Genomic DNA, 134,917 nt, shown 5'->3' on the forward strand with positions numbered 1-134,917 from the left:
AAGACTGCAAGGCAGTGCTGAGACTTATGAAGGAGAGAGGGATGAAATCGAGAGGAAAACATTTACACCGCACTGTATCTCTAAGGAAGTTTGGGAAGGATGAAAGCGCCTGATATATTTGACTTGCCACCAATGAGCCAGTTAGTCTCCTCAAGGAATGATGCCATATCAGGGGCTCAGCATCAGTCTCTTCACTGTAGTTCTCAGTATATAAGACTTGCACTTCTTTTATTCCTAATGAACTTGTGTCCCTTGGGCCCTCCCATGGAACATTATTCTCTGGTTGTCTCCTGGTCTTATATAACACATTTATTCTATTCTCTATCCTATTTCTCTCTTCCTTTCTCACTTTAAGGGCAATTCAGGCACTTCTACTTCCCTGGGTGTTGGTCATAGTTATTCCCAGGCTTTTAAGAGCAAACACAGCAGTGTGCTTCCTACATCCCATAAGGTCCTTGCTAGAGTGTTAAATCTCATGTCCTGACAGGTTTCCTCCAAGTCAGTGAACTCTTGCTTATCTAGGCATATATTCTAGTCCCCTTGATTAAATACCCCAAATCTAATACCAGGGATGTTTTCCTGAATCTTCCCAGTAAGCTAGCTAGTTCTTGTAATTCTTTTGGCATAAGTTAATTTGCAGTCCCTGCAGTTGGAGCTCTAGGAGGCACATTTTCATGATTGCCACACATTCTCTGATTACTGCTCAGCAAGATATTGGAGAGGAATCCATGCGGATTTCTAAGTTCCTTCTCTACATAGTTTTTCCTTCTCTAGTATTCTGCCTTACCAACTCTAGCCATCTTGACCTCCCTAAGCTTATATCCCCACCTCATAAACTCACCAAATGTGCCAGTCTCTTGCTGAATCACCACCTCCCTGTTCAGTGATCCAGAAATTGTAGAAAGCCTGTGTGATCACAGTGATTGTTTCAATAATTTTTCTTCTCTCAGAGATCACAGTCCTGGGCTGCCTGTTGCCCAGGGTCCAAGACAGTTGTTTCATGTTTTCTTCTATTATCTTAGAAATTGACAGCAATAAAGCAAAATCTTTGACTTGTCAGAGATGAATACAAATTGCTACTATCACTATTTCTCTGATAGCGCTAACTGTAAGGAAAGCTGGGAAAACTAGTTTTTATTTCTGGCATTCATGTGCTCAAACTGAAACCTGAGAAAAACTTCAACTAAACGTTCCTAAAAGCACATGGAACTGTGAGTGTTCTGAAATTTTAAGGAAGAACTGCAACATGACATCACTAACTACTATCCCAAAACTTCTTCTGACAAGCGTGGTCTGTGACATCCATGTCTCAGTTTCTTACTGATCAGTTTTGACATCATCTATTGATTCTTCAGCAAGTCTCCAAACTACCAAGGTCATTTTGAATTTAAATGATTTGTTCCATACATATCAAGGTACATAATTATATGAAGGTACTGGGGGTAGGGTGTTAAAGTACAAAGATACAAATTAAGAGGTAACTAACATTATAAAGCAGGATGTGAAACATAAATTTGTTTATATATGGTATAAGCAATAAAAATGGAAGTCTATTCTTCAAGGTGATAAATGTATCAGGGTGCTTCCTATCACTGGAATGGTATCCTGTGTTCCTTCTTCCAAATGAAGGGAGAGGAGTGCCACACAGCAGCAACCTGCTGAGCTACCAGTTGTAAACCCTTCCACTTATATCAACTCCACTAGGCCAAAGGACTAGAACCAGGATTCCTAATCATCACATGAGTATCTACTCAATAGACTTCAAAACCTGACCTGGTTGATTGCCAATTCAGCTGCCACTGCCTCTGCCTTTCCCACTTCTCGGTGACTTTTGGTGACCACAGAACCAAGTAATGGCAACCCTATCCACAGAGGCATATATGCCAAGAAGGCAATAAAGTCCTCTCCCTTGTATAGGTGCCTTCCAAGGCCATGAGAACAGCCCTAACAATTTCATAATCGCAAATTTGTATTGTCTTTTTTCCCCAGCTGCTGCTGCTGCTGTTAGGTCGCTTCAGTCGTGTCTGACTCTGTGCGACCCCATAGACGGCAGCCCACCAGGCTCCCCCCTCCCTGGGATTCTCCAGGCAAGAACACAGGAGTGGGTTGCCATTTCCTTCTCCAATGCATGAAAGTGAAAAGTGAAAGTGAAGTCGCTCAGTTGTGTCCAACCCTTTGCAGCCCCATGGACTGCAGCCTACCAGGCTCCTCTGCCAATGGGATTTTTCAGGCAAGAAAACGAGTGGGGTGCCATTGCCTTCTCCGTTTTTTTTCCCCCTCAGAGGGGCCTTCAAATCTAAAAGCTTCAGGCTTCATAAAACCTTCATCTTCTTATATTACCACGTAACTCATCTACTCAGCACCCTACAACAGCCACATTTGTAACATCAACTTACCTACCCCCATAATGCACAAAGACTCTGAGAAAATCCAATGTAGGCTCAAAGGAGAAATACTAGAAACTGCAGGTCTTGACTTGGTTTTCCCAGGACAGAACAGAACTACAATACCCCAGGTGGCTCAGTGGTAAAGAATCTGCCAATGCAGATTCCTGGGTCAGGAAGATCCCCTGAAGAAGGAAATAACAACTCATTCCAGTATTCTTGCCTGGGAAATCCCATGGACAGAGGAGCCTGGCAGGCTACAGTCCATGGGGTTGCAAAGAGTTGGACAGGACTGAGCGACTTCACTTTCACTTTTCACACTTTTACACATTAAAAGCAGGGATGTATTTGTCATCCATGCCGATTTCATATCTAAACAAATGGAGACCAAGGTACAGATCCCCTCATAAATCTCACAGGTGGTACACAATAAGAGTAAGGGGTACTTACAGACCAATTTATTATCAAAGTAAATGAAGTCAGGATAAACTTGGACAACTTGGTCAAAAGAACTATGATTAAAGACCACCATTCTCGGAAACTCCCTGGCAGTCCAGTGCTTAGGACTTGGTGCTTTCGCTGCTATGTGTCTGTGCTCAGTCACTAAGTTGTATCTGACTCTGTGACCCCACTGACTGTAGCCTGCCTGGGTTCAATCCCTGGTTGGGGAACTGAGATCCAGCAAACTGAGAGTACAGTCAACAAGCAAAACTGTAATTCTGCATCTTTGAAGAAGACAACTAAATTTCATCAGTACAGTATAAACTCAATATGCCCTGTGTGTATTAAACCTTATCTTAGTAAGTCCTCACAATATCTCTATGAGAGAAGCTTTTCTTGTCTCCATTTTCCAACTGAGGAAAACTGAGGCAACAAAATACCACACCCATACTCTGCAGTAAAGAAGTGTGTAAAAGTCCTGATTCTATTTTGGGCAATCAGATGATAACCTGGACTCTATTATACTATATGGTTCTTACTAAAAACTGAAAATTCATTCAACAAATGTGTTTTTAAATGTTTAATTGGAGGGTAATTGCTTTACAGTGTCGTGTTGGTTTCTGCTGTATCACAATGTGAATCAGCTACAACTATACACATATCCCCTCTCCTGAGCCTCCCTCCCACCTGCCACCTCTCCCGTCTCCCGATCTCACCCCTCTAGGTCATCACAGAGCACCAGCTTGAGCTTCCTGTGTCACACAGCCACTTCCTGCCAGCTATCTGTTTTACACATGGGAATGTATGTGTTTCAGTGCCACTCTCTCAGCTCTTCCCACCCTCTCCGTCCCCGGCTATGCCCACCATTCCATTCTCCACGTCTGCGCCTCTGTTCTGGCCCTGCAAATAGGTTTACTAGTACTATTTTCCTAGATTTCACATATATGCATTAATATACACTCTGTTTTTCTCTTTCTGACTTACTTCACTTTATATAGGCTCAAGGTTCATCCACCTCACTACAACTGACTAAAAATTCCTTTCTTTTTATGGCTGAGTGATAGTCCATTTTTAGATGCACCACAACTTCTTTATCCACTCCTCTGTCGATGGACATCTAGGTTGCTTTCATATCCTGGCTATCATAAATATTGTTGCAGTGAACACTGGGGTATATGTGTTTTTTGAATTATGGCTTTCTCAGGTATATGCCAAATAATGAGCTTTCTGGGTCATATGGTAGTTTTATTCCTAGTTTTCTGAATAATCTCCATACTGTTCTCCACAGTGACTGTATCAGTTTACATTCCTAGCAGCAGTGCAGGAGGATTCCCTTTTCTCCACATCCTCTCCAGCATTTATGTTTGTAGGTTTTCTGATAATGGCCATTCTGACCACGGTGAGGTGATAACTCATTGTAGTTTCAATTTGATTATTTTTCTAACAATGAGCGATGTTGGGCATCTTTTCATGTGTTTTTTGGCCATTTGTATTTCTTCTTTGGAGAAATCTCTGTTTAGGTCTTCTGTCCATTTTTTGATTGGGTTGTTTTTCTGATATTGAGGTGCATGAGCAGATTGTATATTTTGGAGATTAATCTTTTCAACAAATATTTTTAAAAAGAGAAAAGCCCCAGGAGTTCATAGATATAGTTTCAATAAATATTCTGATACCACTAGATATTGTTTGAAGGGCAGGAATTAAAGGAACCCATTTTCCAAATTCAAATCTATTGAACAACAAATCAAGGGAGACTGCCGGTGGCAGAATTTTTTTAAGGTTGATGCTGGGAAAGATTGAGGGCAGGAGGAGAAGGGAGACAGAGGATGAGATGGCTGGATGGCATCACCAACTCAATGGACATGAGTTTGAGCAAGCTCCAGGAGATGGTGAAGGACAGGGAAGCCTGGTGTGCTGCAGTCCATCGGGTTGAAAAGAGTCGGGTACGACTTAGTGACTGAACAACAACAAAAGTTTTTCAAGAGGCATCAGATGCTTTAAACAGTTTAGTAATACTGATAAATGTAATATTAGTAACTACAAAGAAATTACTCAGAGACATCCGAGAGAAGCTGCCTGAAATGTATATAAATAATCAGGCTTGATCTGAAAAGTCTTAAGACTTTGGAGTCATTCATCTGAGGAAACTCAAATCCTAGCATGCATTGTTTCCTGCATTTCTCATCCTAGGGAGCAAAAACCACTGATTTAAGGGCAAAAACCACTGCCTCATTAGGACCCCATCTTCATACACTAGGTTCAGTCCAACATGGAGCTGAATGACTTGTCCTGTTAGACCAGGGTAGACAAGAGCTCCTGGTCCTGAAAATGACGGCTATTGAGCTCCCTCTGGAGGCGGTTAGGACTAACTGACTTGAAAGAGAACTTTGGAATCCTCTTTATGCTTTGGCAAGCCAGGCACAGAGACTACATAATAGCCATTGGATGCCTGTAGTCTCTATTCTGCTATCCATTTAATAAAACACCAGTGGTAAAGAGCAAGAATCTTAACCCAAAGTTAGCCTGAAAATCAATCTGAGGGACTTCCCTGGTGGGTGGGAATCCAGCCTCCAATGCAGGGGACACAGGTTTGACCCCTGGTTGAGGAACTAAGGTCCCATATGCCGTAGGGCAACTAAACCTGCATGCCACAACTAGAGAGCCGTGGGCCTCAAGGAAGAGTTAATACAGCCAAATAAAGAAAAAAGTACTTAAAGATAAAAGAAAGTAAATCTGAAGCACATTTTGTTTTACTTATCCCTCTACGTTATACATTTTGTTTATACTTTCAATACCATCCAATTAAGCAAATAAATCACTTTGCTTGTTCTAAGCCAAGAGTTCCTTGAGAGACCTGCATACACTGAGACAGTACTCACACAATTTCTCACTCTGTGGCAAGCACTAAGTATATTAATTTAGGTCTCCTGATACATAGTTATTAAAGAAACAGAAATGTGGTCACTTTCGGTGGAAAATCTAAAATTCTGACCCATATACTGTAACTCATACGCGTAATTCTGACCCATATATTGTAGAGCATTATTTCTTTTTACCCTTTCATTTGTCTTATCTGAATTTCCTTGTCTCTTTCTAAATTTCGAGAAAAAATTTTTCTCACTTATCTGAGATTCCTCTGGATTCCATTCCTAAAAAGCATCCTCCAAGTTTTATCTCTAAAAGTACCTAAGTTTCAATTCCTCCATTAAAATGCCAACAAGCTGTAAGCTTACCTCATTTCCTTCACCTTTAACCTCCATGCCGAATGACTGCTACTCATTCAGCTACTTGACAATGAATATTAACATGATATAGACAGCGCATTCTACCACATCAATAAAATTATCTCATAGTTTATTCTTTGTTTTTTTCAAGTGATTCCTATGCAGGTGTTTAATAAATTCATTAATTCACAAGAAAACGTTATTGAGTGTCAATATATGCTAGGCACTATTCTATGCTGGGGAATATAGCAACAAACAAAACACTAATTTTCCTGTTCTCATGCAGTTCATCATTTATTGGAGGGAGATCATTAAAAAAAAAGCTTGTCAGATAGGGAATGATATATGAAGAAGTCAAGCAGGAAACAGGAATGAGAATGGGGAAAGTTGTCATCTTAAGCAACCTGATAGAGAAAGCTTCATATATGAGTAAAAGTAAGGAGGTTGTTCTGAACAACAGGAAGGAGTTAAAGGAGGGACTCCTGCAGTTACCTGAGGAAAGATATTTCTCATCAGAGGAAACAGCAAGAACAAAGGTTCTGAGGCAGGAACAGCAAGGAAGCCAGTGGGCCTGGAACAGAATAAGTAATAGAAGAGGAATAGCATCATAGAGAAAGTAGAGGCAGGCTGTGTAGGGTCCTGGAGGCGGTTGTAATGTCTGCAGCTTTTACTCTGAGTTGATAGGAAACTGAAGGTGGAACAGTGTTAAAGCGGGAAGATCAGGTACCAGAAGACCACTACAAAATCCAGGCAAGAAATGTTGTAAGTAACAGTAGAGGGAAGAAAGCAGTCACTTCTTAGAAATACTTTATAGGTAGAGCTGAAAGCATAAGTTAGAGATATAGAGATGAAGAGAGAAGTCAGGGATTACTGCAAGATTTTCCTCTTGAGTAACCGGAAGAAACAGAGTTGCCCTTAACCAGAATGAAGAAACATGGAGCAGGTAAGAGGAACACGAGAGTGGGGAAGAGATCAGGACCTGAATTTGGGACATAAGATATCTATTATATGCTTTGAATGGACAGTTGGAAACTTGGGTCTGCAGTTAAGAAGTCCAGTCCAGTCTAGAGAGAGAAAACTAAGAGTCATCAATATATAAGTGATGTTTAAGGCCATACACCAAGATAAGCTCACCTAGGGAGTGTAGAGAGAAAAAGAGATCTAAGAACAGAGACCGAATGCTTGTTGATTACTTGAACTACATAACTATTATATCCCTCGCTTTCCCTTTGCTTACAGGACTCATTAGGTTATTACTTAAGAGAAACTAATGAGATTAAAATAAGTTCATAGTGATTATCTATTGTCCAACTCCTTGGGCAGAGTTGATGAGAGAGATGCAGGCGTGGAATAGAAATAAATTAAACACAGAAATCAGTACTGTATCTTCTCTGAGCTCCATCTAATGTCGTCATGTTCTAGCCGCCATGGGACATTTTCAGTTTTGATGGAAGCAACCCATTATTTCAACCAATTGCTTTGTAACAAATATTTACAAGTTAGATTCATACATGGAAAATGAAAATAGGCCAGAAATACAACTCAAACACACTTGTCTGACTAACATCTTTTGACAAAGTATTATCAACCAATAGACTATCCATCCTATCTAACTATGTCCACTGCTGAAGTTCCATTGGCAAACCTCATACTTCAAACTTTCATATTATTGGCAAAGAATTCACAGAATAAATGAGTTACAATAACTGAATAAGAACAACAAAAAGAACGGGCAAGCCATTACAAATTCCTATCCACATATCCACATCCTTAGGGATAGTCTTAAACTAAAAGAGCACACAATCAATCAGGGATATTTTATATAAGACAGAGCTAGAAATTTTGGTAATGACTCTAAAGGTTATTCCTTATTCACAACTTTGACTAGATCTTCACTTTCAGAATTCTTTAAACTTCTACTTCCAGGCATCATTGACTAATAGGTATTGGCATTACCTTAAACAATGATAAAACTGGAAAAAGTAAATAAAACAACTGTTTTCACACAATGGACAGCAGAATAAGGTCAATTTCACCAGAAATATATTAGCCCTAAATATACATGCATCTGTGAAAGTGCTACACTCAATATGCCAGCAAATTTGGAAAACTCAGCAGTGGCCACAGGACTGGAAAAGGTCAGTTTTCATTCCAATCCCAAAGAAAGGCAATGCCAAAGAATGCTCAAACTACTGCACAATTGCACTCATCTCACACACTAGTAAAGTAATGCTCAAAATTCTCCAAGCCAGGCTTCAGCAATACGTGAACTGTGAACTTCCTGATGTTCAAGCTGGTTTTAGAAAAGGCAGAGGAACCAGAGATCAAATTGCCAACATTTGCTGGATCATGGAAAAAGCAAGAGAGTTCCAGAAAAACATCTATTTCTGCTTTATTGACTATGCCAAAGCCTTTGACTGTGTGGATCACAATAAACTGTGGAAAATTCTGAGAGAGATGGGAATACCAGACCACCTGACCTGCCTCTTGAGAAATCGGTATGCAGGCCAGGAAGCAATAGTTAGAACTGGACATGGAAGAACAGACTGGTTCCAAAGAGGAAAAGGAGTACGTCAAGGCTGTATATTGTCACCCTGCTTATTTAACTTACATGCAGAGTACATCATGAGAAACACTGGGCTGGAAGAAGCACGGGTTGGAATCAAGATTGCCGGGAGAAATATCAATAACCTCAGATATGCAGATGACACCACCCTTATGGCAGAAAGTGAAGAGGAACTAAAAAGCCTCTTGATGAAAGTGAAAGAGGAGAGTGAAAAAGTTGGCTTAAAGCTCAACATTCAGAAAACGAAGCTCATGGCATCCGGTCCCATCACTTCATGGGAAACAGATGGAGAAACAGTGGAAACAGTGTCAGACTTTTTTTTTTTTTGGTTCCAAAATCACTGCAGATGGTGATTGCAGCCATGAAATTAAAAGACGCTTACTCCTTGGAAGAAAAGTTATGACCAACCTAGAGAGCATATTCAAAAGCAGAGACATTACTTAGCCGACTAAGGTCCGTCTAGTCAAGGCTATGGTTTCTCCAGTAGTCATGTATGGATGTGAGAGTTGGACTGTGAAGAAGGCTGAGCGCCGAAGAATTGATGCTTTTGAACTGTGGTGTTGGAGAAGACTCTTGAGAGTCCCTTGGACTGCAAGGAGATCCAACCAGTCCATTCTGAAGGAGATCAACCCTGGGATTTCTTTGAAAGGAATGATGCTAAAGCTGAAACTCCAGTACTTTGGCCACCTCATGCGAAGAGTTGACTCATTGGAAAAGACTCTGATGCTGGGAGGGATTGGGGGCAGGAGGAGAAGGGGACGACCGAGGATGAGATGGCTGGATGGCATCACTGACTCGATGGACATGAGTCTGAGTGAACTCCGGGAGTTGGTGATGGACAGGGAGGCCTGGCGTGCTGTGATTCATGGGGTCGCAAGGAGTCGGACACGACTGAGCGACTGAACTGAACCGAACTGAGTAACAAAGCTTAACATGCAGAAACCAACTACTACTAGAGCTGAAAGGAGAAACAAACAAATCCATCATTACAGCCGAAGATTTTAATAATCCTCCCTCAGCAATTAATAAACTAGCAGACTGAAGATTAGTAAAGATATAAGACCTAACTACCTCATTAGCATGAACTCAGGTATGGGTGAGAGGGGTTTATTATGAATTACAAAAGACACTCCTCTCACTCCTCAGCCAGGAAATTATAAATGTTTTGGGAGCTCTGTGTCAGGAAAAGGCGACAAAGACCTAAAATTTGTATTTGTTACTATATCACAATATCACAAAGAGCAAATTAAGCCCAAAAGAAGAGCATAAATCAGTAAAATAAGAAACAAACAATAGAAATAAAACCAAAAGTTGGTTCTTCAAAAAAAAAATTAGGAAAGTTGATAAACCTCTAGGTAGACTTACTAAAAAAAATCCCCCACGAATTACCAATACAAGAAATGATAAGCGGGACATCACTTCTTAAGCGATAACAAGGGAAAATGGTAAGCAATGTTATGCCAATAAGAATCAACAACTTTGGTGGAATAGATAAATTCCTTAAAAGAGGCAAATTACCAAAACTGACACAGGAGAAATAGCAAATCTAGATAGCTCCATATGTATTAAATAAATTTGAGGAAATTGAATTTGCATGTTAAAATCTTTCCACAAAGGAAACTTTAGGTCTTGCTGGCCTCACTGGTGATTTCTAACAAGTGTTTAAGGAGAAAGTAAAATTAATCTTGCACAAATTCTTGCAGGAAAGAAGAGGGAAAACTTTCCAACTCATTTATGAAGCACTGTAATACTGATATCAAAGGCAGGCAAAGATAACACAAGAGAAAGGAATGGACTAAAATCCCTCATTAATGTAGATGCCGTATCTTAATAAAATATTAACAAATCAAATTCGATGCAATACATAAAAAGGATCAAGTGGATTTTAACCCTAAGAATGTGGGTTGATTTAGCATTAAAACATTAATTAATATAATTCATACTAACAGAAATAAAGAGGAAAAATCATAAATCATCTCAGAAGATACAAGAAAAGTATTTAACAAAATTTAATAGCTGCTCATGGTAAGGACACTCAACAAACAGTAATAGAAGGAAACTTCTTCAATCTAATAAAAGTTATCTACATAAAACCTACAATTAACATCAAACTTAATGGAAAAAGGTTGAGTGTTTTCTCTCTGGTATAGGAAAAAGGCAAGAATGTCCACTCTCACCACCTCTGTGCAGCACCGTCACACATCCTAGAAACACTGGAAAGGAAGAAGTAAAAGTATCTTTATCTACAGATGTTGTAATTGCTTATATAGGAAATCCTAAGGAATAGACCAAAAAAAAAAAAAAAAAAGGAGGAAGGAAAGAAGTAAACCTACTAGAATAAGTTGAATTTAATTTAACAAGGTCTCAAAACACAAGATCAATATAGAAAGACAAATTGTACCTCTGTAACTACTAGTAACAACCAACTAAAAGATATTTTTAAAAATACCATTTATAATTGCATCAAAACCCAAAACACACTGGAGTAAATTTAATGAATGATGTATAAGACTACTACAAAATACTACAGAAAAAATTTAAATATCTAACTAAATGTAGCGCTTATATCACGTTTGTGCATTGCAAGATTCAGTGTTTCTAAAATATCTATTCTCCTCAAATTGATGTATAGACTTTAACACAATCCCAGTCAAAATCCCAGCAGGCATTTTTGTAGGAACTGAAGAATAAAAAAGACAATCCTTTAAGGATCAAACATCTACTTCTGCTTCATTGACTATGCTAAAGCCTTTGTTTAGATCACGACAAATTATGGGTAATTCCTAAAAAAGATGAAAGTACCAGACCACCTTACCTGTCTCCTGAGAAACCTGTATATGGGACAAGAAGCAATAGTCAGAACTAGACATGGAACACCTGGCTGGTTCAAAATTGGGAAAGGAGTACGACAAGGCTGTATATTGTCACCCTGCTTATTTAACATATATGCAGAGTACATCATGTGAAACGCTGGGTTGGATGAATCACAAACTGGAGTCAGGATTGCCAGGAGAAATATCAACAACCTCAGACATGAAAATGATACCACTCTTAATGGCAGAAACTAAAGAGCCTCTTGATGAAGGTGAAAGAGGAGAGTGAAAAATCTGGCTTGAAATTCAACATTCAAAAAACTAAGATCATGGTATCTGGTCCCACTTCATGGCAGATAGATGGGGGAAAATGGAAGCAGTGACAGATTTTATTTTGGATTGGAAGATTTTATTTGTTTGGATTTTGGACTGGACTCCAAAATCACTGTGGATGGTGACTGCAGCCATGGAATTAAAAGATGCTTTCTCCTTGGAAGAAAACCTATGACAAACCTAGACAGTGAATTAAAAAACAGAGACATCACTTTGCCAACAAAAGTCTGTATAGTCAAAGCTATGGTTTCTTCAGTAGTCATGCACGGATGTTAAAGTTGGACCATAAAGAAGGTTGAGTGCCAAAGAATTGATGCTTTTGAATTGTGGTGCTGGAGAAGACTCTTGAAAGAACTCTGGACTGCAAAGAGATCAAACCAGTTAATTGTAATGGAATCAACCCTAAATATTCACTGGAAGGTCTGTTGCTGAAGCTGAAGTTCCAGCATTTGGCACTTAATGCACAGAGCCAGCTCATTGGAAAAGACCCTGATGCTGGGAAAGACTGAAGGCAAAAGAAGAAAGGGGCAGCAGAGGATGGGACAATGACTCAATGGACATGAATCTGAGCAAACTCCAGGAGACAGAAATGCAAAAAGGCAAAACGGTTGTCAAGAAGGCCTTACAAATAGCTGTGAAAAGAAGAGAAGCAAAAGGCAAAGGAGAAAAGGAAAGATATACTCATTTGAATGCAGAGTTCCAAAGAATAGCAAGGAAAGATAAGAAAGCCTTCTTCAGTGATCAATGCAAAGAAATAAAGGAAAACAATAGAATGGGAAAGACTAGAGAGCTCTTCAAGAAAATCAGAGATTCCAAGGGAACATTTCATGCAAAGATGGGCTCGATAAAGGACAGAAATGGTATGGACCTAACAGAAGCAGAAGATATTAAGAAGAGGTGGCAAGAATACACAGAAGAACTATACAAAAAAAGATCTTCATGGCCCAGATTACCACGATGGTGTGATCACTCATCTAGAGCCAGACATCCTGGAATGCGAAGTCAAGTCCTGGGTGTTCATTGGAAGGACTGATGCTGAAGCTGAAACTCCAACACTTTGGCCACCTGATGCAAAGAACTGACTCATTGGAAAAGACCCTGATGCTGGGAAAGATTGAAGGTGGGAGGAGAAAGGGACGACAGAGGATGAAATGGTTGATGGCATTACTGACTCAATGGACATAAGTTTGAGTAAACTCTGGGAGTTGGTGATGGACCGGGAGGCCTGACATGCTGTAGTCCAAGGGGTCACAAAGAGTAGGACACAACTGAGCGACTGAAATGAACTGAACTGAACTGGGATCTAGTTCCCCAACCAGGGATCAAACCTGGGCCCCCTGAATTGGGAGCATGGAGTCTTAGCCACTGGACCACCAGAGAACTCACTGCAAATTTTAATCAACCTTTTAATAAGTTGAAAAGAGATCACAACATCATAATAAAGAAATTATGTTTTCCTTTGTTGTTCAAGTCTATTTGGTAAATACAAAATCAGGCAGAGTCTTGGTAAAATACCAAACTATCTCATTTTGTTTTTTGAATAATATGACAACCAAGAATTTTGGTAGTGTTTCTCTTCTGGGTCATACATAAATAGAAAAAGTTTGTATTACATAAAAGGCACTATCAGATTGAACTAGGAAACTGAAAGAGTGCTGGCAGTTGTTTAAAGGAATTTTAAAAATTAACATTTAATACGATATAATTTTGATACTTTGTAAGTATTATAAATGCTTTTATAGCTAATTAACAGAACATATTTTTAATCATGTAATGGACTACTTTTTAAAAAAATGTCAGACATTTCATTAAGAACTCACTTCAGGAAGCTAGAGCATTCTAGAAAAAAACTGACACTTAGATTATATGACTAGCAGAGGGCAGAGATCAGTAGAAATACAGTATGGGTCATATGACAGGATGTATTACCTACTCAGTAATGATGGCAAGTAAAAAAGCACATAGAGAGGAGATGACTTTATAATTCCAAATCATAACATCACATCAACAGAATTTTTAGAAGAAAGAAGAAAACTATGAATGGTTTGCTAACAAAACAAAGTTGGATGATGCTACTATGGACTAACTACTGTCGTAACAGCTCATGTTACGTTTCTGTTGTATATAAAATTAAAAGGGAAGACTTGCCAATTTGTATTTTTTAAGATTTAAAAGAGAAGACACTACCAGGAAAAAAGTCTGTTCCTCTTCAAATTCTTCCCCTTACAATGGCCATCTCCATCCTAAAATCAGAAACCAAGCCAGTAAGAACCAGGGATAAGAATATAAATACATGTTGCCAAAACTTTGACCGTATAAATGTTAAATTATACATAACAATATATTCTATATAAACTACTAAATGATAAACATGCTGGTCAAGCCAAAAGATTTCCTTCAAGACTCGGCTCAATTTCCATCGTTTTAAACATGTTTCATGATATGTTCAATTAAATACTGCTCCAGAATGTCCAATGTAAAACCAAACCCATGTTTCATGTTATCTAGTGTACTTGCTTGCTCAGAGATGTCTGGTTCTCCCAGACATTGGAATCTCATTTTACACATTTAGAAATCTTTCTATCTATAAAGTTCTGAACCAAAGCTAAGAATGACCAGTAATCAAACATGACTGAGATAACAGGTCATCAAATACAATTATATGGCCAAACATAAGCTGTAGTTTTATTAGGATGTACCAGTCAGGCCATTTTTATAAAGTAATGTTCAAATTAAGAAAACATGAAACATTTATAGATTAATAAATTTAAAAACAAAGTTAGGTTGAGTTTACACATAACTACACAGGATTTACGATCTATCTGTAGAATTCTCTAGTCAACATTTTTGTGTATGTAATATTAATAAAAAGGATTTTTTTTAACCATACAGTGTGATTCTGGGGTTCCCTGAATTTTCAGCTGCTGCATTTTCTACTCTACATCTGGCAGGTTCTTCTTCCTTTCAGTTTGTGCATTTCCTGTATTCTAAAAAGTAAATAGAAACAGGACCTTAGTTGAGGAAATGGTGAGTCTTTGGCTAAGGAAATACAGCCACAGATAAGTACTTGGCTTTGAACCTGGGAGCTATTTTATAAGGCCCAGGGAGACTATTTAGCAAAGGGTCCTTATTACCATCCTAAGACAGAACTGAAGGGGGCTCTTCTGCGGACTCTTCTTTCCTGCCTGAATCACTCAGCAGTAATGGGAATTTCTCTCTAGGTCATAGCATCTATTGAATACATGTCTATACTGTTAACTGGGAAGTGCCTGGATATGATTTAGTAAGTCAGAAACAAATCTGTGGATAGAACAAATAAGCTGCCATTCCCTGTCTTAAGTTTTTAAAAACATATCATCTTCTCTCATGCTCTAAATTAACAACCTATCAACTTGAAATTTAGGACATTTTCTTAATTCTGAGATTAATTTATTAAAAGCATTTGAATCAGCCTCATAGGTAATTTCGGAGAAGGCAATGGCAACCCACTCCAGTACTCTTGCCTGGAAAATCCCATGGAAGGAGGAGCCTGGTAGGCTGCAGTCCATGGGGTCGCTAAGAGTCAGACACGACTGAGCGACTTCACTTTCACTTTTCACTTTCTTGCATTGGAGAAAGAAATGGCAACCCACTCCTGTGTTCTTGCCTGGAGAATCCCGGGGATGGGGGAGCCTGGTGGGCTGCCGTCTCTGGGGTCGCACAGAGTAGGGCACGACTGAAGCGACTCAGCAGCAGCAGCATATGTAATTTCTGTCACTTGTCAGAACTGCATTTGAATGATTAGTGTTGGGTTGGGTTTTTCCTTACCATCTTGTGGAAACTGTCTAAACAAACTTTTTGGCCAATCTGATACATATCAACTATTATTATCATTGATGACTTCTGGATATTTCTAATAACTACAACTGTTTCACTGTTACTCTTTAAAAGATCGTCTTTTCAGGAGTTCTACATTATATGCACAAAAAGGGATTTTCCCTTCCTATTATGTATTTTTAAAATGTCAGAACTGTCTTAAGAGTTCCTTTCTTCCTGGATTAAAATGTAATTTTAGTTCTGAGGGCTTTCACAGTACAGTAGGACAAACACATGCAGCACATTACTAGTCTGCCCAAACTCAAAACCCTTAACTCATCCAATTATTCCAAAAATGTGCAAATGGTGTGCTGTTCAACACACTGTGATATGAGTAAGTCACCCAGGTTTAAAAGTTTGAAGTCACCTTATTCTTTTTTATAACAAACTAAAAGATGACTGTTAATGCCTTTCTTGTTCTATCTAGAAAATATTTCTTCTCTGCGAAACTGATTGTGGAGTTGTCAACAAGTTCAAGGCCAGGAATAAGGCATAAATGTCACTGTGAAAGTATATCTAACAGTGTCTGATAATTCTTACCTGAATGTCTTACATAGTTTTAGATGATGGTTTCTATTTTTATAAGTTCCTCAAATTTCCTTAATAAGTATGTGCTAATTTTATCACAGATAAAAATGCAGTCAATTTTATTTAGAAAATAAGAAACCGAGATAACAAAGTTGATGACCTCACAGGTGTACAGGATAGAAGGCTGTTAATATAATTTAATTCAGTGGACTCTCAGCACAATCCCTTTCCCTTAAAAGAATACCTTTAAAGAGTATTAATTTATAATAGATACTGATGGCTTCAAGATCCCCAAATAAAATTCAAGATTATCTGATACTTAGCTCAGAGCATATCTTTATGAAAATAGGACAGTAGTTAGAGAGCAGAGATGGGGGAATAAATTGGAGGGAAAAAAAGGAAGAAAAAGGCTAAAGACAAAATACATATGTTCTTGTGGCCAGGATAATCCTATGTTTATACCACTATTCCTTTCCTCTGGCATGGTTTACCTACCACCAAGTAGTATACATAACACACATACTATTTTCTCTGGGTAGCATATATTCAGTTACTCAACATTCAAATGAGGGTTCAAATTTACTACCCTCAAAAATAAAACATTTTTTAAAACCTTTATAATTGATTATTCTAGGAAAATATAGTTCTGTTTCTAGAGGTCAAAGATTACAGAATTTTGAAATTTTATCTAACTTTCCAACAGTAATAACAAATTATATACTAAGTCAAATGTTCTAAACATCATTACTTAGCAAAAGCTATCAATAAAAAGTTTTACCTCTTGTTTTTCTTGATATTGATCTGCATTAAGTAAAGTTGGTATTTTAGATGAATCTGTTCTCTTTGATTCCCTCTTCAACACTTTAATCTGTTTCACTTTTGCAAAAATATATACGAGAACTTGTTACTCTTACCTTGAAATTTTACTTTCCTTTTCAAGAGTTTCAAATGGAAATTCTGATATCCACTAAAGTCAGTTTCTCAGTTTATTATAAAGGAACTAAACAAATCATGAGCTGTAATGGTATAAAATATCAGTCATAAATGATTTGTTATATAATTTTACAAATAGTCTACCAGTCTGTCCTCTAAATAAAGAAGACATTTACTTTTAAAATTCTGAGTATTACTGTTATGTGGATCAGATAATTCCTCTTGAGCTATGCAAGTACTATTTTCTTGCTATTATATTATCTTTTCACAAGGTGTCACTGTTCTTCAAAGAAATGACTGCAAAAAAAATGAGCTTCATTTTATGAGCTCAATACATGTTATAAAATCTTACTTGACTAACTCCTTGAATGCCTGAAGCACACATACATCATTCCTGCTATTATATGGACAAGTTATCCCAGAAAAACAGAGGAAACTGCAATTGCCCTAGGTCATAAACCAAAAACGTCTCCCTCAAATACTATTCTCACATTTCAACAAAATTGAGCTAATAAAATTTTTACTTTAAAAATTTTTCTTAACCCTTCTTTAAAATTATCTCCTTTAAGTATTACCCTTTATTTGACTATGGAAAAAAAATTTTTTTCATCAGCTGAAAATATTTTGCCTAGCAATATACTCCATTCTGGGGCTTCCTAAGTGGCGCTAGTGGTGAAGAACCTGTCTGCCAGTGCAGGAGATGTAAGAGATGTGGGTTCGATCCCTGGATCAGGAAGATCCCCTGGAGAAGGGCATGGAAACTCACTCCAGTATTCTTGCCTGGAGAAGCCCATGGAGCCTGGAGGGCTACAGTCCATAGCTTCACACGGAGTCAGACACGACTGAAGGGACTGAGCATGCACGCACATACACACACATACTTCTTTCTACCTAAGTCATATTATAAATGTAAGTCATATTACCAGAAAAGGTTTTTTAAAATATTCTATCTGGAGATTTGTAAAACTGCAATAAACGTTTACCTTCCATTCCTTTCATCTCCTTTGATTGTATTATGAAAGGCAATTCTGGGAAATGGAATTCTTTCCTGTCAGATCTGGAAAAATTCAGCTTCCTTTTGTTTCCATTTGCCATTTGGTCAGTTTGGCTGGTTCGCTCATTAAACACACACTTCTCCATTTGGCTCTAAAAAAAAAAAAAAAAACAAATAAACAAGAGTTAATTTGAAAAAAGGTGTGTAACTACTTGCTGGATGAGGAGCCAACAAATTTCAGCCTTTTGGATGGTGTAAGATAGGCATAAAAATTAGTCTTTGCAAGGTTATTTTAATAATTAAGAAGTAGAAGAGAGGGCTTTCCCTGGTGGCTCAGTGGTAAAGAATCCACCTGCCAATGCAGAAGACAAGGGTCCAATCCCTGGTCCAGGAGAGTCCTCCGTGCCACGGAGCAGCCAAGCTGGTGCGCCACAGCTACTGAGTCTGTGTCTGGAGCCCAAGAGCCGTAACTACTGAGCCCACATGCTCTAGAGCCCATGCTCCACAACAAGAGAAGCCACTGCCGTGAGAGGCCCGAGCACTACAACTAGACAGTGGGCCCTGCTCGCTGCACACGGAGAAAAATCTGTGCAACAAGAAGTCCGAGCACGGCCAAAGATAAAATAAATCATTTTTTCCAAAAAGACGTAGAAGAGCATATCATCAAACATATAAACGGATCAAACTCCAATAAAAATTTCATAAATTTTTTTAGCTTATTCAACGTTCTGAGGATAGTCTTGATCATGGGAACCACAGTCTCAACTTTTAATTTTTTATCCTATTCATTGCACTCTGATTTTGAACAAACTGCTCTGGTTCATTTTATTAATAACTTATTTTTCAATTTACAAAATGATGTGCTCTGGACACTGGGAAAAGCCAAAGGAAAAAATTACTTGTGAACTCAGCATTCTGGAAAAACTTTTGTGCTACCTGTTTTTGCTTATTTTATAACAAACGATAGAAACTTTCTTAGGTTAATGTAATGTAATGTCATGTAATGCTCAGTATCCCATTATGTGGATATATTCTAACATATTTAACCAGTCACTTGTTCTTGGATGGATGTGCTGTTTTCAATGTCTTATTATTATAAATAACATTGTTTCAATTATAAAGTAAACTATTTTCCTATGTGAAAAATGGGAAAATGAATGACACCAATTTTGTTTTCTTGGGAAAAGTAAGATGTATTTATTTGGCAATTGCTCTTACTCTATAAAGTAAGATATTAAAATCATTTTTTGAAGTGAAAAACCAAAAAGTCTTGTGATTTTTAAAGGAAAATCTTACCTTTTTTCCCCCAAGTCACTCATTGAATACACAAATCAAGTTATAAGAAATTAACTAAAACTGTGAAAACATTAAGGAAATGATGACCTATTTTCACTCCAGGGTAAAAGGGAAAAATAAAAGCACATTAAATAAAATGTTAGAGCCCTAAAGACAAAGAAAAGGACACAGGGCGAGAGGATAATGTTGAAAGAGGATGTAATTTAATGATGAGGTTCTTGCCTTACTTGAGTGGAACCTGTATCCTCATGCCTGTTAGATATAACTTGTCCAATAGATTGTGAAGACGTACGTCTCTTTTTGGCTCTTTCAGTTAACCTATTATTTAAAAACAAATGAGAAGTTATTAGAACTCCTCAGAAATTCTTCTGTTTTAGCTTCAATAATGATAAGTTATACCATGGTAGTCTACTGTTTGAACATGTGCCAAAATGCAATTGTTAGTCCATAAGTACCAACAGCTCTAAGAGGAAAAAACAGCAGAGAACAACTCACTCATGGCTAACATCAGTGGTGACACCATGCTGTGGATGGGGTTACTCCAGCTGGCCCGCTTGGTTCTCTCTATCTCTTCTGAACCTGGACCTCTTAACTACTGGGTTCATGAATTTCTGAGCTTTTGACCAAGGCTAGTTTATAATTATGGTTATTACAACCATGGTTTGGGAGTTACCTCAAGAACGACTGGCACTTGCTGTCTGTAGTCTGTTATATAGACATGTCCACTTGCCACCTCTGCAGACCGCTAAGCTTCACAACTTACAGCCCAAACCAGCCTGCTAGGATTGAACTAGTCTTCTAGGATGCTGAACTGAGCCTCCTACTCCATCTAGAGCCATGCTGCTGCTGCTAAGTCGCTTCAGTTGTGTCCGACTCTGTGCGACCCCATAGACGGCAGTCCACCAGGCTCCCCCGCCCTTGGGATTCTCCAGGCAAGAACACAGGAGTGGGTTGCCATTTCCTTCTCCAATGCATGAAAGTGAAAAGTGAAAGTGAAGTCAGTCAGATCTAGAGCCATAGCAGTTCCCTAAATTTAGAACTGGCCCTGATGCCTTGCTAGACAGACTCTTGCCGTCCATTCGTCACACTGCCCTTGATTAATTAGGTTCATGGTACCAGTGTCTCAAATCTGTATTAGTAGTTGAATCTAAAATTGATCCAGTATGTTGTTTTTCTCCCAAAATATTTAACCTTGAAAAGCTATCTGACTACATAAGATTATTTTCAACTATCTTTTTTCCATTTAGATAATTTGCTACGATAGGAAAATAAAGCTTACTTTGCTATATAAAGGCACATCAATACCAAAAGTGAGGTCACATTACATTTTTCTCTTCAAATGGGAAGTAATTTTTCTGAGGGCCTTTTTTTCAAAATGAGGTTTTTGCAAACTGCATTAGTGCAAAACCACACACCTAGAGCATAGCCAAGAAAAGTTAATTTCTTCTATAGCATTCATAAGAAGAATTTAGTAATGGCCCATTATATGATTATAATTTCAAAACACCTTCCAATTCAGTTTATATACAGACATTACAAACTTGCTTCTTTGAAATACCATTATATAAAAACATTATAAAACTTAGGTCCATTTCCTTCTGTTTATTTTCTGTTAAAACTCACCTTGAATTGGAGTGGGAGAGATTTGAATTGGGATTTGAAGCCATCAAGTTACTGCTAGTTAGATTGATGGGTGGCATTACCGTACTACCCCCAGCACATGGATCATCTTTCATGCCTATAGCGTTAGTGCTGGGATTGACAGGGTTTGGTGGCTCACTGATTACAGGTTTTGTATCTTGAGACATAGTATGAGCAGTTTCAGCTGCAACCTGTTGACAATGTCCACCTTCACACACTATCTTTTTTGGTTCTAAGATATCTCCTTTTCCTCCTTTAACTTTAGTAACTCTGACTTTGATCTCCTTGGGCTTTTTCTCTTTTTCCAATTCCTAGAATAGATACATCCAAAATCTGAGTCAGTTATTTTTATCACGAGAGTACTAACTATAATACAGTTATACTAGCTAAAAATAAGACCAGTTTTTACCTTTCCCCAAACTGAAATACTTTGCAGTGTATTGGTATAAATTGTTTTTCTTTCTTCTTTCATAAATTCATTTTCTTTAGAATTCTCTTTTGGTTTTATGAATGAATTGACCTTTGCTTCTTGTAGCAATTTAGCTTTCAGTTCTGGTATGAATCTGATAAAACAAGCAATATCAAATAATTTTATGTAGATACTGTTTAATCTTTAAAAGACCTTTTAATCAATTAATTTACATCTGAGCTACAGCATAAATAAGTTATCAGTAATGTATGCCAAGAGATGGCACAATATTTATCTAATACAAGTTGTTTCTTGGTAAAGATACATCTTTCAACAGTTTCTCCATGGTAATTTACTATTAATAAAACTTTCACAAGATAGACATATGAATTAGTTTTCTTTTGTGATGTAAAGCTTACTTAATAAAAGCACTGCTTTCAATTCTGATAAATGTACTATTCTCTTCAAAGAAGACTCAGGCCACTTTGTCCCTTTTAAGTCCTGTTCTTTTAATAGGACTTAAAAGATGAACTAGTTTCTAAAATCTTACTCTAGAGAAATATTTTTGAATTAGAATACATCAATACTGAAGCGAGATTGTTTTGGCTTTAGGTTGGCTTAAAATATATTTATTTATTTATTTATTTTTGGCTGTACTGGGTCTTCATTGCTGCACATTGCTTCTCTAGTTGCCCTTCTAGTAGAGAGGGGTTACTCTCTAGTTGTGGAGTATGGAATTCTCTCATTGTAGCTGCTTCTCTTGTTGCAGAGCATGGCCTCTTGGGCACACAGGCTTCAGCTGTTGTGGCATGGAACATGGGCTCAGCTGCCCTGCGGCATGTGGAATCTTCCTGGACCAGGGGTCAGACCCACGTCCCCTGCACTGGCAGGCAGATTCTTAACCACTGGACCACTATGGAAGTCTGAGCTTGGCTTTTTATAAAAGTTTTTTATTTTTAAATAGAAAGTCCAATTTGTATGGCTCAAAACTCAAAAACTTTATACTGAAAAGTCTCCTTTCCACCCTTTTCCCCAAGCTACACAGTTTCCTTTCTTGAAGCAGCTGCTGCTATCAGTTTGAGACTGAATAAGTTCTACCATGAATGAAATCTTCCCTAGAATTATAGTAAAAGGGTAAGTGTGAGATGAAGGAAAAAAAAAAAAGTGTGATTAGTTTGGCTGAATAAGAAAATGGCACATTTCTGTTAAAATTTCCTTGCCTTGCCTTGTGGAACTCAAGAACTTTCACCCTGTGATAGTAAAATCCTAATAGTTAAATACCCAAGAGAAATCAAATGAGTCTATATAGAATTGACAGGAAGCAACTCTTTTATTCAATAACTGATACTTCTCATCAATGGTACTTTTAATATATCTTCTCATTTTCTGTTTTAGAATAAAATTCTTGAAATGCTTCAGGTTCTACTTACTTGCAACAGTTCCCTTTTCTTTGACTTTTTCTACTTCAGTCTATTTTCGAAGGAGGTCCTGGACTTTCCTATGCCTGATCTTAACTCCAACACATTTCAAATTAATATTTATGTTTCTGCCTCATACTCCAAGGCAAACAATAATTTTGCAATTAATAAACTTTTCCTGTTTCTTTCAAAGCCCAAATAGAAAATGGTGTTTTTTTTTTTTAAAGAAGCATGGCTGATTTATGAATCCACATTGTTAACATATATTTTAGATACAATGTGGGACAGAGAAAGGCTTTAAGAGCCATGGTCCCTGTCTTCAGGGAACTTCCAGTTTGGTGGGGAGAATAAAACAACAGGAACTGCAACAGATAATAAGTAAAGCAGAGAAAAAAATCATCTGGGAAATGAATGCTAATTATAATATATAGGTCAGAGATGCTGTCAAGAGGAAAAACTGGACTATTCTGAGTCAGGGGTCTAAGTGGAAACAAGGCTAAAAAATATTGATGGTTTATTTAATGTTATCTCTGCACTATAGTTGGAGAAGGCAATGGCACCCCACTCCAGTACTCTTGCCTGGAAAATCCCACGGACAGAGGAGCCTGGTGGGTTGCAGTCCATAGGGTCACTAAGAGTCGGACACGACTGAGCGACTTTGCTTTCACTTTTCACTTTCATGCATTGGAGAAGGAAATGGCAACCTACTCCAGTGTCCTTGCCTGGAGAATCCCAGGGACGGGGGAGCCTGGTGGGAGGCCGTCTATGGGGTTGCACAGAGTCAGACACGACTGAAGCAACTTAGCAGCAGCAGCTGCCCTATAGTAAGAATTGACAAATGCATGTGAAGAGCTTAGCTCACTGTCTAGGACATAGTAACTGTGTAATAAATGTTAACTGCACTATTTTTCTTAGCAGTTTTCACCATGACAGCTGCAAGTCTACCATATATCTAGTCAATACAAAAACTCAGTAAGTTTTTGATAAACTGAATTCTTTTGTGTAACATTAACCTATGTAGCAATTTTCATGCTAGTAAAACTTCCTAATACAAAACACGAAGAAGTCCCCACTCACTCAAAATGCTTACTTTTCAATAAATCCATCTCTAGTAAAATACTCATGATGCAAAAGATTGGTAGATGACATCCTCTCAGCAGGATCAATTTGTAAGCAAGCCTAGAAAATGAAAAAAGATTCCATGTTAAACAAATTCCTAACATGTCTCCTTAAGGTAAATGTTAAATTTCACAAATGCAGGTATAATTAATTACCCAGAGCTAAAAGAGTTCTTGAAAAGATAGAATTAGACCTCAGAACTTTTTGACAGTGAGTTCTGACCACTTGTTTCCGTAAGAAATTTGTACTTGTAAAGCAACACTACAGGTTAAATGTCCTATTTCTAGCCAAAACAGAAGTCAGTCTATTTCTGCTGGAATTAGTAGGAATTATTTAGCTCATTTTGGTCCTCTTATTCAGCCCTGTAAGGAAGAAAGTTCATGACTTATCACTTCCATTTTATAGAGCTAGAAGCATGTTTAGTAATTTGCCAAACTAGAATTTTAACTCATATTGTCTGATTCCTAGTTCAATGCTTTTCATATGGCATAAAACAATTTCACAAGTATCCAAGCCCCCAAATCCTTCAATAACCCATTATCAGAACAGCTATTTTCTGCTTCCCTTCACTTGGGATTACTTCAACTGAGAACCAAAAAACCCCCTACAAAACAAAGAGACAGTGAAGTAAGAGTATCAGAAAATAAGTTGTATATAATGACTCTACATATAATTAATCATAATTAGAATACATTAATCCAAATATTAAAGACATAATTTGAATAAAAGCCATTTGCCTGATAATTTTCATTCTTCCTCCAAAAGAAGGCAAAACATACTAATAATAGGTAACTTTTATTTATGCTTATTATGTGTTTGTCATATAACACTCTATCTAGTCTTTTCCTATTGCCTGATCCCAACAACAACCCTACAAGATGGGTACTACTACTATCCTCATTGTACAGATGAGGAGACTAAGGCCCAAAGAGGACAAGTAATTGGTCTAAGATCTCATAAATGGAAACAATAGTTAAAATCCAGAATGTACAAAGTAATTGCATATAACATTACACTTCTGTTTATTTCACAAAGTCTAGTTTAAACTGATTCACAAAGTTATAGAGATTTGCTATACAAGAATTTGCTTATAGTTAACAATATCACACTGTCCATTTTAAAATTTGGTTAAGAGGATAGATTTTATGTTATGTGGTTCTATTTTTTTTACCACAATTTTTAAAAATTGACTCATAAAGTCTATTTTCGTCTTTATGATGTGAGAATAGTCATATCCTTAAGACTGAAACTAGCTAAAAGCATGTACTTATTTTAGAACATTAATAGTTACCCATCGATAAAACTTAGGAAGAAAAAAGCTAAAAGGTCACAGCCAATTGGAAGCAGATAAATATTCCTTCTGTAAACAGTATAATTTACAGAATTTAAACATTTGCCCTGGTTTGGAAAATGTAAAATATGACACTTTGAGAAACAGACTGGCTGTTGTCCCTCCTAAAATAAAAACGCACACCTACACGAAGACTTAGAAGTGAATGTCAACAGCAATTTTACTTGTAGTAGCCAAAAAGAGGAAAAAACCCAAAACAGGGAAACAGATTTTTTTTAAAGTGTGATATGTTCATACATGGAATATTACTCAGCAATAAAAAGGAATAAACTACTGATACACACAAAAACATGAACTGAATCTCTAGGCTATACGCTGAGTTAAAAAAGACTGACATGAAAGAATATATACACTGTTTGATTCCATTTACAGACTATTCTAGAAAATATAAACTATAGTGGAAAATAAATCAGTGGTTGTTTAGGGACAGGAATGAAGGGAAAGTTGGATGACAAAAGGATGCAAGGACATTTTGGGAAGTGATGGAAATTTTAGGTATGTTGATTGTAGTGGTGGTTTTACAGGTATGTATACATTTACCAAAACTCATCAAATTGTACATCTGAAATCATGTAGTTTACTGTATAGAAATTATACCATTATAATATTGTTTAAAATTTTTAAATCTAGGGAAAAAAATACATGCTCTACACCAGGTATTAAGATGTATTTTAGGAAATTCTTTGGCGGTCCAGTGGTTAGGACTCAGCGCTTTCACTGCCAGGGCCCAGGTTCAATCACTGGTTGCGGAACTAAGATCCCACAAGCTGCATGGTGTGACCAAAAAAAAAAAAATGTATTTGAAAGTTATAATAATCAAAATTGTACTTGTAATAGAATAAGGAGAGAAATCATTGAAATACAAATATACCTCAGCATGTATAAGCAATCTGTCTATGATAAATGTGGCATTCCAAATCACTGGATTATTCAAGTTGAAAAAAGTATTTAGAATATATAAAACAGGACACTAATATGATTATTTGGCAAGTCAATGTAAAAGTATACTTTAAATCACAAATAGTTTAAGGATTCTTAAAATAAGAACTACAAATGACCAATTAATGTCAGTAACATGTCCAATTTCCCTGTAATGAAGGAAGTGCAATTTTAAAAAATATACTGTATCTCTAGTTAATTAAGTTGCAAATATTTTTAATATTACAATATTCAATGTTAGATTGAGAATAGAGATTTATACCCAATGCTACTTGAGTATAAATCTATGAAATCTTTCTGGAGGAAAAAATAGCAAGATATACCAAAAGTCCTAACAAGTATAAACCCTTTGGTCTACCAGTCACACTTCTAAGAATTTATCCCAAGCAAATAATACCACAAGCTCATACAGATATATAAAAGATGTTTACTATAGCATCTTTCCCAATAAGGAAAAAACTTGAAACCTAGTGTCCAAAATTTCAAGATAAACTAGAGTATAGTCACACAATGAAACACTATGCAAGCACTAAAATTATGACACAGCTCCATATTTACTGACATGGCAGTGTGCTTAAACTATAATGCTGCTGCTGCTGCTAAGTTGCTTCAGTCATGTCCGACTCTGTGCGACCCCATAGACTATAATGCTAAGTGAAAATAAACAGGTTACATAGCAGTGTGTAAAGTAAGACAGGGCTTCCCAGGTGGCTCAGTGGCAAAGAAACCGCCTGCCAATGCAGCAGATGTGGGTTCCATCCCTGAGTGGGGAAGATCCCCTCAAGAAGGAAATGGCAATGCATATCTGTATTCTTGCCTGGGAAATCCCATGGACAGAGGAGCCTGGAAGGCTATAGTCCATGGGGTCACAAAAGAGTCAAACAGGACTTAGTGACTAAACAACAATAAAGTATGACACCTTTTAAAAAGCATAAACTGTTACGCATGTATTTGGTTGGGAAAATTATATAAACCAAAACATCAACAGTAATTTTTCCTGGATTGCGGGGGTTGGGAAAATGTTAACTTCTCTATCAAGTATTCTATTTTTTTATGATCATTATGTATTCTTTGTAAAATCAAAACTATGACATGAAAAAAAAGAAATTAAAGTGGAAAATGTAGCAAAAAACTGATCCTTTAATAAACTCTAGTTCTTTACAGTTACCAAAGAAATAACTTTCTTCCTTTGATAAGTCTTTAGGTGTTACATGTCATGTTTAGTTTTATCTAAAAGACAGCAACAACAGTTAACATTAACAACATTTGTTGACAGCTTATTCTAGGCTTTGTGCTAAGAACATTTCTACCATTAGCTCATTTTATCCTCCAGCTCCAGAAAATAAATATTGTTAATGTTGTTTTACAACTCAGTAAACTGAGGCATGGAGATTGACTTGCTCAAGTTTATGGAGCTAATTAGTAACAGAGCTGGGTTTTAAAGAAAGTTCATGTGAATTCAGAGCCCTCTCTCATAAACACCATGCTATATTTGCTTTGAAATTAGATTACCACTTTTTTTAAGGGCTATACATTAGAAGTAAGACAAGTTAATTGACCCTGGGAAAGAAAATTGGCTGGGAAGAGAAAATAAACAGAAGCAAGTAGCTCTCTCACTTCTTGAATTCTATTCTAAGTATGCTAGTATATTTATTATGCAGTTCAAAATAAAATTTAAATTTTAAACTAATTTAAAAGTGCTATATAATGTTTTTGTTTTCTCCAAATCAACCTGAATTTTGGCACTGGTATATCCTCAAACTACATTACAACTATAGCTGCCAATGCCTCGACATACCTTAGAATATCACTGTACAAGGAAGAAATCTCTTGGGTAGCTGCTGGGAAGACTGGCTGTTAAAAGGTGTTGATCAACATGGTAAGTCCTTAACATTTTCCAGTTTATCCTTAAAATTTTCCAGTTTATCAATAAAATTGGAATTAACAAGAAAGAATAGACTGGATTATCCCAGGGGCCTTTAAATTCTAACAGTCTGTGACTTTTAACGTCTCTGAACTAAAGACATAAACACAGAAGAATATAATAACTTTGAACAGTTAATATTACTCCAGGAATCCTTTTGGAATTTCATTAAAGTCATATCTTAAAACTGTATTATAATTTATGCAAATTTCCAATAAATAAGTCCTTAATCTCTTAACATACATGAACTATGTCAGCCAGCAATCCATTTAGCTTTGGGTATTTTTTTCTTGCACTTTTGGGATGTTGAACTTGAGGAAGGACCACCCCAGCAAAAATGGGACTCTTAGAAAAGATATTCTGCAAGTGAGGTGTCAAATTGCCTGAAAAGAGAAAAAAATACATACATAAGAAAACAGGGATATTATTCTACAACCAAAATAATCAAATTGTTATGTTGTCTGCATCAAATTACTGAAAGAAAGAATAACAATTAAGTTCTCTCAATTTTTAAAAATTGAACAAGAAACTATCTTCTGAATATAGCATAAGGAACTATCTTCTGAATACAGCATAAAAAAGTAAGTTCCCCAGTAATCTGTTGATAGCACATAGGCAGTAGAGAATAAAAAACCACAGGTGCATTTTCTTTTTTCAAAATACAAGACATGATATATAATGCTATTAGAAAAGGCACATTCAAACTTTTATGTATTTCCATAAGGGTATCAAAATGGTTTATCTAGCAAGTGGTGATTGGCAAAGTCTTATTCAAAACAGCTAAAATACTAAAATTATATAGAAATAGAAATATTGTAAAGAAAAAACAAGGCTATCGATTAGTAGCAGAATGTAGAGAACTATGAATAGGAGCAGAAAGAGCTAAGTTCTACCACTAGTTTTGCTCTTAACTAGTTCTGTGACCTTGGGCAAATCTTCCCTTTCTATATCTTCGTTTTCTCATTTGTAAAATGACAAAACTGATCCCAACATCTCTAGAGTTCTCTCACCATTAATCTCATAACCAGAATTTTAAATATGACAGAAAAAAGTATGATGCTTTAAGGGTCTGAACTGTATCTTTAACCAATATTTATCCAGATTCACAGTTTTTAGAGTTGTTCAAAGTACCTTCCTCATGATCCTGTAATTATATGTTTATGTATAGCTTTCTCATCACAAAATAGGTTGCTCAAGCTCCTCAATCAAAAATATATCTTTGAAACCCCATGAGCAACACTAACCATGAAAATGTTTGGGTAGTCAAAGCAGATCATCAAATAATTCAGCTATCATCAAACATATTTTTGAATATTTAGCTATCTGCTTATCTACTGTGGTTAATAAAAGTTTTCTTAGTAAACAACTGGTTTTCTATTTCCAAGCACTTTAAAAGAGCACCAAAATCAATTCTATTATTTAAAAGTCCTCTTTGAAAGAGGCAAATATTTGTAGAAGCCAAAATTTTATAAAAACTTTCAGACAAACTGAAGTAGGTTCCTATTTTACTATTTTTCTTAGTATCAACCATCAACATGGTACAGCTATTTGCATCCAGGACAGGGAGGCCTGGCGTGCTGCGATTCATGGGGTCGCAAAGAGTCAGACATAACTGAGCAACTGAATTGAACTGAACTGAAAAAAATATATTATTTTCAAAAACAGAATTTTTCTACCTTTTTTTTATTAGCCCAAAGCATCCATCTACTTCCATCTATCAAAACAATATGCTTCTTTATTCTTATAAAGATAGACTAAATTTGAAAATCAAGCAGAATTTATCTGAAAACACTTATTTAGGCATTTAACAGTACATTTCAGTAATACCTACCTACTTTTAAAACAATTTTATGAAGTAAATCCAAATCAGAGCTGCTAGGAAGATAGGGATTTCCAGTGGCCATCTCAATGATCATACAGCCCAAAGCCCAGATATCCACAGGTCTGAAACAGATGAGAATAAATCACTCTTTCATGGAGAAATATATAAAACATCTTTTCTTAAAAACCCTTTTTGTTTTGGCTATGCTGTGTGACTTGCAGGATCTTAGTTACCCAACCAGTGATTGAACCTATGTCCATGACCTTATCTTACCCCACTTATAAAAATTGACTCAAAATGGATGGAAGACTTAAATCTAAGAACCAGAACTACAAACCTCTTAAAACAGAGGCGTTTCACAGTCTTCAATTTGGCAAAACCAAAAGCATAAAAACAGACAGAATGAAATTCATTGAAATTACAAACTCTGTTTCTCTAATGATACACACCATCAATAAAATCAAGAGGCAATTAAATAAGAGAAAATATCTGCAAACAAGTATCTGATAAGGAATTTATATCCAGATATACAAAGAATTCTTACAATTTAATAATAAAAAGCCAGTCTAATTTAAAAAAGGACTAAGGTTCTGAATAGAAATTTCTCCAAGGAAGATATATAAATGGTCAATAAGCACATTAAAAGATCAACAATGAAGTCCAAAATCATTAGTTATCAAAGAAATGGAAATCAAACCCATAAGGAGATACCACTTTACACTGATAAGGATAACTAGAATCCAAAAGTCAGATAATAAGTGCTGGTGAGGATACGGAGGAATTTGTAACCCTCACACTCTTGATGGTGTCTTTACATTCTTCAGGATTCATTATTTGTTTATTAGATTGTTGTTTCCTATACTATTTTTACTGATTCACAATACACCGAGGCCTTTCTACTTTTTGAAATATCTAGTACAATTTAAAAATTAGTATTTGTCAGTGTTTGCAAAGACTTTGCCATACTGAGGAACTAGGAAACTTGTGATAACACTGGCAGAATAGATTTTAAAATCTTTGCAGAATCTAGAGTCTACAGAGAAGCAAGGAGGCCACTCTGCAAAGGGTAGGGCACAGCTTAAGGCAAGCACGGATGGCAGCCTGAGAGGTTTCTGCATAAGTTTCCTGGGGCTGGGGCCACTCAGCTCCAGGGGGCAAGTGCGGCAACATCAATAGCAGCAGGATAGATGTCTAGGGTCTCTCTGCTCTATTTGGGGGTGTCCCTTTTCTACCCCAAGCCTAGATGCAGAAGGCAGAGTTTATCAGTAGTTCAGGTAACAGATACACTGAGGGAAAAAAGAGATGGCTAGGAAAGGCCAGGGAGGATCCCCAACTATACATACTTTCCATAAGAGGTATCTTTTAATACTAATTCTGGAGCTCTATACCAGCGTGTGGCCACATAGTCCGTATAAACATCTCCAGGAGCTGCTAGCGTTCGTGCAAAGCCAAAATCACAGAGTTTAGTAATTCCTGATTGGGATACTAAAATATTCTCAGGTTTTATATCTCGATGAATGATCTAAAAAACAAACAGAAGATGTAATACATTAAAATGAGGTTTAATTATCTAGAAAATTTCTCAACAATTAAGAGAAAATCTAGCTAATTAAGATAGCAAAGTTATTTTCTTACCACATGCAAAGGATTAGCTACACAGTGCAAAAATATGTAACTATAAATAGTTGTGTGTGTGTGCTCAGTTGTGTCTGACTCTTTGTGCCCCACTGACTGTAGCCCACTAAGCTCCTCTGTGCATGGTATTTTCCAGGCAAGAATACTGTAGTGGGTTGCCATTTTCTACTCCAGGGGATCATCCCAACCCCTTGAAAAGATAATAATGAAGGTAATACTGAAAAGATAAATCGCATTCCTAAAAGAAAAAGCAATAAAAAAGAACTTAATGGAAAAAGTTTAACTTTCCATTAACCCCGTGTCACACTTCAGGTACTGTCCTTTGTCTCATTTCCTTCATAGCTAAACTTCTTGAAAACATTATTTTTACTTATTCACTTTCTGATCACTCATTCATTGCTCAAGTGGAAGGTGAGCAATCTGTCTTCTGCTCCCCCATTCAAACTGCCCTCGAAACTCTATTCAATGCTCTGTGGAGCCCTAAATGGGAAGGAAATTAAAAAATGTGGGAATATATATATATATATATATATATATATATATATATATATATGATTCACTTTGCTGTGCAGCAGAAACTAACACAATTCAAAACAACTATTTGCTTAGTCCCTTAGTTGTGTCCGACTCTCTGTGACCCCATGGACTGTAGGACACCAGGCTCCTCTGTGTCCAGGAAACTTTCCAGGCAAGAATATGGGAGTGGGGAGCCATTTTCTACTCCAGGGGGTCTTTCTGACCCAGGGATCAAACCCCCATCTCTTACATCTCCTGCATTGGCAGGTGGATTTCTTACCAACTGTGCCACCTGGGAAGCTCGCAAAACAGCTGTATTCCAATAAAAATTAATTTTAAAAAGTGTCCAGGCCAAAGTCATCAACAACTTCATCATTGCTACATCCAACAGACACCCCTCCATACATATCTTGCCAGATGTGAAATGAAAATTGCTCAGTCGTGTCCTACTCTTTGCGACCCTCATGGACTATATATAGTCCATGGAATTCTCTGGGCCAGAATACTGGAGTTGGTAGCTGCCGTTCCCTTCCCCAGGGGATCTTCGTAACCCAGGGATCGAACACAGGTTTCCTGCATTGCAGGCGAGTCTTTACCAGTTGAGCCACCAGGGAAGACCTCGTTAGATATCTTAGTGTAAAAATATAGCCAACCACTCCTGCATTCCCGACTTCTGGGACCAGTTTCCTCCAATGGCAGTTTCTTTTCCTCTGTCTGTAAATCTAGGGTTCTGGTCTTAGGCTTCCCTTCTCATGCATCTTCTTTCTTGCACAATCTCATCTACTTTTTTTTTTTTTTTTGGCACTTTCTTGGTTATGGGAATACCATATTCTTTCGGGCTTCTTCCCACCTATTGGCTGTTTCATCTCAATCTCACCTACTCTTACAGGCCTTAGTACCTATCTATATACTAATGATTTCCATATTTCTATCTCTAACCAAGATATTTCTCTGGGTTTCCATAAGAAGTGGAAGCCTGCAAGAAATCCCATAAGGCTGACCCACACACTACCACAAACTCAGATAATTAAAAACTAAATGGATTATCTTCTCCGCCAAACCCATTTGTTCTTAAGAGTCCTTTAGCTCAGTGAATGGAACCAACATTGACCTCAAGGCTCGAGCCAGAAATCAAGACACATTTCTCCCTCAGGTCCCATATTCTCTCCATCCACTTCTCTCCCTAGTTCAAGTCCCCTCAGCTCTCTTATCAAAATTCTTACTTACTAAATGGTTTCCCTGAATTCCCTCTGATCCCCTCCCATTCATTGCCCACAACGAAACCTGAGTATTATTTTAAAATCATGTGTGTGATTATGGCACTCCTTCAAGGATTCCCCATGCCATAGGACAAATTTGAAGCTACATAAAATGGCTGGTAAGGACTTACAGGATTTGGCCTCTGCTCACATTCTCAGCCGTTCTTCCCTAGCCTATAGAATATTAGTTTCCCAATTTTCCAGCTTTGTGTCATCACTCTTTGCGTTTGCTAATGCTGTTCCAACTGCCTAGAACACTGCCTCGCCAACTATTTCCTTATGTCTCAGCTGAGATGTCTGCAATAAAGAGGTTCCTTTTATATATTATTCTACATTTCCTCCTTCACAGTTAATAATAATGCTTTATTATTATTTGCCTATTTACTTGTCATTCCCATTGGACAGTAAGTTCCATGAGGGTAAGATGTGTATCTGTTTTGTTCAGGCCATATCCCCCATGCCCAGTACAGTGCCTGAAACAATGAAGGCATTTAAAAACTTTATCAAATGTATTAAGCATACTCTCATCACCAGCAAAGTATCACAGCACCAGTGAAAATATCTTGGTGACAGAATTCTGGGATCTTTCCTTTTTTATATAACTTATTGCTATAAGCTTTGGGGATTAGCTTTTGTTCTGCCTCAAGTCTTCCTCCTAATTGGCCAAATAATTATCTTAGGGTAATGAATCACCTTAAAGGCACCATCTGTAAAACTTTGTTAGTCCCTTTTTACTTTCACAACTTTTACTGAGTGACTACTACATGCCAGGTACTATACCAAGATCTGAGAATATAACATGAGCAAAAATAGACATGGAAAAGCGCTTTAAAATATCACTTTACATATTCTGCCTACTACACAGCTATGACCCTCCTCCTCAGTGCTCTAAACATGCATAAAGATACACTCAGTTGACACCCTAAGATGTTTACTCTTTTTAACAGTTAACACCCTGACTACATGCAGAATTTTGTTATCTTTGAGAATCAAGCACTCTCTGAATTCCAACTTCTAAAATTCAGTTTTAGCAACATCCTCTTTGGTCTTCCACAACCACACCGAGACCTCTATAAACATAGCATTTCTATGTGTTTAGATTTTCTCTAATTTTTCTCATCAATGTTTAATAGTTTTCAGTGTATAGGTCTTATTTTCTCTAAGTATTTTATATTTTTGATGTCATTACAGTGGTATTTTTAATTCAGTTTCTGAGTTTGCTAATATGCAGAAATACAAATAATTTTGGTATATTGATCTTCTATCCTACAATCTTCATAAACTTACAGCTTAGTTTTTTAACTTTACTGTAGATTCCATAAAATTTTCTACAGAAATGATCATGTCATTTGTGAATAAAGACAGTTTTATTGCTCAAAACAAACAAACAGAGAGATACCACTTCACACCCACTGGGATAGTGATAATTGAAAGACAATAACAATACTGGGAGGACACAGAAAAACTGATACATTGTTGATGGGGATATAAAATGGTATAGCCACTTTGGAAAAAACTGTTTTGCAGTTTCTTCAAAACGTTAAAACATAACCTCACCATATGATCCACTGGTATTCTTGAGTTATCCTATTTCTATTCCCCACTCCCCAGTTCCTGGTAGATTTGTAGACCAACAGCCCCCAAATCATGGTGAAAACTAGCAGCCTAGTAGCCACCAGAGGAAGCTGTATCCCCTAGCTATAGGGCTGGATCTCCTCCAAAGCCCCATTCCCAGGTAACTATCATTATCTAACACGTCTGTCAGATTACTGGAAAATGCCACTAGAAGTCTTGTCTTCACTGACCTAACTCAGAGCTTGCCCAGGGCAAAGGGCCTTTGTCAGAAACAATTAGCATCTACTAAATAACATTACTGGAGAAGGCAATGGCAACCCACTCCAGTGTTCTTGCCCGGAGAATCCCAGGGACAGAGGAGCCTGGTAGGCTGCCGTCTATGGGGTCGCACAGAGACGGACAAGACTGAAATGACTTAGCAGCAGCAGCAGCAGCAGCAGCAGCAGTAGCAAATAACATAGCCACCTGAGGGAGCTATAACAGGACAAACAACAAGCTGACCAAAATACTTAATTAAAAAGAGGCTGGGAGTGAGATGTCCATAAAGGATTTGGAAAGTTCCAACATATTACTTAGAATCATGAAGGGTACATGCCCAGCTGTGCACACACTAGGAAAGACCTGAGATTGTCCCTAAGCTCTCAGTCAGTTCAGTTCAGTTCAGTTCAGTCGCTCAGTCGTGTCCAACTCTTTGCGAACCCATGAATCGCAGCATGCCAGGCCTCCCTGTCCATCACCAACTCCCGGAGTTCACTCAGACTCGCATCCATCGAGTCCGTGATGCCATCCAGCCATCTCATCCTCGGTCGTCCCCTTCTTCTCCTGCCCCCAATCCCTCCCAGCATCAGAGTCTTTTCCAATGAGTCAACTCTTCGCATGAGGTGGCCAAATTACTGGAGTTTCAGCTTTAGCATCATTCCTTTCAAAGAAATCCCAGGGTTGATCTCCTTCAGAATGGACTGGTTGGATCTCCTTGCAGTCCAAGGGACTTTCAAGAGTCTTCCCCAACACCACAGTTCAAAGTCTGGTGGAATTTGGGTTCTACACAAGCAAGAAGGGCTAAGTTGTAAACTCTCTGCCTAAACACTGAAGATATGCCCCAACACAGAGAGAGAAGGAGCCTTCAGTAAATACCCAGTAAATATGGCTGAGAGATTTATTAGTTTCACGAGTTTAAGGAATTCTCTGTTCAAACATTAGCTGACCAGTAAGCTAACTGAGCAGATTTCAGTGGTCACATATGACAAACAATACAGACTTCACAAATTAGTTCAGGAAAATAACTAACAGTTACAACTGCAAACCTTGAGACATGGGAAATTCTGATCTCCAGATTGCCACAATGTATTATTTCATATGTCCAGTTCTCAACAAAAAATTATAAAATTTCCAAGAAAATTCCCCCAAAAAGGTGTACAAAGGAAGATATATGCCCATGCATAAGGGGAAAAAGCAGTCAATAAGAAGCTTTGCCTGAAGAAGCCCAGATTTAACCTGCAAGAAAAAGACTATTCAGTTCATTTCAGTTCAGTCGCTCAGTTGTGTCCGGCCCTTTGTGACTCCATGAACTGCAGCACGCCAGGCCTCCCTGTCCATCACCAACTCCCGGAGTCAACCCAAACTCATGTCCACCGAGTCGGTGATGCCATCTAACCATCTCATCCTCTGTCGTCCCTTTCTGCCCTCAATCTTTCCCAGTATCAGGGTCCTTTCAAATGAGTCAGCTCCTTGCATGAGGTGGCCAAAGTATTGGAGTTTCAGCTTCAACATCAGTCCTACCAGTGAACACCCAGGACTGATTTCCTTTAGGATGGACTGGTTGGGTCTCCTTGCAGTCCAAGGGACTCGCAAGAGTCTTCTCCAACACCACGGTTCAAAAGCATCAATTCTTCTGTGCTCAGCTTTTTTTATAGTCCAACTCTCACATCCATACATGACTACTGGAAAAACCATAGCCTTGACTAGATGGACATCTGTTGGCAAAATAATGTCTCTGCTTTTTAATATGCTGTCTAGGTTGGTCATAACTTTCCTTCCAAGGAGTAAGCATCTTTTAATTTCATGGCTGTAATCACCATCTGCACTGATTTTGGAGCCCCCAAAAATAAAGTCAGCCACTGTGTCCACTGTTTCCCCATCTACTTGCCATGAAGTGATGGGACCAGATGCCATGATCTTCATTTTCTGAATGTTGAGCTTTAAGCCAACTTTTTCACTCTCCTCTTTCACTTTCATCAAGAAGCTCTTTAGTTCTTCTTCACTTTCTGTCATAAGGGTGGTGTCATCTGCATATCTGAGGTTATTGATATTTCTCCCAGCAATCTTGATTCCAGCTTGTGCTTCTTCCAGCCCAGCGTTGCTCATGATGTACTCTGCATATAAGATAAATAAGCAGGGTGACAATATACAGCCTTGACGTACTCCTTTTCCTATTTGGAACCAGTCTGTTGTTCCATGTCCAGGTCTAACTGGTGCTTCCTGACCTGCATATAGGTTTCTCAAGAGGCAGGTCAGGTGGTCTGGTATTCCCACCTCATTCAGAATTTTCCACAGTTTATTGTGATCCACACAGTCAAAGGCTTTGGCATAGTCAATAAAGCAGAAATAGATGTTTTTTGGAACTCTCTTGCTTTTTCCATGATCCAGTGGATGCTGGCAACTTGATCTCTGGTTCCTCTGCCTTTTCTAAAATCAGCTTGAACATCTGGAAGTTCACGGTTCACGTATTGCTGAAGCCTGGCTTGGAGAATTTTGAGCATTACTTTACTAGCGTGTGAGATGAGTACAACTGTGCAGTAGTTTGAGCATTCTTTGGCATTGCCTTTCTTTGGGATTGGAATGAAAACTGACCTTTTCCAGTCCTGTGGCCACTGCTGAGTTTTCCAAATTTGTTGACATATTGAGTGCAGTGCTTTCACAGCATCATCTTTCAGGATTTGAAATATAGCTCAACTGGGATTCCATCACCTCCACTAGCTTTGTTTGTAGTGATGCTTCCTAAGGCCCACTTGACTTCACATTCCAGGATGTCTGGCTCTAGGTGAGTGATCACACCATCGTTGAGTATCTGGGTTGTGAAGATCTTTTTTGTACAGTTCTTCTGTGTATTCTTGCCACCTCTTCTTAATATCTTCTGCTTCTGTCAGATCCATACCATTTCTGCCCTTTATTGAGCCCACCTTTGCATGAAATGTCCCCTTGGTATCTCTAATTTTCTTGAAGAGATCTCTAGTCTTTCCCATTTTATTGTTTTCCTCTATTTCTTTGCACCGATCGCTGAGGAAGGCTTTCATATCTCTCCTTGCTATTGTTTGGAACTCTGCATTCAAATGGGTATATCTTTCCTTTTCTCCTTTGCTCTTCACTTCTCTCCTTTTCACAGCTATTTGTAAGGCCTCCTCAGACAGCCATTTTGCTTTTCTGCATTTCTTTTTCTTGGACATGGTCTTGATCCCTGTCTCCTGTACAATTTCACGAACCTCTGTTCATGTCCCTAGTTCATCAGACACTCTATCAGATCTAGTCCCTTGAATCTATTTGTTACTTCCACTGTATAATCATAAGGGATTTAACTTAGGTCATACCTGAATGATATAGTGGTTTTCCCTTCTTTCTTCAATTTAAGTCTGAATTTGGCAATAAGGAGTTCATTATCTGAGCCACAGTCAGGTCCTGGTCTTGTTTTTGCTGACTGTCTAGAGCTTCTCCACCTTTGGCTGCAAAGAATATAATCAATCTGATTTCGGTGTTGGCCATCTGGTGATGTCCATGTGTAGAGTCTTCTCTTGTGTTGTTTAAATATGTTCAAGGTAAAAGGAAATCATATCTAAAGAACTAAAGAAAAGTATCAACAGAATGTCTCACCAAATAAAGGATATCAGTAAAGAGAAAGAAATGATTAAAAAAAAAAAAACTAAGCGGAGGGGGGAAAAAAACAGTATTAAGAAAGCAAAAAGGCAACCCAAAAGAGAAAATAATAGCAAACCATGTATCTGATAAGAATCTACTATCCAAAATATAGAAAATACAACTTGACAATAGAAAGACAAATAACCCAATTTAAAAATGGGCAGAGAACTTGAATAGACATTTCTTCAAAAATAAACAAATATAAACTTATTTTGCTTTAATTATGACATCAAAAGCAAAAGCAATCAAAGAAAGATATTCAGTCATGTGCAACTCTATGACTCCATGGACTATAGCCCACCGGGCTCCTCCGTCCATGGGATTTCCCAGGCAAGCATACTGGAGTGGGTTGCCATTTCCTTCTCCAGGAGACCTTTCCGACAACCCAGGGACTGAGCACAGGTCTCTTGCGTCTCCTGCATTGGCAGACGAATTCTTTACCACTAGTGCCATCTGGGAAGCCCAGACAAATTGGACTCCATCGTATCTGAAGACAAAAATGCCTCTTCTGAATTTTTCATTTAAGTGGAATTTATACTTACATGTTTTTTGCATTTGATTTTTTTCAACATGTTTTCAGGTTTCACTCATTCTGTAGGATGCATCAGCAATCAATTCCTTTTTGAGGCTGAATAAATCCCATTATATGGGTATACTTAATTTTGTTTATCATTCATCAGCTAATATACATTTGTTTCTACTTTTCAGCTATTTTAAATAATGCTTATACGACATTCCTGGGCAGGTTTTTATGTGAACATATGCTATCAATTCTCTTGGATAGATACCTAGGAGTAAAATTGCTGGGTCATATGCTAATTCTATGTTTAACTTTTTGAGGAACTGCCAAGCTGTTTTCCATAGCAGCTGCACCATTTTACATTACCACCAGCAGTGTATAAAGGTTCCAGTTTCTCAAATTCCTTGCCAACATTCGTTCTCGTCAATTTTTTAAATTACAGCCAGCCTAGTGAGTGTGAAATGGTACCTCACTGCGATTTTTGATATGCATTACCATAATGACTCAAGATATTGAGCATCATTTCATGTGCTATTAGCCATTTGTATATCTTCTTTGGAGAAGTATCTGCTAAGTCCTTTGCCCATTTTTAAATTGGGTTGTCTTTTTATGTTGAATTGTGTTTTGTACAATCTAGAAACTAGTTGCTTATCATATTTGATTTTCAAATATTTTCTCCCATCTGTGAACTGTCTTTTTACTTTCTTGATGGTGTCCTTCAATGCACAAGTTTTTAATTTTTATGGGGTCCAATTTGTCTATTTTGATTACTTTTGCTTTTGAGGTCATATCTAAAGAACTATTGCCTAACACATGGCCACACAGATTACCACCTATGTTTTCTTCTGAGTTTTATAGTTCTGGTGCTTACATTTAGGTCATTAATCCATTTAGAGTTAATTTTTATATATGATATGAATTATCATATTTTGGATTCAAACAGTAAGTTTCATTCTCCCTTATTTTGTAGTGAAATGCTCCCAAAATGCATAGAACTCCATATTACAATGATAATAATTCTGTTCTATTAGCTCTATGTGCTTTTGAAATTTTTTGATTCATTTTATTAGTTTCAAGATCATTTACATTTTTACTCCATTTTGATTCTATTAAGCCATTTTTGTTTGTTTTAGTGAACTACAGTTGAATCAAAATATTGCATCAATTTCAGATGTACAGCAAAGTGATTCAGTTATATACATATTACTTTTCAGATTATTTTCCATTATAGGTATTATAAGACATTAACTATAATTCCCTGTGCTATAAAGTAAATCCTTGCTGCTTATCTATTTAACATATAGTAGTTTGTATCTGTTAATCCTATACTCCCAGTTTAGCCCTCCGATTTCCCCTTTAGTAAGTCTGTTTCCTATGTCTGTGAATCTGCTTCTGTTTTGTATATAGAGTCATTACTATTATTTTTTAAATTCCACATTTAAGTGACATATTTGTCTCTCTCTGTCTGATTTAACTTAGTATGATATTCACTAGGTCCATCCATGCTGCTGCAAATGGTGATGTTTCACCTTTTTTCATGGCTTGGTAATATTCATATGTGTATCAATGACATCTCAATTGTCTGTTAAGCCCTTGGGTTATTTCCCTATGTGCCTGAATTTAAACACCTAAGTTCAAAATTCTTACTTTAATTTTACCCCCTCTTTGAAGTTTTCTGCTCTCAGACTGGTGTCTCCCATTATTCAAGAAATGTTTTTAGTCTACTACAGGCAAGACACTATAGGAATAGAGATAACTATATCTGACTCCCTATCAGCACTGTTTATTAAGCACTTAAAATATACCTAATACAGTGCTAAATACTATATAGCTATTACCTAATTTGATCTTTACAAAAAAATCTGTGAGATACTATAGCATTATTTTACAGATGAGGAAACTGAGGCTCAGAAAGGTTAGATAATTTTCCTGGGGCCACAGAGTAATAGGACTACCTTTCATTATGTAACTGTGAGCTACACAAGTTGTGTGGTTATCTATAGATAAGCTACTAGGTTAAAACCTAGCATAGTCTGACTCCAGAGACTGTGTGCTGTTAACTATTACACTGCCTCCCCTTGGATCCATTTGGGCAAGGAAATTACAATCTGAGTCCTAGATGCCATTACAACAAAGCTGCAACAGGAGATGCACTGAGACAGACTATTAGAAATTAAGGTGTCTGAAAAAGCTTAGGCTATCCAGATGTTATGCCTAATATCACTTACTATGTCTAACTTTACAGAAAGTAGAGTTCATGTTGGGAACAAAGTATGTCCATAAAAACCTGCTGAAATAAACAGTAATTAAACAATGTTAAAAGGCAACACTAAAAATCAAAACAGTTGATCTTCTTTCCTTTCTTGATTTAAAAGACAAGGCTCTATACTCCTCAGCCACTTTCACTCCTTTCTTTCCCTAAAGGCATCCATATTCTCTTGCCATTCCTCTGGCTTAGTTTCCAATTCCTACTTCCAAACCTCCCATCATCTGGGCTGGCTTGACTTTCGATGTCTTAATATATTTCACTAATAAAAGACACCAGAGTTGACTGCTGATTTTTCTATACCTCCTTAGCATCTCAGAGTTGGTCTGCTTTATAGTTACAATTATTGTGTGTTCAATATGTTTTTTGGTTCTGTGACTGAATTATAAGGTAGTAATTCCCCCAACCTTCTTTCCGTTTTCACAATGTTGATATTGTACAGAAAAATAATTTTAACAACTTTCATAAAAACAGAACAATGTTTAAAAGGCACTTACAATTCATGGTTTTCCTATAGTTTGGGTTACTTTGAAGCACTTACATTATTATTGTGAAGATATTCAATTGCTCGAAGAATCTGGAAGAGGTATTTTCTAAGTCGTTTACTCTCTAATCCGTGACAATAATGTTGTAACTCATCTAAAACTGTGTGGTCAATAAATTCAAACACCAAATGAATTTTCTTTTTCTGTCTAAAAACTTCAATCAGATTGACCAGGTTTTCATGACGAAATTGCTATCAACAAAAGAAATGGATTTTTAATAAGTATCTCATGCACCATAATTTGCACATATAAGACTCATATAATTTTAAAAAGAGGAAAATTCTGTTTCTTTTCCTCCATGCATTTCAATAAAAATTTGATTTGCTTACATTTCTATTTTTTAATGTTTATCTACTTCATAGTTAATATTTATAGAACAAAGGGCGATATATTGCTTTACTTCAAGTTGACATTTGGTTGCTTAAATAATTCAGAGTTAACATGATGAAATATAACTTTGTATTCTGCTAAGAGATATTGTCCTACCCTTTAAATTGGCCGTGATTAAAAGGTCCTTATGATTTCAAATGAGCACGAATTCCAGTGCCACTGAGCATGTAATCTGAATTTATAGAAATTAATTACTGAATTTGGTCCTGAACTCTCAAGAGTAAAATGTTAAGTTCCAGGTGGAGATTATAAATTCATCACACTGTAACAAAAAGGTATAAAAATATCTAGAAACTTTTCAGATATGTGAAATACCAATTTATATCCATAGGAAATTTATATAAATATACAATTATCTGTGGGTACATTTTTGCTCATTGTAAGATTATATTAAGCAATGAAACACGTTTTTACATTGGTAAGCACTCACTGAAGATACTTCCAAAATGTCAATAATGGAATATATCAGCTTAGAAAACTAAAAGAAGTTTAATATTTTATGCTGCTTATTCTATTTTTTAACACACTGACTTAATTATAATCAATTCTCAAATATTTAACTTTTTCAAATTACCAAAAATATTTATTCATTTGGTTAAAAATTAAAGGGTATATTTTTGATGTTGGATTAATCAAAAAGTTAACTTGTATGAAAAAAAATTGCCTTTATTCCAATGGCACAATATCAATTTTTCTAGTTATCTGTACTAATATACAAACTAAAGTCCTCAAAACATGACTAACAGAAAAACATGCCAAAATATAATGCCAGATTCCTTTCCTATTTTTGCTCCGATTTCCCTGGTTGGTGGGGCACCAGAGTGCTACAGCAACATGCTGGCAGTAGCAAAAAAAAAAAAAAAAAAAGACTGCCTTTGGATACTACAATATAATCCTTCAACTATGGAAAATTACTGTTTTCTTGCCCAGTTGTGATTTTAAAGGCCAAAGCAGAGAAGGGTGAGTGCAAGTTAATAAGCATAAAGGAACATCCATCCAGGGGTACTGGAGAAGGAAATGGTAACCCACTCCAGTATTCTTGCCACCTATATCTTGTCCATGGGATTCTCTAATCGCGTGGACAGAGGAGCCTGGTGGGCTGCAGTCTATGGGGTCGCACAGAGTTGGACACAACTGAATCGACTTAGCAGCAGCAGCAGCAGCAGCATCTAGGGATAAGGGATCAGTGTCTTCCTCAGATAAACCGTGAAACCCCCAGAAATACTCCACTGTCCTTTTTCAGGTTATTTTTGTTTTCTTTTATAAACAGAAAACTTTTCTACAGATATTCCCACTAATTAACCTATTTAATGAAATTCTAGCAGATAAAAATTTAGTTCTAATTAAGTCATTATGGCAGTTGTTTTTAGACTAAGAATGTTAACTAATCCAAGAAATGTCTCTTGTGGAATTAGATTTGATTAAACTAAAAATTCTACAAGAAATAAACCAATGGGGAAAAAAGTTAGGGTATCTCAAAATAGCTTGAACAGTTACAATAGTAAATTGTCAAATTCATCTCTGTGTTCTTGCCACACATCAGTTATTTTTACAAAACAATCAAGAAGGTAAAAAAATCTGCTTAAATGCAACAAAGCTGAAAAAAAAAAGAGCAAAAGATATTGCCTGGGAAAAAGGTCTCCTAATTAGATTTCACTTTTGGTGCACAAAGTTGCCTTTCAGTATTATTATGTTTTAGGTCATCAGGATAAGGACATGTATCTCTCACAAAATCATAACATCTCTACTGACTTTAAGTTCCCTTTTCATTGTCTAGAAATAGAGCAGTTCCAAATATCCGCAGATGCCTAATATATTTCTTCTATTTAGAAAGCAAATTGATCCATCATATCTAATACAGACTTACAAAGGAAGAAGAGAATATTACTTTTGTATCAGATAAAAATGAACAAGAGTAGCTGTTTTTTTCATCACATACAAAACATCTAGACTATGAACCTTACAGCATCTAAATTCCAATAAAAATACATATGTATATATAGATATTTTTTAAATCACTCATTTTGTACCCAATCCCCTAGGAATGTTAATGCTCCTTTCTTTACACTTCTTTAAGTCTTTCCCTTGGGTGGACCTATCATACCTACATGAAATTCTACCTTGTCCCCTTATCTCTCCTCATATTGTTCCCCATGTCTAAAAGCCTACTGGTCATCTTCACTGATTTCCTGTCACCTCGAGTTCAACATTTCTAAAACTGAACTAGTTCCCAAACCACGTCTCTTTTGAGTCTCTGATATTTCCATCAATGGTAGCAATCACAGAACCGCAAAGATACCTTTGATTCCTCCTCTTTGTTGCCTTCTACACTTTCATGTCTTCTTTAGCAATATATTACTACTTTTCATTCAAATTGCTGCATTCTAGCATGGTCCCTCACATTTAACAGGATTCTTGAATTAAGGCCACAACACATCTCCCTATTTTTACTTTCTTAGCTCTCCAATCTATTCTAAAAAATAATGCTAGATTAATATTAAGCATTTCTTTACTCTGAATTAAAAATCTCTCAGAAAAATCAAGTTTTGATTTCTCAGCCTAAAAGACTTTAAAACCTACCTCCAATTTACTTCTCTAATCTCACTGCTTTCCACTTCTGTATAAGAAACTCTACAGGCAAATGTTCTTTGTCCACTCTACTCCGTCCTTTGTCCTTTGTCTTGCTTTAGGCTCTATGAGCTTAAGCTGTTCCCCTAACCTGGGAAACAACAGTCTCTCCCTCTTTCTTAAGTCCTACATACCCTTTAAAGCCAAGTTCAAGTTCCATCTTCTCCAAGAAATCTTCCCTATCCAGCAGGACGTTGTGTTAATCACTGGCTTTTATTGTAAGTCACTTAAAATTCATTGTTATTTTTATATGCCCTCTTGTCTTTCTGATTAAATAATAAAAGTTCTGAAGAGCAGGTACTGTCTCTTACCTCATTATAGTCACAATATCTGGCACAAACACAGACATTTTTATTAAGTGTTATAAAACTAAATAATTGAATAATTATTTTGTTACATTATACACAAGCACATTTTATCTAGCATCACTGTAAAATTACAAAATATACACAATAAGGTAAGCTATCACGAACTTTTCTATTCCAAATACCTATGTTAACTGAAATATTTGTTATACAAGTTTTTATTTCATAACAATCTCTTTTTTGACTTACAGAGAGCAATTAAGGTAAAAGAAGCAAACCTTTAGAAACTTTATTTCCCTCATTGCAATTTTGTTGACAGACTTTTCTGATTTTTCATAAAATATCTTAATGGCCACTATCTGCCCAGTATCCTTATGTTTACACTTCATGACTGTTCCATAACTTCCCTCTCCCACTTTTCCAAGGGTTTCATACATCTCCATTTTGAAGCCCGGTTTTTGCTTTATGGAAAGAAAGGGTGGGAGGGGGGGGAGAAGATTAAACATTCATACCTTTATTTATTCAAGGTGGATAATGCAATATCACAATAAACTAATACTTTAAATTACGGAAAACGGAAAACTAGGAATCTTTTCCACGAGTCCTGTTTGTCTCTGGGAACTCTGCCAGTTCGCCAGCAAGGTGTCCTTATGTGACTTCGGCCACCACCAGAACTTGGGGGAACTTCCTACTGTCTCCATCATTTCCACCAAGTTTTAAGATGCTCTCACTACATGTCACCTATTCATCATGGGTAGGGTCCCCACACGTCTCGTCAAGCCCCATCAAATATAAGTTTTCCGCAAAGCTGCGGTCACCAACAGATCAGGTCCCGGGGCCCAAGAAAACCTCGGTCCCGCCCACTCCTCAAACCAGGAGTCTTAGGGTCCCAGACCAGTGCCGCGCCCCTTTCCCCACCGTCGACCTCGTCCGGGCAGCCGCCGCTGCCTCAGCCCATTCTGTGATCCTGCCAGCCTGGCTCAGTGCAGTCACAGCGACTCCGACCCTACCTAGCTTGCTAGCTCCCCACTGCCTACTACCATAGCAACGGTGCAGCAGGTCACTAGCTTGGGGTCTACTGCGCAAGACCGGAAAACCGGCCAGGCCCGACCCGGAAGGAAAAATGGGAACGAGCGGACGCGAGTCCCCGTGGGGGCTAACTGGAAGCTTCCCTGCGGGTGGAGGTCGGTAATGCGAGCAGCTGTCGATCAAACTGGGGCCAAGACAGAAGGTTGGTTCTGAGCAGCAACAGGGGACGATCATATTTTAGCAAAAGCTCGAGAGACTGCAAATCCTCTAGGGAAGGGGAGCCGGGGTGGAAGTTTATCCGACCTGCATCTTAGACGCACACAGGCCCGAGAACACTTGCTGCTTGTGCTGGATCCTAAAAGGATGCTTGGTGTCACAGGTAGAGACTTCTTGTAAAACGAGACTTCCAAGGAAGTCTTGTAAAATTATAGTTTTCTAAGTTACCTAGTTATCTTAATATTGCATAATCTGTGTTTGACCTCAGCTGTCGACATACATCCGTAGAACAGGTATAAGACGATTCATAAGAACATTTCTTGAACACCTCTTATATGCTTAAATTTTTTTTCTTGAACTCATAGTGATCCTCTTTAAAAAATTCCCTTTCTACACGTCAAAACTCGTTCAAAGCCCTCTTTGGAAAGGCAAATAATTCAAAGGGCTCCACCACAAAATAGAGTGACATACAAGGCACCCCACCTCCCAGAATCTTAATTGCCTAAGAACTAGACATGGGGTTCGGATCGAGTGACAGCCTCCAATGAATAAAAAGAATACCACTGGAAGTGCCCAGGCAGTGCTGTTTTCGTTACGGCTTTCATTTTCCTGTTAAAAAAAAAAAAAAAAGTTAAGCGTAAGAGGCCAAATCTCACTTTGCTTTTAAATAAGAGAAGGCGTCATTATTATCCAATGAATTCTAGTCCAGTTGGTCTTACCCCAACATGCACATTAAAAATCACACCTAGAGAGCTTGTTAAAAGGCCCCACCCCCAGAGATCCTAATTTAAATGAGTTAGGGTAAAGAAATTGATATTTTAAAACATTCCTAAGTGTTTCTATGTTGTGACAGCTTATTTTGAGAGACGGAGGGGAAAGAAAGGTGGTCATGGTTTTTGCTTATCACCATAAAAATATTCAAATTTGTCTTTCCTTTTGAAACGTTATTCAACTATGTTATATTTTCTTTGAGTATCATAGTAAATCTTATACTGGACTCAGACTTGTAAAGCACATTTATTAAATATTTGTTGTTGACTTATACTGTTGTCAAGGATCAAGGCATGAATCAGAGTCCCTGCTCTCAGTGAGCTCACAATCTAGAGCAACTCAGTCTACACTATAAATTATAGCCTTAAAACTATCCTTTCTACAACTAGGTTATGACAGGGTTGGTAACCAGGACAACGTATGATTCTTGCTTATACAATAAAGCTCTCGGACTTTAATGAAACTTACTTGATTTGATCGAAAGCATTACTTCATTCTGGAAAACCATGAACTGTAGATTTCCAAAACAACTATAATTGCTAAACAAATGACACGACAGATTAAAAAAAAATTTTAGCATTTCACTGTAGGTAACCCTAACAGTATGTCTCCATCCTTAGCTATAGGGATTGCTATGGCAAAAAAATGAAAATAAGAAAATAACTTTTTGACTTAGAGAATTACATTTGTCGGTGGGTATCTATCAAGTATTAGATCTGGCTAACTTGATTACCAAGGCATTTAATAAAAGCAAGAGAAAGAATTCAGGGATTGAAGAAAGAGAGGTACCAGAAAAGTAGGGGAAACTAACCCTTTCTAGTTCAATGAAAGTATGCCCAACGCCATATTCCTCATTCTGTCTTACTGTAACACCTTGGGTTGAGGAATCACCCAAATGGACTTAAAGAGCTCAGGGTTCAGCCAAAAAAAAAGTCTTTAAGAACAGAATTGGAGGCGATAGAGGAAGGGAACTCAATGACTAGAAATAATGTCAGAATTCCAACGGCCAGTATCTCTGAGCCCCGGTGGGGGACGTTTCAGGCTATTAACTTACTAGTGTTGAAAATCTGAAATAAATTACTCAGGCTAGATATACAACCCCTATCCACGTCTGCATGATCTCTCCCCCACATGTGAGTCAAACTTTTAGGTCTGGCAACTAGTCACCTACACTCTCTTCATACACACTATGATCAAACCTGCACATTTCTTGACAAATACAATGGTACCCCACTGTAGACCAATCCAAGGACTCTGACACAAAGCCTCAAATAAGAGCAGACTCATAAAGGATAAACAAAATTCCGTAATCCTGTGGGGATTGTAAACAAACATTAAACAATCTGTACACCGTTCTTTAATCTCTGCCCAGCATCGCCAACCCTGGAAACACACTGCAATGCTCATACAGTAATATTTGGTGGCCCTAAGGAAGCATTTCAGGGGATTTCGCTTTGTATGGGCCTCTGCACTCAGCTGAGGAAAACGGAGGTCCCTTCACTTTTCCTCAGATGCCAGATTTGATAAGCCATTGAGCCAACCAGAGGGGAGTTTTAAATCCAAATTATTTGGGGCTCTATTTTAAAGATTTAAGAAGCAAAACAAACTACTGCTTCCGACACAATCTCATCAATAGCTGTCCATAGGACAAAATGGAGAAAAAACATAAAAGTGCATACCAGCCCTCAGCCCATAAATTTAACTACCGGGCTGAAAGACGGCTGAAAGTTAGATCCAGGAGACGCTCTCACGTGATCCGTCCTAATGGCGTCATAGGGACACGTGGTTCTAGATACTTCGTCCCCTCCCCCTCGGAGGTGGATTGTTGACAACGCCGCCGGCAGTCACGTGATCTTACGTCATCCTACCTCCTTTCCCTGAAATCTCTGGCCCCGGATGCGTCCCTCTCTCCCCACCCGGCTGAGCCTAAACTAGTGAAAGAGGGGGAGACGGGTTGGTGGTGTTTCAGTTCCGGTACTTCTTTATCACAACCTCCAGTCTGAGCATAAGGAACAGTAATTGGTCAATTCGTTCAAGGAGACAAAAGGGATAAGGTCCCTGGTGAAGGGGCCCCGTAACTAGCTCTCCTACGTCCCGTTCCCTTCTCCCCCACCCCTCACTGCATGGTACCGGCGGAGGGCGGAGGGATCTGGAGGCGGCGGAGGGAGACGTCATTGCAGGGTTGTTTGTGCAACCTCGGCAGCGGCGGCGGTGACCCACAGTGATTCGGCCGCCGCGCCGGGGGGTGGGGGGGCTGCGCGGGACTCTTTTCTTTCAGACTGACCGCGGGGCTGCTGGGGAGCATGTCGACCCCGGCCCGGAGGAGGCTTATGCGGGATTTCAAGAGGTAAGGGCCTTCATTTTCGCCTGAATGACGACTCCTCCCCGAAGCTCCGGGGCTAGGGTGGGGATCCGGGACACCTTCCCCTCTTGACCCTAAGAGGGCTGCTGTGGGCCCAGGGGGACAGATGGAAGCCCAGTTCCAGCCCCGCTTTAGCACTCTCTTCTCCTTGGTTGTTCACTTGTCCTACGTAAGAAATTTTGATACTTCCTCACCACCACCCTACCCCCACAAAAAAGTAAAAAGATGGCTATGGTTTGTCCTACGATTCCCTGCTGCCCACTGCGGCCAGTTGCCTGATACCTCGCCCTGGCTTTCAAATCTCATCCTTCGCCTCTGCACCCTGCGGTGCCTCTTCTCTCTGCCCTAAGAGCGAGCCCTTGCAGAAGCCTTTCCACCGCTAGCTACACCAGTCAGCTTTGTTCGATGGCCTTGCCGCCTTTCCGACTGCCAGGGTTGGGGCCAACCCCCGCCTCCCTCCCCATTCTTTCTGCAGTGAGGGTGGGGTCTGATGCGCGAGGGCCGGAGGTTGTTAACCCATCCTCCGAAACCCGACTCTTCCCCCCCCAATCCCTCCCCGCCCGCCTGAAAGGACCTTGAGAACTGGCTTAGAGGGCTGCGATTCGGGCTGGCAAACCCGGCTGCCAGTGCTTTCTGGAACTCAGCTCTGTGGCCTGGTGTGTAAAGACCTATCTATAGCCTCCAAGGTCTGGAAAAATGCCTTTCTGGAGGCTGGGGCTAAGCTGATACTCCCTGAGCCTCTTTTGTAAAATAGGGTTTTGTTAGATATTAGGGTTGATGAGGAGGAAGTGACTTTTTTCCCCCCAGTTGTTTTACTTTGAATGCTTACAGGTACGGAGAAGAAAATAACCAAGAAAACTTAGCGTTACGCTCCCGTGCGCATTTATAAGTGTTTTTCTAGGGAGACCTGCCCTGCTCGAGAGAAAAAATCCAGTGTAAAAACTTGGATTGGCTTATCAGGAAGTAACCTCTCAACTTCATTGTAAACCTTTAAATGAGGCACTTGGAAGCCATTGTTTGGGGCTTTGCCCAGTTTGGCCTTGAGTGTATTGGTAACTTAGCCTTTATCTTTGGTGGGCGATATCACGCCCCGTATCTTCCAAGGGTTCTTCTTTTCGTCATGGCCTGTACTGCTTGAGGTTGACTAAAAGCCATTTTGGGGGACTAATTCCAAGAATCATATCACATGACGGTGTGTTTGTGTGTGTGTGTGTGTGTGTGTGTGTGTGTGTGTGTGTATTTAGTGTCGCGTTTACTTTTTTTTTTCCTGAGATGACAGTTTTAAAAGGAGATACTCCTTTTTGTGCAAAACTCTGTTTCTACAGCTTGAAACCATAGATTTCAGATTGGCTCCCATGAGTGAAATTCCAATAATAAAATTTCGAGGTTCCTGGCCTTTGGTACCCTGGTTTCTCATTGCAGTTCTCTGCTTAATTCTGAGTTGTGTGCTTGGCACCTTCGGTAGTTTTCCAAGGGTCTTCTTTTGCAAGAGTTTGTAACAGGTGTTGGAAGGTAGCTCTGTATATGGGCGCATGATCTGAGAGGTAAAATGCAGTATTGGTGCAGAGCTTTTAAAATAGGGACTGAGGGAAAACCTAGCCAGAGCTTTGCTTACTCTAAAAGCTGCTGCTAACGCAAATGGAATAAAGTAGTTCTACTGCCCAAAACTAGTTTCCTGATTAAACTGGATGCAAGTGTTTTTCAGTCATTTAATGTTTACACTGAGGTGGGGTCTTTATATTTTGTTTGGGGGAGAGTTTTTTTGGTGGCCATGTTGCCCAAGTAGCTTTGGTTAGGACTCACACAGCCTTTGCATGTTTACAGTAGCAAAATTGATAGTTGAGTAAATAGTGTTTTTTTACACTTGAGGTTTTTCCTTTGTTGTTATTGTTAAAAGTAGTTCTTGAACAGATATCTTAACCTTGGTGATATTTGAAGAGGGATGACTCCCAAGCCATTTAAAGTGGTATGGTTTATTCCAGCTCAGCACAACAAGAAAATGGATTTAGTTTGTTTCTCAAAGTAGATGGTTGAAAGATGTTTGACTGGCCTTCTTAGTGGCCTTAATGTTCAACTTTTAAAATTTCTATTCTGGATTTCTAGATTGCAAGAGGACCCACCTGTGGGTGTCAGTGGCGCACCATCAGAAAACAACATCATGCAGTGGAATGCAGTTATATTTGGGTGAGTTGAAAGAAATAACAAATGGTAGGTATGGTGATTCTTTTAAGAAAATTGAATGTATAACAGCTAGGAAGGGAAACTTTCCTAGGGATGAGGGATCTTACAGAAACTGTAAGATTAAAAAAAAATTCTGATAGAGTTTTGGCAGTCACATAAAATTTGATTTTATAATCAGTGGGTTTTATTTGATAAAAATATCATTTGAGACTACAGGAGAATGATAAGTTTGTACAAAATGTGCCAAGCAAATGCTTAGTATGTATTCTACTAGAACTGTAAAAAGAGTAGGAACCAAAAATATTGATAACTTCCACCATAGTAAGAATTTAAATAAAAAATGTTTGACAGCTTAATGTGAAATAACTGTATGGAGCCTTTCAAGGTGCAGTCTTATATTTTACATATAGTATGTATTGCATGTAGGCGTATTTGTATAAGAGCATTATTTCTTCATGCTCTTTCTTTGGTTTTCCTGAACTGGATTTTATTTTCTTTCACTCTTTAAAAAAATTTTATTTTCTTTATTATTTTTTGCTGTGTGTGGACTCTCGCTAGTTACAGTGCCCTGACTTCTCATTGCAGTGGCTTCTCTTGCTGCAGAGCGAGGCCTTCAGGCTTCAGTAGTTGTGGCATGAGGGCCCTAGAGTGCATGGGTTTAGTAGCTGTGGCCCATGGGCTTAGGTGCTCCTCTGCTTGGGGCATCTTCCCAGACCAGGGATTGAACCTGTGTCTCTTGCGTTGGCAAGTGGATTCTTGACTTCTGGACCTCCAGGGAAATCTCTTTTGTTGCTCTTTTTATACTAGGGTTTTGCACTAAGACGTAAAAGGAACACTTCTGTAAACAGAATTCTGAATTTCTGTTGACTCCATTTTAAGAGTCTACATTAAAAATTAGTGGGGAAAATGAGTGTAGTTCACCCTTCTAAAGTAAAGTCATATTAAATTCAGGGTGTTAGCATGCTTCTTTGAGATCTTGAATGTACCTTGCAAATAATAATTAAACCTTACCAACCCAGCTTTGTGAAGCAATTAAAAAAACGAACTTAAAAAAAATAAAGTAAACTTCAGGTTGCTGCTTAGGAAAGATGAGATAGGGATATGGTACAATGAAAAGACGTGGACAAAAGAAACTGGCATTCTTGGTGACATCAGATAAATTTAGTTGAGTTGAACAAGGGCTATTTCTCTTTTGAAAAGCAGGATACTTTGGTATCATAATTATCTTAAAGGGTATTGACTTCCATTTTATTGATATATATTTAAGAAAATAGGAATTTTTCTGTTAAGAATACATATATTTACAAAAGGATTGATATTTATGAACTGAATTTTTTTGTGCTAAAATTATGGCAAGTTTCTTTTGTTTTTTGTAAAACCATTCTAAAAGGAACACTTGGAAAATGAAAGTTACTATTTATGTCTGTGTTTGTTATTGTTAGTTGCGCAGTTGTATCTGACTCTCTGTGACCCCATGGTCTATAGCCCACCAGGCTCCACTGTCTGTGCAATTCTCCAGGCAAGAATACTGGAGTGGTTAGCCATTCCCTTCTCCAGGGACTCTTCCCAACCCAGGGATCCAGCCTGGGTCTCCCGCCTTGCAGGCAGATTCTTTACTGTCTGAGCCACCAAGGAAGCCCCTTTTATGTGTATATAAATAAAAATCCAGGGCTAAGGTGATATTAAAGTAACAATAAATGCTCCACAAATTAGCAGAATGAGCTCCTCTTTCTCTTGTTTGAGTTTATCCTCTCCACTATGAAAATCAGGAAAAAGCAGAAAGAAAAAACTTTTTTTAATCAGAAATCTTCTTATTTTCAGACCAGAAGGGACACCCTTTGAAGATGGTAAGTCAATCTCAATATGTTTTCTGTAGTATTAAGAGGCTTCTTTTAAGTAGAAAATTATAACACCAATCTATCTAGTTAAGGCTATTTTCTATTAATAATAGATCAGATTAAAACTAAATAATGCTACTGAGAATTTATAGCTTACAAAGAACTTTCTTCCCATGTCAGCTTGATCACCTTCATTGCTAGTTCTTTCTGTTACTTTTGTATTGGCTCTTGAACTGTAGGCCTATGTGGTGGGGTCTATGTTGAGAATAGTTTTAAATTTAAATGACCTCATAGCATGCTAAAGGTGTCTCTGAGGTGAACATCAGAAGAGTAATAATCATGCATTTTTAACTTTATATATGTTGATCAGTGCTCTTAATTGTGTGTAACTGCCAGTAGTTTCACTTAACAGCTATCTTTTGACACCTGTAAATAGTTAGCATTCTACAGAATTTTTTGCATCTTAAATTCAGTATTTATCCAAGAGCCAGAAAAATGGAAAACTTGTTCTAATGTGTATTTATAGTTAAACTTATTAAATTGATTTTAACCAGATACTTAAAGTTTCCCTAATATAGCATGAATTTTTAAAATGTGTTAAATAGATTTGTCTTAGTTATCACAGTGGCTCCAGAATTAACCCATCAAGGTTATTTATACAAATAATTATTGCAGAAGTATTTTTAAGGAGAAAACCTGAATGTTCAGTAGGAGAAATGGTTAAGCAAATTATTAAACATCTAGACTGTAGAATATTATGTACCTATTAAAGAATACGGTAGATCTGGTTGTATGTTTGAGGAGACAAAAAAGTTGCAGAACATATGTTACAATACCACAGTTTTACTGACTAGCATACATGCAAGTGTGTGTGTGTGTGTGTGTCTGTGTGTCTGTGTGAAGGCTTGTATACCATACAGTTTACTGACTAGCATACATGCAATGTGTGTGTGACTAGCATACATGCAAGTGTGTGTGTGTGTGTGTGTGTGTGTGTGTGTGTGTGTGTGTGTGTGTGTGTGTGTGTGAAGGCTTGTATACCATACAGTTTACTGACTAGCATACATGCAATGTGTGTGTGACTAGCATACATGCAAGTGTGTGTGTGTGTGTGTGTGTGTGTGTGTGTGTGTGTGTGTGTGTGTGTGTGTGAAGGCTTGTATACCATACTGCTATCAGGTGGGGAGGGGTAAGGAGTTGAAGAAAGGTACTCAAGGGGTTCTGCTTTTTACTCTGTACCAAGGATACTCACGGGTGGTCCACAAGCTCTTTAAGTTTTCTGAGACCTTTTCAGAGGTTTCCTGTAATCAAAACTGTCTTCATAGCAATAGGAAGGCTTTTTTTTTTTTCGTACCTTTTTTATTGTATTAACATAGCACTGATGGTACAAAAGCATTAGTGACTAAAACTGGCCCTAAGCAATTTAGTGCCTTGGCACATACCAAGTCAGTGGCAGCAAACTGTGCTTGGAGTCGTATTTTTCGCATTTTTTTAAATAAAAGATGTCAGTTTCACTTTTTAAAATGTTTTGATGAAAAAGTGGGAATTACTAATATTGCTAAACTCTGACCATTGAGTATGCTGCTTTCTGATGTTCTGCTTGATGAAGTTGGAAGTATGCATACAGCACTTCCTTGCATACCAGTTTGGTGGTTGGAGAGAAAGCCATTTCTGCAGTTGAGTTGCAACTTGAATTACTGCTTTTTTCATGGAACATTTTTACTTGAAAGAATGACTGGCAAACTTTGGTTATTTAGATTTGAGTATGTATTTGGTTGCCATATTCTTAGTGAAAGTGTTAGTTGCTCAGTCATGTCTGACTCTTGGTGACTCCGTGGACTATGGCTCACCAGGCTCCTCTGTCCATGGAATTCTCTAGGCAGGAAAACTGGAGTGGATAGCCATTCCCTTTTACAGGGGATCTTCTGACCCAGGGGTCAAACCTGGGTATCCCACATTGCAGGCAGATTCTTTACTATCTGAGCCACCAGGGAAGATTTTAAATTAAGTCGAGGAAAGTGACTGACAGGATTTGTTGCTGCTGATAAAATTATGGTTCCCAATACTTTTTTCTCTGATGAGATTAGTAGATGGTATTACCGGTTGTGACTTTGTTTTTGATGGTGTATATCTCTTTCTCTTTAGTCGCTAAGTCATGTCAGACTCTTGCGACCCCATGTACTGTAGCCTGCCAGGCTCCTCTGTCCTTGGTATTCTCCAAGCAAGAATACTGGAGTGGGTTGCCATTTCCTTCTCCAGGGGATCTTCCCAACCCAGGAATTAAACCTAGGTCTCCTGCATTGCAGGCAGATTCTTGACTGACTGAGCTATGAGGGAAGCCCTAGTGTATATAAATGCATATCAAATGAAATATGGCAACATTTAGATGATTTGGATAACTTGGTGAACTGGTATTTTCCAAATGGCCAATGTGTTAGGAAATTATGGATGGATAAAAGATACATGCAATGTGCAATAGTCATTAATATAAGTGATGCAAAAAGTTTATATGGCTTCACATTTTATGTTGCAGCTAGCCATTAAAAACTTTACCATTTATTTTATGTAACAGCAAAAAAGAATATCTACCTTTATCTGAAAAGGCTATGAAAATACTCCTTCCTTTTTCCTTTTCATATTTGGAAGAGGCCTGATTTTCTTCATGTATCTCAACCAGAACAGCATGTTGCGACAGATTGAATGCAGAGGCAGCTGAGAGAGGGCAGCTGTTTTCCATTAAGCTAATCGTTTAAGAGATTTGCAGATAAACAGTGCTACACTTCTCCCTAACGTGGTGGGGGAAATACAGTTATTTTCATTAAATGTTACTTAGGTTAATGTGTAATGAGTTTACAGTTGTTAAGTATTTTAAGATTTCCTTGAGTAATCATTTCTAATACAACAAATATCAATAGTGGTAGCACATGGTGTGCTGGAGACAGTTTATACCAATTATGAAAATGGATTGTGTAAAAATTTGAGGAATTTTTTTTTTATTAGGGGAATTTTTACCAACCAAAAAGTTGAAATATTTTTAAATATTTTTAATTTTTGGTGGAAATGCCATAAAATGGTGTGCTGTTGCATGCGTCTCTTCCCATCTTCATGTTCAGTGACTTCACATTCGAAGCTTGGTGTGATTGGGAGTAAGAGTATAAAGAGGTCCAGAGACCCCATAAATATGAAGAAAGCAAGCTTAAAGCTGTTTCATATTTGTGTTTACCTGAAATGTTTACATTGTACATTTTGTAATGAAGGAAAACTAAAAGTAAGTGTAATATATATATATAACATTAGGTATTAAAAATATATTAGGTTTAAGTCTCTCTTTGCTAATGAACTATACATTTCATAGAACCTCTTAATATATCGGAACGTGAATTAAATATCACCTTTGATTTTGTTTGTATCTTTGGCCTCCCTGATCCGAAATTTCCAAACAACAAAAAATTTAAAGAAGTAGAGGTTATATATTGAATAAATGAGCAATGAAAATAGAGTGTTAAATATTTTACTAAATACATGTCTTTGATCTTGGTAGACTGAAGTCATGAGTTTAGAATTTAGGTTGAGAAAGTATGTTTGTTTGTTTGTTTAATTGATAAAATAAGGAGAGAAACTTGTGGAGACATCTTGAATGGTTTAAACTTGTATTGACTTCATTAGGAATAGGCTTCAACTTACTGAGTAAGCCCCACAGTGGGTAATTGGAGCACCTGTGGAGCCTTCAGGTATATTTCCTCAAAAGTAAAACGTCTCTGGATAGTGAATAAACACAAAAGGAGTCCAGAATGACAAACATAAAACTATATATTAATGGTGGTTGTGTCTGCTAAATAGATTTGTAATTTGAGTTGAGAACTCTTTGTACACTGAACAGATTGACTTTGTTACAAATACATAATTTTTTTTTCAATGCCTGTCTCTTGACAGCAAATAATGATTTAGGCTGACCAAAATGTACCATATTGGTTTATAACCAACAGTAGACAGTTACACTAATGCTTAACTGATTCTTGACGTACTTAAATGATAGGAACAGAAAAGACTTTTTCACATTAGTGGCCATACCCTCCAGTCTGAGTCCTTTGTCATATGATGGTTAGCCCCTCTCAAAATCATTTGGCACCTCCTCCTTCTAAGTTATAGTAAATTATCTGTAGTTCTTCAAATGTGCATTTAAAAGTTTGGTAGCTAGGGCAAAATTGCCTGCCAAAAATATGACAATGTTCTTACCAGTAGTATATGTTAAGTGCTTGTACCCCAAAATGCTTGCCAATGTTGTATATTATCAGTACATAAATAGAAGTATATTTAGTATGTTTTATATGCTAAACCAAAATTGACATTAATTTTTGTGTGGTTGTGCAAAAGCCAGCATAGGGTTGGAAATTCAAGTGCTTGTCATTACTGTAATTATTTTGGTTTGTTTTCTATCTAGGTACTTTTAAACTAGTAATAGAATTTTCTGAAGAATATCCAAATAAACCGCCAACTGTTAGGTTTTTATCCAAAATGTTTCATCCAAATGGTAAGTAGCATTTTTTAGCTTTTGCAAATGATAGGAGGAAGAAAGAGTTGTTCCATCCTTTTAGGTGCTGCCCATGCTTTTCATCGTTAGGGCCCACCTCTCAGTGTTGCTTCCATGTCAGTGTTAACCATGCTTCTTTAGTCTGGAGTCTTACCAAGGTTCCTGATTTGAGGAAAGTTTTGTTTTAATAACTTCTGATTTTTAAAAGTAATATCTATTTATTTGTCAGAATGTGAAAGATACTGAAAAGAATTTGTAGCTTAAAGTTTAGCTGTAAAACTACAAACAAATGTTCAAAATTGAGATCCTGTTATATGTAAAATTAACAAATATCCTCTTTCCTTTTTTTGGCTGATCCGTGTGTCATGTCAGAGCTTAGTTCCCAAACCAGGGATGAAACCTGTGCCCCCTGCATAGGGAGGGTGGAGTCTCAACCACTGGATCACCAGGAGGTCCTTTGGTTATTTTTGTTATCCCTCCATATTAATAGCGTGGTTTCCCTTTTTTCTCCACTATGAGTGGAAAACTTCATTTAGTTAACTTCCTAGTTTACTTTTTTTAAAAAAAAATCTTTATTATTAAAAGATTCATATACTATGCTATTCACCCATGTAAGTTGTACAATTTAGTGGTTTTTAGTACCTTGACTGAGTTGTACAGTCATTACCATAATCAATTTTAGAACATTTTTATCACTCTCCCCAAAAAATCCCATTCCTGTTAGCATTCACTCCCCATCCCTATCCTCCTGCCTCCCAGCCATAGGCAACCACTGGTTTATTTTCTCTATATAGGTTTGCTTATTCTGGACATTGCATATAAATGGAGTCATATATGTGTCATATAATGTATGTGGTCCTTTGTAATTGATTTCTTTCAGCTGGCATAGTTTTCAGGTTCATCTCATAACACATAACTGTACTTCATTTTATTGCTGAATTATAATCCACTGTATGAATAGACTACATTTTATCAGTTGATGGATGTTTGGTTTCTAATTTACTTTGGTATTACTTCTCAAAAATAGTAAACTACTTCAAAACTTTAAAATCATTTTGCATTTTTATGGGTTTTACAGAGGTTATGATTTTTGCTTTGAACTTGCTAAGTTTGATGTTCCTGTGGGGTACACAGTAAACAGTTGACTGTGCTGCTTTAAAGCTGAGCGTTAAATCTGGTCTAACGCTAACAATTGGAAATACCTAGCACATAGATAGTAATTGAGGCCATGAATAAAGTTGCCCCTAGAGGTTGTGTAAAGGGTATAAGATGGAAGAAGACCAAGAATAGAGTCCTGAAGAATGACAGTATTAAGTGTAATTTACCTCCTCTCCCCCAAAAGGCCGTACTTCCTCCTGTTTCAATGTAGAGTGATCAGACTGTTCTGTGAAGCTTTCCACAATTTGATAGTATTGATAACATTCGAATGCACTTATCCTTTGTCAACAGTGATTCTATTTTTGTAAATTTATTGTACATATACATAATCTGGCAAGTGGATAAAAATTTGTATTCATTGTTTGTATTCTCATAATCAAGAGGGGGAAAAATCCACTCTCAAATGTTAAACTTTTAAAATAGTAATCACTTGATTCTTATTTTTATTATGAGAGGAATGCATACTTATTGGAAAAACAAATCAAAGTACAAGTGAAGGTAAATAAGATCCTTCATAATCCTACTATTTACAGATATCTACATTTTGGCATTGAGTCTTACACATTTTTGTGACTGCCTGTACTTCAAATTAAAGTATTTGTAAATGATTCTTTATAAGAAATGGGATTATATAAGTAATTGGAAACTTATTAATGTAATATACTAGGGTTGTCATTCTGCGTTAATTAACTTATGGTAGACGTGTGTCATTTCTGGCAGCAGTAGTGGTCTGTGCCATTAATGATGTACTGTTACTCAGCCAGTCCCCTCACTGGGGACCACACACCGTTTCCAGTTTTTCACTTCTGTGGAGAGTGTGATAGAGAATGTGCTGTAAATAAAATTTCGCATGTGCATCATTACTACTTTTAAAGTAGAATTGCTATTTCAAAAAATTAGCCCCCCCCCCCAAGAGCTTTATTTAGGAATATTTAGAAGTGTGGAATTTAAACAGATTTGCTATATGTTATGTGTTGAAAAAATTTAACTTACTCAGCCTCCTCATCAAAAGGTATGTGGTAAACAGTCGTTAGTTTGAGACTGATTTTCCTGTGAGACAGAAAGTTTTAGTCATTAACCAGTGTTCAAGGCTTCTGACTGAGCCAGGCATTCTGTTTGTGGTAAAAAAAAAAAAAATTACTGTTTAATTATTAGATATGACCAAGTTAACATGTAACCAATTTTAGTGTTGTCTTTGCAGTATATGCTGATGGTAGCATATGTTTAGATATCCTTCAGAATAGATGGAGTCCAACATACGATGTATCTTCTATCTTAACATCAATTCAGGTAAGCATGTGTTAGAATGCATCTTAATTTTTCAAGATTCTATGGAATATAATTGACTCTTTTAGGATCAATTTAAAGGCCAAGTGAGCAAACTAACACTCCCAACACTAAGGTTACCAGTGGCAAACCTCATACAGAATCCTCAGGATTTTCATACAACTGATCTGCTTTTTCATTAGTGATCATGTTGGATCAAATCCATGATCATTTTCCTGATAAAGTATAAATTGTTCTCACAGATCAAGTAATTTTGTTTTGTTTCTTTGGGTTTTGGGTGTTTTTCGCTGCATCTCGCAGCCTTGGGGTCCTAGTTCCCCAACCAAAGATAGAACTCGTGCCCCCTGTGGTGCAAGTGCAGAGTCATAACCACTAGACCACCAGGAAATTCCCTCACCGGTCAAGTATTATTCATGCCTAGAAAGCATAGCCAGAAGTGATGGAGAAAGATGAAAAAATCTTGGGGAGAGAGAAAGACAATTGTTTAGTAAAAACATAGGGACCTCAAGAAACTGCAGTGCAGAAAAGCATCATTTTGCCCCATCCGGGAAATGCTGTTTCAAAGGAAAAGAATGTAACTATCCACCAAAGCACTCTGGCAGAATATTTCAGAGTTGACCTTGAATGACAGTTTAGGAGGAAGGTTTGAGGTGGAGTCAAGTTTTAGTTACATGGATTTGAAAGGAGCAGATGTGATATTTTGGTTTGTGGCCTTCAAGTTTTTTCTGTCACACTTCTGTTTTAATTTGAGTCATAAATAGTATTTTCAGTCTTGCTGTTATTAATATATTCCCTTGCTGCTAGGTGTATATGTTTTGTTGATTAAAGGAAATAAGGTATACTACCCAACTTACTGCCAGGAATTTGCAAACCTATCACAATAATAGAGTTTAACTTTGGAAAATGTTAGTTGCTGAGGTATTTTGTAGACATTGTATATTAACCAAATCAAATTGTTAAGTTCCCGTTTAATATCGCAGTATGCTGAATTAATGTTTGTTCTTTTCCAATTTCTTTGAAATTAGAGGTCTTAAGGCAATTGAGAGCTATCTGTGTTGAAAACTGAAGTTTTGTAGCAATAGGAAACTTCTTACTGTCTTTATCAAACTAAAGTGTTTAGGTCTGAAAAATACATGAGACATACTAATTTCTTTCTTCATTAAGTAATTTCTGTTTTCTGTAACTTTTGTGCTCCATATCTGACCCATGTTAATATAAAAAAATAACTCTACATATGTGTTTTTCCTTCTTTCTTTCCTTCTAGTCTCTGCTGGATGAACCGAATCCAAATAGTCCAGCCAATAGTCAGGCAGCACAGCTTTATCAGGAAAACAAACGAGAATATGAGAAAAGAGTTTCGGCCATTGTTGAACAAAGCTGGAATGATTCATAATAGACAACTGGTCTGTTAATCTTTTTCATCATTGTTGTGTATAATTTACCTCTCAGTAGAAAGGCTAACAAATTTTAAGTGCCACAGGTTTTAAGGATTCTGCAGAAAAAAAGTCCTTCAGTTTAGAACCTACAAAAGCTTGTGTATCTTGATTAATGTACTTTTTATTGCATGGTGTGAACTAAGTTATTGCTTACATAAATTTGTAATATATCCTGTTTGTATTTTTTTCCAAGTGTATAATGTTGGTGTGGAGTTTTCATGACAGAATATACACATTTTGTAAATCTGTACTTTTTTCAAATATTGAATGCCTTATTTTTGAATTCTTTAGATTTTTAAATTGGAGAAAAGCACTTAAAGTTTTTTATATATGAATATTACATGTAAAGCTGTTAAAATACATACTTCAGTGCAAGAGACTTTGTCACTTATTTCCTTATCTAAGTAGGAGGGGTTAATAAGTCTCTAGCTCTCTATCAATTGATAGTTTCATTTCCAGTTTCAAAAGAACAGATTTATATTTTATCAAGAAATTCAGATTTGATTCTAAATAACCAATTATAATCTCAAACTGTATTTTGAATGTACCTTTATTAGTTTTAGTTGAGCAATTATAACTGGTTTGATTCTGTCCAGCTCTGTATTTAGGCCACTTATTACTGTTTCTTCATGCACTACTTACTGTTAAACTGCACCCTTTGATTTCACAGTTTGCACCTCCACCATGGGGTATTGGCACCTCTACCTTGAGCAGAGAGCTTATGCAACTTACTTTGCTGCTTGATAACACTTTAAAAGATTTTTGATAATGAAGAAAGTAAAACGATCAACATTTTTAAAAAATCCATGCCCTACAATTAACAATATAAGAATTTGTTGCATTGGTTTGAACAAGGCAGATATTTGGAAGGAATCTTAGTGTAATTTAAATATTTGAAAACTGCCTTTTAATGCAATTGCCTATCTGTTTATTCTGGAAAAATGTTTTAATACCAGGGCCTGTTGAGTTGCCTTCTCTTGTGGAGATTTTTTTTTTTTTAGTCTCCTAAGTTGTATAAAAGCTGTACTGCATCTTAGTTTACTGGATAAACTTAAAACACAGTATTTGTAGAAAGCTTAATCCAAGCTATCCTATGCCTTCAAATAGTATAGAAAATGGAAAATATACAAGTAAATTCTGTTGAACCACCTGTGTAGTCTTTCTAGTAGTTAAAACAGCTATTTCATTAACCCCAAAAGTTTCTTGTACATTCATACTAGCTTAGTTAGCTAGCAGCATCTTTTCTGTTGGAAGATGGATTTTCTTTTCTACTGGAAGACTTAGAAGGGCAATTTCTATAGCTTCTATTAAGCAGAGCTTAGGGAGGAGAAGTGCTAATGTTTCCCTTTAAAAGTTAATGCTTGGGAAATCTGGGGATAACTGTATGATCTCAGGGAACTTTTGATACAATTGAGAGTTCACTCACTGGAATTATGCCCCCCCACCAAAAAAAAGATGCTGTATTTAAAGGTAGTTTTTCATCATATCAAATGTGTGATAATTTTATATTCAGCTCTAAAACAAATTATAGTTTCTTGAGACATTTAATCCAGTGACTGACTCTTAGATTAAATATGCAGTAGCTATGATAGTCTCCCCTCTTAATATATTAAATGCTATTTGGATAATGCTTCAAAATCTGTTTTCATCCTGAACCTGTTTCCTTTCCCCTGTTTCATTCTGTGCTTCCAGTGCAGGGGGTGCAGGTTCGGTTTCTGGTTAGGTCACTGAGGTCCCACATGCTACGAAGCACAGCCAAAAAGTAAAACTAAGAAATTTCGAGTATTGCTAGATAGTTACAAGGAAATTATATCTTACTTTACAAAGGATTAATAGGCTCTAATTCCTAAATTCAACACATGTGCGTAAACCTCATACCTAGTCCCCGTTCCTATTGGAGAAAATTCTTAGGGACATTCCATCTTTCAATTACTCAGGTTTTTCTCTTCAGCCTTGGAACAGATTCCTTATTTGGTTGAATACCAGGTTTACTTTTTAACATTTACTACGTAAAGTTTATAGATGTATGGTATGGCAAGAGGCTAGAACTAATTTATTCATTTTGTACAAAGTTGGATTTCATGTTAATGTTTAAGTGCATTTGTGATGTGTAATTCCTCTGTAACAATACTTCTAACATACTGTCTGTGCAAGGCACCATTCTAAGCATTTTAATATGATCACATTTCAAACTCAAGTAATCTTATGAGGTGGGTACTATTGTATTACAGATAAGAAAATTTAAGATACAGATCAAGTGACTTTTCTCAAGGCCAACCAACCAGTATGTGATAGAGCTGCTATCTGAACCCAGGCAGTCTGGTCTTTTACCCAGTAACTGTACTATTCCTTAAGAAATATTAAGGGATTGAGTTTAGTTTTTAAAATTGTACTAAATTTAAATATTCATCCCAACTTGTGAAAATTCATAAGTTAGAGTTTTGTATAGATTTGTATCTATCCAGTGAAGAGGTTTTCAGCACTTTCCACCTTTTTTTAAAAATGTACAAGTCTGAACATAGGAACACTAGTCTCTGATAGAAGGCACTTGACTTACAGACCCCATTTTTTTCCCCTTTGTAGAAATATCCTCCAGTCTGTACAGATACAGTCGCACACACTCCCTAAAATTTAAAGATTCCATGAATATGAATAACTTTTGGAACTGATCTAAAAGTTCTTTCTCATGTCGGTGGAAGGTAGTGAAGAAAGTTACTGAAGGTGACATTTAGTTAATAGTCTGTTGTATGCCCAGTAAATAAGGTACCTGTCTTAATTTATTCATTTAGTACTGTTTTAAAAGAGAAGCCTGGGGCTCAAAAGCTAGGTATGAGGTATTTTGATCTCTCAATTCTTCCAAGTTTTAAGAGAGAAAATTTTTAGGTTTTGGTGGTAGTTATTATAATTCCTTTCTGCTGCATTCAGCATTGCCGAGTCCCAAAGGAACCTGGTATGTGGGGATTATGTATGTAAACAGAAAAGTCAATAGGTGGAAAGCTGTTAAAGGAAACTGTCCATAGGGCAGGGGCCTTGTGCAAAGATGGTAGCTCTGTCACTTCATTTACCATCTAGTTAGGGAAAAACTAAGCTATTGTCCGATAAGGGGAAATTTTAGTTATCTTGTTATCTAGTATATGATACAGAGCACAAAGATATATTAGAAACAAAATTTTGTTTTAAAGAATTGACTTTTTCCTCTATCCTTTGAAAAAATATACAGACGTGTGCTGTTCTGAGTTTCCTATTCATAGCCTGGACTGGGCTTTCTTTTAGTTGGGCCCAAAAGCTGAATGAGATGCACCCTTTGCAAATCTTTCTTAGCTCAGCAACATTAGCTGGTTGAAATCAAGAGCTCTGGAAGGAAAGGCTCCAAGCTTCCTCTCTGGCACATGGGGGACTCAGGTTAGGAGCTTGCTTGGACTGTCAGGAACTCTGCCATTGACGTAGTGCTAAAGTTTGGCCACAAGATGCTTTTGTTTACCAGTGACTTCTGGAATCATGTGTTTGGGAAGACTAAATAGAGTGTGTGCTCTGCTGAGTAAAAGGAAATGATAACCTTTTAGCTAGAGAGGTCTTTATATGGTGATGGTCTTGGTTTGGTTACAAGTGTGATGCTTCTGTAGTCTTTTGGGAGGATATTATAACTGATCTAAAGTATTACCTGCCAGACTGGGATCTTTAATGTACCACTGGGTTAGGAATTTTGTCTAGAGAAAACCAGAGCCTCTCTCTGAAAGGATCCACTCATCAGCCTAATCTGCTTTAGTTGTCATTCTTCGTAGAATGTGGGAGAGCATCTGTGGTGTGCTGAACGCTGCCAAAGTGCAAACGTAGCACGCTTAAGGTAGACTTCTTAATGCTGCTTCCTGTCTGAAGCCCCTCTTGCTCTTTCCCCTTTACAAAGAAGGCCTTATGCCAAGAATACTGAAGCCCACCAGCTGAATTGGACTAGCGGCACTAGAAGAATGCACTAGAAGAATGCAGATGCAGAGAGGTTTGCAGCTCTTTGGCTAGCCTCTGTGTAAAGTCATCCTACAAAACTTGAGTTGGGAGGTTTTCTGTTTTTCTGTCGGTGGTAATACAAAGACAACAGGAAGCTTCTTGTTCAGATAACCATCCTGGGCAGAGAAGAGGAAAGAATCCAGAGACTTCAGCCCGTATCTTCAGGTTTGGCTCAAGGCTTAGAATATGGCTTCCAAAGAAAACTCTAGATTAGTGACCTTGCTGCGTTGTAGTGACTGCACCTGCATAAGCACCTAAGGCTGTGATTTCAGGTAGAGACTCTGGAATATCAGCCGGAAAACTGCCTTTAGAATGAAGACATCCCAGGGGTTAGGTACAAGAAACCTTTTGCAAGTCAGAAATATGAGTGAGGGCAGTCCTGGGGCCTGGTGGGGAGTTGATGATACCATCTGTTAGGAAGAAGTTTCCTTTCTAGCTTTTGTTAGCCCTTACTGATTGGTTCTTTGACGGGCTGGGCACTGTGCACAAGGGAGCTTGAGGACAGACCACAATCACCCTGGCACCCTCAAGACTATGTTTGAGGTATCAGGCTGAGCCATACTATAAGTACCATAGAGTGGAGCTAACACTTGGAACTGCTTTCCAGATAACTCTGGCAGTACATGCACAGGCCTGGGCAGAAGGCCAACAGGACAGCAGTGAACCTCCAGGGTCCATGAATCCTCTGGGAACACTTTTTTAATTAGCGGCTTGCTGTTTTTTGTTACAAAAGTAGAACACTGTCATAAAAAATAATTCAGTAAGCACAAAGGTAGAAGGAAGCATGAGTCATTCTCACCACCTGAGAAGCTGAAAACAGCTGGCTTAAGAGGAAGTGAGGACTGTAGGTGTTGGTCTAAGACCAAATTTTCAAGTTGTCTGAGACCCAAAATTCACACCCAAGAGTGATAAGGAATCTAGGCAATTTACAGTGTGATACTCTAGGGCAAGACGTCTGCCTTTCAGCCACTACTAGGGCAAAGTCCATATTCACGGAAAAAGGAACATAGCGACATCCTTTACAAGCCCCAGACCCCTAGATTAGGGGTTCCAAGGCTGGCCGTGTGCTGGCCCCTTTCCTCCCATCCTGCTTCTGCCCGGATCCAGAACAGCCTCGTGTTTAGTTTGTGCTGTACTGTACGTGCCTGCTGCCATTTGTTCTGTCAGCATGTCTGCTGATAATGCTGGCGCCCATTGGCACCTAATGGGTGCCAGGTAGCATGTTAGGTCCACCCTTTTGCAGCTTTGGGGATGAAGCCTGGCATGGAGGGGTGATTATGGGTGTTTATTTTTATCTCATGTAAATTTTAGTTGAAACATTTCGTATCTTCCTACCATGGTCTCAAAGGAAAAGCAGGGCAGAAATGAAGCAGTGGGAGCTCACTAAGAGCCAGGTACTAATACAGTTTTTCTATGGAATCCCCCAGTAAACATTAAAGTAGGAATCATCGTAAACCGAGGAACTCAGGAGGCAGGAATTACTACCAGTCCACAGCTACTAGGGATAATTAAACATTCTTAATGAAAATGTCAAAGGGAAAGAAAAATGCAGCCCTAGCAGCATGAGATTTGGGTGCTAGCATTGACAGCAAAGCAAGGGCTTTAATCACTAGGCCCATGCAGTTCAAGGATGACTTCACTGTTAACTGCCCCTTCACTAAATCACAGGTGGACCAAGACCTGTCTCAGGCTCCTAACAGCATCTTTCTCCCAGGGCCTTATTCAAGGATATTTTTGGTTTGCTAACCTACTTTTACTTGGTTGGGAAAAGATAGGACTTGGGCTGTGACTGCCTGGCTTATGTTCTAAAGAGGCATCCTTGTCTGACAGCATGTCAAGGGGAAAAAACTGGTTCACATGCCAAGGTCTAGAACAGGTAAGAATTAGCTCCATCTAATGTGAGCTCTTAATAGTCTCAACTTGAGTCTCTGATTTCCAAGGGAATCTGTGTACGTGATGCAGTCGTCCTACTCCACCTCCTCAGCTGGGACTCTTCTCTTTGAGCAAGGCTTCAGGCCCACCTCCGTGTCAGGTAGGAGCACATGCGAAGAACTCTGCCTCTGCTGCTGCTGCTGCTAAGTCGCTTCAGTCGTGTCTGACTCTGCGACCCCATAGACGGCAGCCCACCAGGCTCCCCCCTCCCTGGGATTCTCCAGGCAAGAACACTGGAGTGGGTTGCCATTTCCTTCTCCAATGCATGAAAGTGAAGTCGTTCAGTCGTATCCGACTCTTAGTGACCCCATGGACTGCAGCCTACCAGGCTCCTCCATCCATAGGATTTTCCAGGCAAGAGTACTGGAGTAGGGTGCCATTGCCTTCTCTGGCCTCTACTGCTGGCAGTGTTGAAAAAGCCTTCCAAACCAAAATGAGAAAGGCAGTGAAATATTGCTGTGCCTTGCCCCAGGAGTCCTAACTTTGAAGGGACAGAGTAAACTTGGGGAAATAAACAACTTGCTTGGCTTGCTTTTCATTTAAATAAATAGGTTATCTGGCTATTTATTTTAATGAAAAACAAGCCAGGTAAGGTTCTGTTTCTTAGGGAGTGCGTGTGTATACTATGCAGGAGGGCAGTTTGTTTTAGCATGTACTTGTTTATTGAAGGAAGCGATTTCCATATGATCACAAACTTTTAAGTTCTAAAATTCTTGCCTCTTAAGGGTTGGGTTTATTCTTATTACTACAGAACTGAAAGGTGTCCCTAACCTAGTCAAGAATGAGAGACAGGGCTAGACGACAAGATGACTTTCAGACCCCTGAGGTTTCAGTCTCCTTTCAGACATAGGGTACCCAGGCAGAGCTGGACAGCTGGGAAACACGGCAATATATCTCCTGTCAGATACCACACTATTCACTCATTTACTAAAGATAGCAGAGGAACAGAGGATGGGCAGTGACAGTTAATGTGATTCCACCCAGTGCCCATAGAATAGGTAAGCCACAGATCTAAGTGGATCCTGGAAAAGCTTGGAGGGAATCCTTGCCTGTGCACAGGTAGAAAGGGATTATCAGGTGGGCCACAGACTCAGCAATGTTTCAGAAAGCAATTTCTGGATAATATGGAAGGGCATCACTATTAACTGAGCACCCTAAACTGTACTGTTGGTATGGATGACCCAAACAGGTCTGAATTGCACAGGTCCACTTAGACGTAAATTGCTACCAATAAACAAGGACCTGCAGCACTACATGATCTGCAGTTGACCGAATCCATGGGTTGTACCTCTATCGATTGTGGCTGCTGCTTCAGAAGGTCTTGAGACTTAAAGTCTAACAGATGAGAGCCTCTCCTAGTCATTACTTGAAGTAATACTTTACCATGTCCCTCTGTATAATCTAACTTGATCCTCACTCCATTTTGTGGGCAAGACTATGAAACCACCAGTGGCTTGTAGCTTGTATCTTACCTGTGAGCTCCTGTTTCAAATCTAAAAGTGGGCCATTTTACTAACCTACAAGGGGTGCTGCAATGCAGAATATTAGATTTCTATGCCACTTTCTATTCCAAGTAAACAAAGGATAAAAGTCTAAAATATTAATTTTATACGGGAGATAGCCATAGAGATAAAGGTAAGATGAAAAACAGGCAACTTATCCTGGGGAGAGTAATGGGATCCTGAAACAGAAAAAGGGTATCAAGTGAAAATGAAGTCTCAGTGAAGCATGGACATCCTGGACATTAGTTAAGAGTGTATCAATATTGGCTTGTTAATGGTAACAAATGTACCATACTAATGTAAGATGCTAATAATAGGGAAAACTGCAGAGTATACAGGAACTCTATAAACTATTTTTACAGACTTCCTGTAAATTGTTCTAAAATAAAAAAAATTTTAAAGGCAGTTTAAGCTGAGGAAATGAGAAAATCCACTAGAAAATGACATCAGAAAATTTGATTAACTGGCGAAGTCTTCAAAAATAAGCTGAATTTGCAATGGATGTGCTCCTGATAGGATATTATTGAATATTTTATTGGGGAATTATATCTTGTAGAGGCTGGGGCTAACTGAGCACCATACTTGGCCCTTAATCTTAATCCTTGTCACAGGTCTCTGTGGTAGCTATTTCTATGATTATCATTTTCCAGGAAAGGCCACAGGAGAGAAGTGACTTATCAGAGGTCCCAAGGTCTTCACTTGGCCCACCCTAGTGGTCACTACAGATCAGAGCTAGAAGCTGCACAGAGATGTGGTGTGCTATTTGGCCTCAGCCTCGAATCATGGGTGAGAGTCGTCCCCCTTCTCTGCTCCCAGGCACCAGGCTCCCAGTCACTCTCCTCGATAGCACTTCAGTGTCCTGAGCTCCCCAGCAGATTAAGCTCAGGCAGGCCCACAATCATATCTTGCCACTACCCCCAGTACCAAGCACAGTGATAAGGGAATCCTGCTGTGACTGACTGTTACACTGCTGTCCCCACATGAAGTCCTTAGTATTTATGCTTAGAGAGAAGCACATAAGAGTGGGTACTAAATAAGAGGAACGGGGCGGGGGGTAAGAAACACACATCAACTGAAAGGGAAATTAATGAGAACTTCAGAGCAAAGCAGCACTGCACTAAATAAGTATTTCTTGAGGGATTGTACAAGGCAGTTCCTCAAGTCTAGAAAACCAAACCTCAGGCTCCCTCCAGGAAAAAAAGGGTACGGGCTTTTTACTCAGCAGCCTGGAAGGCCTTATAGAGACCAAGCTGTGGAATCTTGTTTCAGTGAGCTTTAAGGCTTTTTTTTTTTTTTTTAAATAAGACTTTTAAAAAAAATAAGGCTGCCTTTTCCCATGAGCTGGTAGATAAACCTGAAGCCCTATGATTTTGATTTTCAGTCATCTCTAAAAAAGGTGAAATGTGTGTGGAAACAGGGTATATGGATGGTGTAAACTTCAGGTAGAAATAAGGGATATGATTTGCCTCAGGCAGCAGAGGAAAAAAGACTATAAAGCAGAATCACACTTAAAGGTACACTGTTGAAAAGTCCAAAGTGTATAATTCATTACCTGCCATTATTACATCAACATAAAAAAAATAGGCACTTTAAACATTTTGACCAACAAAAGGGCATGATTTTTTTTTTTGAGGGCATGATTTATAAACACATAAATATCCATGCATACTTTTACAATGATAGCTACTAGAAAAATGAGAACTTTAAAAATGCCAATCTAGACAAGATTCCCTTTCATTCTAATTGCCTCTTTCCTACATGTTAATACCAAGAATCTTAAGAGGCCGCTGAGGTCAATGTCGCATTCGTGCCAGCCTCCTTTCCAAGTCTATAACTAATGATGAAAGTGTGACGAATCTTCTGCCTTAGCTTTGATGCTAGGAAAAAAAAGAAAAAGTTAGTAGCCATGTAGTCTAATGACTCAAATTCATAAGTAAAAATACAGCAGTGATACAAATTTTATGTCCTACCCAGATGGTATGTAAGTAGACTCAGAAATTATCAAGAGTTTACTATGTACAGAAGATAGAGCAAAACACTGACCATACCATCCACTTGGAAGCAGATTTTTTGTTTTGTCACCTGTGTTCTGTTAATGTTCACAATTCACAGTAATAGAAATACTTAAAAAATAACTTTTTCCATGGCATGCTCTGCAACGAGGGCTTCTAAAAACAGAATCACACAAACCCTTTATTGTTCTAAATTAAAATCAGTTGAATCCAGGTAGTAATTCACAACATTTCACATTGACTCAGGATATTTAGAAGATGTGAAGGTTATGTGTTTCTGAATTTCACACTATTAGAAACTGTAAATGCATGTCTTCAAATAGTGATGAACTGAAGCAGATATATTCTTTCTGGGTACTCTCTAGCACCTTTGGTAAATTTAAACTTGGCTTTAGACAACTCTTAAGCAGGGTGTGAAGAAATCATTTTGGCTCTCACCTATTTCAATGGATTTCCTTAACATTTAGCAGTGCAAGTGAGTCAATCAGAGTCTTTTTAGCAATCAGTTTTCAAGGTATGACCTATTTCCTGGCTTAAGCCTGTCATATCAGTCTTTGAGAAGTGAAGAAGCAAAATTCCTCAGCAAGAGCAAAATATAAGAGGTCTTTCTCCTTTGAGGAAAATGCAGTTACCACCTAAAGAAACCATCTTTATTCCAAAGGGAAAGAGAATCCGGTAAGCCCTCTCTTCAATTCCCAACAGGACAGACCAAGACTGGAGTAGCAGCAGAGCTACTACTCTGGTAGTAGTTTCAAGTCTGGTCTTTGACACTCGTGTTGGTAGGTGATTAACTCATGCTGGGCACCAGGCAACAGACTGGCCTGTAGGGTCAGACACAGCTCTTCTGGCTGGTTCTATTTCTGTGGATAAAGGGAAAAAGAAAGGTAGCTCCACGAAGCATTTATCTTAGGATCCAAGACAAAACCTGATTTAACTACTCTGGCAGGCTGAAAAAAATTTTTTTAATATTGACAAATACTTGCCATCTTACTAGAATCACATCTCCTTCCATCAGTGGAGTGGCTGCTCTGTTACTTCAGAGCTTTCCAAGACTGGATATAATGTACAAGAAGAAAAATTCTCTGAAAGGCAAGCACACTTTTCTAACTTCTCTTCCACATTTCATATTTAGTCACTTTCCATACTGCTATTTTCCCTCTTGATAAAAATGTTCTCAGGAAAAATGGAGTTATTAAGTGGACAGATTCTTTCTTTGGCCAATAACGATAACTTCCTAGTGAATCACTGCTCTTCTTAAGATGATGCCTTGGAAATAATATAAACAGTCTCAGTAACACCACCATTCCTGAGGGAGCTGCTGCACTCGGTTAATTATTGCTCATTAATGGGTAACGTGGTTGATCACAAAGTTCTGCTGGTAGGTACCTTGGGAGGGCCGGTGGATAATTGAGAGTGTTCAATATATTTGTGTTTGAACCTCTTTTTTTCCAAAGAAAAATCATACACTGCAACTGTCTGACAAATACCACCTGTCAGAGTCCCATGCTCATTTCTTTTATCAGATTTGCCCACACCATACCCCCTTTAAAAAAAGCTGGACAGACCTCATTTTTACTGGCCTTAAAAGTGCCAAATAGCCATAAAGTATTTTTTTAATCTTTAAAGAACTTAATGTCCCTAAATAATCTTCACTATCCAGTCTCTGTATACCACTGATGCCAGGCGATTCATTTCTACTTTGTAGCTAGCTTCAAAATCCAACTAAAAACTCTTAGAGCTAAGGATCAATTCTGGGCAGAACCATAACTGACCTTTTCAAGTGCATGGCTCAGCATCAAGGTTCTTTGTTTTGTTTTTTTGTCTCTGGGCTGGCAATGGTGCTTAATGTTTGTCAACCTCTATTACATGCAAAAACCTCAGGCAAGACACACACACAAACTGCTGCAAAGCCCCCAGGGCTCCCTCTGCAGTGGGCACTCAGGGTGGCTTTCAGAAGAGAAGGGACAGCCTTCAACACACCACAGTTCTGTCATGGAACAGGTAAGATGACTCATTCGCAGGACAGGCTTATCTAAAAGACCTTACCAACTGGCAACACACTACATATCCTCCAAGTATCTCACTTTTCAGAATCTACTTAGCTTCATTTTCAGTGACACTGACAGTCTAAAATTTAACTGGGTTACTAAAAAAACCTAAGTATTATTTGAAGGAAGTTCAAACATACATAATCCAAAAGTGCTATAGAAATGCAGCCACCCTGAAGGCTTCTTCCAGGTAACTAGGTGCCAGTGATGAGTCTGATGGCAAAGCTGGCTTCAGGGATGCCAAAGTTCATCTCTGAGAACTCTACTCTGGAGGCTGACACTGTGAGTGTCAAAAATGAACAGGGGATTCAAAAATGAACTCAGAACAGGGGTTCCCTACATTTTTGAGGTTCCAGACCCCTTTACAAAATGTTTAACAGTTTAGAAATTCTTCCCTCACCACACACACATACTTCTTCACTCTGGTCTATGGATAATGTTAGGGACATGCTTGTTAATTACAAAAACTCCTTAGACTCATCTGGAGTTTGAAATCCAAAATTCATCAAGTGTTATGACCTCCAATATCCCAGCATGACTGTGAAGAGAGAAATATAATATTTACGAGAAAAACAGATCTTAGAGAGGGCAGACCACCTCTTAGGAGCAAAAAGTCAAGGAAAGAACTGGCCATGAGCAGTCAAGAAATGAAAGCTCACCCTACTCCCTGCCTGTCCCTAACCCATGTGGCCAGAAATTATCTAACTGTCCCATGCCTGAGCCCAAGGAACCTGATGACCTGGATACTAAGGGACTTACTCCAGGTTTCTTTTTTAATATTTCATAGGAGAATTCCAAAAGTCACAAATGCACAATTCACAATGGCTCCCTGGCTACAAACAGTAGCCCTGTTAACAGCTGATATGAAAAACAAAATAGCCCCTTGAACTCAACCTGAAACTTTTGATTCCAGATTCAGTTACAAAACAATACTTTGTGTGTGTGTGTATGTAATAAAGTTTTATTAAAGTATAAAGGAGAGAGAGAAAGCTTCTGACATAAAAAAACAACAACAATACTTTTAAAGGGACACTATCTGAAATCAAGTGGGGTTTGCTGTTTGGGGCTGAAATACTTTTGGGGCAGCTGAGGATTTGATTAGTTCCCGAAACCCACACTGAAGGGAACCTTTTTCTATGCCCTGCTTCCCAAAACAAGACCCAAGTGGGGTGAAGCAAGCGTTTGCCTATGTTTCTGAGATGAGAACTAACAGAGGCTAGCAGCCTTTGGTCAATTCTGTAAGCATTTTCTGAGCACCTTCTCTAGTGCATGCCTATACCAGGTTTCAGAGTTAACAGGATCAATGTCTTAAGCACCATCTCATCTCTCAAGAAGCTTACCATGTGCCCTTAAAAAGGTCTGGGTGAAGTGCTATGGGGGATGAGGAAACAATTCCACTGCCTAAGGAGACCAGGGCAAATAAGAAAAAGCCTATCTTGGGAGACAGTAAAAAGCAGTTGGTATCCTCTGAGTTTTCTTCTGCCACACACACACTATGGCCCCTGCCCCTACGGGCAAATACAAGGCTTGACAGGCAACAGCTCACTATGGAAAAATTCACAGCCTCACATCAGACCAAGCCTGGCAGAATAGGAAACAGTTACAATGTGTGGATATCACCCCATCCACATTTCCGTCAACAAGTCAGAGAGGCCAAACAAGTCTGGTGGTGTCCTCAACCACTGCGGTAAGGATAAGTTAATGTTATCAGTAAGATTTTTTAATAAGTGGGAAACTGTAGCACTCTAACAAACATTTTCTTAAAATTCAAGCAAAAAGCTCTAAACAGAATGTTCCTAAAGGAACTAAAGAGGTTGAATTTATGTGTTACTCCACCCACTGTGTAATTTACCTACTGAGTTGTTATCTGGTTATGAAAAGCTTTATACCAGTTACAGAGAAATAAAATGAAAGGGCTTAGATTGGGGTAGTAAAGAAGAGCATTCAGAAAACAATATACTCTAATACATCACCATAAAGGCAGGGGCCATTAGCTCTATACCATTTCAAATGCACTTGGAAATCCTGTTTACCTTTTTCATGAATTCACCTCTGGTAGTAAACTGTGGCAGGTCTTCCACTTCAATCCCATCAGCCATTTCCATCACCTTGTCTAAAAGGTCTTTGTTGTAACTGCACAATAAAAAGTAGTAAGATAAAAACCCTGGAAGAATTATTGTCACTGTGGGCTAAAAAGAAACTGCAGGTAGCTGGACTATAAACGCAACTCTCAGAGGAACAATTTGATACTACTGGGGAAACTGATAGCAACATCAAGTTAGAAAATAGTTCTTCCGCATGTAGCTACAGAAGCGGCACTAGGAATGCCGACAGAGCAGGTGTAAGATTTACAAAACAAGACTTACAAAAACAGAGGCACTGTACATCTGGCAGTACGTATTCTTGGATATGGTATGAGGGCCAATTTTTTTTTTTAATATGTGGAATACTGGTCTAATGAAAATAATGTTACTTGTTCATTTGTCCAATATTCTTTCTTTTGCCTAATCTTGGATCTTGTTAACTAGAATTTACTAGGGGCACCTGGAAGTCAGAGAAACAGAAGGGATGCAGCAGGCACTGCTTCCCAAAATTCTGTTCCAATAACTCCCCAAATCTGAAAGCAAAACCAAGTGGCTTAGGACTGGAGGGGCCATGTGACCACACAGCCATAAGGAGCACAGAGACCAGAACTAGTCAACTAAGTCATTTCATTATCCTAACAGAATTTCAGGAAATGCTAAATAAAAGGATGGAGCCTAAAGATTTGCCAACCACTTCATGGAGTGGTAGAGTGCCATATTTCAAGCATTTCAAACACAGTTCTTGAAGGCATTTGTTATTTTCATAAAAGGAAAGGCAGAGAGGCAAAGAGTGCTGCTTGCTACTGGGTCCAGCAGACTAGGATGTGAGAGAAAAAGCCAAGGGCCACAAACTACATCCTGCCATAAATGGTAAAATCCACCAATCCTGCCAGAAGCTGCATGGTCCTAGGTATGTCTCTTTCCCTCTCTTCAGTTGCTTATGTAAACTGGGGATCTCAGTTTCTGTCCCTGCACGTTTGCCATGTGGAAGAAAGGAGCTAATGAACTTAAAATTATGCACTCAGAAAGAGGATGGCTTGAAGTAATTACAGTAATAGTACAAACAAAATATTTGTATTTTGCATTACTAAATACAAAATTGAACGCCTAGCACGTATAGGGCTCTTCTTGCTAGATGACCGCCTGTGCTAAGTGCTTTTCACCCTTTAATACTGTAGTCATCACAATTCATTTTCCAGATGAGAAAGTCGAAGCTCTGAGAGGTTTAGTATCTTTTCAAGAATTGGCTAAGGTGGGACTCTGCCTTAGGCCTGGCCAGTACGGTTGGAGACTGGGGACGGGGGTCAGCCTTGGGCAGGGGCTAGCCCTGGGGTTAGGACTGCGGGTTGGGACAGGGTCAGTTAGCCGGCAAGGGTCCGCACCTGCAACCCAGGAAGAGGTGGTTGGCCCAGACCATGGAGAGGGACAGCAGCTGGTCCAGGCGGCCGCCACCGTCGGGTGGATCGCGGTAGTCGGGCAGATGGCGCAGGATGAATTCCATGCGGGCCTTCCATTGCTTCTCGCTCTCCGAGTAGGAGCGGAACTGCTCAGCGAAGTCAGTCGCTCGCCGCACACCCGAGATTAGCTCTTCCACGGCAGCGGCAGCCTCGCCACCCACCATGGCGCCCTCCACCGCTAAGGGCTGGACCCGCCCACCGCCTTCCCGACATGCACCGCGCCACCGCTCTGCGGCTAGAGGAGCACCGGCGGCGCCCGACTGCGCCAGAGGATTGGTCTGGAGCGCCCTCGGCGGGCGCGGCGGCCTCACCCAGCCCGAACCGGCACCTCAGACCTCAGCCGGCGCCTCTGGAGTGGCTCTGCCTCAGGGCCTCAGGGGCAGTTCTCACTGGACCGAGTGGGAAACCAGTAGGGAAACGGAGGCCTTCCCAAGCACAGAGCAAGGACGGCCCTCTCCCATTCGGCAGCTGGACGTCAGTCAGGGCTTTTACTGTGTCCTTGACCTGGGAATTCCCTGAGCACCTGGCCCGCGGGACCGTTGCCCACAGTTCCGAGGAGTTACAGGTGTGGTTGCTCAGGGTCTACTTTTATCCATTCCCAGAGGCCTTGACACTCCACCCAGCTTGTGGCCCGCCTTCCTGGAACCAATTAGCGATCCAGCTGAGTGCTTGCCAGACCTTTTGCTAGGTGCTGGGATGTATGAGAGCAAACTCAGAGCGCTCCTCTAGTGAACTTTAGTCTGCTGGGGGAGATAGACATTATTAGTGAATATTTAATAATTGCTCAAGGGAGACTTTTGAGCATTGACGAAGTTTAATAAAAGAGAGACCCAGAGTGCCAGGAGCATGGATAAGCAAGAGACCTGATGCAGACTTGGTGGTCAGGGAAATGATACTGGAGAGCTGAGGAACTGACAAGAGTTAAGTACCCGGAAAAGAGTAGGGCACCGCAGGAGACCCCGAACTGGTGAGAGAACTGCAAGATCTGTATGACAAATCCTAGAGTAGGGGGACAGTGGAGGAGATAAGGATGCAAAGATCACCAAGGACAGTAGATCACAGAAGGAGTTGTGGCCTAGGCCCTAAAAAGAATGGGGAGCCACTGAAGGATTTTAACCAGGTATTTCCAAAAGATGTTGGCAGGAGCCAAAATGGAAGTGTCTGGAGGAAATAAGCAGGTGAGTTGGCCTGACTCTGCTGTCGGTTCTAGGGTCAGGTAGACCCACTGACAAACGAGTTCATAAAAGCTGAATTTCACATCTCATTCAGGAACTGGGAAACCACTTGCACTTCCATCAACCTTGGGAAGTTATTGAGCTAATAGGCTTCCCCATCTTCCCCCATCAAATGTGGGTTGAAGTACAGAACTGAGCCTAGAGTCCAGGATCCAAGGCTTCAGTGTAGGTCCAGTATTGTGAGGCTTAGGAGCAAAGCAACCTATGAGTCTCCTGCTTCTGCAGCTTGTGATGAGACATCAGGGCCTCTAGCAGGCATAAAACAGGTATGGAATGGAAATATCAGGCAGTCTCACAAGTAGACTGTGCCTGCAAAAAACAGTACCAGGCTCAGTGACACCCATTGTGGTTAACAATAGGGAGGCATGCTACTTTTACCCTGGTTATTGGGAAGAATGTGAACAGACCTGTGAAATCAGACAGACTCAGCTTCTCCACATCAGTCAGCAATAGGTGCCAAGAGCTGGGGTTCCTGAAATTAAGTGTAGATTACATCACCTAAGGAGCTTGTTAAAATAACAGATTCCTTAAGAGTTGCGGTAGTCCAGTGGTTAGGATTTGGTGCTTACACTGCCATGGCCCAGGTTCAGTCCCTGGTCAAGAAACTGAAATTATGAAAGCTGTGAGACACAGCCAAAAATAGCAGAGTCCCAGGCCCATAACTGGATTTTGCGTCAAGGCTCCAGGAAATTGATTCCATCTGCAGCTGACCAAACTTTGAAAAACATTGATGAGGGTTCTTGGGACCAAATTCTTGGTCACCTGATTGTATGGTAGAGAGGTTGCCCCAGAAATAGGAACCTGGACTTTGCAACCAACAACTGCAGCTACATAGCTAACTCATGTAAAGGCTAAGAGGTCATCTGGCAACTGTCTCATTTAGAATCATCTTTAATAATGATGAGACATATGCATATGTGTACCTACATATAGACATATTCATGCATGCAGGTCATAAGAACTCAAACGTACACAAATAGGTATTTTTTTTATACTATGATCTTCTTAACATTATACTTTCAAAATGTAAAGTAGCCTAAAAATGTTAGTTAATATTAACATTTTACAGGGCCCTGTGGCAAGTCCAGTCACTGCCCAGGTTATTGTTTCTAACTCGTTTCCGTGATTCAGATTTTCTTAAAGTGAAGTACTTATATAGAGAAGTACAGCTTTCCTACCTTATCTTCTTTTTAAAACATCATTGTGTGTGTGTGAAAGTTGTTCAGTCATGTCCAACTCTTTGCAATCCATGGACCATAGCCTACCCATCTCCTCTGTTCATGGAATTCTCCAGGCAAGAATACTGGTGTGGGTACCACTGAGTATTTTAAATGGATGAATTTAGTGGTTTCAATATATTCACAGATTTGTGCAACCATCAACACAAATTAAATATAAAACATTTTCATCACCCCTAAAAGAGAATCCATACCCATTAGCAATTGCTTTGCACTCACTCAAGCCCCTGGCAACAACTAATCTACTTTTTATCTCTATAGGTTTCCTATTCTGGGCATTTAACATTAGTGGAATCATACAATGTGTGGTCTCTTGTAAGCTCTTCACTTACATAATGTTTTCAAGATTCATCCATGTTGTAGCATGTGTTAGTATTTCATTCCATTTTTATGACTGAGTCCGTCTAGTCAAGGCTATGGTTTTTCCAGTGGTCATGTATGGATGTGAGAGTTGGACTGTGAAGAAAGCTGAGTGCCAAAGAATTGATGCTTTTGAACTGTAGCGTTGGAGAAGACTCTTGAGAGTCCCTTGGACTGCAGGGAGAGCCAACGAGTCCATTCTGAAGGAGATCAACCCTGGGATTTCTTTGGAGGGAATGATACTGAAGCTGAAACTCCAGTACTTTGGCCACCTCATGCGAAGAGTTGACTCATTGGAAAATCCCTTTGCTGGGAGGGACTGGGGGCAGGAGGAGAAGGGGACGACAGAGGATGAGATGGTTGGATGGCATCACCGACTCGATGGACGTGAGTTTGAGTGAACTCCGGGAGTTGGTGATGGACAGGGAGGCCTGGCATGCTGCAGTTCATGGGGTCGCAAAGAGTCGGGCACAACTGAGCAACTGAACTGAACTGAACTGAACATTCCATCATATGGATACACTTCATTTTGTTTATCCTTTCATCGGTTGCTAGACGTTTGGATTGTTTCTACACCTTGACTAGTATAAATAATGCTACTGTGAACATTCGTGTACCACACTTACAAGCTAAAAGTTTCTCCTGTTGTAGTTTCAGTGGATGCTGGCAAAATATTTAAGACTCCTAAAACAGAGCAGTGGTCATAGCAAACACCCTCTTCCAACAACACAAGAGAAGACTCTACACATGGACGTCACCAGATGGTCAACACTGAAATCAGATTGATTATATTCTTTGCAGCCAAAGATGGAGAAGCTCTATACAGTCAACAAAAACAAGACCGGGAGCTGACTGTGGCTCAGATCATGAACTCCTTATTGCCAAATTCAGACTTAAATTGAAGAAAGTAGGGAAAACCTCTAGACCATTCAGGTATGACCTAAATCAAATCCCTTATGATTATACAGTGGAAGTGAGAAATAGATTTAAGGGTCTAGATCTGATAGATAGACTGCCTGATGAACTATGGAATGAGGTTCATGACATTGTACAGGAGACAGGGATCAAGACCATCCCCATGGAAAAGAAATGCAAAAAAGCAAAATGGCTGTCTGGGGAGGCCTTACAAATAGCTGTGAAAAGAAGAGAAGTGAAAAGCAAAGGAGAAAAGGAAAGATATAAGCATCTGAATGCAGAGTTCCAAAGAATAGCAAGAAGAGATAAGAAAGCCTTCTTCAGCCATCAATGTAAAGAAATAGAGGAAAACAACAGAATGGGGAAGACTAGAGATCTCTTCAAGAAAATTAGAGATACCAAGGGAACATTTCATGCAAAGATGGGCTCGATAAAGGACAGAAATGGTCTGGACCTAACAGAAGCAGAAGATACTAAGAAGAGGTGGCAAGAATACACAGAAGAACTGTACAAAAAAGATCTTCACAATCCAGATAATCATGATGATGTGATCACTAATCTAGAGCCAGACATCTTGGAATGTGAAGTCAAGTGGGCCTTAGAAAGCATCACTATGAACAAAGCTAGTGGAGGTGATGGAATTCCAGTTGAGCTGTTTCAAATCCTGAAAGATGATGCTGTGAAAGTGCTGCACTCAATATGCCAGCAGATTTGGAAAACTCAGCAGTGGCCACAGGACTGGAAAAGGTCAGTTTTCATTCCAATTCCAAAGAAAGGCAATGCCAAAGAATGCTCAAACTACTGCACAATTGCACTCATCTCACATGCTAGTAAAGTAATGCTCAAAATTCTCCAAGCCAGACTTCAGCAATACGTGAACTGTGAACTCCCTGATGTTCAAGCTGGTTTCAGAAAAGGCAGAGGAACCAGAGATCAAATTGCCAACATCCGCTGGATCATGGAAAAAGCAAGAGAGTTCCAGAAAAACATCTATTTCTGCTTTATTGACTATGCCAAAGCCTTTGACTGTGTGAATCACAATAAACTGGAAAATTCTGAGAGAGATGGGAATACCAGACCATCTGACCTGCCTCTTGAGAAATCTGTATGCAGGTCAGGAAGCAACAGTTAAAACTGGACATGGAACAACAGACTGGTTCCAAAGAGGAAAAGGAGTACGTCAAGGCTGTATATTGTCACCCTGCTTATTTAACTTCTATGCAGAGTACATCATGAGAAACGCTGGACTGGAAGAAGCACGGGTTGGAATCAAGATTGCCGGGAGAAATATCAATCACCTCAGATATGCAGATGACACCACCCTTATGGCAGAAAGTGAAGAGGAGCTAAAAAGCCTCTTGATGAAAGTGAAAGAGGAGAGTGAAAAGGTTGGCTTAAAGCTCAACATTCAGAAAACGAAGATCATGGCATCTGGTCCCATCACTTCATGGGAAATAGATGGGGAAACAGTAGAAACGGTGTCAGACTTTATATTTTTTGGCTTCAAAATTACTGCAGATGGTGATTGCAGCCATGAAATTAAAAGACGCTTACTCCTTGGAAGAAAAGTTATAACCAACCTAGATAGTATATTCAAAAGCAGAGACATTACTTTGCCGACTAAGGTCCGTCTAGTCAAGGCTGTGGTTTTTCCTATGCTCATATATGAATGTGAGAGTTGGACTGTGAAGAAGGCTGAGTGCCGAAGAATTGATGCGTTTTAACTGTGGTGTTGGAGAAGACTCTGGAGAGTCCCTTGGACTGCAAGGAGATCCAACGAGTCCATTCTGAAGGAGATCAGCCCTGGGATTTCTTTGGAAGGAATGATGCTAAAGCTGAAGCTCCAGTACTTTGGCCACCTCATGCGAAGTGTTGACTCATTGGAAAAGACTCTGATGCTGGAAGAGATTGGGGGCAGGACGAGAAGGGGACGACCCAGGATGAGATGGCTGGATGGCATCACGGACTCGATGGACGTGAGTCTGAGTGAACTCCGGGAGATGGTGATGGACAGGGAGGCCTGGCGTGCTGCGATTCATGGGGTCGCAAAGACTTGGACACGACTGAGCAACTGAACTGAACTGAACTGAACTGAAAACAGAGACAAAGAATTCTGTACTGTGATCACAGCACAGCAAACAGCATAAGCTTTATGTTTGCATTGGTTCCTCTTGTCCCTTAAGTCCCACGGGGGTTATGACAAAAGGTCAGCAGTGGATGAGGTACAAACAGGTACAGGCGATGGATTTGTATGACTGCTGAGGAACCCCAAGTTTAGGGAACATCAGTCTTTTCTAAGGGCTTCCCAGGTGGTGCTAGTGGTAAAGAATCCACCAGCCATGCATGAAATAAAAGAAGCGAAGGTTCTATTCCTGGGTTGGGAAGATCTCTTGGAGGAAGAAATGGCAACCTGCTCGAGTATTCTGCCTGGAGAATCCCATGGACAGAGGAGCCTGGCGGGCTACAGTCCATGGGGTCCCAAAGAGTCAGACATGACTGAGAGCACACACACACACAATCTTTCATAAAAGGCTGCAAGCAAACCTGCTCAACCTTTGCCCCAGAGGAGTACATTATCTTTTTTATCTGGACAGTAAACAAACTGACCCTTTATTTTGAAGATAGACACTATCCCTAGACTGCTTCATGGACAAATATCCTTGAAAAGACAATCTGGAACAAAAGGGCAGTTAGTGTCTAACTCTTAAGATGTGCAGATACATAAGACACCCATGGAAAATTGTTTCCCAGCATAGGTTGTTTTTTCTTTTTCTTTTTATGCATGTGGTTGTCTAATTGGTCCAGTTCAGTTTGTTGAAAAAGACCATCTTTTTTCCATTCAATTATTGTACTTTAATATCTTTGTCAAGAATTAATTGACCATCTATGTGTGAATCTATTTCTGGAGTCTATTCTGCTCCATTGATCTATGTTGTATATCTTTTTACCAATATGATAGTGTCTTTTTTTTTTTTTGATAGTGTCTTGATTACTGTAGCTCAAAGAGCAAGATTTTTCTGTAAAGGGTGGCTATTATATAATTCCTGTTAGATACTTTTCTTTGTTTCTTTTTTCAATTGTTTACAAACATGAAAATCATTTTTCATCAACTCCTGCTGTAGCTTTATGGCAAGTCTTTAGATCATGTCATTTGAGTTATTCAGCTGTGTTCTTTCACAAAATGGTTTTGGCTATTTTAGTCTATTGCTTTTCAATACAAATTTTAGCATCAGTTTCTCAATTTTTAGAAAAACAAAGCTGCTAGGATTTTGATTGGGATTGCATTGAATCTGTGGATCAATGGGGGAGAATTAACATCTTAACAATATCGAGTCTTCCAATTCATATACATGGTGTATCTCCATTTATTTAGGTCTTATTGTTATGGTATATTTTAAAATCTGTTGAAACATTAGACTTAAACACATATTTGCCACTTTATTTGTTATTCTTCATTCATTCTCTGCTGCTTACTTTCCATCTTTTTTACTTTTCTTTTACCTGAAAAATTTGTTAACATTTCCTTTAGTCTGTTAGTGGCAGGTCACTTTTTGTCAAATGTAAAATTTTTATTTTCCTTCTGTTTTCGTTGTTTGGCTGGATATAAATTACCCCAAAACTTAGTGACTTAAAACAGTAACTATTTATTATCTCACGGTTTCTGTGAATCAGGAATTCACAGAATAGTTTAACTGGCATAGTTTAACTGGGTGGTTCTGGCTCAGGGTCTCTGATGCCAGAGACCTGTTTCAATACATTTGCGGGTTAGTGCTTTAGTTATGTGAAGGCTTAGGTAGGAGCCCCGGAGCCGCCTCTAGGATGGCTCAGGCACATGGCTGTTTGTTTCAGGGCTCCGTTTCTCCTGACACGGACTCTCTGCAGGGCTGCCTGTGTGTCCTCACATGGTGGAGGCCTTCCTTCAGCATCAGCAAACCAAGGAGGAATAAGGGAGAGCTGCAATATCTTACATGACATGGACTCAGAGGGTCCATACCACCACTCTAACTTAGAAGTGAATTATTGAGTCCGCTACATATTTAAGGGCAAGACATTTTAGGCTCCACCTTTTAAATAGAGTGTCAGAGAATTTGTGAATGAATTTTAAACCACTACATCTTCATTAAAAATTTTTTTCTCTTCTCTTGTTTTTTCCTTTTCTTTCTTCTCTTTCTTCCTCCTCTGACTCTTTCTGCCTCTCCTCTCTCCTCCTCCTCCTCAGATTGTTTTCTAGAATACTCTTCACCAATTCTTTTAATTGTGGGCCTAGAAACTTTTAAGAGAATTCTAGAAGATACTTTAGAAAATACTCTAGAATACTTCTATTCAGTTCTTTTACTGCTGATAGAATTTAAGCTGTTTTAAGTAGTTCAAAATGGAGTCACAGTGGCCAATGTGAACTTCCATATTAGTTGTTTGATGTAGAATTGTGAGTGTCTTAGTGTTAGAAATTAAGAGCGTTACTTTAGGTAAGAATTTTTTTGGTAATCTGCAGAAAGACTTCACTGGAACAGAAAGAACATTGGAGACAAGACTCCCTGTGGTGTAATCATTATACCCTACTGGTGGACTCCTTAAAATAAGACCATAGATGGTCTAAGCAGGGGACGCAGGTTCGATCCTGGTCAGAGAACTGAGATCATATATGTTGTGGAGCAACTAAGCTCGCACGCCACAACTAGAGAGTCTGTGCACCATAATGAAAGATTCCGTGTGCCGCAACTTAAGACCTAACATAACCAAATAAATAATTTTTTTTTAAAGGTCCTTGAGTCAGGTGACTTGAAAGCTCTTTGGTGGAGGACCGGATTCCAGTCTGCTGAGAGCTGTTCTATAGCAAAACTGCTAGAGACTGTTGGAGTAGAGGGTGACTACTAACTCGGCTTGTTGTGAGACCTGTTGAGTGATTGGGGACCACTGCTGAGATGCCTCCTTCTGGGGACTTCCCCTTGGAGTGGTTCATTACCCTTGTCTATTTTCACTACTTTGACTAAACTGTGTTGTGTGTTAATTGTGTGCAATAGACCAAATGATTATGCATTGAGTATTGGCTGTGTTTCATACATCTTCAACCCTGTGTTCTTACCTGGCCTTACTGCTGGGCCCTGCCACAAGGTGTCTTTGTCTAGATGTCCTTGCATCTCTATACTGTATTATGTGAAAGTTCCTGCTGTGTTATTTGGTACATATTCATGGTTTAAATGTTCATAATGAATTTTATAGCCTTTAGCATTTAAATGTACTTCTCTTTATCTTCTTTGAAGCTTTTTGTCCTGAATTTTGTGTTGTCAGATAGTAAGATTTTTAATGTTTACATTTTTCTGGTATGCTTTTCTTTGCCCATCCTTTCATTTTAACCTTTCTGAGTCATTTTGTCGTAGATGTATATAACCTAGAGTTGGATTAGGCTTTGAAATCTATTTTGAAAACCATTCTAAAAATAGATGAGTTAAACCCACTTATATTTATTGAATTGACAGATGTATTTGGTTTCAATTCTGTCATATTACTTTATGTTGTGCTTTCATTATTTACTTTTGTATTTGCCCTTTTTCTTAATGTAGTTTTGATACTTAGGAAGGTTTGTGTTTTTGCTCTAAAAGTTACCTTTGTAAAATACCCTGGATCCACCCTTTCTGGGGACTGGATCTTGATTCTCTACTATGAGCAACAATAAAATGACCTTTTAATTTCACCCTCTCTGCCTCACGCCTCCTCTCCATTCAGTCAATAGAATTAGTGTTTATGTTGAATATGATTAAGCTTCTACTTGATTTGGAAGCTTTAAATACTATCCTTTGAAACAAATAATTTGAGGTGATCAGTAAACTTATTCTTACTCCTATTTTCTCTTTCTTCAATTTTTTATTAATAATGAGAAATGTCTACAATATTAAGTAAGGCATGTAACATCTGCATTCTGATCTGTCGCCCTAATCTCTGTATTTGTTTTATTTCTACAGTTTAATACAGCCAATGCTCAAGGAAGGTCCTTGTATCCTGATTTCCTCAGGCTTGCTCAGGGGTGCTGCAACTGCTGTCCTATGGTTCTAGCGGGTTCCTCTGAAAAGGCTCATGAGAATAGTATTCTCTGATTTCTTACAGATTTTTAAATGTTTGTCTGCAGGCTGTGTACTTGAAGATCAGTTTGGCTGGACAGAACTCTTGGCCCATACTTTCCTTCCTTCGAGGGTCTTGCAGGTTTGGGTCCAGTTTGCAGTAATGCTTGTTGCCCTGGAAAAGTGGTTGGAATGTGGGGCTGGGGGAGCCCTCTGTTGCCACAGTGATGAACTTCTGATATGGACCCCTTGAGAAGTCACCTATCCCCTGGATTTCAGAGCTTGGTCCAGGAGAGTTTCTGTTTCTCAGATTTCTTTACAACCTTTATCTCTAGGAAAATTAGACCCACATTTTAAACTTCTTTTTTTTTTTTTTATAGTGCTTTCCAAGATTTTTCAGTGTCCCCAGCAATTCTGCTTTGTTCTATTTAGACCTTGTTTTCATAGTTCCCTTTCATAGTAGGGTCTTCTCCTTCCAGAAGGGAATCATTGCTGAGATTTCTGAGCTCTCTGAGGCTATACATCCCCTCTTTACTCAAGGTTTTCACCAGGCTTCCTGCTCATTTTCAGCCCTGCAGTTCTTTAAAAACACTTTGGAGGTTGCATTTTTCTCCTGGTTGCACAACTACGTAGTTGACAGGTTTGCTGTTGTCCTTGTTAAGTCCTTGTTAGGACGATTCAGAACTAAACTGTTCCTTCAGAGATGGAACATTCTCCTATTTTGAAATTATAATAAAAAATGTTATTTCCACTAAGACATTCTTTCAGCTAAACCTCTGTGGACATCAGGGTTTTTTTTCCTTCTGACAAACTCCTAAAAGTGAAATTCCTGGTTCAGGAGGGCATTCACACTTTTACTATGCCAAAGTATCCCCTAGAAAGTTTGCACCTGAGTTTCCAAATCTACCAGCCACAGGCCTCCTCTTTAAAAGCTGGCAAACAGTTTCTGCAATCACTGCTCGGCACATTCTAATGTTTCCAGACTCTGTTGAGCAAAACCTTCCTTCTCTTTGTTCAGGCTCCCACTTTGTGGCTGGTGCTCTGTAGAAGACCTCCCCGCCTAAAGGCCATGGCATGGAAGCCTGAGACTGGAAAAACAGCTAGTCCTTATTTACCTTCCAGCACTCTTCTTTTCTGATTTTGGTCTTAAAAAGGGAAGCCAATCCAACAGGTGAAAATGCTCCTGGAAATGACTCAAGGCGTCCTAGTGGGCAGTCAGATGAGAGCACTGAACCAGGGACTCCAGGGCTTCCTTTTTCTCAGCAAATAACCTAAATTCATAATGGTCCTGGAGGTAGCAAATGAAAAAAAAATACATAGTTTCCCTCCATACGTGACAAAACTATTCCAGAATAGCCAAATGGTCTTACCCATCCTGCTTTGGAAAAGTTGACAATGGAGGTGCATTAAAAATACCGAGTGAAGAGAGCTCTTGGATCTGGCTTCTCAAGCCTTTGTAGAGAATGGCTTTCCCAGCCAAAGCTGGGAAACATTAAAAGTTTTGAAACTCTGGGATCCACGGCTATTAAAGAAATATCTAAATTCTAAATATTCCTCTCCCAGGGCTTCCTTGGTATCCTGCCTAGCCAAGAGCAGAAGGCTCTCAGAGAGACAAATAATATGCACAACTTTTTTTAGTTCGCTTATGATAATTATCTCAAATTAACATCACAAGGCAGTGAAAATTACATTCCCCAAAGGCTTCCTACTGCAGGAAGTTACTCTGCTCCTTACTGCAAAGGTAGTAAAGATTAAAATCAGGTTAGCTTCTGTTGTGCAAAAGTTCGTTAATCCATTATTTATATTCATATGAGACGGTGGGTTTTTTAAAGATCAAAATCATGAATGCTTTAACCTGTTTTAAATGTAAGCTTAACTTTTCTGTTGAATTAGTCTTCTCTTGGCTAGAAATGTTAAAATTGGTATTTTTAAAACAGCAGTTGAGTGGCTGCTTTAACTGAATGGACGTTCAGCTCTCAGATCACAGAAAGTTATAGTTCCTCGCTATTTTGTACACTTCAGGGCATACCAGGAGTTGAGTTTGCCTCATTTTAAGCATAGCACTGATGAACTGAAGTGGTCACGTGGAAGGAGGTGGAGGAGGGAAGTCGGAGACCAGGTTACATGGGAGCAAAGGACACCGTTGGAGAGGCCACAGGACTATCTTCCCGTCTTTGAAGGGCTGTTTTGTAAAAGATGGCTCATTCTTCATTGCTTTTTGAGGCAGGCATAGGGCCAAAAAGTGAGAACTCTATAAAGTTGGATTTCATCTTTAAATAGAAGACCTTTATTAGAGATGTCTGAAAAATAAAAAAAGCTTCCTTGACTTGAACCGAGCTCCCAGCCATCGCACATCTACAATAAATTCATGATTGAACCAGATACATAATTAAATATTTCACAATTTAAAAAAATACGATAAGAAGAGCTCAAAATGTCTTTTAAAAAGCAAACTCTCTTGTTACCTGTTAATTTTGCAAAACAGGACACTGTGGCTGATCATCTTAATCCCAGTTGGAGTTCTGAAACATGTTGCCTGCCTGGTTGCCTTTGACATCTACTCACATAAGGTATAATTAATAGCAAAAACTCAATAATGCTTTATATTTGCATTCTCTCTCATTTTTAAATATCCAAATGTTAACTCTTTCTCTATATACATTTATATATGTGTATTTCAAATTATGAATTTATATATTCCAGAGATAATTTTAGCTTTCAGGAGAACTCACATATCCTTTGTATTAATTCTGTTAACCCCAAAGAACCGTTTCCCAACATTCCTACCATTGGTCAGTGGTGGTAGAGGATTTCCCCACAGTTCAAGAACAAAATTCTCCGTGAGAGTGAAACTCTTAAGCACATAGTACAGTTTTTGTGTAAGAAATTTGCTGAAAGAGGTAGTTTCTCCAAACAACCCATCAAAAAATGGGCTGAAGACTTAAACAGACATTTCTCCAAAGAAGATGTTCAGATGGCCAACAGGCTTGATTGAAAAGATGCCTCACATTGCTAATTATTAGAGAAATGTAAATCAGAACTACAGTGAAGTATCACCTCACACCAGTCAGAATGGACATCACCAAAAAGTAGAGGAGGTGTGGAGAAAAGGGAACCCTCCTACACTGTTGATGGGAATGTAAATTGGTGGAGCCACTCTGGAGAACAGCATGGAGATTCCTTAAACTAAAAATAAAGTTGCAATATATCCAGCAGTCCCACTCTTAGGCATATATTCAGAAAAGACAAAAACTCTAATTCAAAAAGATATATGCATCCCAATGTTTATAGTAGCGTTACTTACAATAGCTAAGACATGGAAGCAACCTAAGTGTCCATCAACAGATGAATGCATGAGTATATGGCGTATGGCATAATGCAGTATTATTCAGCCATAAAAGAGAATGAAATACTGCCATTTGCAGCAACATGGATGGACCTAGAGATTGTCATACTGAGTGAAGTAAGTCAGACAGAGACAAATATCATATGATATCGCTCATATGTGGAATCTAAAAAAATGATACAAATGAATTTATTTATAAAACAGCAACAGACTCACAGATATAGAAAACAAATTTATGGTTACCAAAGGGGGAAGGGGAGAGGAAGGGATAAATTAGGAGTTTGGGATTAACAGATGCACACTACTATATATTAAATTGATAAATAATAAAGACTATATTTTATAATAATATATAATAGAAAACAAGGACCTATAACTTATAATGGAGAAGGAAATGGCAACCCACTCCAGTATTCTTGCCTGGAGAATCCCATGGAATGTATCCTGCCAGGCTCCTCTGTCCATGGGGTCGCAAGAGTAGACATGACTTAGTGACTAAACCATTACCACCACCAGACCTTATAGTAACCTATGACTGAGTCACTTTGCTGTACACCTGAAACTAACACAACATTGTAAATCAAGTATACTTCAGGGACCTCCCTAGAAGTCCAGTGGTAAGGAATCTGCCTACCAATGCAGGGGACACAGGTTTGATCCCTGGTCCAGGAAGATCCCACATGCTGCAGGGCAGCTAAACCCTTGCGCCACAACTGCTGAGCCCAAACACCACAACTACTGAAGCCTGCATACCCTGGAGCCTGTGCTCCACAACAAAAGAAGCCACCACAGTGAGAATTCTATGCACCACAACAAAGAGTGGCCCTCACTTGCCACAATTAGGGAAAAGTTCACATGCAGCAACAAAGACCCAGCGCAACCAAAAGTAAATAAATAAAGCTGGGAGAGTGAGGTCATTCATGATGTAAAAAATTGTACTTCAATAAAAAAGGAGATAGCTTTTCAATAAAAAGCAAGAAGGGGAAATTCCCTGGTGGTCCATTGATTAGGACTCAGCACTTTCACCATTAGGGCCTGAGTTCAGTCTCTGGTTGGGGAACTAAGATCCTGTAAGCCACGTGGCCTGACAGAAAAAAAAAAAAGGCAAGAAGGGATGATATGGATGTGGTTTCACTCCTGAATTTAGCTAAAATAAGTTTGTTTTATCTTGCCCTGTCTTCTCAAGAAAGAAAATGCAGCAAAGGAATGGAGATGAATGCGAGAGCCCCGGGCTCATCTCTTATGTCCTGAGGGGTAGACAGAGGCAGGCTGCCAAGTGCTGGGCCCTCGGGTGGACACAGATGCCAGTCACGGGCAAGAACTGCACTTTATAGTACTTCTAGACTCACCAAGACCGGCCAAGGACTGGTCAGCACCATGCCATGACTAGACACCAGGTTGCTTTTCAGCATCTAACCAGCAAGTCTTGCCACATGCTGTGTCCTCTCCCACACTGTGACTATTAAGTGCAGACAAACTTTCTGGTTCCGCCCTATCTTTAGCCACAGTATTAACTTGTGGGGCTAATGGAAGAATCACATCTTAATGTGCCAGATTTAGCACACACAGAGAAATTCCGAAGCTTGGTTAAATTTGGATTTCAGATAAATAATATTTTAGTTTTGCTGCTGCTGCTAAGACGCTTCAGTTGTGTCCGACTCTGTGCGACCCCATAGATGGCAGCCCACCGGGCACCCTGTCCCTGGGATTCTCCAGGCAGGAACACTGGGGCGGGTTGCCATTTCCTTCTCCAGTGCATGAAAGTGAAAAGTGAAAGTGAAATCGCTCAGTCATGTCTGACTCTTAGCGACCCCATGGACTGCAGCCTACCAGGCTCCTCCGTCCATGGGATTTTCCAGGCAAGAGTACTGGAGTGGGGTGCCATTGCCTTCTCCGTTGTTTTTTTTTTTTTTTTTAGTATTAGTAGATCCTAAATGTGTTCTGTCTAGCAACCTACTGCATTGTTCCAATCAGTATTTAAGACTTTGAAAGGAAAAATAAATGAATCAATACATGGATGGTCAGGAAGATCAATAGGACAGAAACAAATCACAGAGGTATAATTAATGAAAATTTAACACTTAAAAAAATAGTTTGTCAATTTAAAATTTTGTTGTTCTTCAGTTGCTAAGTTGTGTCCAACTCTATGCAACCCCATGCACTGCAGCAAACCAGGCTTCACTGTCTCCCAAAATTTGCTCAAATTCATGTCCATTAAGTCAGGGATGCTATCTAACCATCTCATCCTCTGCTGCTGCCTTCTCTTTTTGCTTTCGGTCTTCCTCAGCATCAGGATCTTTTGCAGTGAGTCGGCTCTTTGCATCAGGTGGCCAAATTATTGGAGCTTCAGCCTCAGCATCAGTTCTTTTAATGAATATTCAGGGTTGATTTCCTTTAAGATTGACTAGTTTGATCTCCTTGCTTTCCAGGGAACTCTCAAGGGTCTTCCCTAACACCACAGTTCAAAAGTATCAATTCTTCAGCACTCAGCCTTCTTTATGGTCCCACTCTCACATCCATACATGATTATTGGAAAAACTATAGCTTGGACTATATGGATCTATGTCGGCAAAGTGATATCTCTGCTTTTTAATATGCTGCCTAAGTTTGTCATAGCTTTTCTTCCAAGGAGTAAGTGTCTTTTAATTTCATGGCTACAGTCACCATCTGCAGTGATTTTGAAGCCCAAGAAAATAAAATCTGTCACTGCTTCCACATTTTTCTCTTCTATTTGCCATGAAGTGATGGGACTGCATGCCATGATCTTAGTTTTTTGAATGTTGAGTTTCAAGCCAGCTTTTTCACCATTCTTTTTCACCTTTATCAAGAAGCTTTTAGTTCCTTTTCACTTTCTGTCATTAGCGTGATATCGTCTGCATATCTGAGATTGTTGATATTTCTCCCGGCAATCTTGATTCCAGCTTGTGATTCATCCATCCTGGCATTTCTCATGATGTACTATGCATATAAATTAAATAAGCAGGGTGACACTATACAGCGTGTCATACTCCTGTCCCAATTTTGAACCAGTCCATTTTTCCATGTCCAATTCTAACAGTTACTTCGTGACCTGCATACAGGTTTCTCAGCAGACAGGTGAGGTAGTCTGGTATTCCCATCTCTTTAAGAATTTTCCACAGTTTGTCGTGATCCGCACAGTCAAAGACTTTAGCATAGTCAATGAAGCAGAAGTAGATATTTTTCTGGAATTCCCTTGCTTTCTCTGTGATCTAGTGAATGTTGGCAATTTGACCTCCAATTCCTCTGCTTCTTCTAAACCTAGCTTGTACATTTGAAGTTCTCACTTCATGTACTGCTGAAGCCTAGCTTGAAGGATTTTGAGCATTACCTTGCTAGCATGTGAAATGAGCACAATTATACTACAGGAACAATAGTTTGAACATTCTTTGGCATTTCCCTTCTTTGGGACTGGAATGTAAACTGACCTTTTCAAGTCATGTGGCCCTTGGGTGAGTTTTAAATATTTAAATTTAAAATATTTTCTAATGATTTTTCTTAATTTTAAAAATTTATTTATTTTTAATTGAAGGATAATTGCTTTATAGTATTGTGTTGGTTTCTGCCAAGCATCAACTTGAATCAGCCATGGGTATACATATGTCCCTATTCCCTCCCTCTTGAGCCTCCCTCCCACCACTCTCCCCATCCCACCCCTCTAGGTAATTTTTGTTATTTTCATGAAAATAACACATACACTCCCCCAGATTAAAATATCAAATAGAACTAAAAGGCATATGGCGAAAAATGGTAGCCTCCTATCCCACCCAACCATAACTCCCTGCTTGATGCCCAGAGGTACCCAGTTAAACTCCTTCAGCTGTTTCTCCTAGGTTTAACTTTTCTAAATCTTATATTATCATGTTCATTTGTTGATTTGTCAATTTTAAACATTGACAAATGTAGGTAGCAGTTGCCTCAGACATTTTTATTGACTCAGTTTTTGGTAAACTTATTGCTAATTCTTGCAACCATCTAATAGCCCCTGAACATAATTTCCCACCTATTCATACCTATTAGGTAATCCATCTGGCCCATCTGGCACCAGATATCCTTCACCATCATCCTGAGAATGCCTCTGCCCTCTCCTGGGTATGTCTTGCTCATTCTTGGATTGTTCTCTTATTTGGGTGAGAGACTATAAAGTATTTCATTCTTCTCTTCTTTGGGTGGAGAGCTTCCTGAGAAAGGGAGCATGAGAGGCAAATGATTTGTGATCTTCCATGTTTTCAAGTATTTTTTGTTCTACCATTTCTCTTAATGGTTTGAGTTTAGATTTCTAAGCTAAAATAATTCTCATTCAGAATTCTGAATCTGTGACTCCATTATCCTCCAGCTTCCAGTGTTGCTACTGAGAGGTCTGGTGTTGTTCTCATCCCTGATCCTTTCAACTGACCTGTATTTCCTTTCTGAGTTCTTTTGGAGCCTTTTCTTTATCCCCGGTGTTTTGACATTTCATGAAAGTGAGTCTTGAAATAGAAATCTCATTTTCTCTCCCTGAATATTTCATAGCATTTGTAAAGCTTTCTTCTCCTCTCTAAGCATGCATTCTTCCTCCCTCCCCTACACCTACCTTTCATGTCTGAGGCTTTCATTAAATGTCTGGGGATCTTGGCTCTCTGATCATATTTAGGAACTATGTGCTGTACAGATGATTGGATGGTCAGCATGCATGGGTGGATCTTGTCAGCGGACATTCCTGTAGAGCGTGGCTGGTCGTGAGCTGGCTCTTCTTCTGGGGGTCTGTATCCATATCATGTATGTATCTATAGGTCTTTCCCTTGAGTGTGCTCAGTTTCTTCAGAAAAGAGTTCGTGAGTCTTCAGTCTAGAGTATGCCTGCTTATCAAGCTTCCTAGAAACAGAATGAGAAAAAGGGGCTGGCAGTTTACCTCTTAGTTTCAGAGTTTCCATTTATTCCCCATATTTTCGGTTTTGTACTCCATACTCACCTTCTACAGTGCCTGAGGAGCTGACCCAAGTTCCCCAGTGGGCACTTCATGTCTCCTGCAGGAACAAGCGAGGTGTGACCCCACTGCCCAGTGGGATTTGTGCTCTCATGCAGTCTCCACCAGTCCCTCCTGTGTGCAGATCTGCCCTCCCTGTCCCAGCCACCTGCCCACTCCTTATCCGGAAGCTCTCTGTAGGCATCAGGCCTTCAGCCTCCCTGTGCTGCCCTGTGGCTCACCACTGCTTCCTGCCTTTCAGAAATGTGCTGAGGCACTCAGTCTGCTGCCATGTCTTCCCCTGTTTGCATAGACTTGTCAATGTGTAACTCTTTTTATTCCTTTATGTTTGTTTGTAGTAGGGCTTTGGGAGGGAGCAGACAGAGATTCTTGGGAAGTTCTTCTGTCACATTTGGTCCGAAGTTCTTTAGAGTCCCTTTTCACTTTGAAGTACTTGGGGGGAACAATTTCCAGGCCATGTTCTGAAATAATTTCTGCTGTCAGTCAACACAGTCACCTTTTTTCAAATTGGAGTATAGTTGCTTTACATTGCTGAGTCTGTTTCTGCTATACAGCAAAGTGAGTTAGCCATACATATACATATAACCCTTTTTTGGATTTCCTTCCCATTTAGGTCACCACAGAGCACCAAGTCCCTGTGCTATACAAAAAATACTGTATATAGTAGTAAATATATGTCAATCCCAATCTCCCAATTCATCCCACCCCATTCCCCAGCATAGTCATTCTTTATTTTGTTTTGAGCTAGGTGTTTCTTTGTGGGAAATGGAGCAAAGTCCAAATACACACATTGTTTAATCATGTTAGTAAGACACTTTTGACCTTTTGAACAAGATCCAAATGTCCTTCTCTGCTTTTGCCTGGGAATGGGGACAGAAAAGCATGAGAGGCAGTTTGAAACATGGCCTTGGCACCAGTGCTTACCAGACCTGCTCTGTCTTTTGGGCTTGAATAAAACCAGGGAGAATGCTGAAATACCATCTTCTTTGAATTAATCATGAGCCCCACCTCTCCTGCTATCTTGTGTTTATGCATTACTGCTATTGTGTTATATCTGCTGGCAGATCTCCTTTCATCTTCTGGCCACACAAAACCCTCTTCATTTAAAGCTGCACGCGTGGCTCTTGAATTAAGAGGGCATTTTAGCAATAATTCTTCATTCCTCTTATTGAAGGGCTCAAAGTGTTAGGAAAGGATCACTGCTGTTTCAGTGTGCTCTGCTGTGCCAGCTGACATCTTAAAGTCCAGACAAGGAGAGAGAGCAGGGTCAGGAGGGTGTTACAGGGAAGGATGACTCTGTGGATGGGGCAAAGTTTAGCAGGACATGAGTAGATCAGAATGGAGAGGCTTTTGAAGGCCACACTAAGGACTTTGCACTGTCCTGCAGGCAGTGGGGAGCCACCCAAGGAATCTTGAGCAGGAGAGTGACATGAGATAAACTGAGCTTTAAGATAATTAAGCTTATGGGACTTCCCTAGTGGTCCAATGGTTGAGAATCCACCTTCTAATTCAGGGGATGCCAGTTCAATCCCTGGTCAGGGAACTAAGATGATACATACCAAGGGCAACTAAGCCTGCATGTCATGACCAGAGAGAAGCATGCACACCACAACTATAGAAGCCCCTGTGCTTCAGGGAAAGATCCCACATGCTGCAACGAAGATCCCAGAGCCTCAGCTGAGACCGGGCCCAGCCAAACAAATAAATAAACACCTTTTAAAAAGAAAAGAAATTTAAGCTTATGGCTGTGAGTGGGAGGGTTTGGAGCAGGGAGAGGTTGGAGTCTAGGTGGCTAGTTAGACAAAGGATCTCTTAATCCTGGCTGCAGAGATGACTGGAAGAGCTTTTTAAAAATGTGAACCCTAGCCTCTACCCTGCCAGATTTTGTTTCAGGTGGTGTAGAGAGGGAACTAAGAATCTGTGTTCTCAGTACATTCATCAGGTACAGCACTGAGCTGGAAGGCTATTGAAACAAGCCAATAAAGGGCCCTGGACCTCAAATATGGGGCTGTGACTCTGGGAGGCGAAGGAGGACACAGATTGGAGGAAGGCTGCCCTCAGAGTGGGAAGTAGGGGGAGAGCAAATGGGAGGGATGGAGTCCCACCTGACCTCTGACTGTTTAAGGCCTGAGGGGAGGGAGGCATGAGGAGTACCATCAAGTTGGGCTTCAAGAGCCAAATGGAGGCTGGGCCCCTCCCGCGGGAGAACCTAGAAGAAGATCACAATTAGGAGAAGATGATGATGGGGGACGTTCATGATGCCGAAGAGGCCTGGGACTTGGGGGAAGATGACTATGAGCATCTGGCTCCTACTCTAGTCATGGAATATATGAAGCTGGGAAAAGGAGACTACGGTTCAGATCCTTCTGTTCCCACATGTGCATGGACACATGCATGGCTACACATGAACACAGAAGTAGACACACAGTCTTCCTCTGCAGGAGGCAGAAAGTGTGGTGGTTCAGAGACTGGGCTCTGAAATCCAGCAGCCCTGTCCCTGAGACTCTGGGAGCCTCAGCCTCCTCACCAATAGAAAGCCAATGCCACTAGCAGTTAACTCAATATGGTTGTTGTGATGACTTGATGAGACGCTGCATGCCAAGGCTGGGCACAGAGCCTGGCACGCAGGGAGCACTCCATAATGGTAGCTCTGAATAATACTAAAAAAATGTGATCTGACTTCTGAAGCCAGGGAGCCATAAAATATTTCATTCAGTGTATCTCACTTCTGAAGCCAGAGAGCCATAAAGTATTTCATTCAGTGTTAGGAGACAAGTCCACAGGAAGGCACGAAACCTCTCATTTCTTGCTACCCACTCTGGGTGGCTTTCTCTGGGTGTGTGTTTGGTGAGTCCTCTGCCTTTTATTTCTAGGACTTCTGGAGAAATGACAGTCCCTTGCTACTGTGTTTAATTGGAGAGGATCTCAGAGACCCGAGATTATAATTATGACGCCCTAAATGCCGAGCTCTTCAAAAGTCTGCCATTGCCCTTGCTGTCACCCTGAACAGCTCTGAAAATTCAAACCCTGCAGCCCCCAGAGCATGCCCTGGGTCTCTCAGCCACGCCTCACCTGGGAAATCTGAGTGATGGTGACGTGCAGGCAGCAGAAAGACACGCAGTAAACCCAGGAGCCTGTGATGAGCTCAGAAGAGGTGAGTTGATGATCTTCTATTTATAGCCCCACTAAGAGGCTCTGGCCGCCAGCTCCATGTGAGGCTGGGTGGAAATGATGTCTTCACAGAGCTGAGAGCACAGAATGAAATTGGTGATTCATGGGCGGCAGTCACTTGAAATACAAATGCTCCCATGTCCCAGCCTCGCCAGCCTTTCAGATGCCCACTTTGGAAGCATGTAGAACAGAGTTGTTAGTCTACTGCCTCCACTCTGCATGCCTTTGGGCAGGGTGCGTGGACAAGCAGGTTCTGCCTCAACAAAGGGCCTGAAAAAGGGCAGCAGTGCTCCTCAGAGCACTGTAAGAGCCTGAGCCCGCCCCTCCCAGGGCCTCAGCCAGAGCCTAGGTCAGGGCTGAGTAAGAGACAGCCCTGGGCTAACAGGAGGCCTGTGGGTCAGAGAGAAAGGACCGTTCCTGCTCCTGCCCTGCCTCCGCGGGCAACGCTGGCCACAGAGCAGCTTCCTGGTGATGCTTGTTCTGCTGAACATGCAAATATGGACTTTGAGGAAATCCTGATAGCTCTTTTTCTCCTCCCAATTCCATAGCCCAGTACCTGTCACCTGAAATAGCTGTTGTTTATTTTCCTTGGTAATATTTTGGCTTTCAGGTCAAAGTCTACTTGGGGGCCACAACTCAACTCATAATCTGTGAGAAATGGGCTGGGGGGGTCTCTTAACTTCCTGCAACCAAGACTGGATTGAAAGGGTCTAACCAAGATAATGAGAACACAAACCAATCAAGCTCTGGAGCCAGACTGTCTGGGCTCCAATCCTGTCTGCACATGTGCCAGCTTCGCGGCCACCATCACATTCCTCTCTTAGACTCAGTTTCCTTCCTGGCAAAGTGGAGATAATAACAGAACCTACCTCACTGGGTTATGGGGAAGATGCAAAGAAGGAACATATGTAAAGTGGTCAGCACATTGCCAAGCACTCGGAAGGGCTCAGTAAGTGGGAGCTGCCGCTGCTGCGTGCTTGTCTTGCTGCATCATCTGGGCCCCTACACTGACACCATCCTCTGCCCACAGCCTTTGGCACCAAGATTCCTCATGGAGGTGGTGTCCTGAGCCTCAAGAGACTCTCTGTCCATCACAACCGTCCCCCTCATCAGGCTGCCCTGCATGATGGAGCTCACCCCTAGACAGCTTGGCTTTGTATGGCCTGCCCCTGCCCTTCCTGCGGAATCAATTGTCTATCTTTGGTTTGGGCCATGCCTGGGCATGACCACTACTGTTTCTCTCCTCTGGGCCTACGATGTCCCTTGGGGGATTAACTATCACACCCCAGTGAAAGACTTCACCTGAGGGCCCCAGGTATTAACTCGAGGTCGTAGCTAGCAGTTTGCCTAAGAAGGGAGGGCCTGGGCAGTGGGCAGGTTGGGCCCACCTCACCTATCAGTTGGACACACAGCACAATTTGCTGAGTCATGAAGGCCCATGAGGCCTTGGCCGTACATTCTCTCATCTCTAGCTGTCGGCCAAAACATAATTGTAGTTGTCACTTTGGCAGCAAGATGCTGTGATATGTCCTAATACAACTGCCTCTGCTCCACAGCAGTGAGCTCTGGGGAGGTGGGAGGAATCTGCAGCTGCTCAAGTGGAGAGAGCCCTTCTAGAGAGTGGTCTGTGTGATGCTCAGCCAGGTGCAGCCTCAAGGGCGGTGTGAGGACCCGGGTAAGGCCCCGCGTTAGAGCAGGCACTGGGACGCCTGCATCTGCATCTGTACAGTGTAGTTCTGATGACACCAGTTAATAAGAGAGAGGCTGTCATTGAAATGAGGCATTTGGGGCAGCTGCGAAGTTTGGAAAACAGCCTTTAGACTTATGCATAAGTTGGACTCCAGTGTGCCTGGGCTGAATGAGTGGTTAGACAAGGGGGTATGTGGTGTTGGGAGATAGTGCCAGAGGTATACCTGGGTCCAGATTGCAAATCTAGGGACTTGAAGGCCAGGCCATGGAGCTTGGACTTGATCCTGCAGGCAACGGAGAGCCACTGAGGGCTGAAGGGAGAGAGCGATGTAGTCACACAACATTGGGTATCTGGGCTCAAACATCCCAAGTAGTGGCACTAGGAGTGAAACTCTCCCTCCCCATGGTAGTGGAGGGTATTGTGGAGCGCCTGGAGCAGCAGCCCCAGGATTCAGAGGTGACCATGACACTGTGCTTAGTAGGTAGTATGGGAAGGGTCAGCTCTGGTCAGGCCAGCTGTGAGTGTACAGCAAGTGAGAGGAGGGCTGGGCTCCTGCCTGCCTTCTTCCTCAGTTTTCCTAGACCAGAGTTCAGTAGCAAAGCACCTGTGTGCAGATGTGCCAAATGCAAGGGATGGCACATACTCATGCCACAGGTCAGGGGCTTAGAGATGGTCCCACTGCCTGTGGGTATTGCCTCCTTCACCACACACACACACTCAGAGAACAGCAGAGACAAACATCCAAGCCTGGAGAAATTCCTGGAAGGAAGGTGCTACCCTCATGAACTTAAATGCCAGTTTATAGGTTGGTTAATGAAGACAAAAGAATGTGAAGCCATTACTAGTGGATGAGCCTCCGTTGAGCATGGAAGCCAGAGTATATCTGGACCATCATGTAAGTCAGGAGGAATACAGGATTCAACTGACAAAAATTGTATGTACCCTACTCAGAAGCACATTGTTGTGCAAGCAGTGGTTTGGCAGTGATTCTTTCCTTCCAGTGGCCAGCCAGGGAGGGCGGGATGCCTCTCAGTTGTCAGGGGAGGAAGGGGAGGGAGAAGGAATGTTCCCATTCTGGCATGGTCTTCCATCAGTGTTCCTTGCCTTGGGCTGCCAAGAGAGCAAGAGGGAGGGTTTGCGACAAGTATTGAACAACAAGGAAGGTCCCTCTCCTGGATAGCCCTGACATAGAATGTGTATGAAGGGAGGGTGCCTGGAGCCCTTTGACCTGTGGGTGTAGCCTGAACCTTATCCTCTTCCCTGAAGACAGGCAGTACATCATAACCACTGGCTGCCCTGGGCTGGCTTGGAGCAATATGCCAAGATGTAGTTTTTCTTATTTGATTTGCCTTTCCCTTTAAATTTTAAAGTATCAGATTATTTTTTTCTTGGCTGTGCTGAGTTGTGGCATGCAGACTCTTGTTTTTTTCATACCTGTGGCTTGTGGGATCTAGGTCCCCCACCAGGGATCGAACCTGGGGCCCCTGCATTAAAAGCACAGAGGCTTAGCCACTGGACCACTGGGGAAGTCCCAACAAGTATCCAATTTTTAAATTTAAAAATATAACATACAATCAGCAAAGTCTAAACAACCATATATAAGCTTAACAAATAACTATAAACTTAATGTTATTATTTTAATAGGGAAAAGTTTAAAAAAAGAAAACAGATGACCCTTAAACCTTTGCCTGGCCAAGGCGGCATCCACTGAAATTCTTATAACACAGTTTAAAAATTAAAATAGTTCAAAAAAATATAAAATGAAAAGTTAAGTGCCTCTACCCTGCATTTTCCCCACAGGTGAACTCTAACAGTTTCTTGTGTATCCTAAACTTTTTTCTCTAATCATTAATATTTCTAAAGTGAGTATGTGATCATACAAAGTTTGTCTGTATTTAATGATAAATTTTAAAAGAGTAGATATAATCATGTCTGTCCCATGATATAAAATTAACATGTCAAAGATTTAGTTTAACTCATTAATTAATGAGAGAACCACTAAAACATTACAATCAATTCAAAGGAGAACTCACAGTATCACAAGGAATACTGATAAGGAATGCTGAAATCACTTCAGAAATGGATGCAAAATTGGCCAATATACACAACTGTCTTCCACTAGACACAATTTGTATTACTGTGAACAGGAATTATTTGCATTACTATCAAGGTTTTACAACTTCACTTCCATCTTCAGAGCTGAGAAATGTCTAGTCAAAGACAACAAAAAGCAGAAAGAACCTAGGTGGGTAAGTTATTCAGGACACCCACTAAATTCAACATCTTTCACAGTTTTCTCTACACTTGTAATTGGCTCCCTCCCTATATCCCTCCTTGGAATTCCCCAACAACCCCTATTGTCCTGTTTGTACCAGCTGACGTGTTGTACGTGTTCCAGATGATGGGTCAGGGCAGAAAACCTAGCCTGAGAGGACCAACAAGCACCCAGGCTGGGCCAGCCAAGTGCTCCCGCTGCCCTGACACTGCTTCTTTGGGGTGGGCCCTGGAGTTGTGAGTCAGGCTGACTCAGAACCGGTGATCATGTTGGGTCTTGTAAAAGATGGTTAAGGGTTTTGTGAAAAAAGGGAAGAGATTAGAAATGCAGGGAGAAAGGGCCTGTAGTCCAGCACTGAAGATGGAATGGTTGTCTAATGAGCTTCCAGTTCCTGAGATGACTCTGTGCATTTGGATTCTGTGAGAGTCCTCTTTATGCTAGAGTCAGCTTGGGTGGGTGTCTGTTCCAATAATTCCTTACCCGAGGGAATAGCTGACATGCAAGATATATGATGACTGAAGGGTCTGGGGTGGTGTCTGAGGCAGTTTTTCACAGAGTCTAGGGTCTGTGTTGGCATCACAAGGCATTACATCAGCAGAGTGGGTCTATGACACTGTAGAAAAGAACAAATACCCTTGGGCAATCACCTCATCTCCTATGAACAGGTTTTCTTATCATAAAAGTGGGAGGCGATGCTTCTTTCTGGCCTTCTCCCAGGGCCCCGTGGAGGTCCAGTGGCAGACATGAGTGTGAGAGTACTGCCAAGGCCAGTCATGTGGTAGGTAGTGAGCCACAGTGCTCCCAGGACAGGAGGAGTCAGCCCGTCTGTGCAGAGTGCTTTGGGAGGAGTGCTGTGGGCAGATCTGTGCTGTAGAACTGTTGCTCTGGCTGCCGTGGAGAGTGGCTGGAGGGAAACAGACTAGAGGATAAATACCTGTTTGGCAGTGGCTCCAGGCACTGAGCAGAAGCAATGACCTGAACTGAGGAGACAAGTGGAAGGAACTGATTCAAGAAATGTTTTGGCCAGGATTTAACCTGAGAAATGAGACAATGATGACTGTCATGTTTTCAGCAAGGACAACTACGTGGTTAGGGTGTTGCCATCTCTAAAAACCACAGGAGGAGAAGCAGTTTTGGGGGAGGGGGAGAAGCTGGACATTGGTGAGTTCAGTTTGAGATGTGGTGAGTATGAAGGACCTATGTGCATGTGGGTAGGGGCATCCAAAGGCAGAGGGACACACAGGTCTGGAACCTAAGGAGCAGGTCGGACCGTGAAGCTGGAGGGAATGTGGACACGAACAAATTTATATGAGTGTGGCTGGGGAGGAGAGAGCAGGGGAAGGAGTGGAGACGCATCATGCCTTCAGCCCTAAAATTCGCACTTGTTGAGAATACAGGTTGGGGAGTGGCTGAGGGCAAGGAGAGAATGTTTGGAACACCTGTTAGGGGAAATAGCAGAGATTCTGACCCAGGCCTAGCAGTACAGGGGCCCTGGTGGCTTTGGAGGTCATAAATCTGCATTGATGTTGACCTATCCTCCTTGGTGTTTTCTCCAGGAAATGGAAAGCGGGAAGGTAGGTCGGCCTGTAGTGCCTGGGCTGCAGTCTTGCAAGACATTTGTGGAAAAGGTTTACTTCCTTCTGAGTGTGTAGCCAAGAGAGCTAACTGTTCACAAAAAAAAAAAAAAAAAAAAAAAGAAAGAAAAAAAACAGTATAACCCTTGTCCTTCTATAGAACAGAGCTGAAGCTAGAAACGGGCTTCCCAGCAAGGGTTACATTTCCCAGCATACACTGCTTCCCTCACATCTGCTACATCTGAGAGGAGTCAAGTGACACCTTCTTGCCAGTGGGATGTTGATCAGGGATGACATCTGTGATGGGTTGTTGATCAGTGTATTTTCCAGCCCCAAATAGTTAAGAAGCAGATGTGCCTTCTCTACCCTTCTTTCCTCCTTTTAGTTTGAGGTCCCCTTGGAAATCACATGTTGGAGACACAGAGCCACAAGGTGGAAGGATCTTGGTCCCTGAATCATCACTTGGAGGAGAGACACCACCAATTAGAAACACCTTTGTGAGCTGAACAAGAAATCAGTGATATTGTCTGAGCCAATATACGTTTGGAATTTGTTTGTTATAGCATCTAAGCATTACCTTAACTAATATAGGGTTTAAGAAATTTGTTGGTTGTTCAGTTGATTCTCCAGCCTGGTCTGAAGCCCCTTGAGACAGCAGGCCTTTGTTAAAGTGCCAGAGCAGGAGTGGAGAGCAGACTGGAAGTCTAGAAAGCCGGAGATGAAGGCCTCTGGTAGAGGAAGCTAAGATTTCAGAGAGAAGGTATCCCACAGTGTGGCAAGAGCCAATGGGAGAAGGTGAGGAGTCTTAAGCAGGTCTGGGAACTGTGATGCTGGGGGTCAGGAATCACGTTGGGTGCTTAGTCCACTTGGGAACTGTGATCTCTAACAAAGCAGGACATGGGGTGGTGAGGGAGTGTCAGAGGGCTGAGCACTGTCTTGCAACCAGGGCAATGGGAAGAAGTGTTTTAGTTAAAACTAGGCTAACAGCGCTGCCATCACTCTGCCCTGTCAACTGCCATGGCTGAGTGGATCTGAGCAGGGTGTCTCATCACTGGCGAGGATTTGTTCAGTAGGTCACAGAGATGCACACCTGGAAGCTGGTCCCTGAAAGGAGCAGCTGTAAATTCTGAGGCCGGCTGGCTCCATCCAGAAACAGCCAGACCCACAGCAAGAGTGCTTTCTTCAGTCAGTAGAGCAGCTTGGCACTCCCCAAATTGCTTATTGACACATATTTTTGAGCCTCATGGATATCCTGTATAAATTCTGTGCCAGGTAAGGTCACCAAAGTGTTAATAAGTGAGAGCTCTCAGGAGGAGCCAGGGTCTCCTCATCCTTGGCCAGTGCTTCTCATTATAAAGTTTCTTTCACAGACATTTTCAGACACTAACTACCCATCATCTTGGGGAGATTTAGGCCTCAACATGCCACCACCAGCAGGAATGACAAGGATGGCCTCCCAAGACACTTTCAGTTAGCGATTCTTAAGAGAGTCTCTGAATGAGCGAGTCCAAAATAAAACTAGGAATAGGAATGACAGAAAACTCAAGATAATAGCTGTGAAAATAAGAGAAGTTTATATCTCTCCCACGGTTTCAGAGGATCAAGACTCCTGTTTTCTTGCTCTCCTCTATTGCTGTGTAAACAAATTACCTCAAAACTCAGTGGCTTAAAACAACAATAAGCGTTTATTATCTCACAATTTCTGTGTCAGTAATTCAGGAGTGACTTTTCTGAGTGGTTCCAGCTTAAGCTTTCTCATAAGGTTGTAGTCTAAGGGAGCTGTGATCACTTGAAGGCTTGACCGGCACCGTAGCATTGCCGGCAAATTGGTTCTGGCTGTTGGCAGGAAGCCTCAGTTCCTCACCACCTATAATCCTCCACAGGGCTGCTTGAGTGTGCTTACAACAGAGCAGCTGGCTTCCACTAGCCTAGAGCAAGTGATCCAAAAGAGAATAAGGCAGAAGCTGCAATGTCTTTTATGAAGGAATCTCAGAAGTCACACTGTCATTTTTGCAATACCCTATTGGGTACATGTCAGTCCCATTGAATATGGGAGAGAATGAAACAAGGACATATGAGAAGTTGAGAATCACTGGAGGCCATCTCAGAAGATGGGCTACCATATCTGCCATCTTCACAGAGTGCTTTCATCCTCATGTTCTAATGTGGCTGCTCTAACTCCAGCTATCATATCACAAGAGGTGATTTGTGGCTAGCATGAAGAAAGTAAGGTATGCCTTTCCTTTAAAGATACTTTAGAAGTTTATACCATCCTACTTATATCTCATTGACAAAAACTTAGTCATACAGCTGGAAAAGAGGCTGGGAAATGTAGTATTTATTTTGGATGCCATGTGCTCAGCTAGACCAGATATCAGGGGACACATGGCAGTGTCTCAGTAATGTTCCTGTGTATAGTTCAAAGGATGGAGTGGGAAGGGGAGCATATAGAACATCACTATCTTTAGGTTACTGGCCTGGCTAAGGACTTCTGACCCATCTTGTCTGGGAATCGTGTGTGGGGGTTGGGGGGGGGGTAGGTGCAGGGATAGGGGAGGAGTGCATATAAGCCCTGCAATTAGAGAATCTCAGTGTCCAGAGGAAATAGTCCTTAGAAGAACTCAGGAGACAAATGAGCATTAAAAACAGACCAAGTCCTAGAAACCCAGCCAAGAGTGGTCCCAAGAATTAGGATGATCCAGAAAATGAGGAGATCATCACAGGAAACACTGTGAGAGCCACCTTACTCTGCACCCAGACCTGCAAGTTTAAATAAATTCTAGGCAGCCCAATTTATGATCCAAATGCAGAAGCACAGATGGGCAACTCTACCAGCTGTGTTTTTAAAAGATCATATGATTCCTGATCAATGAACCGAAGAGACCAAATGCAAATGTGTTTAGTGCTGAGCTGCAGATTTGCCCAGAGACCTCTTAGAGACCAGAGCCAGGGCTTGAGCAGCCAGCTGGGTGCTGACTCAAGTTGGGGGTGAGCCCAGCATTGGAGCCTGGCTAAGCAGAAGATGAGCCGTCAGCCAGCCAGAGAATTCTAAGGCTTGAGAAGCCCACAGAAAGCTGCCCTGGCAGAAGGAGAGCAAGGCTCTGACTTGGCCAAGTGACCAGTAACAGAGGGCACTGGCATTCTAGAGGAATGCAAAGTCTGGACCAAGAAGCCTAGAGCTGGGACATCCAAGGGGGCAGCTAGTACTGCCAAGGCCCCTGTGGCCAAGGCTGACTCTCTCCTCACTGTCAAGGCCTGCCTGCACCTTGGATCTTTATCTTGAGGGTGGAAGAGATGGATCAGGGATATTGTTTCATGGAGGGTGGCTATGGTCTTCGACCTGCCTGGCGAGTTTCGAGTGCCCTGCCTAGTTCCCAAGCTGGATACTGTCCTGGGTCCAGAGTCCACTTCCAGATGGAGTGACAGGACACCCTGAGTAGACTCACTTCCCCTGGGTCATGGCCCGTCCCTTATTATACATGGACTGTCAATCATCACCACACTGCTACTGCATAAGGGTCAACCTCCACAGCTCCAGCCTTCCCCATTCTGCCTTGGTCCGTGTGCGAAGTTCACTGAGAACTTGGGGGACCTCTACAGGCTGCTGGTCTGAGGACTTTTTCAAGAAAGACATCTCTAGGTGTGACTGACTGATATCCGGTTCCAAACTTAGGTTGGGGTAGAGAGCTGTTGGAGGCTAAGGGTAACTGGTAGGGGGTGGTGAAGAAGGGTAAAGCATCCCCAAATGGCCTGGAATTGGCTTGGGAAATCTAGGACTGTGCTTCATGGCTCTATTGCACCAATGCTTGCTAAGTTCCTGCTCAATGAGGCAGACACTAGGCTACCCACTAGGGCCCACATGACATCACACCAGACCATAAAGAAAGCAAAACAGCAGAGGGTGCGATATGCAGTGATAGGCTAAATACAAGACATGGAAACAGTGGAGGAGGGGAGCGTGCTAGTGGAGTGGTAATGGAACGCTTCACTTCACAGAAGAGGTGATACCTTCCTGAGAGAGCAGGAGTTCCTCAGCCTCCATGGGGCCAGCTGAGAACAGGCCTCCCGGCAAAGGGAAGAGCGGGCCCCAGAGCTCTTACCTGAGAGACCACCGGAGGTAGAGGAAGAGGTTTTCCTAGCCTAATGTGTTCATTAGACTCTGAAGGGTCTGGGCCCTTTAGGGTTGCAGTGGCCTTGATCTCTTTTCATTAAGCACCTCGGAGGTGTAAGAGAAGGGAGAAAGTGCTCTCTCTCTGCTCATTGGGCTTTCTTTGAACTTTGAATCTTTGGTACCTGGTCATAAAAGTGGGAGAACTATAATTATGAAGAGAAGAAGTGAGGGTTCTTTGATCTTGAAGAACCCGCCCAAGGCCCAGTTCATTCTGTGTAGGTCCGTAAGTGCCCCTGGATGGCCCCTTAGGCATGACTGTCCCCAGCAGCCTCTGATGGGGCGGGAGGCGGGGCTGGGAGGTCCGCAGAATGGGGGACGCTAGCCCACCTGCCCTGCTGTCGAGGCCCAGTCCCTTCAGGTGTCTGCACCCTCTGGAACCCTTGGGAACCCCCAGCATTGCCTAAGTACCTGACCTGCCTCTTGCAGGTGGCTCTCCAGTGTGAGAATCACCATCTGGCTCAAGTTGGCACATACTAATAACTTTTTTGGTGGTGTACAGGCTTGCTTTTCCTCTGGGAACCAGGGAAATATGATATGCAAATGAATCACGAGGTGACCCAAAATCAAACAGCTGCTCTGGATTTGTTCTACGGAGGGAAAAGGAACTGGAGGCCCCCAGAGGTGTAGTTGGCACCACCTTCTTTCTGGGTCAGGGTGGGCAAGGGAGAGTGAACCAAAGGTGCACTGAGATGTCAACTTGTCTCTAGCCACACGTGAACCAGGAACTTGAGGCAGAGCTGCAAGTGCCCAGCAAGGCTTTGGGAAGATTTGCAGTGCAGGTAGAGTGTGGGTCCTCAGTGCTGAGGTTCTGGCCAGCCCAGCTTATTCATCCAGGAACGTCTTTCCCCTGATTGTTGCTCTTCTCACTGGGAAGTGCAAATAGCCTCCTGACAGGCCTGGTCTTTCTCTCATTTTTGCCATTTCCAGGCCCAAGGTCTAGCTCAGGTCACATCTTTCTGTTTCAGAAGCCCCTTAATATAAATTCTTGGTCTGGCATCCAAGGCCTTACATCCTACAGTGCTAATTCACCTCTCAGAAGTCTTCTATAAATCCTCCTCCAGCCCAGTGTATGCCCATCATTTTTGTCCTCTGCTCCTAAAGCTCTCTCATTTTTGAGCATTGCATCCTGCCTTTCCCTAGTCCAAAGGCCCCATTGCTGCTGCTGCCCTCCTGACCAGGCCCAGCTCCAGTGGTGTCTCACCTATCAAGTCTTCCTTTTCACCCTCTAAACCTATAGCCTATTGGATGAAACTTTTTACTAGATTTGTATCTTTAATTATAGGAGTCATCCATGCTTGTAAAAACATTCCCACATTGAAGCAGCATACACAGTACAGTGTATATGTCCTACCAACTCTCCTCTCTCTAGAACTCACCCCAGTCAACAGTCAGGCAGGCACAATAGGAGATGGAGCCTTTGAGAACCTTCCATCACCACTTGACATGGTGGTGGCGGGTGGTGGTAGGGAGGAGCAGAGGTGGTGGAAGTTCTCAGAGAGTAGTGACTTATGTTGGCTTTGGAAAAAAATCCTCAAGTTCTGACTATGGGACTCCTTGATCTCTTTAAAAGAACAGAGCCCCAGGGAAGCATTTCTCATTCACTGGTAGATATTCATTCTGTTCACCCAAGAGCCAGAAACTCAAGTTCAGAGGCAAACAGGCTGTTGGAGAATCCTCTTGACCTAGCACAACCCCACTACAAGGCCAGACTGAACTGAGCAGGAAGTCAGGCAATTTTAATGGCACGGTTACTTGGTTAGATAGAGAGGCTGAGTTTGAACGCTGGCCTTCTTTTCTCCAGCCTGGGCCCTTGCCTGAGCCCTGTACATCTAATGTTCTGGCTGGTCAGCCTGGAACCCTCCACCTACCCTGGGGCCTGCTCACAAAGCAGTGCTTCTCCTGACAGTGTGGCTCAGGATAAGAAACCACCAAAGGGACTATTCGGTCCTCCTTAGAGTAGGAACTAGAAGAAGCAGGGCTGTGTCGGCATCTCCTTTTCCAGGGGTTCCTGCCCATGTTTCCAGGCAGTTTGAGGAACAGGGGGTAGATGTCTTCCCTGAATGACCCTAGGTATCACATTTCCCCCCAACACACTCCAATTCAAATAAATATTTTAAAAAGAGAAGGGACTGGGGCTCACCAAAGTAGGACTATGTATGTGTGCGTGCCAAGTCGCTTCAGTTGTGTCAAACTCTTTGTGATCCTATGGACTGTAGCCTGCCAGGCTCCTCTGTCCATGGGGTTCTCCAGGCAAGAATACTGGAATGGGTTGCCATTTCTTCCTCCAGGGGATCTTCCCAACCCAGGGATTGAACCTGAGTCTTTTGAGTCTCCTGCATTGGCAGGCAGTTTCTTTACCACTGAGCCACCTGGGAAACCCTAAGGTGTGACTACCTAACTTCAATTTAAGGATGTCAGGAAAGCTCCAAGGTATTGGCATATAAACTGACACTTGAAAATAGGCGGAGGTGGTCAGGTGAAGGTGAGAAGAGCATTCCACACATAAGGAACACTACTAGCCAAGGCCTACCAGTGAGAGGGAGCATGACTTTCGAGAAACTAGAAATTCACTGTGGCTGAGCCTAGTGTGTGAGAGGGATGTGGTTGGAGAAGGCAACTGCTTGGGTGTGCAAACCTCAGGGCTTTGTTCCAGTGGCCACAGGAAGGGTTTTAAGAAGATAAGTGACATTTTAGGGAGATGACTCATGGACCATGAGTTGGAGGTAATAAGTTTGGAGGAAATGAATGCCTTTGGGTGAGCAATAATGGTAGCCTAGACTAGGGCAGGCACAGGGGAAGATGAGAGGAAGTAGAATTCAACACAGCATGTGGGGCTGAGGGAGAGGAAGGAATCTGGAGCTCCCCACACACATGTAAGGACTGACGGCCAGTGGCCAGTGATAAGCTCCAATCGGGCCATCTAGCCTGCTGACATCAGTGCAGACCTGATTGGGCCTCCAAATCTTGATTCGGGCATATCGTGTACACACAGAAGCTTGTAGACACCATAATCCTGAGGAAGATACCCCAGGTCCACAGATGGTCACTCCCAGCCAACCCACTCCTACCTGACCTATAAGCTAGATATCCCCATCAATCAGCAACACTCAGAAATCTTTCTTTGAATAAAGAACAGAGATAGTTCATAAACAACTCCATTTCTCCCCCTTCTCCAACCTAAACTGCTGGCACAGTGTCTCTGGCAGTAAAACTCTTCTATTTGGCACTCAATCTTTGGCCTCTAGTCTTAACTAGACTTAACCAGAGGCTTTCACCAACCATAGGGACCTGAAGAGGCTTCAACAAAGTTGGATACATCTTACATGTGCTTTGCACAGTTCTGATATTCTGCACTCTGTGGTCTGTCTTTAAGTTCTCCTGGGCACTTGGAGAGCAGCCCAACCTACTGGGCTGTAGGGAATAGTGGAAGAATATAAGTAAGGAATCCCAAACCACTGGTTATGGTCTCCAGCTCCCCAAGGTGACCCTTCCTCTTTGGGTCTATCCCTGCAGTCCCCAGGCCTTTGCACATGCTATTCCCTCTGCCTGAAATACGCTTCCTTTCCCCTTTGTCTATTTGACTCATCCTTCAGGTCTCTGCTTTCTCAGGGAAGATCTCACTGATTTCTTGACCCAGGTCATATTCTTTAGTTAAATATTTCCCTGGAGTCATGTTTTATTACTTCTTTCATGAGGGAATTTTGTTTATTTGGTTGTTTGCTACCATCTGCCTCCCCCAGCAGACTGTGCCTTCCGAGAGAGAGAGGCTCTGTCTTACTCATTGTTGTATCCCCGGCCCCTGGCGAGGGACCTGTCCAGTGGTAGGCAGGAATGCATGAATGAAGAGATGGATAGATTTCACTTGGCAAAAGAAAAGCTGAATTGGGTGAGACCCTTCCTAGCACTGACACAATCTTCTAGGCCTCTATCACTTCGTCTCTGAAACAGGAAGACCGTTTCCTGCTTGCTGCTTTACTTCTGTATCTAAAATGACTCCAGATAGCCTGATAAAGTTTGGGATGCTTTAAAAACAACTAGGATAAAGGTTCCCATTTGGCTCAAGGACCTTATTTTCTGACCCCTAGTCATACATATATGAACCCTGAGACAGAAACTCAGGCTGTGCCAGAAACCCCAGAGCCCTCTGTCAGAGTTGGAGTTACACAGCCCCTTCCAGAAGGGATGAGTTGCTAGAAGCCCCAACCATGCCTCCTAGAGGTAGGGCAGTAATGGCTTTCCTATGTGCTGATGGCCAGGCAGGCAGGGTGAGTGAGTGTCACAACTCAGAACTGGGAATTGAACCCCATTATAGGTTCAGAGTGCTCCCTACTCATTTATCCATCTGTTTGTCTTCAGCAATGGACTGAGTGTAGGAGTTTTTCTGAGGCAGAGCCAGATTTAAGGCTTAGGGCCCAGTGAGTCATCTCTCAAGCGTCTAGGCTGCACAGGAAGGCTGCCTGCATCCACCATTGCTTTCACTGCTGCAGGTGGACCTCTCCTGCTGAGGTCTAGATCTGCTTATAAGATGCACCAGGATGGGGAGACCATCTCTATAATCTTCACAAAGGTATTCTGCCCAACCATTCTCTCCCCAGAGGCTCAGAACTACCCATTCTTATTCCCCCCAGTCTTGAGGACACGTGCTCCTCTTGGAAGGGGTAGCTAGCTGGACTAGAAGAATGAACTGGTCAGGGGTCAGAGTGACCCAGCTACGTCAAAATTAGCGCTAATATCCCCAAGAGCCAGGATAGGGAGTTCCAGGTCCTAATAGATTAACAAGGTTTTTCAGGAGCTGAAAAACCTAAAGGAGGCAAAGGAGGAGCCATTTGACTCTAGGGGAGCCATTTCAGTGGCTTAGGAATGCAAAGCCCATTATACAGATGGGTAAACTGCTGCCATGAAGACCTGCCTCTGATAGAGGCCTAGGAGGAGCCAGAAATTTTGGTATTTTAGAGAGGGGTAGCCTCTTGCCCCCACTCTTCAATATACTAAGTCTGTGCCTTCTCCTTCTGCTCAGACCACCATTCATTCTTACTGCACTGCAGGTTCCTGGTCACACCGGGATGCCTCTAGCTAGCCTAGGCCCTACTTAAAGTTACAAGGGTCAAAATAATTACTGTCAAAACCCTGACACTGTGTTTTTCAGATATAGAAAAATCCACCCTAAAATTCATATGGAATCTCAAGGGACCCTGAATTGCCAAAACGATCTTGAAAAAGAACAAACTTGGATGCCTCATATCACTTAATCTCAAAACTTACTTCAAAGCTATAGTAATCAAAAGAGTGTGGCATTGGCATAGAGACAGACACATAGACTGCTGCTGCTGCTGCTAAGGCGCTTCAGTCGTGTCCGACTGTGCAACCCCATAGACAGCAGCCCACCAGGCTCCTGTCCCTGGGATTCTCCTGGCAAGAACACTGGAGTGGGTTGCCATTTCCTTCTCCAGCACATGAAAGTGAAAATGAAAGTGAAGTCGCTCGGTGGTGTCCGACTCTTAGCGACCCCATGGACTGCAGCCCACCAGGCACCCGTGGAATTTTCCAGGCAAGAGCACTGGAGTGGGGTGCCATCACCTTCTCCGGACACATAGACTAATGAAATATAATAGACAGCCTAGGAATAAATCTTTGCATGTATAGTCAGATGGTTTTTGACAAGGGTGCCAAGACACCCTTGAAAGGAAAGGACAGTCTTTTCAACAAATAGTTTTGGGAAAACTGGATATCTACATTTTAAAAGAATGAAGTTGGAACCTTACTTTACACCACATACAAATATTAACTCATAGTGGATCAAAGACCTAAACATAGAACTAAACAATAAAATTCTTTTTCTTAAGAGTAAAATTAAACTTTACAGTAATTTGTTTCTATATACAAAGAATTATAGTTTATGCTTACCGGGACTCTTAGCAAAGGGTGCCCCTCTTTTTCACTACGAGTTTCACTTACTGCGGAATCTATAGGGGCAAAGCAGGGACAAAAAAGTTGATCAAACTCATCTGACTTGCCTTCTGCCCCTTTCTTAAAAATATAAAAATAGGTCTCTATTGTCAGCTTATTTTTTTTTGCCAAGACTTAGGAAGTTGCTCTTCTATGAGCTCCTATGTGCTACACTTGCCTGTCTTCAACACTCTCACCTACATGCACACACAGGCAGCACCCACCTCAGACCTGGAGACCACATTAAACTATAAAACTCTTAAAAGAAAACATAAGGGAAAAGCTCCATATCATTTGGATTTGGCAATGATTTCTTGCAAATGACACGGAGAGCACAGACAGCAAAAGGAAAAATAGATAAATTGGGTTTCATCAAAGTTAAAAAACTTTTGTGCATCAAAGGACAGTACCAATACCAATATAGTGAAAAGGCAACCCACAGAATGCGAGAAATATTTGCAAATCATATAAAGGGTTAATATTCAGAATATATAATGAACTCCCACAACTCAACAACAAAAAACAAACATACAACCAAATTTAAAAACTGGCAAAGGACTTGAACAGACATTTCTCCAAAGAAGAGAAACACGTGAAAAAGGTAGTCTGTATCACTAATTATTAGGAAATTTTAAAAAATAAAATCATTGTGAGATACTACTTCACACCCATTTGGATGACTACTACTGAGAAAAAAAAAACTAAACAGAACAGAAAATAGCATGTGTTGGTAAGGATGTGGAGAAATTGGAACCGCTGTGCATCGCCAGTGAGAATGTAAAATGGTGCAGCTACTATGGGAAATGATATGGCAGTTCCTCAAAGAATTACCATATGATCCAGTGATTCCATTATGGGTATACTCCTAAAATAACTGAAAGCAGAGACTTGAACAGATGTTTGTACACTTGTGTTCACAGCAGCATAATTCACAACAGGCAAAAAAGTGGTAACAACTCAATGCACATCAATAGACGAATCAATAAACAAAATGAGGTATATACATAAAATGGAATATTATTCATTCTTAAAAAGGAAGGGAATTCTGACATATATGACCATACGGATGGACTGTGAAGATATGCTAGGTGAAATAAACCAGGCACAAGAAGACAAATATTGTATGATTCCGCTTGTATAAGGTACCTGGAGTAGTCAAATTCATAGAGACAAAAGTAGAATGGTGGTTGTGGGCTAGTGGATGAGGCTAAGGTATGCTGAATTATTATTTAATGGGTACACAGTTTCATTTTGGGATGATGAAAAAGTCCTGGAGATGGATGGTGGTGATTGTTGTACAGTAATGTATATTTACTTAATGTCTCTAAACCATTGTTGTTCAGTCCCTAAATCATGTCCAAATCTTTGCGACCCCATGGACTGCAGCATGGCAGGCTGTCCTTCACTATTGCCCAGGGTTTGCTCAAATTCATGCTCATTGAGCCAGTGATGCTGTCTAACCATCTCATCCTCTGCCACCCAATTCTCCTTTTGCCTCCAATCTTTCCCAGCATCAGGGTCTTTTCCAATAGTTCTGTGCCATTAAACTATACTTTAAAATAGTTAAAATGGTAAATTTTATGTTACATATATTTTGCCACAATAAAAAAAGAAAAAGTTGAATGGGAGTCAGGCACCTAAATCTGTAAGTGTCTTTTTTTGAGAGCTTACTTCTGACCCTAGGAGATAGTGGGAGGGGTGGGGGCAAAGGAAGGGGGCTGTCTATTCCCCACCTCCACCCCAACCACCCTTTATTTCTACCTCTCTAATTTGTGGTCATTTTGTATGTCTGTTATGTATGTGTTGTCTCGATTGTGATTGTCATTCTGAAGTAGGTAGACTTAAGAATAAAGAAGTGTGTTAGTAAGAGGTGACAGGTGTTGGGAAGGTAGATTCAGGTTCAGCAGAGATTCTCAAAGCCTTGGAGGTGGTTGGCAGATCAAAAAGTCTTCCTAGTCTTAGAAGATGAGTAAGTGACAGTCAAGAGGCCAGAGAGATGGTAGAGTCATAGTCAAGTTAGGGGCACACAGAATAAGGCCCCTGGCAACAGAATTCTGTGGTCAAGATAGCAGGAGGTGAGGCTGGAGTCATATTGGGCAAGACATTTACCCAAGAGGACCACAGCCCCCTGGAAGGTCTATAGTAGGAGAGAGATCCATTTGACTTACATTCTGAGAAGCTCACTCTGGCTACTGGGTGAAGAATGAACAGCAAGGGGCATGGGTGGGAGCAGGCAGAGTGAGAAGCTGCTGCAGGAATTCAGAAGAGATGGTGGTGGCTTGGCCTGGGTGGTGCCAGTGGAGGTGGAGGGCTACGGACAGATTCAGGAGGAAGAGATGTAAAGACCTGCAGCTAGATTGGCTCAGGGGCTTGCTGCCCCTGGGACTTGGGTGGCTAGGTGGATGGTAATACCACTTACTGAGATCTAACCAGTTTTAAGGACAGGTTGAAGGGACAAGGCTGGCACCTGGTTGCTGAGAGTTGAGGGATCAGTTCACATTTGCTGATTAAACATCACAACTCTTATACTCAGAAAGTTCTTTGAGTCTAACCCTGACCTTACAGTTGCAATTGGAGCTCCAGCCATTCCAGGCTGCCCTTGGTGAGTCTGCTTGGAGCTGAGTGGGGCTGAGGCATGGGCTGGCAGCCAAGGGCTTGGGTGGCAGGCATGCCTCTTGCATGACCACTAACAAGCATGCCAACCTGTGGTGCCCATCAGACTCAGACCCAGGGAGCCCGGCCAGGGTGCGTAGGCCGGAGGACCCAGTACAAGAGCCTCTTGCCCCAAGCACTTCAGGTCCACACATGCCCTTCATCCTGCCTCTGGAGTCCTCTCTCAGATCAGAAGCATCCCCCAGGGCCCTCGAGAAAGGTTCTTCTTCATGATTCCTTCAGAGGTAGGAGGTGGAGAGCAAAACCTCTGATCTTGATGCCAGACACGAACTCCAAGAAATTAGTCACCAGAGGGCAAAGCTTCAGAAACTCGGGCAAGGGGCCCTGCCCTGTGGTCTGATCTGAATAGCTGGTATACATGGGCTGTGGCACTGGGGGCTCTCAGGGCTGTGCCAGACATAACTTCTTCCAGAGCTGGGCTGCCCTACACCTCATCTTATCAAACTTCAACTGGGGACTAGGGAGCCATGGGCAGAAGCCCCCTTGGATCTGCCCCCCAGCTGGCCAACTGGGACCCTCAAAACCCACAGACCTAACCAAGACTGACTTGCCATGTATTTGGGGTCTCATTAGCAGCTTCCTCATCCCTAATCCCTATCATGCCCTTCTGGAAAGTGTTCATCAGTGCTGCAATGGCCCCCATCCTGGAAGCCTGCTCCCTGACACCCACAGGGAAGGGTCCCAGTCCTGGCCTTGCATGAGTTTCCCATTCCCAGAAGCTGGGATCAGATGACCAGCCCACTCAGGTTTCCTTCTCCTGTCCACCCACCCACCGCTTAGCTCTCCTGGGCCCCAGGCCATGTCTGGTGTAGTCACAGGCCTGCCAAAGGGTAAAGGGATGAGCACTGGGAAGGGATGAGCACTGGGGAGGGACGAGGTGACCTGGGTTCCAGCTGGCTGGGGCCGAGCCAGGGAGTTGTCCCAGGAGAGATGACATGGTGGGCGTCATGACCTGTGGAGGAGCAGGGTGGACTCCGTGGCTTCTCCTGCAGAAGCGTGTGTGATGCAGCCTTGAGAGGCAGGTCTCTAGGGGACTAGCCCTGTAACAGGGGGCTTCTTCCACCTGATGCCTCCTGTTCCATGCTTTCATGGCTTGAGTGGTGAGGACACCTTCCTTGTAGAAGCAGGGTCTCCAGGATCTCCAGCCTGAGGCCTGGTTCGCCCTTAAGTCATACAGAAACGCCTGTCTCTGACCACCTCTCCACAATCCTGTGAGCACCTTCAAATCACTCTGCTCCTGGCTGGGCTCCTTGATTTGCTCCAGAGGGCTGCATGGGGGTAAAAGGGGCCCACAGTGTCCAGGGTCCACTTCCGGCAGGGGCTGGCCCTGGCCATGTGCAGAAATGTTGTAGGGATTGCAGCTTGCCAGGGACCAGCGAGAGTGCTTAAGAGAAGGACTGATGGCTACAAGGTTGGGTCACCTGGGGGAGACTCAGCCACACTGTGTTCTCCCAGCAGCCACCTCTGATGGCTCCAAGGGCTCCCCCAAATCCTAATCACTTTCATCTCCTGCCTCAGCCACTGCCAAGAGCACTAGACCCTTGAGGGTGAGCAAGCGGGTGAGCTGGCAAAGTCAGGACTGTGCCCTCCTTTCCTGCCATCCTTCTGCCCCAGGTTCTAGGCATAGGATAGAAGTGCCCATCCCTGCATGCCATCTTACTCTGTGTAGTAAACAAGGCAACCCACATGCCAGGCCCCACTGCTCATAATATTGTGTCCTGTGACTTTCCTGGGGGAGGTTAGTGCTCCCTCTATTTCCATGTCCATACAGGGACCCTGGCCAGTGTGCCCTCCATGCTTAGGGAACCCGTCAGGAATTTTCAGCAGTCAGGCCATTTGTTTCTCTGTTCCTGGTAATGCCCTGAGACAGGAAACCCCAGGTGCCTGAGGATGAAATGTCAGGCAGTGATGAGAGATGGAGAAGGGCATATTCTGTGAAAAGGAGTGATGGGAAGGTGAAGACCCTCTCCCCTTTGCCCCTTGTTTACCACTCCTCTCTGGCCAGGTGATTCTCCCACTTGCTACCACAGCAATCTCTTGGAAGAAAGAGGCTGAAATCTCTAGGGACTCTGGGTATTTGGAAGTTGGGGTCAGGGATACGAGGATTGCTAGAAGAAACCCCTGGGGAACAGCTGTGACCTAGGAAGGATTCCTCATGGGCCTATCAGCTTGCTCTAAAACTGCATGATGGGCAGCCTCCTTAGGGTCTGAGGGACCCTCACCCTCCCAAAGGAGGCTGATTTTTGCTAGGTCCTGCAGGGTCAGGTTAGTAAGCCAGGTACAGCCTCCCTCGTTTTTAGATGAGCCCTCAGGGAGTTGAACATCTGGGTCTCAGTGTCACTTTGGCTATTTGCCAAAGCTTCCTGTGTTTCTGCCCCTCTCTGAGCCTCAGTTTATACATCTGTAAAATGGGTGTCCCCATTCCAAGGGCTCAAAAGAAGTTGATTTTTTTTAAATATATTTTTAAATATTTCCCTTTTCTGCCTGCCATTCATTCCAAAACCCTGCTCTCCTTAGCAAGTTTTGGTTAAACACTGCCTTAGTCAGATACTCTTGAAAGGTGACTGGGGACATAATGAGCTTCTCATCTTTTGGGGAGGATGCATTTTCCTGGCGCCACTGGGCTCTCCAGCCCCCTTCCCCAGACTGGCCATGCCCCCATAAGTTAAGACCTGTGGGCAGCACCCTTGCCTGCTGTCCCTATGCTATGCCCAGATGATTCCAATCCAAGGGACTGCAGCCTGGGCAAAGATGTCAACACAACATTCCTCTGCTAATGGGAGCTTAAGCTTTCACTGGCCCAAGCAGAACTCTGACTCTCAGCCATGCCATGCTCGATGTCACTGACACCTGTTGGCTGAGCTCCTATTTTGCACGAGGCAACTTGATAGGCTAGAAGGCAGGGAGTGGGCAGAAAGGAAGGTTAGCCATGCTTCGATGGGTCCCCAGAGACCAGCGGTATCCTCATACACACAGCATTGAGGTTCCACACTAGCAAAATCCTCAAGTAAGGAACTTTCCCTGGAGAGCCAGTCAAGGAGGGCAGGGAGGGTTCAGCCAGGTCTCCAGGCCCCCTCACACCCTTAATGAGGTGGCAGTGCCATCAGGCATCTGGTACAGCAGGCTGAACAGAGAGAGCAGTCCTCTCACATTTAAGGGAAAATAGGATGTTGTGTATGCTATCAGGCCCAAAAGCAGAGAGCTGGCAATAAATCAAGAACTGAAAAGCAATGTCAGTGCTTCAAACTAAATTTCCAAGCCCAGGAAACAATTGTGCATTAAAATCCATTGAAAGGAAAAAAAAATCTATTAAAACTTCAGGAGAAATGCTTTGCTATAAATTAGATTTTTCTGCCAACCAGGATAATTCAATAATTTCCCCTTGACATTCTCGAGATTGCTCTTTGGGGGGAATTATGATACTTTGAAGTTGGGAGTGATTTGTTTCCAAGAAAAGATTAAGAGTCAGCTGGGAGTGGAGGTGAGAGGGCAAAGAGGGGGGTCTTTTACTAAAAAGGAAGGGAGGCCCTTTGGGGGTTCCATGCCACTGGACAGAGATTATTCACAATGGCCAGGAGGACTGCAGTGTAGGGCTTGACCAGGGCATGGCCAGGCCAGACATGACTCTGACAGGAGAGTCTGTGTTTATGTGTGGGGGGGTGTTTTGGGAAGCTCCTGGGGTCCTCCAATATCATCTTATAGTTGGGGCAGCCTCAGTCTTACGGCTTTCCTAAATAACTGTCTAAAACTGTCCTCAACCTTTATGGAACCAAAGCAGGTTTCAAGTGCCCAAGGTCACTTTTTTTTTTAACTTTTTAATTTTATATTGGAGTATAGCCAATTAACAATGCAACTTCACTTTCACTTTTCACTTTCATGCATTGGAGAAGGAAATGGAACCTACTCCAGTGTTCTTGCCTGGAGAATCTCAGGGACGGGGGAGCCTCATGGGCTGCCGTCTATGGGGTCACACAGAGTCGGACACGACTGAAGCGACTTAGCAGCAGCAGCAGCAGCAGTGATAGGTTCAGGTGAACAGCAAAGGGACTCAGTCATACATATACACGTATCCATTATCCCCCAGACTGCCCTCCCATTCAGGCTGCCACATAACACTGAGCAGAGTTCCATGTGCTGTACAGTAGGATCCAAGGTCAATTCTTAGTTCTGGGTGCAGGCTGGGCAGAGGTGGCTACCTGCCTCCCCCTCTTCCTTTTCTCCTTTGCTGTGCCAAGAGTAAGCACAAACCAGGACCCCACCCCCATATCTTATCTATCTCCTGTAACTGGGGGCTTTGATCCTAGCCCCTGTCAAACCCTGATCTCTCTACACAAAATCCAATACAGTCAAGATGCCAGACTGTCTCTGGTTGGCCAGAGCCACTCTGGCTGGACAAGGCAGCTGGCAGAGGAGGGTGCCAGGAAAGGGCGGGGATCTTGGAGGACTAGGCACAATCAGACAGGCCATGGGGTGCCAGCCTCCAAGCACCTATGGGTGAGGGGCAAGGGATCGGAGAGTCAGGACTTGGGCAGGACAGGGCTTCAAAGTCAGTCTGCCCGGCTGTGAATTCTGGCTCCTCCACTGGAAAGTCTTTTAACCGCTCTATGCCTTGATTTTTGTACCTGTAAAATGGGGTAATACTAGTACCTACTTTATGCTGCTGCTGCTGCTAAGTCGCTTCAGTCGTGTCTGACTCTGTGTGACCCCATAGACGGCAGCCCACCAGGCTCCCCCATCCCTGGGATTCTCTAGGCAAGAACACTGGAGTGGGTTGCCATTTCCTTCTCCAGTGCATGAAAGTGAAAAGTGAAAGTGATGTTGCTCAGTTGTGTCCGACTCTTAGCGACCCCATGGACTGCAGCCCACCAGGCTCCTCCGTCCATGGGATTTTCCAGGCAAGAGTACTGGAGTGGGGGGCCATTGCCTTCTCCAACCTACTTTATAGACAGAACTAAATGTGACAAAGTGTGTGAAGCTCCTAGCACCATGCTTGGCACACAGCAGGGATACTTAGGATTAGTAGTATCTTCAGGACAGTCTTTCCCACTGCAGGAAATCCATCTTCTGCAGCCCTTTACTTAGGCCCCCTTCTCCCTTCTCTCCCACCAAACCTTGCCTGTCCCTAAGGATGTGCTAGTCGCTCAGTCATATCCAACTCTTTGCGACCCCATGGACTGTAGCCTGCCAAGTTCCTCTGTTCATGGGATTCTTCGAGCAAGAATACTGGAGTAGGTTGCCATTTTCTTCTCCAGGGTCCCTGAGGACTTACCTCCTCAAACAGAAGCATGAAGAATGATGTTTGCCTGTAAAGCTGGGCCACCTGCTAGGCACTATCATACATCGTGCTTGGGAACACTTTACCTACGAGTGGTCATTCATTGTTGCTACTAACTACCCTCACAGGAAGGTTGGTTGGTATTAAAATTCTCTCATTTGGCAAAGGCTCTGGGAGGTAAAGTGAGATTGTTCAAGGTCACAAATCTGGGAGAAGAGGTTGGAGCTGGGACTGGGGCCCACGTCAAACCAGTTCAACCACAGAGGACTAGGCATATTCATCTTAAAATTCATCTTTCCTTCCTTCTCTTCCTTCCTTTTCCCCATGAATCATTGCCTTCCAGAGCCCACACAATGGCCACTGAGGCAGAGTGGAAAACTGAGGCAGGGATACGTGGGAGTCATTTTCTTTCCAATATTCTCTGAGTCTCCAGGAGGAAGATCACAGGCCCCAGCAGAAAGAGGTCAAAGGGGAAGGAAGTGGGAGAGTCTGGGAAAGATTCCATTTGAGCAGCTGTCAGAACAAGCCATTCACTTGGACACTGCCTGACTCACAGAATAGAGGAGTTCTGAGTTTTAAAGGTCATCTTATCCCACCCTCTTTTTGAATCATGTCTTCCACAGGTGCTCCCCCACCCTAGATAACAGGGAGCTCACTTCCTCCGAGGGCTAGCCCTGGGGTGCTTTGTGCTCCTCCACCCCTTGTGGGGCTCTCATTTGGCTTTCTGTGGCACAGCCCTGGCCCTGACCCCACACAGGCAGGGGCCAGCCAGCAGTAGTGTGGTACTGTGAGTCGCCTGCTTCTCACTTGGCAAGGCCTGATGTTTGGGGAGCTAATCTGTGAGCAAGGCAGGGCCTTTCCGGAGACCACATCTCTCCAGAGGAAAGGGCTGGGTGCTGGCAGCCCAGTGTTCCCTGGGGACCTAGCTCTGTGCCTAGGAGTTTCCCCTCAGAATGGAGGTCAAAAGGAAACTTAGGGCTGGGGAACTTTGCTGCCACCTGAAACCAGGCTGGGAGTTCAGCAGATGCATAATCAAGACCGCTGCATTTGCCTCAAAAACGATAAATATTTGTATCGAGTTAGCCCCCAGGCTAGGGGATGTCCAGGTTTCTGGTTTTGCCTAGGAAAGCACCCTTAGGGAACCTGCTAGCACCTGGAAGGGCAGGACATGATAGACATAGGAGCTGGGAAGGGGCAAAAGGTGTCTGGGGGGTTGGAAACTGGCGCTTACCATTCAGTAGCTGTGTGACCTTGAGCAAATCTCTTGGCATCTCTGAGCCTCAGATTCCTTGTCTTTGAATGGAGGTAATAATACCGCCTGCTTCAGAGCTTTGATGGAGATAACAAGACAGGATGCCGGCGAAGTGCCGAACATATAGTGAGCGCTCTGAGAGTGCCAGCTTTTGTTACTATTTGCAGCAGGCGGGGAAACCCGTGGGAAATCCGGGCGCATCTGGGAAGCTGGGGGCGGTGGGCCGGTCTTCCCGGAGCCCCGGGGCGGGGCGGGGCGTCGCAGGTTGGGCCCCGCCTCCCCTGTCCCGTTCCTCGGGGCCGGCGGAGCCTCCTTGCTGCCGCCGCAGCTGAGTCACTGCGGCCTGGCTGGCAGTTGGCCTTATCTCTAGACTTGTCTACCCCCTGAAAGCCCCCGGCCGGCCCGCCCGGCTACAGCTAATTTGCGCCAATTCCCTCCGGCACTTCTGGAAAAGTTCCCCGGGGCCCATCGGTTTGGGGTTCTTAGGAAAGAGGGACCCTCCTTTCGGACTGCCTGGAGGTATCCAGGAAGCCCCCGGCTTAGAAAAATCTCCCTGTGGCTCCTGGCACAGCGCCTATCTTTCCACCGTTGGCTAAACTTTCCTTGGGATTGTAAGCATTGACTACTTCAGGCTTCTCTTTTTAAAATGCGCATTCCCACTGAGTGCTTTAAAGGGAAAACCAGAAAACTGGAACAGCGGGACGCCTGGACCCTAGGAGCCAAGGAGGGGAGGGGTACTGAGGGACCCGCCTGGGATTTGGCTGCCTCCTAGGCTCCCTCAGGCCCCGCCTGCCGAGCTCCCAGCCCCCAGGACTCAAGGGGAAGTGGTGGGAGGGGGAGGGGGAAATAGAGCTGACAGATTCTGTAAACAGAGCCGGTTTGGGCCTCCGCCAAGGACTGGGTGTCCTGGCCCTTGCTGGGTGTGAGGCCCATCCGCGGCTCTGCAGGCCACCCCGCCCTGCCCGGCTGCCCCGGAGGTGCCCGGCCTACAGGCAGCTCCAGCCAGGATGTGTCGAGTTTGGGGAAGTTGGCAAATTCCCACTTGGGAAATGTGTCCTGAACTGTGGGTAGGGGCTTCTCTCTGAGAACTGTCACTGGTTGTTCATTCACCAAGTGCCATACTGAGGCATGGAGACAGCCTCCGGTCCGTGCCCAGGGAAGAAGCTGGCACTGGGTTTTCCTCCACACACCCTCTCCACCTCTGATCCTACCCCGCAAAATTCTACTGCCTGAAGCAGAATCTCTGTTAGGAGGCTGAGAGAGGAGGCTCAGGTTCTGAGAATGCTTCAAGACCCAGTCCTGCCCCCTTGCCTTGTTGTCAAATGTAGTCTCCCAAGCCTTTGATCTCACAAGAGCACCAAGAGAGCAGCAAGAAATGACCTGGAAAGGAGGAGAGGGAAAGGACAGGCATCCAGGGGTAGGCATACTCAAGGATGGAAGTAATAGCCAGCAGTGGATTTCTGGGAAGGAGGGGGGTCTTCGAGTGTTTAAGGAAACACTGGCTGAGGGATACTGGCACCCCAACAGGTGGAGACAGCTGTGGGCTGTGCCTTGGAGGAGAAGAACCCACGAGATGTGAAGAGGAGTCCTGATGGCAGGAGAGGAGAGAGGTTGACCAGTGAAATCTGTAGGGCAGGCTCCAAATGCCAGTCATAAGTTCTGGACTTTATCGTTAGGGCGATGTGTCCCTGGATGATAATGAGTGAAGTGGTCAAAAAATGAGTCCCATGGGCAAGTATGTTTAGGAAGCAGCGTTTTCAGAAAACCTAAACACCGATTCATGGGGTCTCAAAGAGTCAGACACGACTGAGCGACTGAACTGAACTGAACTGAAACACCATTCACTGCAGACTTTACCAGAGCCTTTTTTTTCATATACTAGTTAATGAGCATCTTTGTTCTCTAAGAAAGGGACAAAGTATACAGAAGACCCTCTGCACCTTAAACCCAGCCCCGTGGGACTTGGTGCTCTTCTGATACACACTGGGTTAACAAGTGTATCTTCCTTGTGGCTCTAGCCCAGGTGAAATGGATGGCACATGTAATCACCAAGGAAATCCTGGTTTTCCTAGAACCCAGATTCAATGACCATTTCCTCAAAGGGAGGTGAGCCTGTAGAGATGCCCCAGGCAAGCGCCCGTGGTCATAAGAGAAATTTTTGAGTCTAGCAGACTCACAAATCTGGGTTACAGGCTCCAAGCAATATCCTATTACCAAAATCAGGTCCCCAGGTTAACTTCGGTGAATCAGGGATACCTGGTCATGGTTAGGGAACCCCATGGCCTATGCAGAAAACGTACTGACTAGAGGTTATAGGTTGTGGCCTTAAGGCTGACTGAGGCTGCATTCATTGTAGTTCCTCCATTAAGACATATCCTGAGCTGAGCATTATATGGCCAACTGTCTGACTCCACATAAAGCAAAGGAGCAAAGATAGTCCTAAAAAATTAGGCATTCTCACTGCTTTAGTAAAGCAGTGGCATCTAAGCTATGCTGCTCAGGGACCCCTTTGACAAAGTGTAACCAAAATCACTGCAGACGGTGACTGCAGCCATGAAATTAAAAGACGCTTATTCCTTGGAAGAAAAGTTATGACCAACCTAGACAGCATATTCAAGAGCAGAGACATTACTTTGCCGACTAAGGTCCGCCTAGTCAAGGCTATGGTTTTTCCTGTGGTCATGTATGGATGTGAGAGTTGGACTGTGAAGAAGACTGAGCGCCGAAGAATTGATGCTTTTGAACTGTGGTGTTGGAGAAGACTCTTGAGAGTCCCTTGGACTGCAAGAAGATCCAACCAGTCCATTCTGAAGGAGATCAGTCCTGGGATTTCTTTGGAAGGAATGATGCTAAAGCTGAAGTTCCAATATTTTGGCCACCTCATGCGAAGAGCTGACTCATTAGAAAAGACCCTGATGCTGGGAAGGATTGGGAGCAGGAGGAGAAGGGGACGACAGAGGATGAGATGGCTGGATGGCATCACTGACTCGATGGATGTGTCTGAGTGAACTCCGGGAGATGGTGATGGACAGGGATGCCTGGCGTGCTGCGATTCATGGGGTTGCAAAGAGTTGGACACGACTGAGCAACTGAAATGAACTGAACTGAACCAACACCAAGACCTACATCCTCACTGGAAGGTAGAGGGTGACTAGAAGAGATAGTGGACCCTGCATGAGACCTTCCTGGACATTTCAGAGCATTTCTTGGGGCTCCCAGAAATCCTTGGGGCACCAAGTAGAGGGCTGCAAAAACCTTGATTGAGCAGATGAGAATCAGGGATATGTAAGCTGGAACCACGCCTGGGTCCCCTTTGTCCTCACAGGCTGGGGAAGCAGTGTGTGTGTACCTGTATCCTTGCCATACCTGCAAGTTGCTCTGATAACTGTTAAGATATAGTATGGTGGTGACATCTTATGTGTAGTGGGAAAGCATGCTGAGAAGCAAGAGGTCCGTGGGAGCTAGCACCTCCAGGGAAGGGAGCTCCAAGATGAAGCAAGTCTGATGAAGCAAGGGTGTGGCAAGTCTTTTCAGATGGCTAAATTACAGTGGCATGGAAAAGAGAGGACTGGCTTGGCCACTCCAGCCTGCATCAGGATAGAAGGCTAGAGAGGCCCAGAGAGTCATCATAACCAACTTCTTTGAGGAGATGGATCTTAGGCTTAGAAATATAGTGTGTCTCATGAGGGCTTGGAAATCCTCAAGCTCTCCCTTGCACTGGACCTCACTCCTGCTCCTCATGAGCCGATGCACCTCCCAAGTCTTCTCCATGTATTTTCCTTTCTTCCTTGCTCACGTTACTCCCTGCTGCTGCTGCTGCTGCTAAGTCACTTCAGTCGTGTCTGACTCTGTGTGACCCTATAGACAGCAGCCCACCAGGTTTGCTTGTCCCTGGGATTCTCCAGGCAAGAACACTGGAGTGGGTTGCCATTTCCTTCTCCAGTGCATGAAAGTGAAAAGTGAAAGTGAAGTCGCTCAGTCGTGTCCAACCCTCAGCGTCCCCATGGACTGCAGCCTTCCAGGCTCCTCCCTCCGTGCGATTTTCCAGGCAAGAGTACTGGAGTGGGGTGCCATTGCCTTCTCGGACGTTACTCCCTAGCCTGTTGCTTTCCAATACCCCGACATGGCACTGCAATGGCTTTGGCTGGGTATTACCAGAGTCCTCCTAACTGTCAGGCCCATTGATGTTTTAAAAAATAAACAACTTGATTGGGATCTAATTCACACACCATACAATTCACCTATTTAAAGTGTACAATTCAGTGGTTTTTAGGATATTCAAGAGTAGTCCAATGATCACCACAATCAATTTCAGAACACTTCTTCACCCTCCTCTAAAAACTATGCCCATTAGGAATCATTTTACTTGTCCCCTCATGCTCCACTTCTAGACCTAGATTACCACTAGTCTACTTTCTGTCTTTATGGATTTGCCTGTTCTGGATATTTCATTTAAATTGACTCATATATAATATGTGGCTTCTTTCACTTACATAATGTTTTCAAGGTTCAGCCATGTTGTATCATGTATTAGAATTTCATTACTTTTTATGGCTGGATAATATTCCATTGTATGGATGTACTTCATTTGATTTATCCATTCATCTGACCATGGACATTTAGGTGGTTTCTACGTTTTTGATACGTGAATAATGCTACTATGGACATTCACATATGAGTTTTTGTGTGGAAATATATTTTCATTTCCTTGGGTATATTGCTGGGAGTAATTGCTAGGTTATATGGTGACTCTATGTTTAATGTTTTGAGGAACTGTCAGATTGTTTTTCCAAAGCAGCTGTATTGTTTAATGTTCCCATCAGCAGTGTGTGGGGGTTCCAATTTTTCCACATTCTTCCCAGCATTTATTATTATCTGTTCCTTTCTTTTTTTAAAGATAGAAGTATAGTCAATTTACAGTATTGTTAACTTCTGCAGTATAGCAAACTGATTCAGTTATACATATATATATATATATATATATATATATATATACACATTCTTTTTTATATTCTTTTCCATCATGGTTTATCACAGGATATTGAATATAGTTCCCTGTGTTATATAATAGGACCTTATTATTTATCTATTCTATATATAATAGTTTTCATCTGCTAACCCCAAACTCTCATTCTGTGTATGTCCTTTTGATTACAAGTTATCATAGTAATATGACATAGTATCTCATTATAGTTTGCTTTGCTTTTCCCTGATGGCTAATGATGTTGAATGTTTTCTCATGTGCTTATTGGCCATTTGCACTATGTGTTCTTTGAAGAAATGTATATTCAGATCCTTTACCCATTTATTTGAACTATTTGTCTTTCTATTATTGAATTGTAAGAGTCATTTATATATTCTATATACAAGTCTCTTGTCAGATACATGATTTGTAAAGTTTCTTCCATCATCTGGGTTGTTCTTTTTACTTTCTTGATGATGCTGTCTGCAGCACACATCTTTTTAAATTTTGACATAGTCCAATTTATCTCTTTTTTCTTTGATTGCTTGTGCTTTTGATTTCATAGCTACGAAGCCATTGCCTAATCCAAGTAACAAATATTTATTCCTATGGTTTTTCTTAAGAATTTTAGAGTTTTACATGTGACATGTAGGTTTTTGATCTGTTTTGAATTAATTTTTCCAGATGGAGTGAGATAGGGGTCTGACTTTCATGTGTGAATATTTAGTTGTTCCATCACCATTTGTTGAAGACTATTCTTCCTGTGTTGAATTGTCCTGCTACCCTTGTAAAAATATCTGTTGACATTAGGAAATTTCGTGGCAGTCCTGAGGTTGGGACTCTGTGCTTTTGCTCTTGAGGATACAGGTTCAATCCCAGTATGGAGAACTAAGATCCTGCAAGCCATGTGACACTGTGGGCAAAGGAAAAAAAAAAAAAAACAAACAGTTGACCTTAAATGTAAGGAAGGGTTTATTTCTGAATTTTAAGTTCTATACTGTTGATCTGTATGTCTGATCCTTATGCCAGAATCACAGTCTTGATTCTTGTAGCTTTGTGTAATAAGTTTTGAAAGCAGAATGTGTGAGTGAGTTCTTTCTTCCCCCCAGGCTGTTTTGGTTGTTCTTGCTCCCTTGCATTGCCACATGAATTTTAGGATAAGCTTGTCACTTTCTGCAAAGAAGCCCATTGGAATTTCATGGAGATTGCATTCAATCTATAAATTACCATCTCAACAATATTAAGTCTTCTGATCCATGGTCATGGGATGTCTTTCCATTTATTAATTTCTTTAAAAAATACTTTGTAGTTTTCAAAAAAAATAAAAAAAATAAAAAATACTTTGTAGTTTTCAGTATGTATCTTACAGTACCTTGTCAAATGTATTCCTAAGTATTTTATTCTTTGCGAATTTTTCTTAATTCATTTTTGGATTATATTGCTAGTGTATAGAAATATAGTGGATGTTTGTGTATTGATTTTGTACTCTGCAAACTTGCTGATCTTATTTATTAATTCTAATAGTTGTTTAGTGGATTTCTTGGGATTTTCTATACACCAGACCGTGTCGTCTGTGAATAAAGATGGTTTTTCTTCTTTCTTTCTTTCTGGTCCAGATGCCATTTATTTCTTTTACTTGCCTAATTACCCTGACTAGAAATTTCATTACAGTATTAAATAGAAGTGACAAGAGTGGACGTTCTTATTTCTGATCTTCAGGGGAAACCATTCAGCCTCTCCTCATTTCTTAGTTTTTTGGTAGATGTTCTTTATCAGGCTGAGGAAGTTCCTATCTATTCCTAGTTTTCGAGTGTTTCTAGCATGAAGAGCTGTTGAATTTTGTCAAAAGCTGTTGATATTATCATGTGTTTTTTCTTTTTTATTCTGTTGCTATGATATATACATATATATATTAGTTTCAGATGTTAAAAAAACAGCTTGTGTTCCTGAAATAAATCACACTTGGTCATGGTTTATAAACTTTTTTGTATGTTGTTGGATTTGGCTTTCTAATATTTTGTTGAGGATTTATATGTATATATATAGAGAGATAGATAGATAGATAGATAGATATAGATATATTCATAAAATATATTGGTCTGTAGTTTTCTGATTTTGATACCAGAGTAATACTGACCTCCTACTGTTTATATTTTTAAATGACTTGGTTTTCATATTGCAAAAACAAGAAAATACAGAAAAGTATAACTAAAATTAAAATTACTCTTAATCTCACTAAGTAGAGAACCATTGTTAATATTTAAAAGTATTTCCTTCCCATTTTTCCTATGCTTATACATATTAAAATAAGAAATTAGCATCATGCTCTGTAGGCAGTTTGGAATGCTGTTTTGCTTTTTTTTAATGTTAAAATTACATTTGTGAGCTACAGTGGAATGTTGTTCTGGTTATTGTTTAGTTGCTAAGTCATGTCTGACTCTTTGTGACCTCATGGAACTGTAGCCCTCTAGGCTCCTTCCCCTGGATTTTCTTTTCCTTCTCTAGGGCATCTTCCCGACCCAGGGATTGAATCCGTGGCTCCTGCACTGGCGGGTGGATTCTTTACCACTGAGCCACTGGGGAAGCCCAGTGTTATTCACCCATAAAAAGTGATGAAGTACTGACATATTCTACAACATGGATGAACTTTAGAAATACAATGCTATGTGAAAAAGTCATATATTGTATGGTTCCATTTCTGTAAGATAGCCATAAATTAAGGTAAATCCATAGAAACAGAAAGCAGATTGGTGGTTGCCAGGGGCTAGAGACTGTGTGTGTCTGGGAGGTGGGAGGACTGTGGAATGGAGAGTATGGAATGCTCAGTGATACAGGGTTTCTTTTTGAGGTGAGGATAATGTTTGGAACTATTCAGAGGTGGTGGTTGCACAATGTTGTGAATGTACTAAATGCCACTGAATTGTTCATTTTAAAATGATTATGTTAAGTAAATTTTATCTCAATACAAAAATATATTTTTGAGCTTTAGTGTATGTGATAAAACTGTTTAAAAGTATGATTTTAAAATATTTTATTAGATTAAAAAAATTACAATATGTGCATATTTTGTTATGAAGTAAAGTAATAGTTAAGGTTTATGTGCAAATCTCAGAATCTCATAATAATTTCTTAGCAACTATAGAATATTTCATTAGAGATATACTTTATTTTGTTATATATATAGCTCTTTTAAAATTATTGTCATGTATCATGCTGTAGCCATAACACTGTTTCTTAGAAGTGAATTATTTCCCAAGTTATTATTTCCTAAACCAATTATCATTTACTTGGGATTGAATCCTGTTAAGTGAATGGGTCAAAAGGGAGGAATCAACATTTATAAGATTCTTTAAATTCACTGCCAATTTTTTTACACAACTTCAGCAATTATTATATTTTAAATAAATCTTTGCTGAAAAGAGCAAAAAAATAAAGTTTTATAAGATACTGTAGGAGAATATCTTTACAATTACAGAAGAGAGAAAAACTTCTTAAGCTAGACTCACTCAAAGAAACATAAAATTAATATGTAAATTGAATTATTCTCAAATAAGTTTCTTGTTCATTGAAATATTATTACAAGTTAACTAGAAAGATACAGATTCAGAGAAAATGCTGACAAATCATACAACTAGTAAATGGTTTGTATCCAGATTTTATCAAGACCTCCTATAAATTCATGAAAGAAAAATAAGTAATTGCAAAAATATTCTGTATAAAAATTTTTGAGTGTGCCTTAAGTAGTATTTAGAGGCAAATATATAGCATTAAATATATATATTTGAAAAGAATTGTTGAAAATATCAACCAAAGATGTATTTCAGGAAGTTATATTCAAAGAAAGTAGAAGAATGAAATAATAAACAGAAGATGAGAAATCAATGAAATAGAAACCAAACATACAATAGAATATTTTAACACTAAACTTTGTTTTTCAAAAAAATAAGAAAATTTAAATAACTCTTTATTATGAAACTAATAAAAACAAAAGAGAGCATAAACAAATAATAGAATGAAGAAGAGGATTTTACTAGAGAACCATACACATTTAGAAGATACTGGGAAGATATTAAAGAACAACTTAATGCCAATAAATGTAAAAAGTTAAAATGGAAAAAATCTCTAGAAATAACAATTTAGTGAAAGTGACTCATGAAGAAATGGAAAATCTGAATAGTCCCCTAAATATTAAAGACATTGAATCAGTATCTATTTATATATTTATTTATTTAAAATTGAAGTATAGTTGACGCACAATTTTACATCTTACATGAGTCACAATTTTAAAGGTTATATTCCATTTATAGTTACTACAAAATACAGACTATATTCCCTGTATTGTACAATATAACCTTGTAGCTTATTTATTTTATACATAATACTTTGTACGTCTTAATCCACTACCCCTATCTTGCCCCAACCCCGTTCCCTCTTCCCCCTGGTTGTTGTTGTTCAGTCGCTAAATTGTGTCCGGCTCTTTTCTGTCCCATGGATTGCATCGCAACCAGGCTTCCCTGTGGTAACCACTAGCTTATTCTCTATGTCTGTGAATGTGTTTCTTTTTTGTTATATTCACTAGCTTGTTTTATTTTTTAGATTCCACGTATAAGAAATATTATGTTGGCCAAAAATCTATTTGGGTTTTTCAGTTTTTACCATAGATATGATGGAAAACTCCAAATGAGTTTTTTGGCCAATTCAATATCATACAATGTTTGTCTTTCTCTGACGTTTCACTTAGCATAATATTCTCCAAGTCCATCATGTTATTGCAAATGGAAAAATTTCATTCTTCTTAATGACTGGTATTTCACTGTATACGTACATTTAGACATTTGTCTGTATGTATATATGTGTTACATGACAGTGAAAGTGAAGTGAAAATGAAGTCGCTCAGTCGTGTCCGACTCTTTGCAACCCCATGGACTGTAGCCTCCCAGACTCCTCCGTACATGGAATTTTCCAGGCAAGAGTACTGGAGTGGGTTGCCATTTCCTTCTCCAGTGTGTTACATGTGTGTGTGTATATACATACACACACATATATATCTCACATCTTTATCCATTCTGTTGATGGGCACTTAGGTTGCTCTTCTGTCTTGACGATTGTAAATAATGCGCTATGAACATTGGGGGAGGTGCATGTATCTTTTTTATGTAGTGTTCTTGTGGTTTTTTGTGGATTCCACTCAGGAGTGGAATTGCTGGGTCATATGATAGTTCTATTTTTAGTCTTTTGAGAAACCTCTGTACTGTTTTCCACAGTGGCCGCACTAATTTGCATCCCCAACAGTTAAAAGAGTTCCTTTTTCTCCACATCTTCACCAGTATTGTTATTTGTGTTCTTTTTGATGATAGCCCTTCTGACATATGTAAGGTGATGTCTCATGGTAGTTTTAATTAGTGTGTCTGTGATGATTAATAATGTTGAGCATCTTTTCATGTGCCGGTTGACCATCTGCATGTCCTCTATGGAAAAAATGTCTATTCATGTCTTCTGTCCATTTTTTTGATCAAGTTGTTTGTTTTTTGATGTTGAGTTGTATAAGCTATTTATATATTTTAAATATTAACCCCTTATTGGTCATATCAGTAGCTTATCTTTTTGTTTTGTCAATGGTTTCCTTTACTGTGCAAAAACTTTTAAGTTTAATTAGGTCCCATCAGTTTAATTTTGTTTTCATTTCCTTTGCTTTAGGAGACTGATCAAAAGAATTATTGCTATAATTTATATCAAAAAGTGTTCTGCCTATTTTTTTTTTCTAGGAGTTTTATGGTTTCTGGTCTTATATTTAGGTCTCTAATCCATTTTGAGTTTATTTTTCTATATGGTATTAGAGAATGTTTTATTTCATTGTTTTGTATGTAGGTGTTCACTTTCCCCAGCACCACTTACTAGAGACTCTCTTTTCTCCATTGTATATTCTTCCATCCTGTGTCATACATTAGCTGATCATAAGAGCATGGCTTTGTTTCTGGACTCTACTCTCTCCCATTGATCTATGTGTCTGTTTTTATGCCAGTTACATACTGTTTGATTACTATCACTTTGTAGTATAGTCTGAAGTCAGGGAGCATGATTCTTCCTTCTCTGTTCTTCCTCAAAATTATTTTGGCTCTTTAGAGTCTTCTGTGTTTCCATACAAATTTTAACATTATTTTTTCTAGTTCTATGAAAAATGCCTTTGGTATTTTTTTTTTGTCCTCAGTATTCTGATAGAAATTGCATTGAATCTATAGATTGCCTTTGATAATATGATCATTTTAACCATATTGAATATTAATTTTTCCAATCCATGAACATAGTCTATCTCTTCATCTGTTGTGTATTGTCTTCAGTTTCTTTCATCAGTAGTTTATAGGTTTCCAAGTACAAGTCTTTTACCTCCTTAGGCATGTATTCTGATATA

At 40.8% G+C, this 134,917-nt stretch overlaps 3 protein-coding genes across 3 annotated transcripts; 1 reads left to right on the forward strand and 2 right to left on the reverse strand.

The window, feature by feature from the left end:
• Positions 1-13,469: 13,469 nt before the first annotated feature.
• CDKL3 (cyclin dependent kinase like 3) lies at positions 13,470-46,578 on the reverse strand. Its single transcript, XM_069592066.1, has 12 exons — positions 45,817-46,578; positions 42,212-42,406; positions 31,334-31,512; positions 30,000-30,112; positions 28,412-28,551; positions 23,926-24,014; positions 21,418-21,571; positions 20,991-21,319; positions 19,595-19,685; positions 18,061-18,223; positions 16,923-17,020; positions 13,470-14,004 (listed from the first exon to the last, which is right to left on the reverse strand). Exons 1-12 carry the CDS (start codon positions 46,042-46,044, stop codon positions 13,945-13,947), a joined length of 1,839 nt encoding a protein of 612 aa, XP_069448167.1. The 5' UTR covers positions 46,045-46,578; the 3' UTR covers positions 13,470-13,944.
• Positions 46,579-47,608: 1,030 nt separating this feature from the next.
• Positions 47,609-62,722, forward strand: UBE2B (ubiquitin conjugating enzyme E2 B). Its single transcript, XM_069592067.1, has 6 exons — positions 47,609-49,901; positions 52,020-52,100; positions 53,919-53,944; positions 58,377-58,466; positions 60,826-60,914; positions 62,176-62,722. The coding sequence occupies exons 1-6, from the start codon at positions 49,858-49,860 to the stop codon at positions 62,302-62,304; spliced, it is 459 nt and encodes a 152-aa protein (XP_069448168.1). The 5' UTR covers positions 47,609-49,857; the 3' UTR covers positions 62,305-62,722.
• An 8,583-nt stretch (positions 62,723-71,305) lies between these two features.
• Positions 71,306-78,270, reverse strand: CDKN2AIPNL (CDKN2A interacting protein N-terminal like). The gene is made up of 3 exons (XM_069592068.1): positions 77,310-78,270; positions 75,877-75,976; positions 71,306-71,660 (listed from the first exon to the last, which is right to left on the reverse strand). The coding sequence occupies exons 1-3, from the start codon at positions 77,546-77,548 to the stop codon at positions 71,649-71,651; spliced, it is 351 nt and encodes a 116-aa protein (XP_069448169.1). The 5' UTR covers positions 77,549-78,270; the 3' UTR covers positions 71,306-71,648.
• Between the last annotated feature and the right edge of the window lie 56,647 nt (positions 78,271-134,917).

Source organism: Ovis canadensis, chromosome 5 (assembly GCF_042477335.2).
Source record: "Ovis canadensis isolate MfBH-ARS-UI-01 breed Bighorn chromosome 5, ARS-UI_OviCan_v2, whole genome shotgun sequence".
Lineage (NCBI taxonomy): Eukaryota > Metazoa > Chordata > Mammalia > Artiodactyla > Bovidae > Ovis > Ovis canadensis.

Coding starts and splice junctions, on each gene's coding strand:
- CDKN2AIPNL (XM_069592068.1), bottom strand. CDS start 77,548: ATGGTGGGTGGCGAGGCTGCCGCTGCCGTGGAAGAGCTAATCTCGGGT. Junction 75,977..77,309: donor CACCTCTTCCTGGGTTGCAG/GTGCGGACCCTT, acceptor TTTATTGTGCAG/TTACAACAAAGACCTTTTAG.
- CDKL3 (XM_069592066.1), bottom strand. CDS start 46,044: ATGTTTAATCTTCTCCCCCCCCTCCCACCCTTTCTTTCCATAAAGCAA. Junction 28,552..29,999: donor TAAAATTGTTTTAAAAGTAG/GTAGGTATTACT, acceptor TTCTCTTTTCAG/GCAATTTGACACCTCACTTG. Junction 21,572..23,925: donor AGAGATGGATTTATTGAAAA/GTAAGCATTTTG, acceptor TTGTTTTATCAG/ATTCATACCAGAACTGAAAG.
- UBE2B (XM_069592067.1), top strand. CDS start 49,858: ATGTCGACCCCGGCCCGGAGGAGGCTTATGCGGGATTTCAAGAG. Junction 49,902..52,019: donor CTTATGCGGGATTTCAAGAG/GTAAGGGCCTTC, acceptor CTGGATTTCTAG/ATTGCAAGAGGACCCACCTG. Junction 53,945..58,376: donor AGGGACACCCTTTGAAGATG/GTAAGTCAATCT, acceptor TTTTCTATCTAG/GTACTTTTAAACTAGTAATA.